The sequence below is a fragment of the Heptranchias perlo genome, chromosome 27 (genome assembly GCF_035084215.1).
Source record: "Heptranchias perlo isolate sHepPer1 chromosome 27, sHepPer1.hap1, whole genome shotgun sequence".
NCBI classification, from domain to species: Eukaryota; Metazoa; Chordata; class Chondrichthyes; order Hexanchiformes; family Hexanchidae; genus Heptranchias; species Heptranchias perlo.
Genome location: NC_090351.1, coordinates 36,166,304 through 36,310,113, shown reverse-complemented (window position 1 = coordinate 36,310,113; position 143,810 = coordinate 36,166,304). Strand labels below are relative to the sequence as shown.

At 45.5% G+C, this 143,810-nt stretch overlaps 2 protein-coding genes across 2 annotated transcripts; both read right to left on the bottom strand.

Moving 5' to 3' along the window:
* Positions 1–16,412: 16,412 nt before the first annotated feature.
* Positions 16,413–25,316, bottom strand: LOC137344657 (PDZ domain-containing RING finger protein 4-like). The gene is made up of 5 exons (XM_068007781.1): positions 25,251–25,316; positions 22,686–22,894; positions 21,057–21,224; positions 19,758–19,899; positions 16,413–17,804 (listed from the first exon to the last, which is right to left on the bottom strand). Exons 1-5 carry the CDS (start codon positions 25,314–25,316, stop codon positions 16,413–16,415), a joined length of 1,977 nt encoding a protein of 658 aa, XP_067863882.1.
* A 28,334-nt stretch (positions 25,317–53,650) lies between these two features.
* cntn2 (contactin 2) lies at positions 53,651–138,573 on the bottom strand. Its single transcript, XM_068007780.1, has 27 exons — positions 138,522–138,573; positions 135,112–135,176; positions 132,382–132,495; positions 128,625–128,773; positions 118,993–119,092; positions 117,689–117,731; positions 116,707–116,860; positions 114,745–114,920; positions 112,054–112,149; positions 109,391–109,600; positions 95,349–95,451; positions 91,088–91,269; positions 88,511–88,647; positions 87,723–87,852; positions 86,657–86,807; positions 83,332–83,459; positions 82,983–83,158; positions 79,756–79,876; positions 76,159–76,317; positions 72,691–72,840; positions 69,551–69,621; positions 67,538–67,772; positions 65,372–65,487; positions 63,991–64,177; positions 61,572–61,684; positions 58,751–58,916; positions 53,651–53,859 (listed from the first exon to the last, which is right to left on the bottom strand). The coding sequence occupies exons 1-27, from the start codon at positions 138,571–138,573 to the stop codon at positions 53,759–53,761; spliced, it is 3,585 nt and encodes a 1,194-aa protein (XP_067863881.1). The 3' UTR covers positions 53,651–53,758.
* Positions 138,574–143,810: the final 5,237 nt, after the last annotated feature.

The following is a 143,810-nucleotide window of genomic DNA, read 5'->3' as shown; positions in this document are numbered from 1 at the left end:
CCTCTCTGTCTTTCCTCCTTCAAGACGCTCCTTTAAAACCTACCTCTTTGACCAAGCACCTGTCCTAATATCTCTGTCAAATTTTGTTTGATAACGCTCCTGTGGAGCGCCTTGGCACATTTTTACTATGTTAAAGGTGCAATGTAAATGCAAGTTGTTGTAAACTTAAGAGATTGTGATAGAGACAAAGGGGCTGATACTTTTCATAGAAGTTACAACATGGAAACAGGCCCTTCGGCCCAACATGTCCATGTCGCCCAGTTTATACCACTAAGCTAGTCCCAATTGCCTGCACTTGGCCCATATCCCTCTATACCCATCTTACCCATGTAACTGTCCAAATGCTTTTTAAAAGACAAAATTGTACCCGCCTCCACTACTGCCTCTGGCAGCTCGTTCCAGACACTCACCACCCTTTGAGTGAAAAAATTGCCCCTCTGGACCCTTTTGTATCTCTCCCCTCTCACCTTAAATCTATGCCCCCTCGTTATAGACTCCCCTACCTTTGGGAAAAGATTTTGACTATCGACCTTATCTATGCCCCTCATTATTTTATAGACTTCTATAAGATCACCCCTTAACCTCCTACTCTCCAGGGAAAAAAGTCCCAGTCTGTCTAACCTCTCCCTGTAAGTCAAACCATCAAGTCCCGGTAGCATCCTAGTAAATCTTTTCTGCACTCTTTCTAGTTTAATAATATCCTTTCTATAATAGGGTGACCAGAACTGTACACAGTACTCCAAGTGTGGCCTCACCAATGCCCTGTACAACTTCAACAAGACATCCCAACTCCTGCATTCAATGTTCTGACCTATGAAACCAAGCATGCCGAATGCCTTCTTCACCACCCTATCCACCTGTGACTCCAATGGGAGAAGCTGAGACAGTGTTGCACAGTTTGAATGGTCAACCAGCAAATAAACATTGGAATATCCAGGATTTACTTGCTGTATAACACACATGGTTGGTTGCAATTGTTGGTTGATGCCTAGACTGCCAACATAGTAACAGGCATTCAAATGATATTTCTCAAACCTCATCTGATTACACAGGAATAGGTCATTCAGCCCCACAAGCTTGTTCCACCATTCAATTAAACCATGGCTCATCTATATCTTAACTCCATCTACCTGCGTTGGCTCCATATCCCTTAATACCCTTGCCTAAAAAATATCTACCACTCTCTTGAAATTTTCAATTGACCCCCAGCCTCCACAGCTTTTTGGGGGAGAGAGTTCCAGATTTCCACTACCCTTTGTGTGAAGAAGTGCTTCCTGACATCACCCCTGAACGGCCAAGCTCTAATTTTAAGGTTATGCCCCCTTGTTCTAGACTCCCCCACCAGAGGAAATAGTTTCTATCCACCCTATAAAATCCTTTTAATCGTCTTAAACACCTCAATTAAATCACCCCTTAATCTTCTATACTCGCGAAAAAACAATCCCAGACTATGCAACCTGTCATAATTTAACCCTTTTAGCCCCGGTATCATTCTGGTGAATCTGCGAGGTACCCCCTTCAAAGGAAAATAATGCTTAGGCAAAATTCATAAGTCAGGTTATGATTGCCATAGAAATGGGATATGTATATTACATCTTGCAACTGGACATTGCCATATTCTATTTAAAGCATTTTAGGATATTCTCAAATCAATTTTCACATTTAATTTTTAATATCTCATGATGCAAGGAACTTAGCTGAATCTTACTAATTTCACTCTTGTGCTGCCATGCTCCCTGCCCATCTTCAAGCTGGGTATTTCCTCAAATAAGTACCGTATTACTTAATCTAGTCTAATCGGTTTAACCTCGCCATGCTTACTGCCCCTCTGGAGCACCAGAATTATTGCAAAATACATTTATTCAGGAGCAAAAGAATCTGATGATATTTGAAGCTTTTCAGGGAAGTGCAGTCTGCTTACTTGTCACTGTAAGTGACTCTATCATTTACCCTGTGGGTCTGGCTCTGATGAGGCTTTCCGTGTGAGGTTTACCTCTGCTGCAAAAGCTTGAATAACTTTGTGCCGGACAGGAGTGGGAAGAAATAGAGAATGTGTCTGGACAAGTCAAATGAATTTTGGTCACTCTGTGAGCTGAGGCATTTATCATCATACAAAGCTGTCTATGATCTCTCTCTATATCTTGCTTTCGATTTCATCTCTCTCTTTCTCTCACTTGTTACTGGGGTATTGGATAATGTGCTATGTAGAGGTTTCTATTCTTATCAATGGTTCATTCCCTGCACAAACATCATACATTTTTGTAATGGGTAGGTGCCTGTAGTTCCTGGATATACTGGAGCAGGTTTGCAGCAAGTATATTGTTGCTACAGTTTGGTAGGGGAGAGAAAAAAAATATTGAATGCTGGAAATTCAAAATAAGCAAAGTGCTGGAAATGCATGTCGGGACCATTATAATTGAAAGAGAAAAGTTAATACTTCAGGTGGAGACTTTAAGGCTGCAGTTAATCACATGGAGAGTTCCCTATCTCGGTTCTGTTAGTATGGAAAGTTTGTGTTTTTACTTTGGGGAGGAAGTAATTAGGAATGGAACAAAAGTGTCCCATGTATCTTCTGGCTAGCTACAGAGCAGCGTTAGTAAAAGCCTGGGAACCAAGTTTACAGCCTGTCCTCTCATAGAAGAAAATGGGGAGGGGGGGGGGGGGTGGGAGTTAATAGATTAGTAGCTGGTTCCTGTGCACGTTGATTTATTTGAATTTTGAAACCTCTACTAGATTTGGTTGTGGTGATTTAATCACCACAGTATACTGTATTGTGCTTTTGATAATTAATGAATAAATTATGTTTTCCACCTCTCCATAAATTACTTTGAGTTCAGTCAAATGTGGAAAACTAATTTCATTTTGTCAATGGTTAGTGCAGTTAATTTTAATTTAAGAAACGCCACTTAATCCTCTCATGTCAGAGCAATTGTGAGTAAATCTGACTGGGAGTGTTACGAGGCTGTATCATAGTTAGGGAGAGTTGGGCAATATCCGCTTAATGAGTGAAGCTCATCTATTCTAGACAGTCATTATAACCCAGAGAGCCTTCAAACTTCACCCACTTTGGTGAATATTATTTTGAGTCAGGATTTCCTGTTGATGTTGGTAGTTGTGCAGTTTGTTTGTAGCCCACCCTTCCAAGTTTTGCTGTGTGGTTTCACATTGAGTGAGGACAAAAGTGTGGCTTTTCCCCACCCAATTGTAATAAAAGTGGGGCCTTGTCATATTCCATTAAAAGGGCACTTTTAGTGTGAAACATAACACTGTTAAACTAGGAAAGTTGCTGCATTATGTACATCACCTTTTTCCTGGACCAAGAATCACATACTCAACTTTAATTGCTTATCTTGGTGTTTTTCATCAGGATGCTCATTGTCTTGTACATCTGAAACCATACCAATGTTGTCATGGTGTAACCTCCGCACCATATTGTTCCCAATGCTCCATTGTGCTGATGGTTGATGTAATAAAGACTCTTGTTAAAACTGGGTTATCTGTAGCCTTAAATCCCCTCCCCCGCCCCAACAAAGAAATGCGGCTCCCCTATGCTGGTATCTACCTTGTCCTCATCTTCTCTGTTACCTTCCTGATTCATCTGGTAGTCTGTCAAGAGGACTTTGGCACCCTGCCACCTGACTTGGAGAATGTCACAGTTACTGGACTCTTGCTAGTCAGTGCGAACCCCTGCAGCAAAACCTGTGGACTGGGATGGAGGTCCGAGTATTACTGCAATATGGACAAAGAGGGGAAGAAGAGTAACTGCACGTTGAAAAACACCCTGTGTCTTATCAACCAGGACTGTGGTCTGATCACCAAAACCACCACCGTGGGAGCCACTTTGAGCATTAGCTGCTTGGATGCGACCATCAAAACTCTAGGGTCATCCGATTTCATCTTTGTGTGGAAGATTGCGAAAGGAATTGTGACCACAGATAAATACCTCTTCAAAATGTTTCCGTTAAGAGGCACAAAAACGCCATGGATGATAATTATAAAGGTGAGCATCAATTTGGTTTATTAATAGACTTTTATTTTCAATCCTAATTGATGAACATGAAAGAATTGGTTAGTTAGCCGTCCAGAAATGATGGGAAATTTTTCTGTCGTGTAAGCAGGAAACCAAAAGACCAGTTCCAGAATATAACTCCCCTCCCCACCCTGTAGCGATCGTGTCTGTACTGGCATCAAGTTGGTGTAACGTTACAGGCCAGATGGTGGAGAGGCTCTTGATGTCCTAACATCTTACGATGGTGTGGGCTTGGGTTGGCTGCTGCAGATTTGAAACTTGCAGGTTTTGCCATATTTTGTATCATCCTCTGTGGGCTGTTTGAAGTCAACCATCGAAATACTGGAGATTCTCCCAAAGCGTGGTTTAAGACCTTGCAGAAGGTAGCAAACCTATCGAACAAGAGTTGGGCATTCATTTCTGACTCCAGTAGCTACTGTTTATTAACACACCATTCTCTCATCATTTCCCTTTCCCTTTGGCCCCCCACAAAACTACTGTTCCCTTGTCTGTTCCAATCTTCCATTTTAACCCTTTCTTCCATACTTCACTTGTCCAATTCCTAGTTGAGTACAGGTTTTTTGGGCAAATGCCCTCTCCTATCTCATCCCCATATTAGAGACTGGACAGCGACTGCTACTGGGGCACGGAATCTAACTTGTGGTGTCCTCAGTGCCGGCCTGCCTGAGCTAGGCCAACTCATCACAGAACATGGATTCAACCTGCGACCTTCCTGGCCGGCATAGCTCAGTGCCACAGAGGAGCTATAAACCACTCTCTTGTCATCTTTTCCTTGATTCAAGCTATTATTATGCAATTGATCCAGTTCCTTTTGGAAAGTTTACAGACTCTATGAACACTGCACTAGGTGGCTGCATATTCCATACATCAAGAACCCTGTGTGTGGAGCAGATTCTTCTCAACTCATTTTAACCAAAGGCATTTCATTTCAAACACTTATCCTCTAAGCAACCCCAAATGTATAGACAATGATAATGTGTATTTGAATTTATATTTGAATCACTCAGATCTCTTATGAAAGTGATTTTCTTGTTTTGCACGTTTTTGCTCAAGATGTAAGTCAGTGGTGGGGAATGGAACACATTTCTACTTTTGTCACCCAGCATCAACATCAAGCACCCCTGGGTCTGGTATAACATTGTTTGATGCAGAGTAAAGTCCCTCCTACTCTGTTCTCAAAAATATACCTTAACCCCAGCCTTAGAATAACATCCTCGCCTGCATCATTGTGATGTCTCCCCGATCCCATTTTCTGAACCAACCACTGTTATAGTCTCTGAGGAACATAGGAACAGGAGGAGGCCATTCATCTCCTTGAGCCTGGTCCACCATTCAGTTAGATCACGACAGATAGGTACCTCAACTCCATTTACCTGCCTTTGCTCCATATCCCTTGCTACCCTTACCTAACAAAAATCCATCGATCTCAGTCTTGAAAGTTTCAATTGTCCCCCAGCATCCACAGCCTTTAAGGGGAGAGAGTTCTAGATTTCCACTACCCTTTGTGTGAAGAAGTGCTCCCTGATTTCGCTCCAGAATGACCTGACTAATTTTAAGATCATGCCCCCTTGTTCTGGATTCCTCCCACCACAGGAAACAGCTTCTCTTTACCTACAATATCAAATCTTTTTATCATTTTAAACACCTCGATTAGATCACCCCTCAATTTTCTATGCTCAAGGGACAGCAAGCCAAATTTTGCAACTTTATGAGACAGCTTATTAATTTTGATTCAGAATTATGGATGGATTTCTGCTGTGGACCTTTGCTGATTGAGAATTTCTATTGAGTAAGCTTCAACTTTTTATGTAGGAACTTTACAGGCACTTTCATCACATTTGGCTGAACTGGATTTCAGCTCGAGTCCTAGAATGTTCAGTACCATGTGTCTATTGCATAACACTTTTGAGTCATGATGAGGTGCTAAATTCATTTTTATCTATGATGGGTCTTTAAAGCTTACATTTTTGGCAGTGCATGTTAAATTCAGTTAATAGGTAGTTATCCAAAATATGGCCAATGACTTAAATTGATTTTGCACTACTGTTTCAATGCATGTAATTCATGATGAGAGAGAAGTTTTCTGTCCTGTCTATTCCCCACACACTGAATCGTACACATTAAAATAAGTGCAAAATCAATACATTTACATTGATTGGCTAATTGAAGATTAAATTATGCAGGATAAGACACATTTGAAATTTGTTCCAGTTTTCTGAGATATTAATTTCAGGACATCATTTAAAATGTCTCCCCTTTTCCCACTGGTATATAATTTGCATCACAAATTGCGCTAGAATCAGAGAATCTTACAGCACAGAAGGAGGCCATTTGGCCCATCGTGCCTGTGCCGGCTCTTTGAATGAACTCTCCAGTTTAGTCCCTAGTTAGAGTAACTTTTCAGTCAATAACTTTGTTATAGATGTAAGTAAATTAGAGCATAGATAATCTCCAGAATAAGTGAGTATAATTCTGCTATCCAATTGATCGCGGCTCAACTTCCCCCAGCTCCACAATTATGTCACAATATATGTGTGTCATTATTGGATTAGCAAATCTTAAAGCTGAGTAAAGCCCTTACTTTGGCTCATGTGCTTTAGTCAGCTTGATTTTTTTTTTGAGAACCAGGGCCAAGGTTCAAACAGCATGAGTGCTCAAAGTTGGAAAAGGTAAGGTGGAAAGATGGCTGCACATAGTGACAGCACTACTCCTGGCCAGAATGGAGATGATTGGGTAATTCCCCCGTCAGTCACGCCTGGAGCCCGCACTTCTGTAAGTGAAAGGGATTGATTTCACGCACGAGTCCGGCCATACGTCCTGGCCCACATCCTGCCCCACCTGCCTCCAACCCATTGGCTGACACAGTGGTGTCAATAGACGCTCCGTGATCAATGTGATTATTTCAACGCGATCTCCTGGATTGGTTTCGATCCCCTGAGAGGGTCGGAGAAGAATTTTCCAAGAGTTCTTTTTCCCTTATTGGCACTGGGTTTCTTTTCTGTTTTTTTTTTTGCCTCTCCTGGGAGAGGCGGTGGGCAGGGGGGAGGGGGACGGGACGGGGCGTTGGGGGGAAGGGTCTAATCTGGATGCTCCAGGCACCATGAGTGTGAGACAGGCTCTACGGACCAGCTGGTCTTTTCCTACCCGTCATTTTTCGAATGCGAGGAGTGCTGTTTAAGCCGTGCCAATCTGTTTATCATAAAACCTGTTCATTATGACTAGATTGAGATATTATAGCAGCAGGAATGGTTGGTCCTTTCATGATTGGCGAGTAAACATGCTGCACTTACTAATATAGCCAAGATTGGCAGGTGACCAAACTACTGCATGGACAATGTGAGCTACAGTACAAGGAGCATTTTAATTTGGGATTAGACCTCCTGGCTTCTAAATTACAAGAACGGATGCAACTTGGAAAATTGTGCCAGAGAACATCCTGTTGCCCTGTATATCAGAAATCATATCAGTTATGGCACATTGGGATTGTTGTGGGTAATTATGAGCCACGCAGCGTACTCACTTTCCATCCAGGTGGTTATTCACCTCCATCTCTAATGTGATTGCACTATTCCCACTTCTACTCCAATGCTCATGTGTACAAGCATAACAGATGAGGTCAGCACATTCTATCACTACGGTTTCGGTAATTGTTTAATTTTGCTTGTTCAGTGATGTCATAATTTTCATCAGAACTGACGAAAGGTCTTCGACCTGAAACGTTAACTCTGTTTCTCTCTCCACAGACGCTGCCTGACTTGCTGAGTATTTCCAGCATTTTCTGTTTTTATTTCAGATTTCCAGCAGCCGTAGTATTTTGCTTTCCCAAATGAATTATCCTGTCTCCAAGGAGGCATTACTTTGTTATTTGTTATCAAGAGCTTGTGGGAAATAATGAAATGAAGGACAAGAGTAAGCAAACGTAGAATGTCATCATTTTAATAAAGTAGTACCTCTTTAATAGTTCCTACACTCCACCCCGGACTGGGAAATTATCCACCCCAGGCAGGATAATCGATTTGTGGTGGGATATTTTCAAATTTCTGTTGGTTTCCCAATTTAAATGTCCATTTTTATTTATTTTTCTCTAATCACTAAAGAAGTAAAACAAAAATCGCCAGAAACCTGCTGGTCTTCCAGCTGAAGGAGCTGTCCACGACCGAGTGTTGCCGACTGGCACACTCCAAGGTCCAGGAGTACGTGCTGCGGGACGCACTGAAGTGAGGTGCGACCTGCGCAAAGGCTCTACGGGGAACGGCCACCGTGTAAGGCCACCCCACCTTGTATTGTACAGAACGCAGTAGAAGATATGTACTGTGTTTTAAAATTGTAATAATGAGATCATAGTGTATACGATCTGCACAGTATTGCTTTGAACTGCCTTGCTGGAATTTGTGCCTTTTTACTTGAACTGTGCGTATCTTTAAATTTTATGAAATAAATTATATTTGAAATTTAAAAAAAAGACTCGAGGGGCTAAATGGCCTCCTCCTATTCCTCTGTCCCTTCATGGATCAGGAAGTCCAAAGGACGTACTGTATTAGCTGCTCCACATCATGAGACACAGAAGTTGGAGGGGGGGTCCATGGGGGCAAGTTTAAGAAACAAATAGATTTTTGTTGTCCGGCTTACATTTAAGAAACTTCTAGACTGCCACTCAGTAAAATGCACTGTCCAATCCAAACCCAGACAGGATGTAGCCCTGTGGTCAGTTAGAACTCGTTAAAAAGCAAAATGTGTTTTTTTTTGTTTTGGTTTGGAGAGGTTAGCTCCCCAATTGAGAAAGAATGACTGCTCACCTGCAGCTGTAGTGTTTAATCTAGATTTAAATCAACAAATTTTGCACATATAAAGAACTGCTGAAATAGCCCCTGGACTGGCTGACAAGCCCAGGAAACAGTTTCTGTTTGTCAACCAGTTTTGTGACTTTGAGATAAATACCAATGTTACTGTAGTTTGTTCGAGGCGGAGCCCTCGGCTGCATCGGTGTCACTCCTTGGGACTCCCTTCTTAAATCCCCCTGTATTTCTACTTTACACCTTTGAAAGCTTGTCAGAGCCCATCTTTTGGACCAAGCTTTTTGTCACCTGTCCAACTCACTCAACATGGCTGACAGGCCCATTCTTTGTTCCTTTTCCTTATTTGACTTTTTTTCTGCCAAAGTGCCCTGAGATGTTTTGTACATTAAAGGCATAAAATAAATGCAACTTGTTGTAATAAAGCTAAAATACAGTACTAATCACCCAGCACAGCTAAAACAAATAGCCTCCATATAGATTCGAAATGCATTCCCAACACATTGTGATGAAGGATTTGTCCTACTGATGGCTCAGGCAATAGCTCACCAGGCTGGGGATTGGGTTAAACATTTTCCCCTTCCCACTTTACCAAACCATCAAAAAGACATCCCCATTCACAAAAGCAATTCGGTTCTAAGACTTTGCTCAAGGAACGAGCGGCAGGGGAGCAGTGTTTTAAAACACAATTTTCATTAAAATTAAATACAATTGCAATCTAATCTGTCAACCCTACTGCCCTTTTCTCTCTCTGCTTTATTTGTAACTTAAATTTTACTTCCTGTTTATTACATTGAATTACGTAGAATGTGCAGCACAGAAACAGGCCATTCGGCCCAACTGGTCCGTGTTGGTATTTAAGCTCCCCACGAGCCTCCTCCTTTCCTACTTCATTTAACCCCAGCAGCATACCCTTCTATTCCTTTCTCCCTCGTGTACTTATCCAGCTTCCCCTTAAATGCATCTATGCTATTCACCTCAACCACTCCTTGTGGTAGCGAGTTTCACATTCTAACCACTCTCTGGTTAAAGAAGTTTCTCCTGAATTCCCTATTGGTGGGAAGTGGGAGTCGGGCGGTGAGCAGGGAATGTGGGTTTAGCCCAACCTGTTATTTGTCAACAATTTTAACCTAAAAAAACCCCAACTTTTTGGGGATTTCTTTGACCGTAAACCTGTTTAAGAGGCCATTTATTAGCCAACTGAAGCCCGGACTTTGAAGGTTGACCTGGCCACATCTACACCTGTTTATCTACGATGTGCTTGTTTATCTACGATGTGCCTGTTTATCTACGAAGCGGCTGTTTATCTATGATGTGTCTGTTTATTTACGATGCGCCTGCTTATCTACGATGTGCCTGCTTATCTACGATGTGACCGGGTTAATTGTTGATGTGGTTTTATGGAAGATGGCTGTTGAACAAGAGACCTAGTCAGCAACCCCCAGGGCTTGATGGTGCCCAGATGGGTAAAGAGGATACTGAAGGGATAATAAGGGGATTGCTGTATTTATTCACAAATAATCTCTCAGATTTTCCATTATGCAGTCAAACCAGGTTATAGTAAACTCACTGCAGACCCATTATGAAAGCCTTTTCTTCTGCTCCTGGCTGAAACTTCATTGTACATGTGTTGGAGGAACAGAAACCTCAATAAGATGAACCACTGATGAGAAGAAGTTTGTAATAATGAGGACTGATCGTCTCTCAATGGAGGACCGAAGGTCTCCAATTCTTAACTATCATTTAAACCCAGTCTGAGATTTAATTGACCACAGGGCTACATCCTGTCTGGTTTTGGATTGGACAGTGCATTTTACTGAGTGGCAGTCTAGAGGTTTCTTAAATGTAAGCCAGAGACCAAAAATCTATTTGTTTTTAAAATTTGCCTCAACCGACCCCCCCAACTTCTGTACCTCATGACATGGAGCAGCTAATATAGTATGTCTTTTGGATACATATACATCCAGCAAAGCAAATCCTAGCTCTCAAGCCATGATTCACCCAGCTCCCCCATTTTGCCTTCCATGTTGATTTTTTACTTGGCACAAGATGGCTGTCCTACTCGACTCTTTTTCTTTCTCTCTTACTCAGCAGATGGCCCTCTGATTTTTCTTAGATGTTATACCTCAATGTTTTAATGCTGTCTCTAGGAACATAGGAACAGGAGTAGGCCATTCAGCCCCTCGTGCCTGCTCTGCCATTTGATAAGATCATGGCTGATCTGTGATCTAACTCCATATACCTGCCTTTGGCCCATATCCCTTAATACCTTTGGTTGCCAAAAAGCTATCTATCTCAGATTTAAATTTAGCAATTGAGCTAGTATCAATTGCCGTTTGCAGAAGAGAGTTCCAAACTTCTACCACCCTTTGTGTGTAGAAATGTTTTCTAATCTCACTCCTGAAAGGTCTGGCTCTAATTGTTAGACTGTGCCCCCTACTCCTAGAATCCCCAACCAGCGGAAATAGTTTCTCTCTATCCACCCTATCTGTCCCCCTTAATATCTTATAAACTTCGATTTGATCACCCCTTAACCTTCTAAACTCCAGAGAATACAACCCCGATTTGTGTAATCTCTCCTCGTAACTTAACCCTAGAAGTCCGGGTATCATTCTAATTTTAATTCATTGTAATTAGATTGTTCTTTAGTATGTCCAATATTGACCACATGGCCACCCATTCTCTTCCCCACCCCCTTCCGCCAATAAAGGGTATCGAAGAGAAGAATGCTGGGACGTACATGTGCCAAGTGCAGAACTCAAAAACTATGCAAGTTGTCAAGAGAGTACTTATCGCAGTCAGAGTGATCCCTGAGGACTTGGTGCAACTGAACTACTTCAAAGTACTGTCACTTGAGCAGAAGGAGGAGATAGAAATCCTGGAAGGAAATCCAGTGAAGAAGAAGAAGAGGAAATCATTCTGGCAAAACATAAAGAATCTCTTTAAAAGTACTAACATGGCAGTTCGGGTTATCATCACTGGCTTGGCAATAGGAGCAGGGATGGCTATAATTTTAGGAGTCGTATTTTTATGTATGTCAAGGAGGCAGTGAGGTGAAATGTTTAATAAAATCTGATTGTTATTGACATCAGTTTAACAACACTGGCAACAGAGGAGCATTGATGCACTGTGGAGTGATGAGGTACAAATTTTCCCTCAACTCATCTCCCTATAATTTTGACACGGCGAAGTTGTTGGGAGATAGGAGGAACACACATTTTCGCAATGTGGGAAAAACCAGAAGGAAAATTGAGATGTAATTCCCTTCTGCGACCTTGTGGAGCCGTGGAAATGGAAATAGCTGGGAAATTATTTTGTTTGGCAAATGTCCAACATTGGAAAACAGTCTCCATCAGATCCCTGTCTCCAATGGCATGGAAATTCTCAACAGGACATTTTGGCTCCATGTCGCTAAGTTTCAGTGATGCTTGTGGGATTTTCCGATTAGCACTACTCAAAGAAGAACAGGAGGGGTTTTTTTTTTACAGCGTCTTGCCCCATATTGCACCCTCAATCAATGCCACCAGAAAAAAAAAAGGTTTAACTTGTCTTCATTTCATTCTGTTTGTGGGACATTGGCGTTGCAGAATGGCATTTATGCATTTGCTTACATAACAACAGTCACTGCACTTCAAAAATGGCACATAAGTGCTTTAAGACAGCCCAACGATGTGCAAAAGTGCTGTATAAGTGCGAGTTTTTTTTACTGGATTCTTTGTCCATCTTGGTAGTCTCCCCCTGCACCTAGACAAATCAGAGTGTAGAGAGATTTATTTAAATTAAAGTGGGCAGGGGGGGGGGAGGGAATGATGCAATGGATTGTTGTACTCTGTTATTCACCCTCCTGAGAAACGTATTGATGGAATGAATGTGTTGGTGACAGTTCTGAGTGGGTTTTATGCAGAGTGAAATATTCTGCTGTTCCTAACCTGGGAGTGCCTGATGCTAATCGTGGATGCCCAGAGTGGGACAATGTTTTTATTCTCCAGAACTGACATCACACACTTAATGAGTACCAACGCTCATCAAAGAAAAGTTTCTATTATATAAATTGGGAACAATAAAGGTCGAACCTCAGTGTAATTTTTTGGAATGCAATTAAAAAAAGAACACCAAACATTATTATATTTTCTGTGCTTTATTTAATTTTTCCCCAAATTCCTTTCATTTTAGTCTTATACAGAAATCACGTCTGCAGCATGTCTACAGCACTAAACTGCCCATAAAATCGGCAGTAATTTAGCAGTTGCACTCACGGAAACCTCGAGGATAGTGCGGAAGATGGAAAAAAAAACTCTCACTGGTGCAGCAGATGATGAGGAGCTTGCATTTATAGTCCTGAGGACATCCCAAACTACTTCACAGCCAGTTAACAAGTTAGGAAGTGCTGTTTTGTAGGCAGTAATGAGCCACACCACCAATTAATCTGATTTGATGTGTAAAAGAAAGAGAAAGACTTGTATTTATATAGCTCCTTTCGAGACCTCAGGACATCTCAAAATGCTTTACAGCCAGTGAAGTATTTTTTGAAGTGTAGTCTCTGTTGTAATGTAGGAAATGCAGCAGCCTAATTGCACACAGCAAGATCCCACAAACAGCAATTTGATAATAACCAGATAATCTGTTTCAGCGATGTTGGTTGAGGGATGAACATTGGTCAGGACACAGGGGATAACACCCCTGCTCTTCTTCGAAATAGTGCCATGGGATCTTTTATGTCCACCTGAGAGGAGGCAGACGGGGCCTCGGTTTAACGTCTCATCCTAAAGAAGGCACCACCGACCGTGCGGCATTCCCTCAGTACTGCACTGGAGTTGATTAAGGGATATATGCCGGCCAGCACAGAAGAGGGTTAGGACACATAGTTGGGGCAGAGAGCAGAATATTTCACTCTGCATAAAACCCGTGCTGTTCCTAACCTGGGAGTGCCTGATGCTAATCGTGGATGCCCAGAGTGGGACAATGTTTTTATTCTCCAGAACTGACATCACACACTTAATGAGTACCAACGCTCATCAAAGAAAAGTTTCTATTATATAAATTGGGAACAATAAAGGTCGAACCTCAGTGTAATTTTTTGGAATGCAATTAAAAAAAGAACACCAAACATTATTATATTTTCTGTGCTTTATTTAATTTTTCCCCAAATTCCTTTCATTTTAGTCTTATACAGAAATCACGTCTGCAGCATACGGCCATTTTACAAAATGATAGAAAAATAAGATGATGCCCGGAATTTGCGCCAAAATAACGGACAGCCGAACAGGGCTCATTGATATTTCAGGACAAATGGAAGAGCAACTTCCGGTGAGCGCAGATGCACAGTCAAACGCGCAAATCTGGAAGTTGCTCTACGAGATGCCCTGTTTGTTTAAAAGCTGCGAAGGGAAGGAGATCTCGCTGGTGAAATGAATGGACCAGCGCGAAGTTGCTCTCTTGCCCATCTGGAAACAAACTAATCTACACAGAAAAAGGTACGCTGGGGTTTTTAGGTCTAAACTAACTTTTAACTGCATGGTAAGTCTTAATGACTGCCAAACAACTTTTCTGGCACTGAAAATTAACTTTTAAAAACCTGGAGTCTCATTCCTTCCGATTTGATTGTTGTTGGACATTTTTTTTAAAAAGTTTGCATTTTTATTTTTTACTTTTTCTTTCTGTCTCTTTTATCTCTGGCTTTTAATTCAAATTTCTCACCCTCTCTTTATTCTGCTTTGCCTAACTGATTTTACATTGAATTTACTGTTGTATTTTTCACTTCCTGGTTCTCACCCTGTGCGGCTTGTTAACGATGCTTCAATCTGATTGATTAAGGGCTGAGGCAGTTCCTTGCCCCACTCACACAGCTCACAGATACCCGGGAGACGACGCTGCACTTTTTTTTCAGCTCCCCATTGCGCCCAGAAGCCCGTGGATAGTTTGTGGGTAAGTTTAATTCTAACAAGTGGCGGGCGCCGTTCGTTCACTGCTCAGAGCAAAATCTGGGCCATTTTATCTGTAAATGAAATGTTAGCGAGCAGCAGAATATGATTATTCATTCTGTTTAAACAATTAAGTGAATAGTTTCTACAAATACCTGGCAAAGAGGATAACACTAGCTTGCTACCTAATTTTTGCACTGCACCCGGTGTCATTGAGGAATTTTAAGTCAGTCTGGCAGAGACACTTATTAATTAGAAGACTTGAGACTAATGAATTCTTAGGGATGAAATTTGCAAGACATTGCCTATTATCAAAGAGGCTTCATCACTTGTCACCGGTGAGGTTCTGCAGAACGCAACAATAACAACTTGCTTTTATATAGTGCCTTCAATGTTGTAAAACATCCCAAGGCGCTTCATAAGAGCGTTATCAGACAAAAATTGACACCGAGCCACATAAGGAGATATTAGGACTGGTGACCAAAAGCTTGGTCAAAGAGGTAGGTTTTAAGGAGGGTCTTAAAGGAGAAGATAGGGGTAGAGAGGTGGAGAGGTTCATGGAGGGAATTCCAGAGCTCAGGGCCCACGCAGCTGAAGGCACGGCCGCCAATGCCGGGGCGAAGGAAATCAGGGATGCGCAAGAGGCCAGAATTCGAGGAACGCAGAATTCTCGGAGGGTTGTAGAGTTGGAGGAGGTTACAGAGATAGGGAGGGGTGAGGCCATGGAGAGATTTGAACATAAGGGTGAGAATTTTAAATTCGAGGCGCTGCTCTTCACCTATTCAAAGGGGTAGGCTGGATGAGTCCTTGTATCGTAGTAACTTAAGAAGAAACAGCCAACATGGGTTTATAGAGGAAGATGTTGCCTGGCAAACCTCCTTGATATCTCTGTTGGTGTTGGAGATGGTGGAACTCACTGTGATATACTTTACTTAGACTTTCAGAAAGCTTTTGACAGAGTTGTGTGTGAAGTATTTCTGTTGAATTGAAAGAGAGGGAACAAAATTAAGTGAGGCCCGTGGATCCCCAAATGATGATTTCATTCCACGAAATGAAGGGGAGGTACTTTACAGGGAGGAAGAGCCGTGCCATCTGGCAGCTGGTTGATTACAAGGGCAACATTGGAACCTGCCTGTCCAAACACTTGCTGGGAAGGGGTGGGGGGGGGGGTGCGACAGGACAAGGTGGAGAAAGGAAAAATAAAAAGAACACACCATACGAAAATAAATAATAACACTGGACATCATAACTAACAACAACAACAACAACAACAACAACTTGCATTTATATAGCACATTTAACGTAGTAAAACCTTCTAAGGTGCTTCACAGGAGTGTAATCAGACAGAAATTGACACTAAGCCACATATTAGGACAGGTGACCCAAAGCTTGGTCAAAGAGGTAGGTTTTCAGGAGCGTCTTAAAGAAGGAGAGAGAGGTGGAGAGGTTTAGGGAGGGTAAACAGGCAGAGTTTACCTCATTAATTACCTAACTGTAACTGTAAGCAAACTGCAACATGGGAATAAGAGTTTCATCCGTAGGAACAGCTCAATGAGGAATTAAAGACCGATTTAGTGACAGGAGTAGAAGAACTGATGAAGAAAGTCCATTTAGTATCCCCCTCCATCCTCTTCATGCCTGCTGTCTTAAAGTATAGCTGTTGTGTTCCTATACAGTAGTGACAGAGAGCAAGGGACTGTAGACCATCGTCCCATCAGCAGATCGTGAACCATGCGCCAACAGTTCCTGAATGGTCACCCAGTTGTCAAAAACCTTTTTGTTTCTTTTTCTGGTCACTTTCCTCTGGCTCAGTTCAACAATATTGGATTCTTTTCTCCCGTTGCCCCCGCTCTCCTTCACAATCCCCAGCCTGCTTTGCATCATCACCTCTCTCCTCCGCCTCTTCTCTTTTGCCAGTGTCAAATGCTGCCTCCTCTCCACTTTGTTCCAATACCTTCCCATCTTTATCTCACTCAAGGCGTCGTCATCTGTTGTCACACCGTTGCGTTCTTCTCCGATCTTCACGGCGCGATCTTTGAGGAGTTGGTCTCTCAGTTGTTTCTTGGTGGTGAAGCAGGTTCCACCATCTTCCAACCTTGACACTGGGCTGGACATTTCTCCATCGCCTTCGCCAGCCTCTGAGAGACTCTCATTACACTCTACTGCAGTTTCCTGCTGTACCAGCTGCATGTAGCTCTGATAGTGCCGTGCATGCTGAGGAATATGGACTGACTTCTGACTTGAAGTGTGATAGGGTGACAGGTATGAGTCAAGCTCATGGTTATATCTTCTGACTGATGATGGTTCCTGTCCAGTTTTATTCTTCTCTTTCCTCCCCTCAATGTTCTCCCCCACAAGGGCACTATCAGCTGTGCAGTTGGCTTCCTTGTTGGGCGTACCAGAAATTGGATCAGATAAAGGCTGCAGAGCTTTGTTGGGACAGCTTTTGAGAGGGACAATGGTATTCTCTTCCTTGAAGCTCTTTGATCTGTTTGCAGCTGCTGATATCTTCCCGTGGCAGCAATCGTTGCTGGTGGAACGAGTCTGAGGGCTTTTCGGCTGGTCCCTGGCTGGAGGTCTTTCTGTCAAATCAGTGCGTTCACCTGTCTTGCAGTTCTTAAACCCATCACCTTCTTGGCCCTCCTGAGCTTGATCAAGTTTATTTGTGGCATCGTTTTCCTGTTTGTTCTTTGTCTCCTCCTCTGTTGGCGTCTTTCTGCCCAAATCAGATTTGCTTCTGCTTGTGTATTGTCGACACTTCTTTTCCAGAACCTTCTGAAACCTCTCATACTCTCTGGGACTGATGCTGTAAAAGCCAGAGTCACTACATTCATCTGAGGTAATAGAATCTCTGAGAGGGGACTCGCGGCTTGCGATCAAGTCCCCGCTGCAGCCTGGCTCCCACCTGCTGTCACAGTTGCTTCCCTCTCCCTTGGTATCGTGCTCCGAAGCCTCCTCGTTCTGGGTGCTTTCGTCCATACACCCCACTCCGCTGTCTCGGTCTTGGAGGCTGGATGGCTCCGGTGTAGCATTTCTGTTTGCCTTGCTGTCGTCATCTGTCTAAAATACAAGAAACAAAAGGTAACAACAGCAGAATGTTGCCAGCCGTGGCTCAGTGAGCAGCACACTCGGTTCAAGCCCCAGTCCAGCGACTTGAGCACGTAATCAGGCCGACAACCCGGTGCAGTACCGAGGGGGTGCTGCACTGTCAGTGGTTTCATCTTTCAGATGAGACATTAAACCAAGACCCCACCTGCCTTCTTGGGTGGATGTAAAAGATCCAATGGTGCTATTTTCTTTCTTTCTTTTAAAACTTCTTGGGCTTAATTCCAGATTTCCACTACCCTTTGTGTGAAAAAGTGCTTCCTGATTTCACTCCTGAATGGCCTGGCTCTAATTTTAAGATTGTGCCCCCCTCGCACTTGATTCCCCCACCTGAGGAAACAGTTTCTCTCTATCTACCCTATCAAATCCTTTTAACATTTTAAATACCTCGATCAGTTCACCCTCCAATCTCCTAAACTCAAGGGACTACAAGCCAAGTTTATGCAACCTGTCCTCATAATTTAATCCTTTTAGCCCTGGTATCATTCTGGTGAATCTGCACTGCACCCCCTCCAAGGCCAGTCTATCCTTCCTGAGGTGCGGCGCCCAGAACTGAACTCAGTATCTCCAGATGGGGTCCGACCAATGCCCTATATGACTGAAGCATAATGTGCCCTTTATGGATGGATGAGGTAGGGCTGCCTGAATGGCCTTCCTCGTCCATCTCTATCCTGTGATCTTATGTGTTCATTCTCACAAGAACTGGATTGACACTGTCTCAATCTCACTTCACATCAGACTGTAGCAGTTGACTAATAGGAGACTTTCACCCTATCCAATTATGTAGATCCAGGTTGCAGAGATGTGACAAGGTACCGGCTAGGGGGCATAGTCTCAGAATAAGGGAAATGAGGAGGAATTTCTTCTCCCAGAGGGTCGTGAATCTTTGGAACTCTTTACCCCAAAAGCTGTGGAGGCTGAGTCACTGAATACATTCAAGGCTGAGTTAGACAAATTTTTGATCAGCAGGGGAGTCAAAAGATATGGGGAAAGGGCGGGAAAGTGGAGTTGAGGTAAAAATCAGATCAGCTATGATCTCATTGAATGGTGGAGCAGGCTCGAGGGGCTGAATGGCCTACTCCTGCTCCTATCTCTTATGGTCTTATGGCTGATAATATTAACTGGTGCTCTTAAAAAATCCAACGCTGGCCCAGTAAAGATTTGTTAAACTGTCGGCATCGTAAAAAGATCACAAAGGTAAGGGAGGAAGACCATAAGTTGCTATAGAAAGGTGAGCTGGGTGGGATAAATGGCCTCGCTCATCGCAGCATCTAATGGCCTGTTGAATGACTCCAGTGTTTGCCTCCACTACCCATCCCAATAGACCGTTCCAGGTAATGATCACTTTGCATGGAGAGTTAGGGCCGGAATTTCCTCAATCCGATTTGCACTGAAATTGCAAAATGCACATTTTTTTTACGGCGTAATGTCCTGTGAGTCTCGGAGGATATACGCCTCACTTAAGGAGGCTCGACATCCCTAGTACTCCTTAAAACATGAAAAATAATCTGGGCGGAAGTAATGCTCGGTGTTAGAGTGGGGAGGAATGCAGGTGTAAACCTTGTTCTGCTCAACCGGAGCTACATTGAACTGTGGGATACTGATCAAAGTTTGCAGCACCTGCTATCAACGGGAGAAGGAGAGGGAAATTGGAGGGGAAAGTCCTGCATTAACAATCCCTGGTACCTCTTGATGGCCGCCAATAGGGGAGAGAACCATGGTAGCCTAGAAGCAGTCTGTTCACCCAACCTATTGGCCACAGGTATCAATACACATCTGTACAATATGTACGTTCAAGATGTACCTGCACAAACTGTGCCCCCCTCCAATGAGTCTTGGGGGAAGCCACGCAACATAGAGAAGTTTGCAGATCTGTCTATATAAAGCTGGTCGATAATAACCACTTACTTTATTGGGAGAGGTACTTGGCTGTTCTTCATTGATGGTGTAGCAGCTACTTATGCCCAGGATCAGCTCCTGATAGTATTTGAGTTTGAACAGTTCCATCTCCTTTGAAGAGAGAAGGTCAGGTAGATCAGAACATGTCGGACTGGAGTCAACAGGTGGAAACTATGTTAGAAATTGAAGCTTTTCTGTACTTTCCCTGATACCAACCATAAACTTGCTGTGCATTGATTACTGGGGGCTGGCCTGAGACAATTACATCTAATAGCACTTAGGACTCATTAGTTGAGTGAGGGAGTGGAATCTTTTAGCTCACCCATTTGGGCTGGATTAGAATCCTCACTCCAATAGATGAAAGGTACCGTCCAAACACACTGTCACAGATAATCAATAGTTTGTTCAACTTTGCGTAATTAGGGTGGAAAGTAAATTGGTAATTGTTTCTATTAAGTGAACAGAGATCAAAAATTGAGGTCTTGCTCAGTGAATTTATTCAATGAGTAGCTGAGCTGTACAGACCAGGAAGGCCTCAGGGTTCCATCTCTGGTCTGTGCTGAGTTTGCTGATTTCGGCCATGGCGATGGTGGAGATGCTGCAATTAGCCTGACCAGGTGGGGTCAGGGAGGGGGAAAAAAAATCACCCCCGGATCCTGTATCCAGGGGCCCTTCTGGAAGTTCACGTTTGTGTGGAGATTGGCTGAGAACCAGATCAGGCTTGGTTGTGACGACCCCTACAGTTGAATAGCCGGCTGACATTCACTGCTAAGACCAGTTGGATGAGGTGTTGCGAGGCACCGGCCATTTTTGGATATGTACCCCAGTATGTAGTCAATATCTTCAGGAGGGGATCAAATCAGAAGCAAGGGGGAAAAAAATTGAAAATCTCCAATCGTTTCCTATTTCTGGGATAATTTATATAAAAAGGGAGAAGAGCTCTGATGATTAGAGAGTGATGCGAGCAGGGCAGTATAACTTGATTTTGTCATAGAATCATGCAGCACAGAAGGAGGCTATTCGGCCCATCGTGCCTGTGCCGGCTCTTTGGAAGAGCTATCCAATTAGTCCCACTCCCCATAGCCCTGCAAAAATTTTCATTTTCAAGTATTTATCCAATTCCCTTTTGAAAGTTACTATTGAACCTGCTTCCACCGCCCTTTCAGGCGGTGCATTCCAGATCATAACAACTCGCTGCGTAAAAAAAAAATGTCTCCTCATCTCCCCTCTGGTTCTTTTGGCCACTCGTGGTGGTGGAAGACAAGGCATCGATGTCAACTTGTTCTTAATTCTGCGCATTAATCTCACTGCCGATATCTCCCTGAAGTCGACAGCTCTGGACGTCTCTGGATCGTTACGTAGCTGTGAGTTACCTCATACACTGGGTCGCATTCACTTTCCACGTCGTGAGGGGTGCAGGGAAGGTACTCGTCCGCGTCGTAGTGACGATCAGGTGGCCTGTGCAGAAAATGGCGCCTGTCCGAGGTGGGGAGAAAAAGGAACTGGTGTCAGCTTTCCCTTCTCATTTCCCACGATGGAATCACCAGCTGAGAGCACAGGCCGGTGACCCCTGACCCCCTCAGGTTAGTCATGCCCTATACCAGATGACTAGGAGGTGTTGCCCACCTCCGGCCCCCCCACCTCTCTATGGGAAGTGCACAACCTCCACTTGACAGTGTGTCAGGGATAACTAGCTCACCACACGGTAAAGGCGCCATGTTTGGCCCAGTCAAAAACAATATGTCCATGAAACAGGCCCACGCGTGCGTGCAAAATAGGTCGTCTCACGGGAGTCGTTTTCAATCCAACAACTTGCATTTATATAGCGCCTTTAATGTAGTAAAACGTCCCAGGGTGCTTCAACAGGAGTGCAATCAGACAAAAATTTGACACCGAGTCACATAAGGAGATATTAGGACAGGTAGGTTTTAAGGAGCTACTTAAAGGGGGAGAGAGAGTTAGAGATGCAGAGCGGTTTAGGGAGAGAATTCCAGAATTTAGGGCCTGGGCAGCTGAAGGCACGGCCGGCAATGGTGGAGCGATGAAAATCAGGGATGCAGCAATTGAAAACTATGTGTTTGGTGTCTAGATTTCGATTAGCAAAGTTCCCAGACTGTCTGGTTCAAATTTGCATCAGGGTCCCCCTGCTGTGTGTAGATAATGGTAAAAGGAAGACTAGAACCCTTATAACAAGTGTATTCAGGTAACACTCGGAGAAACAAACACAAGTGCCCTTGTTTGTGGCCTGAGCTCTGTTCAGGGCCTCGTGCTCGCAGCTTGGCTGAGATCAGCACCTCCGGCATGAACCTGCTCCCTATCAACCCTTCGGGTACTTGGCCCAGGTATGAGCTTTGACCCCATGGTGTTGGCAGCACTGCATTTCTCCACAAACAAAATCACATCTTTTATATCAACAACATATACGAACACATATCGGCCGTTCCTTCACCGTCGCTGGGTCGAAATCCCGGAGATCCCTACCTAACAGCACTGTGGGAGAACCTTCACCGCACGGACATAAAACCCATAGTTGTGGCTGGAACGGAATGATTTGGCGAGATTGTTTGGCGATGTAGGCAGAGCTGAGCTCATTCTTGGGATTGGGAGTCGCTGGAAAGGCCGGTATTTATTGCCCATCCCTAATTTGGTCCAACTGAGTGGTTTGCTGGGCCATTTCAGAGGGCAGTTAAAAGTCAACCACATTGGTGTGGGACTGGAGTCACTGACCAGGTAAGGACGGCAGGTTTCCTTCCCTAAAGGACATTGGTGAACCAGTTGGGTTTTTACGACAATCCGACAGCTTCATGGTCGCTTGTACTGACACCAGATTTTTAAATTCCAAATTTTTTTTCAGACCGATTTCAAATTCTCAAGCTGCTATGGTGGGATTTGAACTCTGGATTACTAGTCCAGTAACACAGTGTGTGCAATACGTACCCATCTGAGACTGGAGTGGAGCGAAAGGCGGGGTGCTCTACATCTGTGTAACTATCGGGCGGGTCCGTCTGTGTACCAACATCTACACTCGGTACGCGTCTGGTACACGCATTTTTCCGCAGCACCTGGACAACGACATGATCCTTCTCATTCTTGAATATTTCTATCATCTCATCTTGCACGGCTGTAGAAATCTCTTTACCATTGACCTGTCGGATTAAATTTTAAAAAAAACCACTTACAACACGCTGCCAGGTTCCATTGCGGAGGTCGATTCCGTGCTTCTCGAGGTCCATCTCTGCTGCTCAGCAGCAAGAGTCTGGACAGCCCTTTCTCCCCGGCCTCAGCCAATGCTACATTGAGCTGGCTGCCAGGACATGAGTCGGTCGGACCCAATCTTCCTTCCTCCCTCTGTTAAAACAGCTGGCTCCCACTCAACTTCATTCAGAGGTTGTGAAGTCACCATCCGAGGAATCGCAAATGTTGAACCCTTGATTTCCCAGTCCGGGACCTGGCCCCAATCTTCAGCCGTGATTTTGCACTGATGCACCTTTGAGCTAATTTACTCCAAATCAGTTATTTTTATTGCACATACAATGCCACGATCCAATCATTCCAGTACGCTATTGCACCTTTTCTGTGTCACAGAGACGGCTGTCAGGGTGGGGGTATCAGCCATGGCTCAGTGGGTAGCCCTTTCATGTCTGTGTCAGCAGATTTGTGGGTTCAAGCCCCACTCTGGAGACTTGAGCACAAAATCCAGGCTGACGCTCCCAGTGCAGTACTGAGGGAGTGCTGCACTGTCAGAGGTGCCGTCTTTCAGATGAAACATTAGACTGAGGTTCTTTCTGCCCTCTTTTACGGCAGACTAGTAGCTGGGACGATAAACGAGCATCTTCTAGTATTGATGGCTAATGGGCATCAGGTGTCAATGTCAAAATAATTAATGTGCACAGCACTGGAGTAAATGGGTTGGCCATTGTTAATTACAGTGAGACTGGGCTTCGTTTTTAATTAAAGTGGATGAGGTAGAGTTGCTAATAAAACTGATTCCTGGACGTAAAAGTTCCCTTGGCAATATCCGAAGGAGAGCAGGGCTTTCTCCAATATTTATCCCTCAACCAACATCACTAAAAAAACAGATTATCTGGTCATTATCACACTGCTCTTTGTGGGATCTTGCTGTGCGCAGATTGGCTGCCACATTTCCCACATTACAACAGTGACTACGCTTCAAAAAGTACCTCATTGGCTGTAAAGCGCTTTGGGACGTCCTGAGGTCGTGAAAGGCGCTATATAAATGCAAGTTCTTTCTTTCTTTTTGGAGTGGGTTAGACCGAAGAGGAAATTAAATTAATGTCAGATTATGAACCTTCAGCTGGGACCAGCTCTCATTTCGGTTTAAAACGCAGCGGGTGAGCAGACAGAGAACGTGTGCAAACCGCCCCGATCTGCAGGGAGCCGGGTGATTCCATTACCGAGCGGTCTGGCTGAGTAGAACACAGATGGAAGTGGACAAATAATGAAATGTGATTCTATAACTAGATTGAAGCTCTCGGTAATGTAACTTTTAACTTTGACCAGGAACTGGATGAAGTTTCACAACAGGAGGAGGAGGAAATCACAAATGGATTGATGATGAAGAGAGGACTGAATTAATCCTGGAGACTCGGAGTGCAATTGAAAATGGGGGAGGCAAGTGGGAGTAGGAAGAGATAAATCTAAGCTTGTTATCAGATCTCAGGCTGTGACCTTCAGATAAGATTGTTTTTATGTCAATATTGTAATCAGATCCCCCCCACCACCCAAACCAGTTCTCCCCCCATCTCATCTGATCTTTCTCCCGTTAGGGTACAGCTCTACAGATGCTGCTTACCCCTTTGGTACCTCAACAATTGGCCATCTTTCATGTGCGACCCAAGAGAATAATTATCGTCAGGCTGGTGAAGACTAATCCTGTCCTCTCCTGATAGCTCGAGTATAGAAGGTTGAAAGTTGATCTGATTGAGGTGTTTAAATGTTAAAAGGGATTCGATCGGGTAGACACAGAGAAACCATTTCCACTGGTGGAGAAATCAAGAACAAGGGGGATATAATCTTCGAATTAGAGCTAGTCCATTTAGGAGGGAAATCAGGAAGCACTTTTTCACATAAAGGGGAGTGGAAACCTGGAACTCGCGCTCACAAAAGGCTGTGGATGCTGGGGGTCGATTGGAGCTCTCAAGACTGAGGTCGATTGATATTTGTTAGAGTACCAAGGGATATGGAGCAAAGGCGGGTAAATGGAGTTGAGGTGCAGATCAGCCATGATCTAATTGAATGGAGGAGCAGGCTCGAGGGGCTGAATGGCCTCCTCCTGTTCCTATCAGTGAAAAGAGGGGAAAAGATTTGCCAGGGCCCTCACTCCCAATTGCTGTCCAGTAATCAGTTTTATGAGCGACTCTACCTCATCTACTTTAATTAAAATGAACCCCAGTCTCACCTCTGGAACTAACAATGGCCATCTCACTTACTCCAGTGCTGCGCACTTTAATTATTTTGGCATTCACTCCTGATGCCCATTACCAGAGGATGCTCGTTTATCGTCCCAGCTTCTCGGCTGCCGTATTGGTGTGGGTAGAACTTGACCATGTCCACGTACACAAGCACTTTCAGCAGCAGGGGGGGGGGTTACTAGATAGTGACCAGGCACAGGAACCCTGGCCAAATGGCTCTACCCCTGCTCGAGGGGCTGAGACTGATCGGTGTACACATAATCGTGCAACCTAAACAGGGAGAAATAAACCAAAGGGGATTACAATCGGTACTCACTCTATCGTGTCAGCCGTGGCTCAGTGGATAGCATTCTCACCTCTGAAGATACAAGGTTGTGGGTTCAAGACCTGAGAACATAATCCAAGCCGACACTGCAGTGTAGGACTGAGGGAGTGCTGCACTGTCGGAGGTGCCGTCTTTCAGATTGAGATGTTAAACCAAGGCCCTGTCTGCACTCTCAGGTGGATGTAAAAGATCCCATGGCACTATTTCGAAGGAGAGCAGGGGAGTTCTCCCTGGTGTCCTGGCCAATATTTATCCCTCAACCAACATCACTGAAAACAGATGATCTGGTCATTATCACATTGCTGTCTGTGGGATCTTGCTGTGCGCAAATTGGCTGCTGCGTTTCCTACATCACAACGGTGACTACACTTCAAAAGTACTTCATTGGCTGTAAAGCGCTTTGGGACATCTTGAGGTCGTGATAGGCGCTATATAAATGCATGTAGTTCTTTCTTTAAACCTGATTGCGCTTATAGTTCACATCAACAGCACTAAGTGTGATCACCTTACCATGCTACACCTACAGTCAGGACCCAGTTTTAAAAATCAGATGCAAGAGGTTATCTATCAGTGAGTCGTTTGTTTCTCACTATTTAAGATTTTCATTGATTTCCAATGGATACAGCAGTTGTTTCAGGCTCCGTCACATACAGGTGACCAAGGTTCTTCGAGCGAGGCCATCTCTGTCCACTCATCTTTGCTTCAGACAGCTCCTTACTTTTCTGCCTGTTCACTTCTCTTGCCACTGAGAGGCAGTAGAGGACCGGTTTTGCCTCTTGATGAAAGATCCTGTTCTGATTGTGAGTTAATCGTCCTCTGGGGAATTATCTTCAGTATCTGAGTACAACCACAACTTGCATTTATATCGTGCCATTAATGTAGTAAAAACGTCCCAAGGAGCTTCACAGGTTACAAATTTGACACCGAGCCATATAAGGAGGTATTAGGACAGGTGAGCAAAAGCTTGGTCAAAGAGGTAAGGTTTAAGGAGCATCTTAAAGGAGGAGAGAGAGGCGGAGAGGCGGAGAGGTTTAAGGAGAGAAACGAGGGTGCAGGGCTCCCATTCCCGGCTTGGCGAATTTGACCAATAAATGTCGCGGAGCCGAACAAACAATGAAGATTCCCAGGTTTGTCCCCTGGTCAGTGCTGCTTTACTCGATCTCAGTTAGCAGGGGAGGTGGGGGGGCGGTGGGGTGGGCAGGAGGGAGTGCCAATTCGCCTGAGCATCTCTGGGCCAGGGAAGGGAAAGCCGGCCGGGGTCCCTGCTCCCGATCGCTGTGTAGCGACTCCCTACTGGGAGCACGTGCGCACCAGGTGTCGGGCGAATCCAGGATCGGGCGTTGCTGCGATGCACCACGTAGTTGAATATCCAGCCAATGCTCATTTTTTGAGGCTCGAACTGTGAGCACTTTGGAGGGTGGGGGGGGGTGGTTGGGGAGTGGTGGGGAGTGGGGTGGGGGGGAGATACTGGAGGGTGCCTATGAGGAACTGTGTCCCAGCAAGGAGGCAATGCCTTCAGGAGAAAATTAACAAGAACTTAAAAAAAAATAAAGGAGGGAATCCTCTGGAAAGTGGGTCGGTAACCAGAGGTCACAGATTTAAAATAATTGGCGAAAAGAACCAGAGGGAAAATGAGGAGAAATCTTTTTTCACACAAGCGGGTTGTTAAGATCTGGAACACACTACCTGACAGGGCGGTGGAATCAGATTCCGTAGGAACTTTCAAAAGGCGATTGGACACGTACCTGAAGAGGACTAATTTGCAGGGTTATGGGGAAAAAGGCTGGGGTGTGGGGCTGAATTCGACGGCTCTTTCAAAGAGCCGGCGCAGGCACGATGGGCCGAACGGCCTCGTGCCGTGCCGTAAGATGCTAAGATTCTATGAGCGTGCAGCTTCTGGGCTTCGCCGACTTGCTCGTAGAGCTTAATGCGCAACGGGACGTGGGGCAGTCCCACAGCACAGGACTTGGAATTCAGCAGATCCTGCCTGCAGAGAGAGTGTGTGTGGAGAGAGTGTGTGGGAGACAAAGAAAAGCCCAGTCCACATGGAATTCAATTATTAACGAGAGAGAGAGAGAGAGAGAGAGAATGAGATAGATTGAAGAGGACTAATTTGCAGGGTTATGAGAGAGTGATAGAGAAAGGCATGGAGAGAGAGAGTGAGGGCACATTTATACCGTGGGATCGGAACAGTCCTCCAGTAGATTAAGGATTCTGGTGCATTATATGTGTAAATGCAGGTGTTGCTTTTCTCTTTTCTCTGAACTTACCCTGTTTATGTTGCAGGCGGTGGATTCTGAGCACCTGACAATTCAGGATCGCACCTACATCTCTGCTCAAACATGGCGACTTTTCATTTTAACTGTCCAGTTGTGGACCTGCCCACCCAACCCCACCGACACTGGGGGAACGTTCACAGAGGCAGGCTTTCTCAACACCAGCTTACTGACCGGTTGGTGTGGGCAGGTGGACAGCTCCTGGTGACCAGCAACACCCACCCAGCCCCTGCTAAAAACGCCCACCTAGGATTGACGCCACCTTCACTATGTCTCAACAACTTGAATTTATATAGCGCCTTTAATGTAGTAAAAACGTCCCAAGGTGCTTCACAAGAGCGTAATCAAACAAAATTTGACGCAAGGCCGCATAAGGAGATATTAGGACAGGTGACCAAAAGCTTGGTCAAAGAGTAAACAATTTTACAACACCAAGTTATAGTCCAGCAATTTTATTTTAAATTCACAAGCTTTCGGAGGCTTCCTCCTTCGTCAGGTGAACGATGTTCACCTGACGAAGGAGGAAGCCTCCGAAAGCTTGTGAATTTAAAATAAAATTGCTGGACTATAACTTGGTGTTGTAAAATTGTTTACAATTGTCAACCCCAGTCCATCACCGGCATCTCCACATCTTGGTCAAAGAGGTGAGTGTTAAGCAGCGTCTTAAAGGAGCAGAGAGGGGTAGAGAGGCAAAGAGGTTTAGGGAGGGAATTCCAGAGCTTAGGGCCTACGCAGCTGAAGGCACGGCCGCCAATGGAAGTTCGAAGGAAATCGGGGATGCGCAAGAGGCCAGAATTGGAGGAGCGCAGAGATCTCGGCGGGTTGTAGGGCTGGAGGAGATTACGGAGATAAGGGAGGGGCAAGACCATGGTGGGATTTGAACACAAGGATGAATTTTAAAATTGAGGCGTTCCCGGACCGGGAGCCAATGTAGGTCAGCGAGCACAGGGGGGTGAAGGGTGAACGGGACTTGGTGCGAGTTAGGATACGGGCAGCAGAGTTTTGGATGAGTTGAAGTTTACGGAGGGTGGAAGATGGGAGAGCATCGGAATAGTCGAGTCTAGAGGTAACATGGACGTGGGTTTCAGCAGCAGATGAGCTGAGGCAGGGGCGGAGACGGGCGATGTTACGGAGGTGGAAGGAGGCGGTCCTGGTGATGGAGCGGATATGGGGGTTGCAAGCTCAGCGCAGAGTCAAACAGGAGGCCGAAATTGCAAACTGTCTGGATCAGCCTCGTACAGTCCCACTGCCTTCCACACCACCTGAGGAAGGAGGAAGCCTCCGAAAGCTTGTGGAATTAAAAATAAAATTGCTGGACTATAACTTGGTGTTGTAAAATTGTTTACAATTGCCTTCAAACAGACAGAGAGGAAGAGACAGAGGCAGAGGCAGAGAGACAGAGGGAGGCACTGTGGATAATCAGCCTCTTCAAACCTCGAGTCCATTGCTCTGAACAGCTTGTCAAATACAGCAATCGGATAAGAGCTCACAACAACACGCTCTTGCAAACATTGTGAGAATTATATATGCGACCTCCGCTGAACAGACCACGGGTGGGAGGAATTTATCTCACTTGATTGTTCTGTAATTCAGCACTGAACACGTACATCGAAAACCTGTCAGGCTCTTCTCAGGGCTGCACATTCAGGGACTCTCAATGCTTACCTGCGAAAGCTCTCGCTGCTTCTTCTCTTGTCTGCGCGATCCACACAAATTGCATCCCATTTATAAAGAGCAACGAGACTATATCCTGGCTGCTCTTTCAGTGGGTCGGCTTGTCGAGATTGCTTATTGTCCCTGCCTCGCAACGCAACGCAAAGTCCGCACCCCCTCCATGGCTCTCAGACGTCCCGTTTCCTCAATTCCCAAACAAGATAGTTGGGGACCTCTTCATTTAAGCCGGTCACCTCATGAATATTTATCTCACCTTTTGTATATTGATTGGGTCTGCCAGCCTGCTTTGGTTTCCAATTCAATTATGGACCATTCAGAAAAAAAAATCTCTTTGTTCCTCCCTCCCTCCAGTTTTCTGCACTGCTCTATTGAAACCACTTGTGCTGGGGCCCATTACCCCACCCAAGCTGCTCCTGTTCCTGTTTGGGCCGAAGCATTGAGTGCTGTCGGGTTGTTTGGCTGTGGGAAGCATCACGGCCGAACCCAATCCAGACCTCATCCTACATTTGCAAACTCAGGGCATTTTGGAGCACGTGTCACTGCATAGTGATCATGGGCAGGGGCCTGGGCTGATCTTGCCTTTTCTTGGCTCAGCGGGTAACACTCACTCTCGCCTCTGAGTCAGAAGGTTGTGATTTCTAAACCCCACTCCAGGGACTTGAGCACATAATCCAGGCTGACGCTCCCAGTGCACAACTGAGGGGGGTGCTGCACTGTCGGAGGTGCCGTCTTTAGTATGAGATTTTAAACCCAGGCCCCATCTACCCTCTCAAGTGGACGTAAGAGATCCCATGGCCATTATTTCGAAGACGAGCAGGGGAGTTCTCTCAGTGTCCTGGCAAATATTTATCCCTCAACCAACATCACTAAAACAGATTATCTGGTCATTTATCTCATTGCTGTTTGTGGGATCTTGCTGTGTGCAAATTGGCTGTCGCGTTTCCTACATTACAAGAGTGACTACACTTCAAAAAGTACTTAATTGGCTGTAAAGCACTTTGGGACGTCCTGAGGTGGTGAAAGGTGCTATATAAATGTGAGTTTGTCTTTCTCTTTTTCTGTGTACTCCAGGATGCTGAAGCCATTTATAGTATCTCTACTGCTGACCTGACTGTACTAACTCAGCACAGAATAAGAGTCAATCCAGGGACCCTCTGGTCTTTATGGCTCACGTACACACTTGAACCATTGGAGAATCCAAACAATTTCTGGGGATAATGTGAGAAGGTAGCAGGGCAGGGAGGGGGTTCTCCGGCAGGGCTATTTTATGAATGTGAGGCCCTGACATGGAGCTTTGACCCCTGGGAGCGCTGTTGGGGAATCGAAGTTTGTGATCCCCACAGTTTCTCGGCCATCCGAATTCCCCAATTGACTCTCCCAGCTAATTCGTAAAATCACCCCCTTAGATATCTCCGGTCCCTGGTGAAATATTGATTTCTTCATCTCTGACTGGAATTACAATAAATAGTCAGAAATGCCAAGGAGCAAATTACTACGAAGCTAAACCATTGGATTACTGTCTAGATTCTGTTATAGAAGCATGCAATTTAATTCATCAGTAAATGACTGGCCTTGACGAGTCTACCTCTATAGTCTCTGTAATGATGCTTGTTAAGTTCACTCACTCTTGTCAACCTACAAAGGATGAACCCTTACAAATTCAGTGATCAATATCGTCAGTGGATGAACACTTACTGCGCTACCCAGTGATTGATAATTAAGATGTGGATAACAATCACTTTTATCTCCAACAGTTCCTACATTACAACAGTGACTACACTTCAAAAATACTTCACTGGCTATAAAGCACTTTAGGATGTTCTGAGGTTGTGAAAGGCACTATATAACTTTTTTTTCTTTCTAGCTTCTGCTCCTGAAACTGTTCAGCTAATGAATTACCATTCCCTATGCAGACCATTGCACAAGCAACCCAGCACTGTCAGCAACGGAGACAAAATTCCTAGTCTCACTCGATGCTATAAGTATTAACATACACTGAGACCCTCTGTGAATATTAACATACACCGAGACCCTCTGTGAATATTAACATACACCGAGACCCTCTGTGAATATTAACATACACCGAGACCCTCTGTGAATATTAACATACACCGACACAATCTGTGAATATTAACATACACTGAGACCCTCTGTCAATATTAACATACACCGAGACCCTCTGTGAATATTAACATACACTGAGACCCTCTGTGAATATTAACATACACCGAGACCCTCTGTCAATATTAACATACACCGACACAATCTGTGAATATTAACATACACTGAGACCCTCTGTGAATATTAACATACACCGACACAATCTGTGAATATTAACATACACTGAAACCCTCTGTGAATATTAACATACACCAACACAATCTGTGAATATTAACATACACTGAGACCCTCTGTGAATATTAACATACACTGAGACCCTCTGTCAATATTAACATACACCGAGACCCTCTGTGAATATTAACATACACCGAGACCCTCTGTGAATATTAACATACACCGAGACCCTCTGTCAATATTAACATACACTGAGACCCTCTGTGAATATTAACATACACCGACACAATCTGTGAATATTAAGATACACCGAGACCCTCTGTGAATATTAAGATACACCGAGACCCTCTGTCAATATTAACATACCACTGAGACCCTCTGTGAATATTAACATACACCAAGACCCTCTGTGAATATTAACATACACCGAGACCCTATGTGAATATTAACATACACCGAGACCCTCTGTGAATATTAACATACACCGAGACCCTATGTGAATATTAACATACACCGAGACCCTCTGTCAATATTAACATATACTGAGACCCCCTGTCAATATTAACATACACCGAGACCCTCTGTGAATATTAACATACACCGAGACCCTCTGTGAATATTAACATACACCGACACAATCTGTGAATATTAACATACACTGAGACCCTCTGTCAATATTAACATACACCGAGACCCTCTGTGAATATTAACATACACTGAGACCCTCTGTGAATATTAACATACACCGAGACCCTCTGTCAATATTAACATACACCGACACAATCTGTGAATATTAACATACACTGAGACCCTCTGTGAATATTAACATACACCGACACAATCTGTGAATATTAACATACACTGAAACCCTCTGTGAATATTAACATACACCAACACAATCTGTGAATATTAACATACACTGAGACCCTCTGTGAATATTAACATACACTGAGACCCTCTGTCAATATTAACATACACCGAGACCCTCTGTGAATATTAACATACACCGAGACCCTCTGTGAATATTAACATACACCGAGACCCTCTGTCAATATTAACATACACTGAGACCCTCTGTGAATATTAACATACACCGACACAATCTGTGAATATTAAGATACACCGAGACCCTCTGTGAATATTAAGATACACCGAGACCCTCTGTCAATATTAACATACCACTGAGACCCTCTGTGAATATTAACATACACCAAGACCCTCTGTGAATATTAACATACACCGAGACCCTATGTGAATATTGACATACACCGAGACCCTCTGTGAATATTAACATACACCGAGACCCTATGTGAATATTAACATACACCGAGACCCTCTGTCAATATTAACATATACTGAGACCCCCTGTCAATATTAACATACACCGAGACCCTCTGTGAATATTAACATACACCGCGACCCTCTGTGAATATTAACATTCTCTCAGGGACCCCGTAAATATTAACATACACCCATAACACCATAAGAGATTGGACCCAAAGACCCTCTGTAATTATTAACATACACTGAGATCCTCTGTAAATATTAACATACACCCAGAGACCCCTGTAAATATTAACATACACCCAGAGACCCCTGTAAATATTAGTAATCCAGGCCTCTGGGTTACTAGTCCAGTAACATAACCACTACACGACCGTATCCATGGTTACCCAGTGCTTCATGAATCATTGGCAATAGCGCACATCTCAACAAAGATGCTCAAATATGTCTAAACGTCTCAGAGCCCCTGCTCTGTTTATCTTCTCTCCGCATTACCCTTGTACATTATGGGTACCCTTAATGTGATTTTGGCACTGGGTCTGGAGACATTAACACCAGCTGGGCCCTGTTGTTGCTTGTAACGGGGGCCTGGACAAATAGCTCGGCTGATGGAGGCCTATTTGTCAGCCTAAACTCTATTAGCGAACAGCAGACCGCGAATGGCCAAATCTCATTAGGCTGAGAGGACAGCCAGCATGGCAAACACAAAATCTTCTTAATCAAATCAATTAGTATCTTTCAAAAGCAAGTTCTGACGAAAGGTCTTCGACCTGAAACGCTAACTCTGTTTCTTTCTCCACAGATGCTGCCTGACTTGCTGAGCTTCTCCAGCAGTTCCTGTTTTCATTTCAGTAGCTTTCAAATGCCTTCATACATCACAGACAGACAACTCCATGGGCAAACAAATCCCTCGGGCCCCATATTTGTCATAAGTTGTCAGCTGTGGCTCAGTGGGACGCACTCTTGTCTGAGTCAGGCGGTTGTGGGTTCAAGTCCCACTCCACAGACGTGTGCACATTATCCAGGCTGACACTCCCAGTGCAGTACTGAGGGAATGCTGCACTGTCGGAGGTGCCGTCTTTCGGATGAGATGTTAAATTGAGGCCCGGTCTGCCCTCTCAGGTGGTCGTAAAAGATCCCGCAGCACTATTTCGAAGAAGGGCGGGGGAGTTTTCCCTGGTGTCCTGGCCAATATTTATCCCTCAACATCACTAAAAAACAGATTATCTGGTCATTATCTCATTGCTGTTTGTGGGATCTTGCTGTGCGCACGTTGGCTGCTGCGTTTCCCACATTACAGCAATGACCACACTTCAAAAGTACTTAATCGGCTGTAAGATGCTTTGAGACGTCCTGAGGTCGTGAAAGGCGCTATATAAATGCAAGTCCTTTTGGTTTTTTTTTTCTTTTATAGTGTCCTGTAGGTGCTGTAATCACCCCAACGTGTGTGTGTCTTAATCAGGGGTAACCAAAGTAGACTTGCTGGATTTGGTGAGGCCGCTGGCCAGAAAGAAGCTGGTAACTTGGGCATTGTTGCCAGCTGCGTGAGACCCAGGCATCGGGAGCTGGCAACACCAGCACACTGCCGAGAGCGACATAGAGACGGCAAAACTGGTTACATTTTGTTTGATTTTTTTTTTTGCTTTGGCCAGTTATCTCCCCTCGTCTCCTGAAGGCACTGATTCTTTCCGGGATAGTTAGACGTGACATAGCAGGAGCAGTAGCGACATTAAAACCTGCTCCGACACGGCCCACTACCTCACTTCAAACTCGACATTCTTTACGCTTGTGCCTGCACAGTGAGTGGCACCCGGCTAATCGACTACAGGAGGCATCGCGGGTGAGCCCGATCCTGTCATTCCCACTGGCCGTACATGCACACTTCCAGCAGGGGGTCACTAGATGACAATCAGGAGGAGGACTCCAGGGTGAGATCCTCTTTCCGAAACCCAGGCATGTTTAGACCCCTCCCTCCCTCCCTCCCCCACCCACACACGCACCACCCCAGGCTGAGAATAGCTGACTCTCCACAGGCCAAGGATCAAACCTGGGACCTTAGCAGCCTTAACGTGGCTCAGCTACTACACTGCCCTAACCAGCAGGGCTGTCAAGGAAGCCTTTCTAAATTTAATAAACACGCTCATTAATTGCCGCTGAAAGTTATGTTCAGTTTATGCTCCGACACAGAGCTGGAATTCAAGCCTGGACATTTCAAGGTATCACCTACAGCCTTATTCAGGGTAAGCAGGAGGGGGGCATAAATAAAACATGTCTGCAGACCTGTTAAAGCCGTCCTGTGCCGTGTCGGAGCAGGTTTTACTGTCACTACTGCTCCTGCTATGTCACGTCTAACTCAAAAATAAAGTCAAAAGTCCTCCTCATTACCCAAAAGCTCAGTTGGTGGAAGGAAGGGAGTGAGGGTGTGAGAAAGGAAGGAAGGAAAGAAAGATCTTGCATTTATATAGCGCCTTTCACGACCTCAGGACGCCGCAACGCGCTTTTTCAGCCAATGAAGTATTTGTGGAGTGTAGTCACTGTTGTAACGCGGGAAACTGTAGCACCCCAACTACTCATTTGCTGTTTGCGGGACTTTATTGTGTGCAAATTGCAATAACAATAACTGCACTGCAAAAGCAATTCATTGGCCGTGAAGTGCTTTGGGACGTCCCGGGGACCTGAAGAGCGTTCTGTCAATGTAAGGCCTTTCTTTTAAAACTGCTCTGACTAAGATGAGCTGATTGAGAACAGAGCTGGGACGGAACCTGGGATTTAACGGTCTGTAAGGTGTTGATCATGTTTCTTACCGAAAAAATGTATTGCATTTCATCTGTTTGTGGGACCAACCCAATTTTAAATAAGACCGAGTTTATGGACAGTACTGTTCCAAGTTGACCCCTTCATCTGCTCCTCCCAACATCTGCAAAGCAGCTTTGGAAATACTCGAGAAAGGAGCAAACAAAAAAAAATGGATCCCACAGCCGCAGGTGACATCCTATCAGGGACGAGGAAAGGTCATCCATCCCATGGAAGCTCCTCCTTCCGGAAGTCCTAACACCCAGTGGCACTTTGGACATCCCCAACAGCTGCTTTTGTCTTGGGCACTGTCTTAATTCAGATTCTGGGAGCTGGCTCCCGGCGTTTTATAGACTCAGACTGCGCAGAATGAGTCCATTCGGCCCATCGTGCCTGTGCCGGCTCTTTGAAAGAGTCTATCCAATTAGTCCCGCTCGCCCTGCTCTTTCCCCATAACCCTGCAAATTTTTCCTTTTCAAGGATTTATCCAATTCTCTTTCAAAAATTACTTCTGCTTCCACCGCCCTTTCAGGCAGCACGTTCCAGATCAGAGCAACTCGCTGCGTAAAAAAAATGTCTCTTCATCTCCCCCTCTGGCTTTTTTGCCAATTACCTTAAATCTGTTTTCCTTTACTAAATCCCAAGGGCGGAATTGTAGACTTTAGTTTCTACCAGACTGCTATTGGCGTAAAGAAGCTGGATTTAGTAACGGAAGTGCCAGAATCTGACTCATGGATATACCGATCTGCCAGAAGCTGAATTAAATTAAATCAAGGCCTATTTAAACACAGCTTTCTCTATTATCCTGCCCGGCAGGTTATCTCAACCATTTATCACTTTTTTTTTTATTTAAGGGAAGAAGTTCTTCCGAATATCTGTTTTAAATTTACTTTTCACTCATTTCCATTAATGTCCCTCTGGTCCTATTTTCCTGCCTTAATTTGAAGTAATGATTTGGGTTTCCCTTATCTCTGCCATTTATCCCCCCTCAGCCTGTTGTGCTTAAGCTTCCTAAAAGATCCTAAATACTAAGTCTAATGCTACTGAACGGGAGCTCTGCAAGGCAATTGTTCGACTTAGAATCTTATGTTAAAATTGGTAGTGAAGGATAGAATACCAGAGCCTGGTCTTTAGTTGCCTCCAATCTTTATTCACAGAGATCCCCCTTTCTTTCTCTTTCTCTCTCTCTCTCTCACTCACACACTCACACAACGCACCCTAGCTAAGCTCTCATATAAAAAGAGAGTCCCCAGTTGATACCCACCACCTGAATACAATTAACACTAATCGATATAAATCATACAATTAACATCTTACAGCACGGAAGGAGGCCATTCAGCCCATCGTGCCTGTGCCGGCTCTTCGAAAGAGCTATCCAATTAGTCCCATTCCCCCTGCTCTTTTCCCACAGATCTGCAAATTTTTCCTTTTCAAGTATTTATCCAATTCTTTTTTGAAAGTTACTATTGAATCTGCTTCCACCGCCCTTTCAGGCAGCCCGTTCCAGATCATAACAACTCGCTGCGTTAAAAAAAAATGTTGCCTCTGGTTACCGACCCTCCTGCCAGTGGAAACAGTTTCTCCTTATTTACTCTATCAAAACCGTTCATAATTTTGAACACCATATTAAATCTCCCCTAAACCTTCTCTGCCCAAAGGAGAACAATCCCCATCATTCCAGTATATCTGTTCCTTTGAATATGGGGGGGGGGGCTCTGAACAGGAGCCCTTTAAATGGGATTATACCCCAACCAAGGGATAGAGGTGAGGATAATGAGCTGCCCCTTATCATCAGTCTGCTCTCAGTCCTGACCTTGGGGCTGACCTTGGGGCTGGAGCTCATCTTTAGTCACAAGTAAAATGAAAATCTTATGGAAACAATACAAACTCATTTTTTTTTTGCCTTTTTTGGGAAAGTGTGAAATTTAATTTGGGCAAATTCCAGGCTCCTTTTCCAAAGACGTGGATAATTTCCCCCAATCGCCTGCCTGCTGCTTGCCCCCGTTTCACCCACTTTCATCGTGTCTCTTACCCCCTCCCCATCAAAGCACGGACTCATACCACAGTACGGTCCCACTGGTGCTCCGTGCTAAGTCAGAGACAGGGCCATTCTTCATGCACGAGCTGAGTGCTAGCAGGCTGTTCCACTGTGGGGGGAGTCACAGCCGAGCCTGCTCCTTTCCTCATGCGACAGGGGCACTTACTTTCAGCAGCGCTCAGTGGATAGTGACCAGGGGCTGGGACTCTGATCCCGAGAATTTTCTCTTCTGTAACCCAGGGCCTGCCTTATTTATCGTACTCCCGCCCTGCCTCAAACCAGTTAGCTTAGTGCCGACTGAGAGGCAAACCTGGAACTCCAAGTGAGCCGTGGTTGGAAGACCTTTTTGCTAAATGGCCTCTCGTTCTGCAACAAGAGTCTTCTGAATTCACCGGGACTGCACTGCTGGCTCAGCCATATCGGCTAGGGCACCGGGGACAATTCCCCTGCTCGTCTTCAGATAACGCCATGGGATTTTTTCTGTCCACCTGAGAGGGCAGTCGGGGCCTCGGTTTAACCTCCCACCCGAAAGACGGTACCTCCGACAGTGCAGCACTCCCTCAGTACTGGCACTGGATTATGCGCTTAAGTCTCTGAAGTGGGGCTTGAACCCGCAAATTTCAGATGCAGGGTCAAGACCAGTCGAGACATGGCTGACACTTCTGCTATTACTTCTAAATATATTTGTTTTGGTCCCATGCTGGTTAACAGTGCATCACAAGAGGCCTTACCTTGATATGGTCACAGGAGGACAATACCAGCAACATCGTACCGGAACTTGAGCGCTGGAGAACCTCTGAAGGATCAGAGTTTCAAACAAATTTGAAGCTGGAGTGATGAGTGTCGCAACGTGAGAGAAACTGGCAAAGGAACCGAGACCTCGTCTGAAGTCTCTCTTGCTCTTCCCCTCTTGTCACTCGAAGAGTGTCTCTGACCAACTGAAATGGACAACTGTTGGGCTTATTTAATGAAGCACATTTGTTTATTTAGATTGGGGGAGGAGGGGGGAGAGGAGACTGAGTGCGTTTGAAGCCCTCCCTGCAGGCTGGCCCCTGCTAAAGTTTCTCTTAAGGCGCATTTACTGGTGCTAATGAAGGGCCTGATCTGCCTGGCTGCTTTTCCTAATGCTTTTTCAGTGTGTTTGGTGAATAAATTATTCCATGCTGAGGGCCGGTGAGCTGTAGCATTCTCGAAAATAAATTACAAAGCAGTTGATAGTTGCAGAAGGAAGTGATTTAGGAAATCCTTCCCAATGCTCTCCGTCAATCCAATAATCTTCTTGTGCCCAGCAGGTCATCCATTGTGTTTTTGACTGTGGTTAATCTCGCTCACAGTTATTGGGAAACAAACCTAGCCCTGTATAGGAAATCCGATATGGATCCTTAAAGTCTTTCATTAGCCAATTTCTTTTGGAGTTTGCAGACTGAGATATGTGTTGACTGTCTAAACAGACAGGCTTTGGGAAGGGTTAAGGGATATTCCCGGGTGAAGTAATCCTGTGCCTAATGCTGCTGATAGTTTTTTTTTGTTAAAGTATTTATTATTTTTCTCTTCTTTTTAAAATTCTTGCCTCCCAATTCTTTCCCCTCAACTTGCATTTACAAAGCTCCGCGCCTCGAAGGTAGAAAAACATCGCAAGGCGCTTCGCAGAAGTGTAAGGAAAATGTACGGTGAGCCAAAGTAGGGGATATTAGGAGGGGGTGACCAAAAGCTTTGTCAAAGGGCTCCGTTCACTCAGTGGAATGGAGAGAAGGTGCACGGTCTCTCAGAACGTAGAGAAGGTGCACGGTCTCTCAGAACGTAGAGAAGGTGCACGGTCTCTCAGAACGTAGAGAAGGTGTACCGTCTCTCAGAACATAGAGAAGGTGCACGGTCTCTCAGAACGTAGAGAAGGTGTACCGTCTCTCAGAACGTAGAGAAGGTGTACGGTCTCTCAGAACGTAGAGAAGGTGTACCGTCTCTCAGAACGTAGAGAAGGTGCACGGTCTCTCAGAACGTAGAGAAGGTGTACCGTCTCTCAGAACGTAGAGAAGGTGTACGGTCTCTCAGAACGTAGAGAAGGTGCACGGTCTCTCAGAACGTAGAGAAGGTGTACGGTCTCTCAGAACGTAGAGAAGGTGCACGGTCTCTCAGAACGTAGAGAAGGTGCACGGTCTCTCAGAACGTAGAGAAGGTGTACGGTCTCTCAGTAGACCGTAGAGAAGGTTTACCGTCTCTCAGAACGTAGAGAAGGTGCACGATCTCTCAGAACGTAGAGAAGGTGTACGGTCTCTCAGTAGACCGTAGAGAAGGTTTACCGTCTCTCAGAACGTAGAGAAGGTGCACGGTCTCTCAGAACGTAGAGAAGGTGTACGGTCTCTCAGAACATAGAGAAGGTGTTTGGTCTCTCAGAACGTAGAGAAGGTGTTCAGTCTCTCAGAACATAGAGAAGGTGTACAGTCTCTCAGTAGAACGTAGAGAAGGTGTACGGTCTCTCAGAATGTAGAGAAGGTGTGCAGTCTCTCAGAATGTAGAGAAGGTGTACGGTCTCTCAGAACGTAGAGAAGGCGTTCGGTCTCTCAGAACATAGAGAAGGTGTACAGTCTCTCAGTAGAACGTAGAGAAGGCATTCGGTCTCTCAGAACGTAGAGAAGGTGTGCAGTCTCTCAGAATGTAGAGAAAGTGTTCGGTCTCTCAGAACGTAGAGAAGGTGTACAGTCTCTCAGTAGAACGTAGAGAAGGTGTACGGTCTCTCAGAACGTAGAGAAAGTGTTCGGTCTCTCAGAACGTAGAGAAGGTGTACAGTCTCTCAATAGAACGTAGAGAAGGTGTATGGTCTCTCAGTAGAATGTAGTGAAGGTGTACGGCCTCTCAGTAGAACGTAGAGAAGGTGTACAGTCTCTCAGTAGAACGTAGTGAAGGTGTACGGTCTCTCAGTAGAACGTAGAGAAGGTGTACAGTCTCTCAGTGGAACGTAGAGATGGTGTATGGTCTCTCAGTAGAACGTAGAGAAGGTTTACCGACTCTCAGTAGAACATAGAGAAGGCGTACGGTCTCTCAGTGGGCTGGAGAGAAGGTCTCGGTAAAATATAGAGAAGATGTAAAGGCAACTATCACATGGGAGTATTCTCTCCCCTATTATATATGGAATGAAATTGGTGCATAACTTCTCGTTCTTTGTGGCATTTTTGGTTTCATGAATAGCGGTATAGAGTACACGAGCAAAAAGGGAATGGTAAAATGGTACAAGGCAGTAATGAAGTCACAGATCGGGCACTGTGTCCAGTTTTGGGCCTCCCATTTTAGAAAGGACATTAAAGCCAAAGAAAGCCGTACAGCAGAGATTCACCAAGATGATACTAGGGATATGAGAATATAATAATGAGGAGAGACCTAAAATACTGGGATTATTTCCTCTGGAGCAGAGAAGGCTGAGAGGATTTATCAGAGTTTTTTTACAATTATGAAGAGTTTTGATAGATTGAAACAAATGATGTGATTAACATGGCATTGATTAACCTTTACCTCCCTCATCATACACGGTAAACGTATCTGCTGTCTTGCCATCGAAACACACGCTGTTGTTTGTTAGCTGTTTTAAGGGTAACTCTTCGTTTTTCTTTCTCAGCCTAGAAAAGCCGAAGAGGTCTTTAATCTTTTCTCATTGTCCAGGGGGTGAGAGGGGAGGCAAGATTTTCTAGCCAGGCTTGGGTCAGATATCCACATTACCCAATCTTATTTCTCAATCCCTCTCCCTGTGCCCCCCAAAATAAAAGATCGCAAAGTATTTTGGCAATGATGTCTTGAGGCCATTTTCTAGGGTTCCCCGCCCCCTTCCCCCCTTAAATTACAGTTCAACAACAACTTGCATTTATATAGCGCCTTTAACATATTAAAACGTCCCAGGGTGCTTCACAGGAGCGATTATCAAACGTAATTTGACACCGAGCCACATAAGGAGATATTAGGACAGGTGACCAAAAGCTTGGTCAATGAGGTAGGTTTTAAGGAGCATCTTAAAGGAGGAGAGAGAGGGAGAGAGGCGGAGAGGTTTAGGGAGGGAATTCCAGAGCTTAGGCCGAGGCAGCTGAAGGCACGGCCGCCAATGGTGGAGCGATTAAAATCGGGGATGCGCATGAGGCCAGAATTGGAGGAGCGCAGAGAGATCTCGGAGGTTCCTAGGAGCTGGAGGGGGTTACAGAGGTAGGAAGGGGGCGAGGCCGGGGAGGGATTTGAAAACAAAACTGTAGTTCACTACAGTTACCACGGCGATACCATTGTTTTCAAGTGCAGACTGCAGCAAGCATGTCCTGTCTTGGTACTGTGCTCAGTTCTGGTAATAAGTGTGATAGGTTGAGTGAATTTCCCCTGTCATTGAATCTCAGATTGAATCTTTGAATCTTTTTCATTAACATTTACCTGAGGAAGGAGGAAGCCTCCGAAAGCTTGTGAATTTCAAATAAAATTGCTGGACTATAACTTGGTGTTGTAAAATTGTTTACAATTGTCAACCCCAGTCCATCACCGGCATCTCCACATCATTGAATCTCAGATCAGTGCATGGTACTCAGTTACAGTAACAACAGTGGCAGACAGATCAAAGTCAGGCATGTCAGTGTGCGAATGCCAAGTCCCAGCAGGATGTTTGATTATTCACCTGCAAAGCAACAGTGACTACACTTCAAAAGTAATTTGCTGGCTCCAAAGTGCTTTGGGAGGTCCTTAGGGTGTGAAAGGTGATATAAAGATGCAAGTTCTTTTTATAGAGGAGAGTTCAGTTGCACAGAGCCTTGGACAGACTCCGTCTGGAGCATTGCGTTCAGATTTGGGCACCGCACCTCAGGAAGGATATATTGGCCTTGGAGGGGGTGCAGCGCAGATTCACCAGAATGATACCAGGGTTTAAAGGGTTAAATTATGAGGACAAGTTGCATAAGCTTGGCTTGTCATCCCTTGAGTATAGAAAATTAAGGGGTGTTTAAAATGTTAAAAGTATTCGATAGGGTAGATTACAGAGACACTATTTCCTCTGGTGGGGGAATCAAGAACAAGAGGGCGTAATCTTAAAATTAGAGCCAGGCCATTCAGGAGCGAAATCAGGAAACATGTTTTCACACAAAGGGTAGTGGAAATCTAGAACTCTCTCTCCCAAAAGGCCGCGGATGCTGGGGATCAATTGGAGCTTTCAAGTCTGAGATCACTAGATTTTTTGGGGGTTAAGGGTATCAAGGGATATGGAGCAAAGGCGGGAAAATAGAGTTAAGATACAGATCAGCCATGATCTAATTGAATGGCAGGATAGGCTCGAGGGGCTGAATGGCCTTCTCCCGTTCCTATGTTTCTAGAGTTAGAGGTGGACAGATTCTGGGCATACTTTGCACTGATTAAAAGTCACACCCATGATATGCACCTCAATTGTCAATAAAATCTCAGAATCCCACTGTTTATATTTGTAAGTCCAGCCAACGAGAGATGCAGTTGACCTTCCACTGGCTCACTCTGCGGAGGACCAAAGTACAGGCCCATGAAGATGAGTAGAGGAAGGAAGGGACGTGACCAGTAACGTGGTCGGAAAGGTAGGTTTTAAGGAGGCTTTGGAGGGTGGGGAAAGAGGTAGCAGGCGGAGGGGTTTAGGACAAGATGTCTAAGCCTGAAGTTACCTCGTTGACCGCAACCGGGAAGTTAGACCTGAAAAAGCGTCCAATTCGCCCTCACTTTGCTGATATCAAGTTATGCACAAGTATCCTCCCAATCTCACTAGTTTACGCCCAAACTTAAAATGGGTCGAAATCAGCGTAAACAATCAGGGCCACAAGGAAACAATAAATCCACACCATATGTTTCTTCCTTAAATATGAAAATTTAAGTTTCAACTCATTTAACGATAATTCATGCACATCAGGCACAGCATGTTTAGGAGCCTGCAATCAGGGAAGCTTTTCAATTTTTAATGTGACTCGTACTGATGCCATAAAAATACATTAAAAGAAACGGAAAATACAGAGCCGGCCTCAGTGAGGATAAATTAAAGAAGAAACACACGAAAAATTGCAATGAAGCACCAGAAAAATGACTTTCTTTCCTGCTGCGCCTGAAAATCTGGTCACATTATGAAGGCATCCTCCGAACAAGGACAATTGAAGGTTACTCGCATTTGAGAGTCGGACACATGGCCATTTTTGTGGCTGGAGATTCGTTCGGACGGAGAGTTTGATGGACGGACGTAAAAGGTGAAGGAGACTTGGCCGTGCGAAATTCCACGATCTTTTAAGCCGCGTAATTGATTTGTTCCTGCGCGTCTCTGGGCGTAAGAGCGGAGGGAACTCCAGGCCCAGAGTCCATGTCATGATTTCTGCAGGTTCTGTCAGCAGAGGGCGGGGGGAAGGGAGGGGTGGAATATACAGAAAGGCCTATTTGGAAGAACAGAGGTTGCAGGCTGGAGGGCGAGGCAGGGTGTCGCGAGGGGTGTGGGGGAAGGTGTCACAAGAACAGGACCCCTGCATGGTCTTCCCTTCCCCAATCTAGGCAGTCGGAGCCTTGGGTTCTGCTCTGGACTGAAAGCTGTGCTGTTATGTGGGATTTCATTTCTTCCAATAACTGGTGAGTGAGACCAATGATCTGATTAATGTGGCGTTGACTGACACTTGCCTCCCTCAGTAGGCCATTGAAACGCTTGCTGTTGCTTGTTGGCTGCTTTTAGGGGTCTTTATCTTCTCTCATTGTCCGGAGGGTGCCAGGAGAGGAAAGATTTTCTAGCCAGCAAGTTAATCTGTGCCAGGCCTGGGTCAAATACCCAATTTTATTTCTCAATCCCTCTCCCTGTGCCCCCTAAAATGAAAAATTGCAAGGTATACTGAGATTGGTGCCCTGAGCCAATTTTCCAAGGTGTTCCACACTTCCCCCTTAAATTACAGTTCAACAACAACTTGCATTTATACTTGCATGTAGTAAAATGTCCCAAGGAGCATTATCAAACAATCTTGGGGTGCTTTGGCCAATTGTGCTCCAGCTGTGATCAACTAACGCAGCACAGATGAAGGTGAGAGCCTCGGTGTTTATAAACTGACAAATCCTGACCCCCTACAAAGGGGATGGCACAGAGGGTGTTGCACAGGCCTGATGCCGTGAGCTGCTGTGCTCGTGTTTGCTGATGTGATCTGGTGCTTTTTTCAATTAATGGGGAGTTTGAGCATCTGCCTTTGAACTCACGGCCTCCCGTGAAGCCCTGATGGCAGGCCTGCTCCGCTCTCTCTCTCTCTCTCCAGAGGAAGCCCCATTATGTCGATCACAGCTCCTCCCTCCTTACCCCACACACCAGCTAGCCCTCCCCCCCAGGGGGGCAAAATCTCCACTGCAAACTTCCCTCCGTGCACCAACTATATTTAGGGCTCTAGTGTATTTCTGCTGCGTCACTGAATGAGCGGTTTAAATATATTCCTTTTTAAAATCACACACAAAACATGGGGCCTCCCCATGAAAGTTTGCATGTTTCTAACACCTGGTTGGTGTCAGCCATGGCTCAGTGGGTAGCTCACTCATCCTCTGAGTCAGAATGTTGTGGGTTTAAGTCCCACTCCAGAGACACGAGCACAAAATCTAGGCTGACACTCCCAGTGCAGTTCTGAGGGAGTGCTGCACTGTCAGAGACCCACCTGCTCCTTTGAAGGAGTTCTACCCTCTGCTACAGGCGCTGGGCCCCGCTGAAAAGGTTGTTCTTGAACTTTCCAGTTAGAGCCACCAGGCCCATTGAAAAGGTCTACCCCTACCCCTGGAGCCATGGGTCCCTGAATTCTATTCTCTACAATCGCAGCTACCGGGCATTCTGAGAACAAGTCCTATTAACTACACCCAGAGCTACTGGTCCTCGTACATGAAACACAAAATGTTAGCATACAGGTGCAGCAGGTAATCGGGAAGGCAAATGGAATATTGGCCTTTATTTCAAGGGGGATGGAGTATAAAAGCAGAGAAGTCTTGCTACAACTGTACAGGGTGCTGGTGAGACCACACTTAGAGCATTGCGTACAGTTCTGGTGCCCTTATTTAAGGAAGGACATACTTGCATTGGAGGCGGTTCAGAGAAGGTTCACTAGGTTGATTCCGGGGATGGAAGGGTTGTCTTATGAGGAAAGATTGAGCAGGTTGGGTCTATACTCACTGGAGTTTAGAAGAATGAGAGGAGATCTTATTGAGGCATATAAGATTCTGAGGGGGCTTGAGAGGGTAAATGCTGAGAGGATGTTTCCCCTCATGGGGGAATCTAGAACTAGGGGGCATAGTCTCAGAATAAGGGGTCGCCTGTTTAAGACAGAGATGAGGAGAAATTTCTTCTCTCAGAGGGTTGTGAACCTTTGGAATTCTTTGCCCCAAGGAGCGGTGGAGGCCGAGTCATTGAATATATTCAAGGCTGAGTTAGACAAATTTTTGATCAGCAAGGGAGTCAAAGGATATGGGGAAAAAGCGGGTAAAGTGGAGTTGAGGCCAGAATCGGATCAGCCATGATCCCATTGGATGGCGGAGCAGGCTTCGAGGGGCCGAATGGCCTACTCCTGCTCCTATCTCTTCTGCTCTTATGTTCTAATGGTCAGAATGAGTCCTATCTACATCCAGAATTACCGGGCAGAATGCGACCGTTCCTCTACAGCTTAACCACCCACCCCCATCCCACTGACCCCCCCCCCCCCCAGCCCCATTCAGGAGTTCTCTACAGGAACAGGGCCGTCAATATCATTTGATTTGGATTTGTTTTCGATTGAATACTTTCCGTCCTGAAGCATTTCCAAATCACCTTTCTTTTGGGTTCCTTATTTTCTTCTCACTGTGCATCTTGCGATCTGTTTGTTTTCCCCTTTTCCTCTCTTCCCTCTCCACCTCACCCAAGCCCAAACTTCGGCTCGAACAGATAATAAATATCCTGTGGAACACCATTAAAAGAGGAGAGGTCAACTGAAAAAGTTAGTGACACGTGGAAGTGTGTATATTTACAACGCACTGCGAGTGACAGCTGGGGAAGCATTGCCTATCTGCTGACTGACTTACGCGCTCGTAAATGTCATTGAGCTGATGGAGCACCTGGTTTGCGTCGTCAGGCTCAGAAAAAAAAAAACCGTAAAGATCAGCGGCAGCGAGCTGGGTGGCCAGGGGCCGGAACACAAGACCTTGTTCCCTGGGGGTGCCTCGCCGCAATCCCCCGACCTCCGCAGCCCCCTGTGTGTGTGTTTGTGTAGATGACGCCGCTGGCAGGAGGCCCAGAGAAACAACAAACACGGGCTGCAGGCCCAGAGGAAATGCTCTTCACTTGTAGAAAAACGGAACCCTGACCCGAGCGATGTGCGTTTGCTCTGGTGTGCGGCGAATTCCGACAGAGGGACGCCGACAGGTCATTGTGCTGTTGACCCCACACTTAAGATTGCTGTGCACAGTTCTGGTCTCCATATTATAAAAGAGGTACTGGAGAAGGTGCAAAAAAAGATTTACAAGGGTGATACCAGAACTGAGAGGTTATACCTATCACGGAAGACTAAACAGGCTGGGGCTCTTCTCTCTAGAAAAGAGAAGACCGAGGGGTGACATAATAGAGGTCTTTAAGATTATGAAAAGGGTTTGATAGGTTGGACGTAGAGACGATGTTTCCACTTGTGGGGGAGACCAAAACTAGGGGCCATAATTATAAGATAGTCATTAATAAATCCAATAAGGAATTCAGGAGAAACTTCTTTACCCAGAGAGCGGTTACAATGTGTAAGTTGCTACCTCATGGAGTGGTTGAGGTGAATAGTGTAGATGCATTTAAGGGGAAGCTGGATAAACACGAGGGAGAAAGGAATAGAAGGGTATGCTGATAGTTTGAGATGAAGTAGGGAGGGAGGAGGCTCGTGTGGAGCATAAACACCAGCATGGACCTGTTGGGCCGAATGGCCTGTTTCTGTGCTGTACATTCTATGTAATTCTTTCATTCCCTTCGTGTGACTCTGATTCACTAAGTGACGAAGCCTCGGGGCTAATGAGAAGACCCCCAGGTGCTTTGCGATTCGAACCTTGTTCCGTTCACAGTTCTTGACACTAGAACCTGAGGTGAGGCAACTTTGAAAGAAAAGTTTGCGTTTGATTTACTGCTAGTTTCTCTCTGTAGGAGGGAGAGAAACTAACAGCAAATCAAACACAAACTTTTCAGGCTGTCCAGGCTGGCTGTCCGACATCCAGACCTGGATGAGCAGAAATCTCCTCTGATTAAATACTGGGAAGACCGAAGCCATTGTCTTCAGAACCCCCCGCCACAAACTCTGTTCCCCCCCCACCCCCCCCCCCCCCCGGTTCCATCCCCCTTTCCCCGGGCCACTGTCTCAGACTGGACCAGACTGTTTGCAGCCTCAGCGTCCTATTTGACCCCGAGCTGAGCTTCCGACCCCGTGACCTCTCCATCACTAAGGCCGTCCTACTGCTATATAAATGCAAGTTGTTGCGGTTGTTCTACTCTCCACTGACTCTTGCCGGGGCTTGGTTACACAGGTACCCTCTGTACCTCAAGTGCGAGTGGGCTATTCAACTACATGGGGCATCACGGCAGAGTCCAATCCTACCCTCATCCGATGTTCACCTGCACGCATTTTCCAGCAGGTGGGGGGGAGCGGCTGCGGAGCGATCGGCAGGAGGAGCTCTCACTGATCTTGGCCGCCCGCATTTCCTACAACAGCGAAGACACTTCAAAAAGTCCTACATTGGCTTGTAAAGCGCTTTGGGGGGTCCTGAGGTCGTAAAAGGCGCTATATAAATGCAAGTTCCTTCTTTCTTTCTTTCTCCGCCTGTTGAAAGGATCCAGGCCCTGAAAATCCTGGGGGGTCCGCTCTGCTGCTGCAAGTGAGGTGGTAATGGACCCCCCCCTCCCCCACTCCCCGCCTCCCCTAGCCCGGAGACCCATCCTTAATTCCAGGCGAGGGGGGTCACCTGCCTGACCGGGGTGGGACGCAGGCGCCCGCAATTTTGGAGACAACTTCAGAATAAAGTCCACTCAAGTCGGTTGGTAATCCTTGTAATACTTTATTAGGAAGAGGTTGTGGAGGCCGGGTTTTTTTTATTTATAAATCAAATACAATATAGTACATTAGAGTGTCTGATATTCTGAGCTTAGGAAGATGATTAATTCAAACCGCGACAGAAATCTTTTGCGTTTTTTGTTTTGGATTTGCTGATCTCCCTCTCAGAATTACAGATGCGGGTCCTATTGTCTTTCCATTTAATCTGAAGCGTTAATTAAAGAAAGTAACATTCATTCATCTTAATTAGTGAATTTATTTACATATTTCCACCATTTGCCGTTCCCTGACTCCCAAAGGCAAAGATGCAGTAATTATCTGCGCGTTTGCTTTGCCAGTGGGAAGGGTAAAAGTAGAAATGTCCAGGCCTTCATGACTGGACCAATGTAGCTTGATAATCACCAGTAAGAGGCCTTCTACCAGGGTGAGACCAGTTGTAGTATCCTACCACCCTTCCCAGGGAATTGGCACTCCATTTTCATGGGACTCTCCGTCAGGCAGGCCCCCCAGCCCAAGATCTGATAACATTCAACCGGTTACAGCCTGCCATTTTGGCGGAACTGAAGCATGGTTAACAGGAAAGGGGGCCGTTCAGCCCCTCGAGCCTGTTCCGCCATTCACTTAGATCATGGCTGACCTGTTACCTCAACACCCTGACGGTGAGCCAAGCATCCTGATTATTACGGTTTCAAGGCATTGATTATACTCCAGTAACAATTCTTGCGCAGAGCTTAGCTGCCGACTCCTTTTATTAGGACGAGAAGGCAAGAGAGGGAGACCTGTTACGCAAGGCCCCGTATTGATCGCTGTATCTATAGGGTAGTGTCTGGTGCTTTTGAACTTTGGCACCTGGATGGGAATGGCCTCTCCAGGTCATGTACGTTCTTATGTTCGTAACCTGTTTAGTTTTTTTTACACGGTCTAATTTCCAGGAAGGACAGGTCATTACCATCATCCCAGATCCATGACTTCACTCAGTGTGACTGATCATGCACTATAAATGGACAACACAAGTGTGACTGTCAAAGGGCCCATGTTGCTCACAGAACCGTGTAATAATGATACAAAATTTTCAATGTCCTTAAAAAAAAGGTTTCTTTTTAAAAAGAAATTCTACCGTGTACAAATTACCTCTGGAGACGTCCTTTTACGAATATTTAACACAAGTTTCAGATTCCCCTCTCTGCTATTTCAATGGAGGACTTAGGAGTTTCTACAGTAACATCACCAGCTGTAATTTCTGCTCTTTGCGTTTCTTCAGGTTAGAGAATTAATTTAAGTACATTGTGCCTGACAAAATGAATATTTACAGTTAGGTCCCATGGGGCGAGTGTGATTGGGAAGAAGGGTCATCAGTACTGAATTAGCCCTCACCACCGATTCACGAATATCACTGAACAAACTACTTCTCACTAGAGCACAACCACCTTTCTCATGTTTGCTCCTCATAGCTGGGCTTGTGGGACTTTTCCCAAGTTTCCCCCCCCCCCCCACTATTCCCCCGAGGCCGTGACTCATAGCGGAGTCCGTAGGTGCTGGAAACCCTTTGGTACCTTATCTCCGCACATTGAATCAGCTTAGACAATGAGTGCTGCTGCGAGCCGGCTATTTCAATGCAGAACACATCACGGCCCGAGCTTAATCCTGTCCTCCTACACCTTCCGGCAATGGACAGTGATCCAGAGCGAGAATTCTGGTTGATTTCCCACTCCCCATCCCAGGTACGTTGATGCAAATGTAGCACCTCCTACTGACCCAGTAATTGAGAGTTGCTAACTGAACACAGAATGGGGATTGAACCTAGGGCCTGCTGGGTTCTATGGTCCAATAATACGCTTGGTAGTGTCTTTGCCCAGTGGACCATAGAGGGGAATTGTTTGAGTGTTTCTTCACTTAGCACGTCTGATGACACAATGAAAAAGAGGTGTAATACTTTTAGCTTACTTTCTTCTTTCTGCAACCCAGCGTAGATCAGTGCGCCCCTGTCCTCTCTCTCCCCAGTCCCCGTGGCTTTGACTATCATCTTGTTATAGTCAGGGAGCTTTAGCACTTGACAATGCCTTTGTGAGTCTCTCTCCCACAATCCACCGTTGTGAGATGTTAGCTCGGGTGTGGGGAGGGGCTGTCAGCATGGAGCTTCTGAGGTAAAATGTTTCAGGAGACCCTGCTCCCAGCGTGGAGCCTCACTTGACAGAAGCCTGGCTTGGAGAACGAGGCACGGAGGTCAGCTAATGAATTTCCAGTCATTAACTTTCCCGCTGCTCTGGGCTCTGCTCCCGCTGAGAGAAACTCCTGAAAAATGTAACCCTTCCGTGTCTCTAAGTGGCCGTGTAACTTCATCCAGAGTGTACGGAGAGGTGTGAGGGGAATGGAGAACTGTACAGCTGACAACGCACTTTCTAGGAACTCCAGATTATCGTCTGAGGGTCTGGGAATGGTTCCCACTGATGGCTCGTGGGAACGCTAGCAACTTGTAACAGTGACGGGCAGTTCTCTTTTGTGTTCAGCTAACAGGAGGGACACAGTGACATTGTGAATGGGCACACACTGAACAGCATCAGTGTCTCCTCCATCGTAATGGCTTTGCAAGGCAGTAATAGTCAAAGTTCCCCCCTCACCCACCCTGGCACTTCGATTCAGCCATCAGGCTGTACTGTGCTGGGAGCCAAACTGGCAAACCTGGCAGAGGAAGCAAAGGCTCTAGACTATGACAGCTGCAAGCTCTTCAAATGTTGATCCAAGGACTTGGCTTCGATGCCTCCAAAATAAATTTAAAAATATAATTAAATTAAATAAATTAAACATATTAATCTCCTTACTGTCAGGGAAAGAGTTGAACTATGACCTCATCCTGTACAAACCAATAATCAACCTCACCTAAATGCTACAAACTGCCTTTACCTCGAGGCACTACCCCCCACGTCCCACTCTTAATGCTACAGGCTAAACTTACCTTAACTACTACCTTCTTCCATTCTCACAGACCAATCACCAGCCTCTTCCCTACCCTTCCCTCCCTACCCTCCCCTCCCCTACCCTCCCCTCCCCTTCCCTACCCTCCCCTCCCCTCCCCTCCCCTACCCTCCCCTCCCCTACCCTCCCCTCCCCTACCCTCCCCTCCCCTCCCCTACCCTCCCCTCCCCTACCCTCCCCTCCCCTACCCTTCCCTCCCCTCCCCTCCCCTTCCCTACCCTCCCCTCCCCTCCCCTACCCTACCCTTCCCTCCCTTCCCCTCCCCTTCCCTACCCTCCCCTCCCCTCCCCTTCCCTACCCTCCCCTCCCCTCCCCTCCCCTCCTCTTCCCCAGTGGTGATTGACAACCAATTCCACAGTTGGAGCTAAATAGGCACCAACAGCCAATGAACTATAAGGCCGGGCAAAAGCTACTCACTGTTTCGTTGCAATAATGACTATTATTTGATTTGTTACTCAATCATATCTCATCTTGAACGCCAACACCTAATTGGTTGTTATGTTGCCTTCCATTTTGTTTGAAGGTGGGTTGAGATGGATTAAGGACACCCGGTGATGTCAAAATGGCAGTGTGATGTAGTGTGAGGCAACCATGTAATCTGCAACAAAAAAAATGTCTCTTCTTGATGAGATTGGCTAACAATATCAAATACACATTGTCACTTTCGGATGTAGTTGAGTGTAGGCTGGTTTGACCTGGCCTGGGTGATCTTGTCCTTCATTTAAGTCACCTGCACTCAGTTACAAACTAGTACATTCTCATTTTTTCTTTACTCGTTTAGCAATCAGAATATTCCCCCAACACTGCTTGTCCAAACAGATGGAGAGTCTTTGGGGGGGGGGTCAATAGATATAATCACTGAATGACTCTGATTCTATACTGATTTATTGACTTGTGGCCAATTCTGTGATCCCTCCACCTGCCTCCTAAAGCTCCTGAGTCAGGCCTGGCTCTACAGCTCAGGAACATAGGAAGGAAGGAACATAGGAACAGGAGTAGGCCATTCAGCCCATCGAGCCTGTTCCGCCATTCAATTCGATCATGGCTGATCTATATCTGAACTCCATCTACCTGCCTTAGTTCCGTAACCTTTGATACACTCGCCTAACAAAAATTAGGTTTGCCCACATTCGATATTGATGACCTAAGTAGGACCTTCCTGATGTGGCCTCGGCCAAGGAAATGTGGACCAGCCCACAGAAAGTTCCAGCATTGCTCAAAGGTTAAACTCAGTGAAACAGTTCATCTATTGTTGCTCACTGTGGCAACCATGGGAAGTTACCTCAGTGGATTCAGAAAGAAAACCTAGTGGAGGGGGGGGTGTGGGTGGGAGGGGGAAATGGAAGGAGATTTCGTTCCAGTAAATTCACTGGTCAAACGAATGGAAAGAGCAACCCAGGAATTTTCAAAATCCAGGAGCCAAAAAAAGAAGTGAACCTTGAAACTGCACGAATCGAACACATTGCACAGAGTCACCGGTACCTCACAAAAGGTCCTACGGGCTTGCAAACCCTGTAATCAAGATTCCTTGCTTGGATTATGCATCGTATATACAAATGTACAGCATTGTGTGCATAGTTAAAAAAAAAAGATTGTTCTATACAGCTCGGTCTCTGGTCTGTTATTGTCCAATTTAACTTCCCAGGTTACTCTCTTCTAGCAAATATCAGATTGTGAAAACATTTTGTTGATGCTTTTCATACAGAATTTTTTTTTCTTTTTTTACAAAAAAAAGTTTTTTTTTTGATCTTTCTTCAGTCAGACTTCCCCAATGTATGAAATCTTCTACCTAAAATCGTAAGACAAATGTCACATTTTTTTTTTAATACTATAAACAGTTTGGTGTCGGACGACTCGTCCTTTGTTGGAAAAATGGGGTGCAGCAACGGTTCACGTGAGTGGTCGCAGTCAGAGCTCCAGGCAGCCAATGGCAGTAAGAGTTACTATGGCGGTGAAGAGGACGTTGTGAAGGACTTGTATCCCTGAGTTGTCGACCATCATGCTGGTGCCTGAAGACCAAGAACAAGATCGTCATTCGAGAGACTGCTCCAGCGAGACTGTGCCCCCAGTGCATGCTGAGTCAAAACGGACATCTTTGCTCGCATCTAGAACTGTACACATCAGTGTCCACTTCTGTACATGTACAGCACAGGTCGGATAAATGTGAACTCTTCACTCACCTCTGGTATTGTGTGCCTCTCATTGTGAACTTCTGTACATGGAAACGGGGGAGAATTCAGCGGTCCCAGGCTTTCAGTAGGGAGGTGTGCTCCAAGAGAGTGTGGGCCAGGGGATTGGCGCTACCATGTTGTAGCCCCTATCTGTTATTCATGATCCCTTGACTCCCCACTGGGAGTCGAGGGATCGGTGAATTTATGCTGTATAGTGCACACTGGGTAACGGCAAATGATTCATGGCATTCCTTTCCTTACGGTACAGTGGGTAACTCGGCTGCGTAGCGTGACACTGAGTCATACAGACTAGGAAGGCCCCATGTTCGATCCCTGGTCTAACTGAGGCAACCAATCTCAGTTAGAGTGGCAGCAGGGACACAGCTAATGCCTAATTACATAGAATGTACAGCACAGAAACATTCGGACCAACTGGTCCAAGCTGGTGTTTATGCTCCAGACGAGCCTCCTCCCTCCCTACTTCATCTAATCCTGATGTGGAGATGCCGGTGATGGACTGGGGTTGACAATTGTAAACAATTTTACAACACCAAGTTATAGTCCAGCAATTTTATTTTAAATTCACAAGCTTTCGGAGGCTTCCTCCTTCGTCAGGTGAACGAAGGAGGAAGCCTCCGAAAGCTTGTGAATTTAAAATAAAATTGCTGGACTATAACTTGGTGTTGTAAAATTGTTTACAATCATCTAATCCTATCAGTATAACCTTCTACTCCTTTCTCCCTCGTGTGTTTATCTAGCTTCCCCTTAATTAGCCCCTAAAACTCTTGTGTGCACCGTTTTTAATGCGCTGGTTCAGCACATGCATCAAACTCTTGCATGGTCAATGGTAACAGTTGGTAACCTGGTTTATTGTAAATAGGTTATGAACTTCATTACAATAACTCACAGAGGGACTTGAGGTGAACATTGTTAACCTGTACCTCATGTTTAGTACAAAAATCATTTTCAACTCCCAGGTTAAAAACTGACTGATGTCTGGCCCTGTGTGCTGACGGTGAAATCTCGGTGAACGCACGCACGCACAGGCCCCGATTTTAAAGATGATTCCTGAGCGCGCACAAGCCCCGAAGGTTTAATTGGAGTCCTGCCCGAACCCGACCAGACGAATTACCTGGCCGGCAGGTGGGAGCGGAAGATCGCAGGCTGGAGGCCGCAGCCGGGGACAAACGAGATCCGTCCCCGGCAGTCAGGTAAGTGGTAAGAGGTGGGGGGGGGCGGGCGGTCGGATGAGGGGGAAGCCCGGGGTAAGGGAGGCCCAAGGTTTTCCTTGTGGGGCTCGGAGGAGCACTTCTGTCCTTCCTGAAGGACACCTCAAAAAAAAAAAATGGAGAGGATGTCTGGGCGTCTTCAAGCCCACGACTCCCCCTCTCGGCAGGTCTGATCTGACGGAGAAGCCTTCACTGCTCTTCCCCGTCCTCGCTCAGGCCTCAGACTGAAATTGCAGTCAGGCCCCGATCTGTATATTTAAAGAAGGACATCACTGCCTCCCTATAGGTGTTCCGCTCGCCTGCTCGGGAGAGCGGGTTAACATCGGGAAGAAAGTGGGATCAGAGGGGGCAAGCCGTTCCCCTCATTCAAACTGTCCCCCCCCCCCCCCTGCCCCGTTTCCACCAGGCTCGGGAAGGGGAGTTAAAATCGGGGCCTGTAGAAACTGTTGGTATGAGTGAGTCATGGATTATTTTGCACATTTAAACTAATCCATGCTGTTTATCACAAACATCTGACATCAGCAGTTAAGTGAGTTATAAGCAAATAAAAATCTAGTCAGATTGAAATGAGCTCCCCTGCTCTCCAATGTTTACAAGCAGATGAAGACACTATTTCAGGAGCCTGCAATGCCCCAGCAGACATTTCATGTTGGCGATGAGGTATGAGGTAATGGTAATCCAATCTGTCTGGGGCCTGTCAGACATTCCCTGAGAGAGTAAGCTGATCTGTGACTGCCCTCAAGAGAGTCCTCCAGCGAGACAGACAAAGAGAAACAAACACATCAGTGAGGCTCGAGGGAGAGGGAGAAGCGGGAGCTGGAGCCTGACGGGTGCCCATAATCAGGCCGGAGAGTAACTTAAACACAAACTGGCCCTGACAATGCACAAAGACCCTCCCAACCTCTCCCTGTAACTTCCGAAGGGAAGCTGGGGGAACCTCTTGTCTAGGGATTCCGCCAGCTTCCCACCAAAGTTCCGGGAAAACCCCAGTGGAATTTCAATGGTCAAAGTGTCTAAAAATCTCAGTCGTTTAATCCCTACTCCTCGATTTAACTCGTGTTATATCTTACTCTTTTCAAGGAGGTGTCCTGCACTGTGGGTCTTGGTCCTCCACTGTAACTTCTCAATAAAAGAGCGGGCCCCAATTCCGATGGGCCAGCCGCACCGGTGGTGAATCCGGTGAAGTGGCTCCAAGGGTTAAATTATCAGGAGAAATAACATAAACCGGGCTTGTATTCCCTGGAATGTAGAAGATTAAGGGGTGATCTGATTGAGGTTTTTTTAGGATTTTGAAAGGAATTGATGGAGTTACATTGAAACTACAGCACAGAAACAGGCCACTCGGCCCAACTGGTCTACACCGGTGTTTATGCTCCAGACGAGCCTCCTCCCTTCCTACTTCATCTCATCCTATCAGCATATCCTTCTATTCCTTTCTCCCTCATGTGCTTATCTAACTTCCCCTTAAATGCATCGATGCTATTCACCTCAACTACTCCTCTCAGTTCTGGTATCATCCTTGTGAATCTTTTTTGCACCCTCTCCAAAGCCTCTATATCCTTTCGATAATATGGAGACCAGAACTGTGCACAATACTCCAAGTGTGGTCTAACCAAGGTTCTATATAAGTTTAACATAACTTCACTGCTTTTCAATTCTATCCCTCTAGAAAAGAACCCCAGTGCTTGATTTGAATTTTTTATGGCCTTAATAACCTGTGTCGCTACTTATGGTGATTGGTGTATCTGTACCCCCAGATCCCTTTGCTCCTCTATCCCATTGAGACTCTTATTATCCAAGCAGTATGTGGCCTCCTTATTCTTCCTACCAAAATGCACCACCTCACATTTATCTAGCTGGATAGAAACTTTTTCCGCTCCACAGCCCGTCCTGAATTGCAGAGGACGGGTTAATTTGCCCGTACCTGTAAGGGGGTGTCACCAGTGCTTGGCCAACCCAATGACAAAGAACCCCTTTCTTTCAATTCCACATGTACAGGGTGTGGGAGCTTTCAACAAAGTGGAGTTGAAGAAAACTAAACCTGCCACTGCACAGACTCTTGTTAATTTTTCAATGCATGGCCTCCGCCCCCTTCCCTATCTCTGTAACCTCCTCCAGCTCTACAACCCTCTGAGATCTCTGCGCTTCTCCAATTCTGGCCTCTTGCGCATATCCGATTTTCATTGCTCCACCATTGGCGGCCGTTCCTTCAGCTGCCTAGGCTCTCAGCTTTGGAGTTCCCTCCCTAAACCTCTCCGTCTCTCTCTCTCTCCCCTCCTTTAAGATGCTCCTTAAAATCGACCTCTTTGACAAAGCTTTTGGTCACCTGTCCTAATGTCTCCTTATGTGGCTCGATGTCAAATTTTGTTTGATAATCGCTCCTGTGAAGCGCCTTGGGATGTTAAAGGCGCTATATAAATGCAAGTTGTTGTTGTTGTTTCTTGTCCCCAATTGCCTCCTGTTTATTTCCGTTTTCTTTCCCACCCACCAACCCCCCAAACTTTAGAAAAATTTCTACTCCAGTTGAGGGTTGTCTATTTTTGGAGAATGGAACATCGATCCAAGTAGTGCACTGGCGATGAGTAGCAAGCATTCCCAGATTGGATATAATGAGTTAGATGCAAAGTCCAAACCAACATTGCTTCTTCAATCACTCTGAAGAGCAGCATAGGTTAGAAACAGAGTAACAGTTCCCCAAGAGTGAGTTTTAATTCCAACTTTGGAAGAATCGCCACTCTGGACCAGTATGACATCTCCCACATCTTTATGGTCTTTCTCAGGAGGATTACCAATTCAGTAGGAACCCAATTGAGGATTTAGGATCCCAAGCGGTCGCAGAGAGGGGAGAGCTTCACTCCTCGTTATTGGGCTGGATTCCAACCCCGTTACTGAGATTAAACACAACCCTTGGAGGGAGTGCAGCGCAGATTGACCAGAATGTTACCAGGGCTCCAAGGGTTAGATTATGAGGAGTGATTACACAAACTAGGCTTGTATTCCCTGGAATATAGAAAGTTAAGGGGTGATTTGATTGAGGTTTTTAGGATTTTGAAAGGAATTGATCGGGTAGATAGAGAGAAACTTTTTCTGCTGGTGGGGGAGTCTAGGACAAGGGGACATAACCTTAAAATCAGAGCCAGGCCATTCGGGAGAGAAGTTAGGAAACACTTCTTCACACAAAGGGTGGTAGAAGTGTGGAAACTCCCTCCCACAAAAAGCAGTAGATGAGAACAAATAATGAATAAACTTTAATCATTTTAAATCTGAGAGGGATAGATTTTTCGCTAGCCAAGGATATTAAGGGATATGGAGCCAAGGCGGGTGGATGGAGTTGAGATACAGATCAGCCATGATCTCATTGAATGGTTGGAACAGGCTCAAGGGGCTGAATGGCCTCCTCCTGTTCCTATGTTCGTTCCGACTGGCTATGTCTCCAGCCTCCTCGTCTTTAGGTTCTAGTCAAGACTAAAAGCTCCGACGGGGTTCTGAGTTGTGCTGACCTGAGCTTTTCGATATTCTGATTTTTGCGGCTGCTCCGTCTCCCCCTTCTCCAGACGCGCGGATCACCACCAGGTAGCTCATGTCGTCGGGCAACGGGAGTTGCACAGAGTTTTTGTTGGTTTCTATTATTTTGATGGCCGATTGGTCTTCATTTTTGTACAGCACCTAAACAACGAGCGGCTTCTATTAGAACAGCTGTTCTATTACACAGGAAGACTTGCATTTATCACACCCCACATCTGTATTGCATCCCTTCAGAATCATCTCAAAGTGCTTTGCCTGCAATGAACTACTTCTCGAATTGAATGACCGTCTTGGAAGCAAACGTGGCAACCATTTTGTGCACAATTAGATTCTACAAATAGTAATGAGATAAATAACTAGTAAATCTGTTTCCATGGTGGTGTTGTTTGAGGGATAAGTCTGGGCCAGGACGCCTAGAAGAATTCCCTGCTCTTCTCCATATAGTGCCATGGGATCTTTAATGTTAACTGGAATCACCAGAATAGGTAGGCACAGTCTTGGTCTAATGACTTAACACCTCTGACACTATAGCCCACTCACTCACCAGAGTGCCTGGATTATGTGCTGAAGCTTGAACCCATGACCTTCCGATTCAGAGTTGAGGGTGCGGCCAACTGAGCCAAACTGACACAGAAAGCACATCTGTCAAGTTAGATTGTAAATGTTCATCAATGACTCCACCTATCCCTTCCCCCAGCTACCCATGCCTTCACCCAGCTAACCAGATCAGCCATGATCTCATTGAATGGCAGAACAGGCTTGAGGGGCTGAATGGCCTACTCCTATTCCTTTGTTCCATATATCAATCTGCCCACCATTCACGCAGCCTTCTATCTCTCGATTCACACATTCATGAAAGAAAGACTTGCATTTACAGAGTGCCTTTCATGACCGAATACACTTTACAGCCCATGACATACTTTTGAAGTGTAGTCACTGTTGTAATTTAGGAAATGTGGCAGCCAATTAGCTCGCAGCAAGCTCCCACAAACAGCAACGAGATAATGATCAGATAATCTGTTTTTTTAGTGATGTTGGTTGAGAGGTAAATATTGGCCAGGAGACTGGGGAGAACTCCCTTGCTCTTCTTTGAAATAGTGCCATGGGATCTTTTACATCCACCTGAGAGGGCAGACGGGGCCCTCGGTTTAACGTCTCATCTGAAAGGCGGCACCTCCAACAACGCAGCACTCCCTCAGTACTGCACTGAGTGTCAGCCTAGATTATGTGTTCAAGAGTGGGACTTGAACCTAGAACCTACTGACTCAGAGGCGAGAGTGCTGCCCTTTGCTGACGTTTCACTAGATCAATCCAGGGCCAATATAGCGAGCAACGCTGCTTACAGGCTTGACCTGGGACCCCCTTCTGCATTAATCTCGGGCCTGTCTGACAGAGGAACACGGTGCAATCTGACGAGGTATCGTGCACTATGAGACCTGCCAGCACCTCCACTCTATCCCATCCGTGATTCCCGCACAATGAAGTCTTGACCTTAGGTGCAGCGTTGCAGGATAGAGCTGAGAAGGGGACAAGTGCTTCTCGAAATTAATAGGACCGTATGCTCTTCACTGGCTGTATTTGTTGTGCAGAATCCCTGGAGTAAACCCTACATAAAGCAGTATAAAATTCATTGACGAATTTCACAGGGCCTTCCTGAGGTCATGCTTTCCTGGGAATGCGGTGCCTCGAAGAATCAGGAAGGGAAGGAAAATAATTGGGAGAGACATCCCCAGCCTACTCCTGGTGAACGCTGTCAGAGGCCTGGGGGTAAGTTACTTGCCTGCCTTCTCCCCAGGGATGCCACAAGGCAATGGTGAAATCAAGAAAGGGCAGCAGTAAATTAAATAAACCCAAGTCAGCTCAGGAGCTCAGCAGTGGAGTTAGTTTCTACACTGAATAATAAGAGCAACCACATCCTAATTGGACAGTCACAGGGAAGAGCCAGCATGGATTCTTGTCAATTACCATTGGCTCCTGACCCTCCCAAACCTCAAGTTTAAAATTCTCATTTTTTTGTTTCAATTCCTCCATGGCTTCACCTCTCCTTTCACTGTAACCTCTCCCTACAACCCCTCTCAAACTCTGTTTCTCTGATTCCAGCCTCCTGTGAAACCCCCTCGACTCCCTTCACCGCACCATTGGCGGCCATGCCACCAGCTGCCTAGACCCTATGAACTGGAATTCCCTCCCTAAACCATTCCTCCTCTCCGCCTCCCTCTCCTCCTTTAAGTCCTTCCTTAAAACCCAGCTCTTTGACCAAGCTTTTGGTCACTCCTCTTAATACCTCCTTCTTTGGCTTGGCGTTCAATTTTTTTTCTCCTTATGGTACCACGAGGCACCGCGGGATGTGTTTCTACGTTAAATACGCTACATAAATGCAAGTTGTTGTTGACTTTCCTTAGTGACATGCAGGATCGGACCCTGTTTACTGTCCATCTCAAGAAAAAGCATTCAGGCCTTGTTCTGCTGCTGTATCATCCCCGATTTTAATCGCTCTACCATTGGCTGCGGTGGCTTTAGCTGCCTGGACCCTCAGCTCTGGAATTCCCTCTCTAAACCTCTCCACCTCTCTGCCTCTCTCTCCTCCTTTAAGATCCTCCTTAAAACCTACCTCTTTGACCAAGCTTTTGGTCACCTGTTGTAACATTTCCTTATGTGGCTCGGTGTCAAATTTTGTTTGTGAAGCGCCTTGGGACATTTTACTACTTTAAAGGCGCTATATAAATGCACGTTGGTTGGTGTTGTTGCGTAAGGGATGGATCCTGAAAATGAGAGATGGAACTTCCCAAACTGTACCTTGTACCCGTCTACAGTAGACTCGTTCTCAAAGGCCTTGACGTGATCCCATTTGATTCTGACCCAGGACCCAAACGACTTCCAAGAGATTTTACTTGGTGGCCGGTTTGGAGCTGAAAACGACAAGATAGCGACAAATGAAAACCTTCCGGTTCACTCATGACTCCAAGATAAAGCCGAACCAGATTTACACTAACAGTGGAAGGCAGTGGTAGGATCAGCCTTGGGGAATCCCAGAGTCAATCAACCTAACTGGAGTGAACATTCTGTGGAAAGAAAATAATCGTCAACATCCACTACATTCCGAGTCCCAGGTTGAGTATACACACCCTCAGGCTATTTGTGTGCAAGCACTAACTAATAAGAGTTAGGAGCAAAATAAAACAGATCCCTCCCCCCATCCCTCCAGTGTAGGAACAGACCTCCTTAACCAGAGGAATAACTGATTGTGAACATTTCTCTCATTTGTATGGGAGCGAGGGTAAGGTGTTTCAGAGTATATGGAGCCCCATTGCTAATATTTAATGAGCGAGGTTGGTGGGGAAAGGGGAGAATTCCTGATGGGGGTTCTATTTTGCCTGGAGTTGTGAAATCCAAGGAGCTGTCTTGAGTTATCGTGTTTCCTAATCTGATGCCTGACTACATTCTGACTGACTCTGATGACCGAAGGAAGATTAGCATATTGGCTATTTGTGTCTTTTCAAAATATATATATATTTGTTCTTGGGATGTGGGTAGTGTTGGTAAGGTAGCATTTATTGCCCTGAGAACATTAAGGGTCAATCATGACATGTGGGGCTGGAGTCACATGTTGGCCAGGCCAGGTAGGGACGGATGGATTATTGTCCCTGTGTTGGCAACAAATGGGTTAAAATCAGTGTGTGGTTGCTCTAGGGAATACAAATACTCTGCTGGTGCTGAGCTCCTGACGGTAAATTACTGGGTACTGTTAGACGACAGTGACTAGGAACCGCTAACTCTTATCTATAACAGGGATGAGTGCCTACTTAGTGGGACGGAGAAGTCAGAGCCAATGGAAAAGGGTTCAGAATGTGAAAAACAAGTTATGACACAGACTTTAGAACCAGTTTTCTAGAGGGAGGAGATTTACCGTTCATGGTACATTATGATTGTTGATGAGTGTGTCTTTGCTCTGGTATAAGTGTGTAAACTGAACCATGGGGGCTACGAGCACTCTGTTCCCAAGGGCCTCAGCTTCGTGTGAGATAGCTCCCTAAAAACCCCCGATGGGATTCCTGCTTGTAAGTATATATGTATTGCTTATAACTGCTATGCTACAATGGTAGCTAATAAAGATTTATCTTAGCTTAATCTATGTGTTTGAGCCTTATTTGGATGGAATAAAGTCCAATACCCTGAAGGACATCAGTGAATCAGTTGAATTTCTAAGACAATTGAGCAGCTTTCATGATCATTTTTTTCCCTGGTACCAGCCCACAAATCACCAAATTTATTGACTCACAACCTCACGGGTCACTAGTCCAGTGCCACTACCACCGCACTACACTATGAAAAGGCCCTATACCTCCCAATTATTTCAAGGGAAAATTCTACCTAAATATTCCCTGATTCCTGAAGCAAAACTCCAGAATATTCCTCCACCTCCACTTACTCAACTCCAGCCTGCTGCTCCTCACCGACACCACCACACCTTCACCCCCCCGCCCCGAATCCCTTCAGCAGTGCATCCATTGTGTACCATGAATATTTGACCAAATCATTCCGTACCCGTCCAATAACCTTCTGTTCCCGACAAGATACCTATTCAGTTCTTTTCTCCGAGGTTAATCTAATCTGCCTCCGTTACTTTTGGTAAGTGTCTGAGCATTTTAAAGGCTTTGACTACGTCTCCCCTCAATTTCCTTCTCCACAAGATCGGCTCTACTCACCCTTGTTGCCCTTCTCCGATCCTACTCCATCGCATCAATTACCATCCGAATGAGGCATAACAAAAGCTGGCTACGGCACTCCAAATACTCTCAAACAGAGACAGCGAGTTTTTACATGGAATTACATAAATTTAACAGCACAAAAAACAGGCCGTTCAGCCCAACAGGTCCATGCCGGTGTTTATGCTCCACATGAGCCTCCTCCCTCTCTACTTCATCTAACTCAATCAGCATATCCTTCTATTCCTTTCTCCCACATGTGTTTATTTAGTTTCCCCTTAAATGCATCCACACTATTCGCCTCAATTACTCCTTGTGGTAGCGAGTTCTACATTCTAACCACTGTCTGGGCAAAGAAGTTTCTCCTAAATTCCCCATTGGATTTATTAGTGACTATCTTGTACTTACGGCCCTTGGTTTTGGTCTCCCCCACAAGCGGAGGATTTGGACCTTCGATTCTATTCCCTCCCTCCAACCTCTAAACCCCGAAGCACCACCTCAGTACTTACGTGCTTTCTTAGTGACGACGGTGGTGGAGCGAGTGGACGGGCCACTCCCAGCGCTGTTGTAGGCCCTGACCTCCACGTGGTACAGAGTGCTGGGTTTCAGGCCTGGGACTCGGGCCGACGTTTCCAGCCCAGGGGTCCTCACTCGGTCTGCCGAAGCCTCTTTATCATTCTCTCTCCAGTACCTGATCTTTGGAGACGGGGGGGGTGGGGGGGGGGGGGGGGAAGAAGAAAAATTAACAAATATAAGAAAAGAAAATGGAGAGCATTAAAAGAAAAGCAGGCAGAAGAAACAACGACAACAAGAAAATAATAAAGTGATAAACCTTTAGGTAAACTGCCATTAGGGCCGTTTCAAATCAGCATCTCCAGCTTCTTTATGAAATAACTCGGATTTATATAGTCCCTTTCACAACCTCAGGACGTCCCAAAGCGCTTTACAGCAAGTGAATTGTTTTTTCGAAGTGTGGTCACTGTTGTAATGTAGGAAAACGCAGAAGCCAAATTGTGCACAGCAAGGTCCCACAAACAATTAAATCAATAACCATACCTGGTACTGAGGTTCTATGGTGTATACCCCTCTCCCCAGTGTGGAGCTCCATACCTCTGTCTCCAATGCGGAGCTCCATACCCCTGTCTCCAGTGCGGAGCTCCATACCCCCCTCCCTAGTGCGGAGCTCCATACCCTTGTCTCCAGTGCGGAGCTCCATACCCCTGTCTCCAGTGCGGAGCTCCATACCCCTCTCGTGCGGGTGGTATGAGACCACGGTTGGGGATGTGAAGATAGGAACTTAAAGAGAAAGGGTCGTGTGCCTCACCCTGACAGTAGATGAGCAGTCTAGACAACACCACCCACCCACCCCCCCCAACTTTCTATGACACTTCATTCATATAATCCACATATTCACCAGAAATCACTAGATAGGGTTTAGGAGAGGAAACCCTGGCTGATTTTATTTCCCCTTCCAGGGGAGTTGAATCCAACCACAGTGCCTCACCTCTTGCTCCAGCTGGGATCAGTTAACTCAAAGTTAGGACTTTCCTGACCACTTCTACACTGGGAACGACATGTTCCAATAGAATCATAAGAGCATTTACCGAAGACATTTTTGTTCAATGAAGTCAAAGCCCTTGTAATAAACCTATTTTCTTTGGTTTCCACCTATTTCCATAAAGCCCGTAGACTTCCCGTGAAGTTATTATTGAGGGCGTCACTGCGGTGGGGAAATTCCTCGGAGCTCTGGTGACCCGTCTTCACCGGAAGAGCGCTGGGAAATAGCAGGCTTGGCGCTGGTTGGAGTGGGAGCAGCTCCGAGGAATTTCCCTCCTCACCCGCGCCCCTGAACCAGAATGCCCTCTCCGTTGGAAAAAGGAGTAGACTCACCTCGTAGCCCAGCAGTATACCGTTCATGGTGACCGGCCCCACCGGCTTCCAGCTCACCTCGATTTCGGAGGAGGAGAGGCTGCTGGCAGTCACCCCAGAGGGGGCAACGCTCGGTTCTGAGGAGGGGGGGGGGGAGAAAATCATTTTTAAAAAATTGAATGGAAAAGGGATGCGTTAGCAATTCGTTGCGTGATTGACAATGAATGGGCTCCACCCCTTGGTGAGGGGGCAGAGGAGATTTACTAGGCTACCAACATTCAGCGTCCTGGCTAACAGGTGAAGATGGGTGAGGTAATGGAGGGCAACTGTTGCCCATTCAGTCTCCTTTCCTTTTAGCTTGACATCCTTCCTAAAGTGCGGTGTCCAATTCTGGGTGCCAAACTTTAGGAAGGATGTCAAGGCCTTGGAGAGGGTGCAAGGGAGATTGACTAGAATGGTACCAGGGATGAGGGCCTTCACTTATGTGGAGAAGCTGGGGTTGTTCTCCTTAGAGCAGAGAAGGTTAGGGGGAGATTTAATAGAGGTGTTCAAAATGATGAAGGGTTTTGAAAGAGCGGATTGGGAGAAACTCTTTCTCCTGGCAGGAGGGTCAGTAACCAGAGGACGCAGATTTAAGATAATTAAAATCTAGGGGAGAAAATGAAAGAAAAATTTTTACACAGCGAGTTGTTATGATCTGGAATGCGCTGCCTGAAAGGGCGGTGGAAGCAGATTCAATAGTAACTTTCAAAAGGGAATTGGATAAATACTTGAAGAGAGAAAATTTACAGGGCTACGGAGAAAGAGCAGGGGAGTGGGACTAATTGGATAGCTCTTTCAAAGAGCTGGCACCGGCACGATGGGCCGAATGGCCTCCTTCTATGCTGTGCGATTCTATGAATATATTACCCTAATATATTCATAATGGTGGAGGTGTGTGAGAGTCTTGCAACTATGGGAGAACAAAATGTAGATTTTTCTGATCAGCGTCATTGTAACTTTTAACCTTCAATATTAAAGTAGTGACGATTGGAAAATCGAGGCACAGGGTGTACAGAAAGTTAATGATGTGATTGTGTCAGTCAAGCCCTTTAAGGCAGTGTGTAGATGGACAATCACACCCCTAACTGACAGCCATTAAAAGGTTAAAGTAGGAGTGTCTCTTTGGGGTTGGGGGAGGGAGGAAAATCACGTGGGATAAAATTTTGAACCGATTTTTTGGTTATGCCAATTAAGTGTCAAACTGATGAGACAATAATAAGAATAGCGAGCAGATGGTGAATGCCTCCATTGAAATTCGCTGGGGGTCGGGAACTGGCCATTGTTTGGCAACGGCTTGGATTGGTATAGCTGACAGGGTGTCGTGTTTGAGGTGGGGTGGGGCGAGGGGTGCCCTCCTGTGCCTGAATTAAAATGGTGGCAGAGCGGGGACGGGTGAGAACACGACGCCGTCTTAACCTCCTGCCCGCTGTGTGGGGGGGGGGAGGAATGGGGAGGGGAGGGAAGGGGGTTAAAATCTATACCCATGGCGCTGGGTCCATGGTCCAATGTTCTGAGTGAAAAATTCATCCAAAATTGGCATAAGAACCGGAGGTGGAGATGAGGAATTTTTTTTTTAACGCAGCGAGTTGTTACGATCTGGAAAGCACGGCCTGAAACGGTGGAGGTAGCAACCACAACAACAACAACTTGCATTTATATAGCGCCTTTAATGTCATAAAACGTCTCAAGGTGCTTTACAGGAGCGATAATCAAACAAAATTTGACACCGAGCCACTTAAGGAGATATTAAGGCAGGTGACCAAAAGCTTGGTCGAAGCGGTGAGATTTAAGGAGCATCTTAAAGGAGGAGAGACAGAGGTAGAGAGGCGGAGAGGTTTAGGGAGGGAATTGCAGAGCTTAGGGCCTAGGCAGCTGAAGGCACGGCCGCCAATGGTGGAGCGATGAAAATCGGGGGGTGCGCAAGATTCAATAGTAACTTTTGAAAGGGACTTAGATAAATACTTGAGAAGGAGAAATTTTTGCAGGGGAAACAGAGCAGGGGGGAGTGGGTCTATTCGGATAGCCTCTTTCAAAGAGCCGACCCAGGCACGATGGGCCGAATGGCATCCATCTATGCTGTAGGATTCTATGAAAATCAGGCCAAAGGTACGGGCGGTCACAAAGGGGAAGGGTCAGCTGCCTCACCTTCCTCTGCTGAGTAAATGATTGCAGTCTGGCTGTAGGGTCCCTGGCCCTTGCTGTTGAAGGCCATCACCCTCACTTCGAATCGACTGTACGGAGCGATCGTCTCATTCTGGTAAACGTAGCGCGAGGATTCCGAGCCCAGAACCTTGGCGTTCTTCCACTCCTTGGTCCCCTCCTTTCGAAAGGTGACGATGTAACCAAAGCCCTCGCCGTTATGGTACTCGCGCGGCACGGGCTTAAAATAAATCGATCAATAAACGGGAAAGTTACCATCCAGAGAGGCATTTTAATCCCAGCATCCCCCACCCCACCCCCCCCAACCCTTCTCCTGATGGAGCTGACCCTTGCTGGGGTTCAGTTCCCCTGTCGCCAGCAGTCCTTCCCCACCTCAGGAAAGGACCCATAATTCGTAAATGAGACTCAACTGTGAGTTTCAGCGGGCTGTTCAACTACAGGGGCATCACAGGTAGACCTGATCCTCACCCAATATCCACACATGCCGCATTTCAGCAAACGGGTCAGTTGCTAGCGATCTGGTGTAGGGGCACTGGCTGATTTTTCCCTTCCCAGTTGAGACCAAATCTAGTGCCTCAAATTTTTATGCCTATCAGGAAAGACTGAACAGGCCAGGGCTCTTCTCTCTAGAAAAGAGAAGGCTGAGGGGTGACCTGATAGAGGTCTTCAAAATTATGAAGCGGTTCGATAGGGTAGACGTAGAGAAAATGTTTCCACTTGCGGGGGAGACTAAAACTAGGGGCCATAAATATAAGACAGTCACCAATAAATCCAATAAGGAATTCAGGAGAAACTTTTTTACCCAGAGAGTGGTTAGAATGCGGAACTCGCTACCACATGGAGTAGTTGAGATGAATAGTATAGATGCATTTAAAGAGAAACTAGATAAGTACATGAGGGAGAAAGGAATAGAAGGATATTCTGAAAGGGTTAGATGAAGCAGGGTGGGAGGAGGCTCGTGTGGAGCATAGACCTGTTGGGCCGAATGGCCAGTTTCCGTGCTGTAAAATTCTATGTAAGATTCTGCCCCAGTTGAGATCAGCGAACTCAGAGACAGACTGGGTAATGAACCATCTGCTCTATGCGGTTCCATATCACAATAGGCAAAACCTTCACACCTGCCAGGCCATCTGGTGAGACCCAGGTGAGAGATTAACTCTGAGAGAAGCCTCTTCTTTTACCTCAATGTGTAAATAAAACCCATTTATAACTTTATTTGAGACATTAGCTGTCAATTAATTGCGTTCAATTCTTCAGTGTTAATTTTGTTGATATTTGCAATACTCCAGAAAATACTTTCTCCACAATTCCATGGCTCGGCAATAAACATCTCCAACCAAACAGCATTCAATAAAGCCAATGGAATATTGAACTACACGGTCAAAACAACACTAGTCAGAGGAAGCCACGCTCCAACTGTATAGTGTTCTGGTCAGACCTTGAGTATTGGGCTCAATTCTGGTCATAAAGACCAATTGTCCTGTATTGCCATGTCCTAAAGTTTGAAAAATACTATACACTAGTGTCTCTCTACCTCCTCCTTAATTGCAGTCTTCTGTGCTGTAGCCGCATCACGTGCTAGGAGTTCAGCTGTAAACATTCCCTCTGCATATACTCATCACCTTTAATTCCCCTTTCTGACCAGATATTTATCCAACTCCTCTTTGATCAACATCAGTAAGTGGGGTTTCTCGGAACCTGACCCACAGAACCACTGCTCTATGCGGAAAAATTCCAGCAATCTCCGGTCCCACTTGCGATCTGATCATTTTGTACGTGTGTCCTTTAGTTCTGTGTCCCAGCCCTGAACATTAGGGAGGGGAGGGGTAGGGAGATGGGTGGGGTGGGGGGGGAGGACAATAAAGGATTTGAGCCTCTGTTTAAAATCGCTGGTTTTATCCTAAATGCTCCACTCTGCAGTTCACCACATGAGGACCCGACCCCGTTGTATATCTGGGCTCCGTCCAGTTCCAGTCATGGGGTTTCCTTATTACTCACCGCCCACAGCATCGTGACCTCGTGCCGGTCTCCACCTCCCCCGCTAATGCTTGATGGAGCAACTGTGGGAGCTAGGAGACACAAAGTGGGATATATTTAACCATCAAAACATCCTCGAGGGCAAGAGCTAGTCTGGTATCATGCTGCGATCCGTTGCACGTGTTTCAGACTTCAGTGCAAGTAGCAGTGGGGAGAGGTGTAAAACGGGCTGCTGATTCGCCATCGCCCATTTTACACCATCGCACAAAGTCAAGAATTGTCCCAGTGACTATGTGGGAAATGCAGCGGCCAATCTTCACACAGGAAGATCCCACAAATAGCAATTGGATGAATAAACCAAGCTAATTAGTTTTTGGTGCTGTTGGTTGAGGGAGGAATGTTGACCGAAACACAGGGAGAACTTCGCTGCTCTTCTTCAAATTGTGTTGTGGGATCTTTAACATCCACCTGAAGAGGCGGACGGGGTTTGGGTTTAACATCTCATCTGGAAGGCAGCACCTGTAACAGTGCGACACTCCAGGGGGTGTCAGCCGTGGCTCAGTTGGTAGCACACTCACCTCTGAGGTACGAAAGTCATGGGTTCAAGCTCTGTTCCAGAGATTTGACCTCATGATCCAGGCTGACACACCCACTCCAGTACCGAGGGAGTGCTGCGCAGTCAGAGGTGATGTCTTTCGGATGAGATATCAAACCGAGGCCCTGTTCGCCCTCTCAGGTGGATGTAAAAGATCCCACAACGCTATTTCGAAGAAGGGCAGGGGAGTTGTCCTGGCCAATATTTATCCCTCAATCCACTTAAAACAAAATATCTGGCTATTTATCTCATTGCTGTTTGTGGGATCTTGCTGTGCGCAAATTGGCTGCTGTGTTTCCTACATTACAACAGTGACTGCACTTCATGCTTCGGGACATTCTGAGGTTGTGAAATGCACGTCTTTTTTTTATTGCACTGACATGTCAGCCTAGACTCAAGCTCTGGAGTTGGGTTTGACCTCAGAAACTTCTGACTTAGAAACGAGCACGCTACTGACTGTACTCGGTCAAGGCAGATATTTCTGAACTGGTTTTCAGCCAGGGAACGTGCACGTATAAAACCAAAAATGAGGCGGGAAAGAAAAACAGAAATAAACAGATACCAAGTTATTTAACATATAAGTTATTTAACACATTTATCAGGGATTCATTCAAATTTGAAAGAATAAACAACACCCACAGGCTCATGCAGGACCTCATTGGCTCAAATCACTGATGAAAACAACTACCAGACTCAACACGGTACAGACCTCAATTCCGATCTCAGACATTAAGCCATAGATTTTCAAACTGAGATCAGTGGATCCAAGTTCATTGGAAATCTATTGGTTTGGGGTTGGTCGCACTGAAGGTTGCAATCACAGTCGCTCAACAATTCTGCGTTCAATCATTTTATTCCTAGATTTTCTGTACTTGTTGGTTTACTAACACTTTGGGCCGAGTCTTGCTGGGAAAATAACGGCCTGTTCACAACGCACGCCGTTATTATTGCGCAAATCAGCCGGTAAGTTCGCGGGACTAAGAGATACGCCGTGCGTTGCGGATCTCCGGAATTTGCTGGTCGATTTACTCCACTCCGCAATTTGCTTCACACAAACAGCATCGTGCTCTCAGCCTCCCCGTTATTTTTAAGAACTGGCTGGATTTGCACATTAATTGCCCATTAAACTCGCCGCAGAAAGTTAGGGCTGGAATTTAACAGTGTAAGTACATTTTATAACTATGTGATAATTGTTAATGCAATGCCGATCAATCTCTTGGGCCCAGAATGGGAACAATTTAATCTCATGTTCAATTTCAATCCTGCGTGTAATAAATTGTTGGAGATTTAAAAAATGACAAATTTAAAATTTTTGCATTTTTTCCTTTCTGTCTCTTCCTTCTCTCTCTCTCTTAATCGAATCTTTCCTTCCCTCTCTTTGTTTCTCTTTCTGTACCTGATTTGACTCCAGTTCACCCTCTTTCCTTCTCTGTTGTTCCTCTGTTTCTTTCTCAATCCTTAAATCTCACTGGTTATGGAGAGAGATTGTTGGTCCCGTCGTTCACCAAGGACCCAGGTGCCCCGTTCCCCCCTCGCTGCCCTGTTACCAGCTCGCATTTCCAGCAAGTCACGGGGCGGGAAACATTACAGGAAAAAGTCTAACTAAAGGCGCGTGCCCCGAGATGCCCCGCCTGTATAACCAACACAAAACATTATAGCTGACATATGGGGCTGATTTTCTTCTTGCTCCTTCACCCCGCAGTCAAGTCAGCGGAGTGCGCACCCCACACGCTCTACACCGGTATTTCCAGCTTCGGGCCACTAGCGTAGCCCCCAGTGGAATGGGTTTGCATCCAAAAGTGGGAGAGGAAAGCAGACCTGGGCTCTAGGCCTGAGAGCCCAGAGAGGCCTGCAGCAACGGTGATGGCCAGTGGCTCTGGAGCCTTCCGGTCGCTGTTCAAAAAACCAAAGCTAGAAGGCCCTGGTGGTCTTGAGAAGGACGTTTCTGTTTGGAGATGTGAGAATCCACTTCCCGGATCCTCCAATCGGAAACGGTTGGACCCAACCTCGAAGGCCCATTTTCAGTGGGCTCTGCAGCACTCGGGTGTCTGCCAGGCAGAATAATGGCACACGGGGTGTTTCGACATCGTTCCCACATCCTTTACCATTTGGTTTCAACATGGCCGCCTGTTTAAGGTAGGCCCACACTGCCCACAAAGTGCAATGTGGCGGAGGCCTGGCATGGCCCCTTACTCTTCAACTTTGCGGCTGGAAAATTGGAGCAAAGCGAAGGAAATCGTCTCCACTCTCTTTTAACCTTAGGACGGAGAATGCGTTGGGGGGGTTTCTGGCAGTGTGCCAATATTTGCTGTGGTTCACCGGGACTGTGCCATTATTGGCTGGGGTTCACCTGGACTGTGCCAATATTTGTTGGCGGTCTCCGGGAGTGTGCCATTATTTGTTGGCGGTCTCCGGGAGTGTGCCATTATTTGCTGGGGGTCTCCGGGAGTGTGCCATTATTTTTGAGGGCTTTGCATCAAGTCACATCATATTATTATTTAGGGTCATAAATGAAGACTTGAGGCCAGTTGGATAATGTACTGAGGTGTCCGAGCTGCTCACTTACCTGCTTCTTTGGTGCGTATAGTCTGTGAGGGCAGGCTGGGGTCACCAGTTCCCAAGATGTTTTTGGCTGTGACTCGGAATTCATAATCCATCCATGGAATGAGGTTCGTCACCCAGGCTGACTCTGCATTGCCTTCTATCTGTTGTGGAGCTTGACAAACGTAATTGAAAAGAGAAAGAGTTAAAAGACTGCCACCCCCACCCTCCCCCACCCTCCCCTCCAACCAGCACCGGAAAATTCTAGGACAAAAACTGCATTTGCCTGTTGCCGTAGTGGCTGCATGCACTGCATAAAGAACAAGAAGATCCCAGTTCCCATTTCTAGTCTGTTGCGAGTTAGCTGCTGTCCGCCAAAGCAGCAGTGTCCGTGTTACGCTCGGTGCCATGGACAGGCAACGGGAGAATTTAGCCAAGGATCCTGCTCCTGATTGTTGTCCAGTGAACGCTATTGGAAAGTGCCTGCCTGCGAAGATCAGCTGACGGGCAGGATTGGGCTTAGGTGTGACGCCCATGTGGCCGAATAGCCTGCAACGCTTTAACCCCGATATTAACGTGCAAATACGGCCTGCTTGGGCCGGGCGCAGGTGCAATGTCCCCGGGCTGACCTTGGCATGGTTTCCATGTTTGAAGTGCGTCTCCCTGCCAGAATCAGATGGCTAAGTGTTTGGCGAGAGGGGTTTGGGGGGAGGGGGGGGGGTCTGAAAGGTGGACGTGTGCCTGGGAATAGCGGGGGTGAGGGGGGGGGGGGGTTGGAGGAGGCCCAAGGCTTCGCTGTGAGGCCCGGGGCAGCACCCCTGGGGCCCCTCCCCCCGGCAATGAAACCATTTAAAAAAAAATTAAAGCCACTGACCTTGCCGGGCCTTTCCCGGCCTGGGCTCCTGCTTGGCGCCAAGTTTCACCGTTGGGCCTCCGGCATTGCGTGCGACTGCCGTGATCGGCGGTCAGAATCGTGGCGGGGTCCTAATCGCGCCGGCTTTCACACATTAATGGGGTCCAAACCGGGAACCCCCCACTCCCCTCACCGTACCGGAAACCCGGCAGTTAAAATGGCGGCTCCCCGCCCCCCACCCCCACCACCATCGTTGCGTTCCTCACACTCGGAAAGCGGGTGGGGGAGGGGGAGATGCGTGACTGCCATTTTAACCGCCCGTCCCTGGCGGGCAGACGGCAGGGTTGCCATCTCTGGTTGGACGATTCCTGAAGGTTTTTACGCCCAGTGTCCAACTGCTCTCGCTGTGTCAAACAGCCTCGTTACCCGTCCCCCACCCCTCCCCATCTCCAATTTACTTATAAACGAAAGTGTTCGAAAGAAAATGATTAAGAAAAGAACAATTTTTTATTTAATGCTCCATTGATTTTTCTCCTGGGTTTTGCTCGCAGCTGTGCCTTGGAAATTAGTCTCAAATTCCTGGAGACCCCAGGACCAATCCTGGAGAAACATAAGGCACATAAGAAATCGGAGCAGGAGTAGGCCATACGGCCTCTCGAGCCTGCTCCGCCATTCAGTCAGATCATGGGCGATCTTCGATCTCAACTCCACTTTCCCGCCCGATCCCCATATCCCTTGATTCCCTTAGAGTCCAAAAAATCTATCGCTCTCAGTCTTGAATATACTCAACGACTGAGCATCCACAGCCCTCTGGGGTAGAGAATTCCAAACTTTCACGACCCTCCGAGTGAAGAAATTCCTCCTCATCTCAGTCCTAAATGTCCGACCCCTTATCCTGAGACTACGTCCCCAAATTCTAGACTCTCCAGGCAGGGGAGACATCCTCTCAGTATCTACCCTGTCGAGCCCCCTCAGAATCTTATATGTTTCAGAGAGTTGGCAACCCCCTTAGCAAGCAGGGTTAAAACTGGGCCTTTAGAGTCTAGGCCCACAGATGAAGAATTGGCCCGAGGGATTGAAAGCCCAATTCCTACAGGGGCAGCGAGAACACTAGGAAAGACGAAAACCCAAAAAATAGACATAATCCCTCCTCCTGCTCCTCCTCCTCCTCCTCCTCCTCTGCACATACACCCACGGCCAATTATTTCAGATCAAAGAAAAAACACCCAGCTACGCTCCTCCAAGACAAACAGCTCCTGGTAAATTTAAGTTCAGGCCTCCTCACGATTAAAATGGAAATTGGCTGAATCGAATTTAAGATGATTGATTTGAGTTCTTTCACCTTGACTTTTTGCGAACAGTGAGAGTGCAGGGCACCGCAGGCTGTGCGGAGGAGAGCAGCAGCCAGCGTAAGAGCGAGGGCTGCTTGCACATTATAAGCTTCCGTGGGTGAAATTTGCAGCTCCCTGGATTTCCCTTCAGGGGAGAAAGAAACAAAAGAAGGAGCTGCCATGAATCAGATTTAAAAAAAAATAATTCAGTCAGTTTAGCGGGGTGGGGGAGAGAAAAAGTTAACTCCTTGATAACGCAAAAAAAAAAGAGGGACAATTTTCTGGGTTGGACAGACCTATAGGGAACGTTATCCAGGGTTTTTAGTGATTGAATCCTTGGCTGATATCAGACAAACACATCTCAGGGCCTCCCATCTTACTGTGCAGGACAATGGTCTAAGGCTGGATTGTTCAAATCAGGCAAGTGGCTCGTTTTAAACCTGCAAACGTGCCGCAAACAGCAACAACAACTTGCATTTATATGGCACCTTTAACATGGTAAAATGTCCCCAGGCCCTTCACAGGAGCGATTATCAGACAAAATTTGACACCGAGCCACGTAAGGAGATATCAGGACAGGTGGACGAGGTAGGTTTTAAGGAGCATCTTAAAGGAGGAGAGGTTTAGGGAGGGAATTCCAGAGCTTACAGCCGAGGGAGCTGAAGGCACGGCCGCCAATGGTGGAGCGATTAAAATCGGGGATGCGCAAGAGGCCAGAATTGGAGGAGCGCAGAGATCTCGGAGGGTTGTGGGGCTGGAGGAGGTTACAGAGATAGGGAGGGATGGGGCCATGGAGGGATTTGAAAACAAGGATGAGAGTTTTAAAATCGAGGCGTTGCCGGACCGGGAGCCGATGTAGGTCAGCGAGCACAGGGGGTGATGGGAGAACGGGACTTGGTGCGAGTTAGGATACGGGCAGCAGAGTTTTAGATAAGCTCAGGTTTATGGAGGGTGGAAGATGGGAGGCCGTCCAGGAGAGCATTGGAATAGTCGAGTCTAGAGGTAACAAAGGCACGGATGAGGGTTTCAGCAGCAGGTGAGCTGCGCCAGGGGCGGAGATGGGCGATGTTATGGGAGGTGGAAGTAGGCGGCCTTGGCGATGGAGCTGATATGTGGTTGGAAGCTCATCTCAGGGTCAAATAGGACGCCAAGGTTGCGAACGGCCTGGTTCAGCCTCAGACATTCGGAGTGAGGACTTTGCATTCAGAGCACGTCCTCTCTCTTGGCTCAAAAGAAACGTGACTTTAGTTAGAGTTAGTGCTGGCCCCAACCTTCAAAAACAGAATCCAGAGTGTGGTGTTGACTATACCTGTCCGGACACTCTTCCACTCGTCAGACAGCGACGTCCTGGCCTGTATTATGTACCTGCCGATCGGGCTGTGGTTATCGTAGCCTCTGCTCCAGCTCAGCAGCACCGAGGAGTCATTGATTTCCTTCCCAACAACACCCCCTGGTGGGCCAGGTGGACCTGGGCGGGAGAAGAAGTTGAGACAGATGTCAGCTTGGAACGACTGAACAGGACCATCATCGCCAAGCGAGCTTCATCCCTTCGGTGCTCGGTGGGGTTGTTTTTTTTTAATCATAGTATCATAGTAGGTACAGCGGAGAAGGAGGCCATTCAGCCCATCATGCCTGTGCCGGCACTTTGAAAGAGCTATCCAATTAGTCCCACTCCCCCTGCTCGTTCCCAGTAGCCCTGCAAATTTTTTCCCTTCAAGTATTTATCCAATTCCCTTTTGAAAGTTACTATTGAACCTGCTTCCACCGCCCTTTCAGGCAGCGCATTCCAGATCATAACAACTCGCTGCGTAAAAAAATGTTTCCTCATGTCGCCTCTGGTTCTTTTGCCAATCACCTTAAATCTGTATCCTCTGATTACTGACCCTTCTACCACTGGAAACAATTTTTCCTTATTTACTCTATCAAAACCGTTCATGATTTTGAACACCTCTATCAAATCTCCCCTTAATCTTCTCTGCTCCAAGGAGAACAATCCCAGCTTCTCCAGTCTCTCCGCCTAACTGAAGTCCCTCATCCCTGGTACCATTCTAGTAAATCTCTTCTGCACCCTCTTTTGTTTTTCCTCTTAAAATTCATGTTGATTTTTTCCAAAGTAATGGTTTTTCCAGAAACGCATGCGGAAGATGCTTGAGGGAGAAAGGAATAGAAGGATATGCTGATAGAGTCAGATGAAATAGGGAGGGAGGGGTCTCGTGTGGAGCATAAACACCTCGCAGCAGTGTCCTGAAGATCAATCTTCAATTCCTGGAGACTCCAGGCCAATCCTGGAGGGTTGGCAACCCCGCTTGGGATTGGCTCGAGAACCAAGTGGCCCTGGGAAACAGCATTACGTGGATTGGAAAGGTGGCTTCGTGGAGTAACCAGAGCAACAAGGGACCCACCCGACTTGAGGGCCTATACACTCAGAAGAAAACTAACATTGGTGAAAAAAAACCCCAGTGAAACCTTGTTTTTTGTCTTGTTTTCTTCAATAAAATGAAGCTTAGGGGAGAGATTGGAATGAAGAACGACCCCCGAGGACTTCCCTTCCCCTTTAATTATTTGACGAGAAGGATCTGTGTGGTCCTGAAAGCTTATGAAAACATCTGTCACGCCAACTGTTTGTTGGGTCTGGTACTCAGTGAAGTAACTAGCCCTTCATCTGCATGCAACTGATTTATATGTCACTTTGCTGTGACATTTTCGGCATCACAAGGAGTTGCAATTAAAAGAGGAGGCTGAGGGGATTAATAGACATCAGTTGGATATCAATTAAAAACTGAAAATCGAATCTGAGTCCCCAATGATTTGAATTCAGAGCTCTATTAAAACCTAGCAGACTGAGAGACGGGCTGTCCATAAGCAACATATCCAGTTATTATTTCATTGTGCTTTTGTCTCCAATTTTCTGCTTTCCTTTCCTTAATCGTAGAACCTTACAGCACAGAAGGAGGCCATTCGGCCCATTGTGCCTGTTCCGGCTCTTTGAAAGAGCTATCCAATTAGTCCCACTCCCCCCCCAAGCTCTTCTCCCAAAGCTCTGCAAATTTTTCCTTTTCAAGTATTTATCCAATTCCCTTTTGAAAGTTATTATTGAATCTGCTTCCACAGCCCTTTCAGGCAGCGGGTTCCAGATCCTCACAACTCGCTGTGTAAAAAAAATTCTCCTCATCTCCCCATGGTTCTTTTGCCAATTATCTTAAATCTGTGACCTCCAGTTACCGACCCTCCTGCCAGTGGAAACAGTTTCTCCTTATTTACTCTATCAAGGCCTCTCACAATTTATTAAATCTTCCCTTAACCTTTTCTGTTCTGAGGAGAACAATCCCAGCTTTTCTAGCCTCTCCACATAACTGAAGTCCCTCAACCCTGATACCATTCTAGTCAATCTCCTCTGCACCCTCTCCAAGGCCTTGACATTCTTCCTAAAGTGCGGTGCCCAGAATTGGACGCCACACTTTAGGAAGGATGTCAAAGTTGCGAATTCTTTGTGGGGCATCTTAACAAAAGGAAAGGAGACGGAATGGACTCCAGTTGCCCTCCATTATCTCACCCATCTTAATCTGTTAGCCAGGATGGCGAATGTTCTACTGGCAGCCTACTCCACCCATGGAAGGGTGACATCACAGCCCAACCTGATCTCTTCCTCATCCAAAGCCCCCCCCCGCCACCCCCCCACACCAACAAGGGCACTGTCCAGGAGGGAGTCACTTGATAGAGATCAGGAGGGGAACCATGGTTGACGTTTCCTTTCCCGGAGGCCAATTGTAATACTCCAGCTGAGATTAGCTAACTTGGTATTGACCAGGAATTGGATTTGGGACCTCCCCCCGGTGTGACTCTGTATTACCTGGGGAAGTGCATTTACCCACAGTGCGCTGAACAGCTTATCTATTTTGTTGCTTATCTCCAGGTCGCCGTGTTAACCCAATCACATGCGATTACTTAGGAACATAGGAACAGGAGGAGGCCATTCAGCCCCTCATGCCTGTTCCGCCATTCAATTAGATCATGTCTAATCTGTACCTCAACTCCATTTACCCACCTTGGTTCCGTAACCCTTAATACCCTCACCCAACAAAAATCTATCAATCTCAGTTTTGAAATTTTCAATTGACCCCCAACCTCAATGGCTTTTTGGGGGAGAGAGTTCCAGATTTCCACTCCCCTTTGTGTGAAGAAGTGCTTCCTGACATCACCCCTGAACGGCCTAGCTCTAATTTTAAGGTTATGTCTATCTACCCTATCAAATCCTTTAATCAACTTAGTTAGATCACCATTAATCTTCTATATTCAAGGGAATAAGCCTGGTGTATGTAACCTGTCCTCATGATTGAACCTTTTAACCCTGTTATAATAGCAATAAAATTGAACAGGCTGGTGCTCTTTTCTCTAGAGAAGAGAAACTGAGGGGTGACCTGATAGAGGTCTTTAAGATTATGAAAGGGTTTGATAGAATAGATGTTTGATAGATTAGGATCAGATTAGCCATGATCTTATTGAATGGCGGAGCAGGCTCGAAGGGCCGATTGGCCTACTCCTGCTCCTATTTCTTATGTTCTTATGTAGAGAAGATGTTTCTACTTGTGGGGGAGACCAAAACTAAGGGCCATAAATATAAGATAGTCACTAATAAATCCAATAAGGAATTCAGGAGAGTGGTCAGAATGTGGAACTCGCTATCACAAGGAGTAATTGAGGCGAATAGAACAAATGTATTTAAGGGGAAGCTAGATAAACACATGAGGGACAAAGGAATAGAAGGATATGCTGATAGGGTCAGATGAAGAGGGTGGTAGGAGGCTCATGTGGAGCATAAACATGGCATGGACTAGCTGGGCCGAATGGCCTGTTTCTGTGCTGTATATTCTATGTATTTTTACGTAATCAAATCAGTGGTCTTTACCTCTCACAACCAGCGTTCCGGATGCATGGGCGCTGTCCACTACCGTCTGGGCAGTGCACGTGTATCTCCCAGAGTGTTTCAGCTGCACGTTGGTTATCTTGAGGTCTCCGATCGTTTCGCGCTGCAAGTAGAGGGATGGAAACACTTCCGTGTGAATAAGACAGTGGCACCAGTGGCTGTACCACGGCCCACTGATAGGGTAACGCCAGGCAGTACCGGCCACTCAAAGAGGAGGCACCAAGCAGCGACTCTGACAAACACAGAACTCCTGACAGCCCCTCACTGCATCCCACCCGACTCAAAGTGGCATCGCCCGGCGCCAACAGATGCTCTATTACACTTGCCAAATCAACAAACCGATTTAATGCCTTTGATCAGCAAAATCATGGTGAACACAGTGACTGCATCTTAGTCTTTGCAGTGAGCTTATAGCACAAGGCTTGGAAAAAGTCTCAGCTGTTGGGATCATTGGTCATTTTCTTCCTGTCGAGCCGATGCCTTAGCCCTCCCCAAAGAGCAGAGCCAGGTGGGGAAGAATTGGCACAAATGACTAATCGCCTCACAGCGTGTCATTCGTTGAATGTCATGGGTGATAAGGCTGATCGCGGTCAATGCTGTCCTGGCCGGCCTCCCACCTTCCAACCTCCGTAAACTTAAGCTCATCCAATTCCCTGCTGCCGTATCCTAACTCGCACCAAGTCCCATCCACCCATCACCCCCTGTGCTCACTGACCTACATTGGCTCCCGGTCCAGCAATGCCTCGATTTTAAAATCCTCACGTATTTGTACATATATTTGTGTGTGTATATATATATATGGGTGTGTATGTATATATATTGTGTGCCTGTATGTATATGTGTATTATACATATATATAAAATAAGTGTGTGTGTATATGTGTGTATATATAATGTGTATATATATGTGAATATATATATAAAATGTGTGTGTATATATATATAATGTTTGTGTGTACGTATGTGTGCGCATGTATATGCGTATGTATATATAATGTGTGTGCATATGTGTATGTATATATTATGTGTGCATGTGTATGCATGTGTATGTATATATATATAATATGTGTGTATGCATATGTGTGTGTATATATATATACAATATATATATCTACACACAAACACACACGTACGTATATATATATCACCTCTCTGGTGTTGCTCATAGGTGGGTTTGGAGCACAGTCTCACTCCTCAGTCTGTGCTGGACTGGGAGGCAAATACCAGGGAGCAGAGCACAGCAAGAGGGGGAAAGGCAGGACGGAGTGGGGAGCAGAGCACAGCAAGAGGGGGAAAGGCAGGACGGAGTGGGGAGCAGAGCACAGCAAGAGGGGGAAAGGCAGGACGGAGTGGGGAGCAGAGAACAGCAAGAGGGGGAAAGGCAGGACGGAGTGGGGAGCAGAGCACAGCAAGAGGGAGAAAGGCAGGACGGAGTGGGGAGCAGAGAACAGCAAGAGGGGGAAAGGCAGGACGGAGTGGGGGTAGAGCACAGCAAGAGGGGGAAAGGCAGGACGGAGTGGGGGTAGAGCACAGCAAGAGGGGGAAAGGCAGGACGGAGTGGGGGTAGAGCACAGCAAGAGGGGGAAAGGCAGGACGGAGTGGGGGTAGAGCACAGCAAGAGGGGGAAAGGCAGGATGGAGTGGGGGTAGAGCACAGCAAGAGGGGGAAAGGCAGGATGGAGTGGGGAGCAGAGCACAGCAAGAGGGGGAAAGGCAGGACAGAGTGGGGGTAGAGCACAGCAAGAGGGGGAAAGGCAGGACGGAGTGGGGAGCAGAGCACAGCAGGGATCGGAAAATGAAGCGCAGAAGGGAGAAGGGGGAGAAATAGATCAGACATGATCAGCTCTATTATTACAGTAAAAATCTGGTGAAAATTTACCAGTATTAATTTATAGAGGGAGGTACTAATTTAGATTGTGTTGTTGCAGAATAAATGCTTAAATAGGCTGTGTTATAAATATTTCAATTGTTCATTTATTATGTGCTGTTTTCATTAACCCCGGTGTTCAGGTAACATTTACGTTTAGGAAACCAGTTATTAAGGAATGAACGGTATTTTTGCTCGAAGGATTCAGGGTCTCTCTATACATCTCTCACATCCAGGCAAATGGACAAACTGAGCAAAGGACATTTCAACGACAACAACAACTTGCATTTATATAGCGCCTTTAACATAGTAAAAGGTCCCAAGGCGCTTCACAGGAGTGATTATCAGACAAAATTTGACATCAAGCCACATAAGGAGATATAGGGACAGGTGACCAAAAGCTTGGTCAAAGAGGTAGGTTTTAAGGAGCATCCTAAAGGACGAGAGAGGGGTGGAGAGGGGGAGAGGTTTGGGGAGGGAATTCCAGAGCTTAGGGCCTAGGCAGCTGAAGGTACGGCTGTCCACGGTGGAGAGCTTAAAAACGGGGATGTGCAAGAGGCCAGAATTGGAGGAGTGCAGATATCTCAGGGGGTTGTAGGGCTGGACGATCTGGTCTGTCAGACTACCACCCAACCGGTGAAGGTGAAAATTAACTCTCTACATTTCTTAAAAGTGTTTAAACTGGAAAAGCTTTTGAAATGTTTTCATATGCACCTAAAAAAGTGTCTATCCACCCTCCCCCTCCTGTATTTTTACATTAGGAAAATCCTCTTTTTAATGAGAAATGGGAGAATGGCTGTTTTTCTCCATGATTTATGACTGACAAACCAAAGTACATTCTCAGAAATGGGACAGAATGGGAAACAGATTCGGATTCTATCTGATGAAAGTGGCCTCTTGCGCCTTCCCCTGCTCCCCTTTGCCCCAACATTGGGGGCAGAGCCTTCAGCTGCCTCCGTCCTCTCTGAAACTATCTTCCTAAACCTCTCCACCTGTAAAAAAGCCTTCCAGTCACTGCTCCTAATCTTTCCCTTGCTGGCTCTGCAATTATTTCCTGACGCCTATTTGTGAAGCCTTACAACGTTTTGTTATTTACTATAAAAAGTGTCTATCCTTACTGTTTTACATTCGAAAATCTTCTTTTAAGGAGAAGTGGGAGAATGCCTGTTATTCTCCATGATTCACGACTGACTAACCAAAGCACGCTCTCAGAAATTGCATGTCAAACTCGTTGCTGGCATGTTGGTTGTAGCTTGTCAATTTTGGAAAAGAAAATAGACATTTGCTATTGCTCTAAGAGGAGCATCAGGCCCGAGGTATTGTTTCCTTGTTGACTGTACTCACCGTGGAAACTCGTTGGAAGTGCTCCGCCATTATGTCAAAGTCTATAGGAGACTCGTTGACTGACCAGGTGAACGTGAGGTCCATGGTGGGATCATGGCTTGCGTGGCACTGCAGTATGACGTCCTCACCAAGGTTGATATCAGCGTTGGATGGAGCCAGGGTAATTTTAGTGGCGTCTGTGAGAGAAACAGAGGACTGAGTCAAGAAAGGAGGAAGGAGATCGTAAAAGGACAAACCGGAGAAAGAGAGAGAAGACGTAATCGGAACGGGTTTAAACATTCAGAAGGAGAAATGAGGTTTTCTAGGGGTGTCTGTACTCCTGTCAAAAAAACAGACCACCTGGACTGACCTCTGACCGACACGATGCCTGTGCTGTTTGCCTTTCCCAGGAAATTCTCCGCAAAGCAGGTGTATTTTCCTTCGTCAGCTCGGCTTATGTTCCAAATCCTCAAGGTGCCGTCTGGGGTTATGGTCATTCTGCGTGAGCGAAACAAAGGGATTTATGGAAGTAACAGAATTAGCAAAAAAACCACCTTCAGTTCCAGCCATCTGGTCAAATGGTCAATGTGCCGCTGATGTCCAAGTAGACCCTACAGGGAGGCTCTCCAGTTCTTCATCGGTTTCCTCTGTGGCTCACTGCTTCCACCTTATTCAGAACTTCTTAGCCTGCCTCCCCTCCTGCACAGGTCTCATGTCGCCCGCCACCCTTTGTAACACGCACGGACTTCCTGTGCCTCAGCGAAGTGACCTCAGGATTAGTACTCATCTTCAAACCCCTCCGCAGCCTCGTTCCATCTCATCTGCGGGATCTTCTCCAGTAATACATCGCCGCCCAGAACCCCCCCACCCCCACCACTCCTCCAACTACAGATTACTGCTTGTTCTCTGCTACATCCGCTCTACCACCAGAGGCTCATCTCTCGGCCACTATGTCTAATAAAATTTCCTCCCAATAAAAACACTCCAACTTGCCACTTCATCCTGCCTTGAAATGCCTCTTGAAAACCCCCTTCAATCATGCCTTTGGCCTCCCAGCTCCCAACTGTTGTTCCTCCTCCTTTCTTGCTCGATGCCCACCTTGTTAAGCACTTTGAGACATTTTCTTCTACGTGAGGAGTGCTATTGGAATGAATGGAAGCCATTGTTGCTGAAATATCAAAATTCAACAACCCGCTCAGTGTGACTAAAGAGAGCAAACTTACGCATTTATACAGCACCTTGTTGGCCCAAGGCACTTTACAACCAATGGACTACTTTCAAAGTGCAGTAACTGGTGTTATAGGCAATCATAGCAGCCAATGTACGCACAGCAAGGTCCCACAAACGGCAAATGAATGACCAGATAATGGTTTTGGGGGTCAGTGGTGAGTGGTTCTGAAGAAGGTTCCTCACCCAAAACGCTCACGGGCCTGCCCTTGCCACAGATGCCGGCAAATCTGCCGTGTTTCGGTTTTCAGCATCTGTAGTATTTTGCTTTTTACTGGTTTTGGTTAAGGGACAACAACAACTTGCATTTATATAGCACCTTTATCATTGTAAAACATCCCAAGGTGCTTCACAGGAGCGATTATCAAACAAAATCTGACATTGATCCACATAAGGAGATTTAAGGACAGCTTGGTCAAAGAGGTAGGTTTTAAGGAGCATCTTAAAGTAGGAGAGAGGGGTAGCGAGGTTCAGGGAGGGAATTCCAGAGCTTAAGGCCTCGGAGGCTGAAGGCACGCCAGCCAATGGTGGAGTGATGAAAATCGGGGATGCGCAAGAAGCCGGAATCGGAGGAGCGCAGAGATCTTGGAGGGTTGTAGGATCTGGAGGAGGTTACAGAGATAGGGAGCGGAGAGGCCGCGGAGGGACAATTGTTGACTGGCCATTCGGAGAACTCCCCGCTTTTCTTCCTATAGTGCCATGCGATCTCTTTTACATCCACCTGAGCAGACAGACAGGGCCTCGGTTTAACACTTCATCTGAAGGACCCTCTCAGTACTGCACCGAAGGTGCTAACAGATGGTTTGCTCAAGTCCGTAATGGGGTATGAAACTACAATCTTCCGATTCAGAGCCAAGAGTGACACCAACTCTGCCTGCCTAGAGCCCAAGCCTGGTCAGGGGTGGGGGAGGGGGGTAGAGCTGAGATAAGAGGAAAATCAGCCCCAAAAAGATGCTGCCCTCCTATGAGAAGCCTAATCCTATAGCCAGGGCATCCACTCACTGAGAACTGCGGTTCTGTCGCAATTACCTTTAGTACCAGTTCACTGCACTACACCAGGACTATATTTAGCACGGTGGAGGCTTTCTAGGGAACAGTGGGGATGATCGGCAGAGATTGACAATACGGCAAATCGATGCATCAAGTTGACTGCGATGCAATCTGTTTTTTTTCTCTCTGCTTTCCTCTGTTATATTGACAAGTTGTATGAAGCAGGCGCAAGGTATGAAAAGTAAGTGTTGCTAACAGCAACTAATACACGTGTAATGCCTTTGACAACCACCTGCCTTTAAACAGGGGTTCATGGACTAGTTATGGGTTCTTCTTTGAGTGATTGGATCTGCTAACTCAAAAAAAAAGGATCCTGCTTTAGTCTCTCCTCCCCCTCCCCATCTTCTATATTTTAATGTTGAGGGGGGAAGAAATAATCAAAGAGAGACTTTAGGAAACCAACCGCACTCAAGAGCCTGTAGTTGCTCTTTCTGATGGAAGGCATATTTCTTCCAATTGGAATCAGAATTTTACAGCACAGAATGAGGCCACTCGGCCCACTGCCTGGTCTCTGGAAGATCTGTCCACTTAGCCCCATTCCCCACGTCCTTTTATTCTTTTTTGTTTCTGCAAATGTTTATCCTTTTCCCTTTTATAGATTCAACCGCTATTTCTGATAGGGCACTTCCCTAACAACATCCTGAATAAAAAAAAAATTGTTCTCCTAACCTCTCATAGAATCATACAGCACAGAAGGAGGCTGTTCGGCCCATTGTGTCCGAGCCTGCTCTTTCCCCATTGCCCTGCAAATGTTTCCTTTTCAAGTCTATATCTAATTCCCTTCTGAAAGTTACTGTTGAATCTGTTTCCACCACCTTTTCAGGCAGTGCATTCCAGATCATAACAACTCGCTGCATAAAACATTTCTCCTCATCTCCCCTCTGAAAAGGAAAAATTTGCAGGGCTATTGGGCAAGAGCAAGGCTATGGGAACTATTTGAATAGCTCGTTCAAAGAGCCGGCACAGGCACGATGGGCCAAATGGCCTACTCCTGTGCTGTACCATTCTATGAACTCCATCTGCTGAAGTTTTTCCCACTCACTTAATTTGTCCATGTCCCTTTGTAACTCCCTGCTTCCATCGACACTAATTACTGTGCCTCCTATCTTAGTGTCATCTGCAAACTTGGATGTACAACTCTCTATTCCTTCATCCAAATCATCGATACACACGGTGAAAAGCTGAGGCCTCAGCACAGATCCCTGGGGAACACACCACTTGTCACATCTCACCGGTCAGAGTACATTCCCCTTATCCCTCCTCTTTGTCTCCCACCTCCCAACCAATTACCAACCCAATTACACTCGTTTCGACCTTGATGGCCCTCAGTCCTTCAACTACGTTTCTCAGTGATAAAGCTCCACATCCCCAGTGACCTCGGGGCATGTCCTGTTGGTGAGGTTATTTTAGTCACTGACCTTGTGTTGTTGGAAAGAATCTCTGTCCCTTTACTCCAGAAGATGCTTGGTTTGGGGGCTGATCGCGGCCTGCACTCGATGAGCACCTCCCCTCCCCGGGCTGCTGGAATCAGCCGCTTCACTGAGTTAGATTGAAAATCCGGACGAAAGGCTGGGAATGAAAGACCATGAACCACTGGAGTGAATTATTCAAAACAAAATCGGCTACATTAGCAGTGTTCAACACTGGACTCCCCCGCAGGGCTGGACACTGGACTCCCCTGTGGGGCTGGACATTGGACTCCCCCGCGGGGCTGGTCACTGGACTCCCCCGCGGGGCTGGTCACTGGACTCCCCCGCAGGGCTGGACACTGGACTCCCCTGTGGGGCTGGTCACTGGACTCCCCCGCGAGGCTGGCCACTGGACTCCCCCGCGGGGCTGGACATTGGACTCCCCCGCGGGGCTGGACATTGGACTCCCCCGCGGGGCTGGTCACTGGACTCCCCCGCGGGGCTGGTCACTGGACTCCCCCGCGGGGCTGGACATTGGACTCCCCCGCGGGGCTGGACATTGGACTCCCCCGCGGGGCTGGTCACTGGACTCCCCCGCGGGGCTGGTCACTGGACTCCCCCGCGGGGCTGGACACTGGACTCCCCCGCGAGGCTGGTCACTGGACTCCCCCGCGAGGCTGGTCACTGGACTCCCCCGCGAGGCTGGTCACTGGACTCCCCCTCAGGGCTGGACATTGGACTCCCTCGTGGGGCTCGTCACTGGACTCCCCCTCAGGGCTGGACATTGGACTCCTACATGGAATGGGACACTCCACGTGTGTCCTTCCCAAATCTAAGTAAATGGAGGGAACTGCATCAAACGTGTGTGGAAGTAACCTTACTAGAATCAACAGTGCAGGGTTTTGAGCTTGTTTTTTGGGCGAGAATGCTCTTGGCAGCTGTGTGACCACTCCCTGCCCAATGAGCCGTTGTTCAACGTGAGGGTTCAGTTAACTGTGATGGGTGAGTCCACGATGGACTAAGAGGTGTAGCATCTGAAGACTTCTCATTATAGCTGCATCCATGTCCAACCAACCTTGAACTTTCAACTCCGCATTGGCATAAATGGTTCCGTGCTTGTTCTCGGCAACGCACTGGTACATTCCGGAATCTTCCAGAGCTAGTCTTGAAACTTTCAACGCGCAATTGTTGACATCAAGGCGGCTCTGAAAGAGTAAAAGTTAACGTCCGAAAGGGAAGTGATGAACAGAAATAGAAATGAACTTGATTCTGAAGCAGCGTCCCTTCCTCCATCTTAATAACACCAATGCAATTGGTCTCGTTGGTTTTGGACTAGGGAAGGGAGAATTCTGCCGGGACTCCCCATTTCTGATGACCGTCAAGGTGACTCCTGTTGGAAAGACCATGAGGTAGAAACTGATATGCCTTGTGCTCGGGCGGAAAACGCGCCCATTTTTCTAGGCGTCGTGGGCGGGACTCCCTACCTGGCAGCACTGTGGGAGCACCTTCACCACACGGACTGCAGCGGTTCAAGAAGAAGGCCCACCACCTCCTTCTCAAGGGGCAACTCGGGGATGGGCAATAAATGCCGGCCTTGCCAGCGGCGCCCACGTCCCAAGAATAAAGAATAAACACCTTCTGGAGAGAATCGGACGAGGAAATATCTACATGTAAAACATATATAAATCTATAAACCCTACTTTCGATGAAATAAATCGCAAGGAGCTGCTCAATAAATGCCCAGTCTTACTCTCCTATTTCTAACGACGTGTAACCACATAGACGATTCTCCTAACTCCATATTCGTGCCCTGCACCATGCGGGAAATAGCTGCTTTTTAATTCAGTAAAAAAATGTCCGCACCTTAGAAGTCAACGAAAGGCCATTTCTCAGCCACCTGCAGATGGGCCGAGGCTTCCCAGCGGCTGCACATTTCCACCACAGGTTGGAACCAATGTCGGCCTCCGTGTCACTGATAATCTGAAGCCACTCTGGCTGAGCTGGTGTAAAGAAACGAAAGGAGAGTCAAAGAGCAAGGGGAAGAGGGGACATAGAATTTTACAGCACAGACACAGGCCATTCAGCCCAACCGGTCTATGCCGGTGTTTGTGTTCCTCACCAGCCCCCTTCCACTCTATTTACTTCATCTAACCCTATCAGCATATCCTTCTATTCCTTTCCCCCTCGTGTGCTTATCTGTCTTCCCCTTAAATAATCTATTCGCTATTCGCCTCAACCACTCCATGTGGTAGCGAGTTCCACATTCCCACCAGATAATGAGTGAGAAACAGCGAGAATGAGGGGGGGGGAGGGTGTGGGGGGGATAGAAAACCACAACTCAGTTTTCTGTACAATCCCATTTTGCTTCTGGAGTGAGGTCGCTAGAATGGCCTGGATTGTGGACCTAGATGTGATTATTCATCCATGCTACTCTATTCATCGGACAAAGGGTATTCTGTGGTGTGAAATAGATCCCTCCGTGTTATGATATATGAGACATTCCACTTAACACTGCAGCCAGGAACTGGTAATATTCTCACACTGTGTGCGGTCAGACTCAGCTCTGAACCTGGTCTACTTCATAAAGGAACAACATCGACTGCTCATGTGTCTGTGTCTCCTTCTTATTGACTTTCTGTTTCCATATCAGACATGATGAGTATTCAGATTAATCATTGATCTAACACTTAGATCCAGTTTTAACTAACAACAGCAACAACTTGCATTTATTTGTTAGCTGGATTGCTCCTGCATAGGGCCGGCACGGACACAATGGGCCAAATGGCCTCCTTCCATGCTGCAACCTTTCTATGATTCTATGATTTAGTGCCTTTAAGGTAGCGAAAGGTCCCAAGGTGCTTCACAGGAGGGCAATCAGACAAAAATTGACACCGAGCCAAAGGAGATATTAGGACAGATGACAAAAAGCTTGGTCAAAGAGGTAGGTTTTAAGGAGCATCTTCAAGGAGGAGAGAGAGGTAGAGAGGCGGAGAGGTTTAGGGAGGGAATTCCAGAGCTTAGGGACTAGACAGCTGAAGGCACAGCCGCCAATGGTGGAACGAACGAAGTGGAGGGGTGCACAAGAGGCCAGAATTGGAGGTGCGCAGAGATCTTGGCGTGTTGAAGGGCTAGAGGAGGTTACAGAGATAGGGAGGGGGCGAGACCATGAACACAAGGATGAGAATTTTAAAATCGAGGTGCTGGTGGACCGGGAGTCAATGTAGGCCGACGAGACCAGGGGATAGGGCTCACAGGTTGGACCCTCACGGCTAACAGTACAAATAGAACATTTCCATTCCATCTTCGTACCCTGTTTGAGCGGGAATGCCAATGTGGTGTCAACTGGCACCAAATTTTGGGAGTTTTTTTTTGGTGTAACGCCATGTGCACTAATAGCACTGATGAGCTCAATATCTTCTCATTGGCACCAATAGAACTGGGTCTTTACACAATTAAAGAAAACCCACAGAAATAATGTTAAAGTTGCACAGGATTCTTGGTAACTGCTCGATTTTCAAAGGAGTCCCAGTGGTTCCACTCACTTTCATTGCCTCAACAGCGCACTGTTCGAATGTGTTAGCATAAAATTCCCTTGTGCGCCATCTTAACCTAGACATTAGCTCACTTATTTTAAATAGGTTGACAATTGCATTAAAATAACCATGCAAAGACACTTTACCTGAACATGTTAACCAGCGAAAGCCCAAAGGGAACAAAACCACTCAAGGTTTGAAGGCGGTGATAACAAAGTGGCCTTTTCACAATGGTGACAAACCATGTCAAATAATCATTACGGTTCCAGCTAAATGAATTAGTAAACACCTTCCCCAGTCATGGGGCATTGTAGCCTAGTGGTTATGGTACTGGACTAGCAACCCAGAGGTCTTGAGTTCAAATCCCCTCTATAGGCAAGTTAAGACAGGAAATAGGATAAATTTGATGATGTGTGGGCTGGTGTCATGACTCTATTGCTTCATGAATGACTCCCCTAGTCTCTCAGTGAAGGGGACCTACCACCCTCACCTGGACTGACCCACATGTGCCTCCAGTCCCACACCATGGGGGGAGTTTTAACCACTCCCTTTTGCTTGGGAAGCGACATGCTAATGAGGTCCAGCCATTAAAGATTGGCCGGACTCCCGCTTGGCCCCGTTCCCGCCCGGGAAATAAAATCAACCCCATATATCCTCAGGACAACAAGAGACGGGTAATAAATGCTGCCTTGCCAGTACTGCCCACTTCCAAGAACTAACCCACAAAAAACCCAACTTAGGCCCATTACAAATATCAGGAAGAAAGAACCCTTATCTCATCATATGCAGGATTCCTAACATAATAAAAGGGATAACATTCTAGCCTGACTATGGCAACCAAAGACCCAAACTTAAATTGTCTAGTCTCTTGTATAACTCAACAGGGGACCTTGGTTCCTCCACTCACCATGAACAATGATTCTCCCCTGTGTTGAGTCTTTTCCTTTTGCGTTTTCTGCCTCGCATTCATATACACCTTCGTCTTCAAACTGTACATCAGGTACATGTAGGATGGGTTCGTTTATGGATCGCAAGATCTTGGGCGGCAGTAACCCATCGAGCTTCCTCCATTTAATGGCGGGCACAGGACTGGAAGAAACCAGAATTGTTAACAGATTGGTTGTGGATCAATTCTTCCTTCATTCCTCTTTGTTTGCAAGGTCATAATTGGTCTGGGGTGAGGACGTCTCATTGACTGCCATTGATGTTTTTCTGTCTGGAGAAGACCGTGTCCCATTCAAAACGATGCACTGCCCATGAATTCTTTTTCTTATTTCTCGGAGGTGCCATTTATAACAGATTCTAAAGACGATTTCTTCTTCCTTTGAAAACTGGTTTGAAGAGACCTCTCAAAGAAATCCAGGTCACAACAGTAACAGAATCAGCGCTCGTAAGGACCAAAAAAAAAATCCACAGGGAGCACATCTAGGCATAAGTGCCGTGATGTACCCGCGTGTGACCTTCACCGCTGACCTTGCCAGGTTATACAGGATCAAGGGGAGGTTGCTTGATTTACATGCCAATGACAGGCACCCAAACCACCAGGGGCACATCTTGGCACCCATGAGACTGGGGAGGCCAGGATTCCGGGCCAGTGTGATGACATCAGTGCTTCCTTGATTGAATGGAGTTGAGGGTGCCCCTGGCCACTTTGGAAGGGTCCCACCCAGAAACATATTAATCGTGACTCAATCAGCCCCCTTTGTTAGAAAGGCCAAAAAAAAATCTACTTATGTTACCCGAATCTTCAGGGCGTGTCCCAGATCTGGACCACCAAGGTGGGCCCCAAAACCACCGTTCCCAAGATTGATACGTCTCAGTCTTCTGGATGTGCCGGCCATCAGTCCCCTCACTGGCATTTCCCAGGCTGGGGATGCAGGCAATTCCCGGGCTGAAGGAACAAGCCTTGGTCTCTCCCTAGTTCCGCCCTCATACTGTTCACAAAGACCGAGGGAAGTCTGACGTTAGGCCTAGTTTCTGGCCCTTCTGACGCCCTCCCACGACAGGGGTGCGCCAGAAGGGTGGGAGATTCTTGGCCCGTTATATCTCCAGCCACGTGGGACCAAACCACAAAGGACTTTGGTGTAATGTTAAACCATCTTGTTATCTCTTATCTGCTTAGGATTTTGAAAGGAATTGATTGGGTAGATAGAGATAAACTTTTTCCGCTGGTAGGAGAGTCTAGGACGAGGGGACATAACCTTAAAATCAGAATCAGGCCATTCAGAAGAGAAGTTAGGAAACACTTCTTTACACAAAGGGCGGTAGAAGTGTGGAATTCGCCCCAATAAAAAGCAGTAGGTGCTAGCTTAATTATATTGTTCTTAACAAATGGGGTACATTTCCCATGTTTGTCAGTGGGAATAAAAATGTGAATCCACACATTTACGTCTATACATAAAAAAAATAAAGATTTGCATTTATATAGCGCTTTTCAGGACCTCAGGACAGTCGCAAAGCCAATGAAGTACTTTTGAAGTGTAGGAAACATAGCAGCCAATTTGCGCACAGCAAGCTACCACAAACAGCAGTGAGATAATGACCAGAGCATCTGTTTTCAGTGAATGTCAGTTGAGGGATAAATATTGGCCAGGACACCAGGGAGAACTCCCCTGTTCTTCTTTGAAATAGTGCCATGGGATCTTTTACGTCCACCTGAGAGGGCAGACGGGGCCTCGGTTTAACGTCTCATCCCAAAGACGACACCCCTGACAGTGCAGCACTCCCGCAGTACTGCACTGGGAGCGTCAGGCTGAATTACGTGCTCAAGTCTCTGGATTTAAGCTTCCAACAATCAGAGGCTATTGTGCTACCCGCTGAGCCACAGCTCACACTTACCTGCTCAGTCGAGTCAACAGCACAGAGACTTTAAACACTTTTTAAAAAATTAAACAGTATGGGGTCCCAGTGGTTACACTCACTCAGGGCTTTAATTGCCTCTGAAAGTGCACTGTTTAACATGCTCCATTAAAATGCCTCCGTGTGCTATTGTAACTCGGTCATTAACTCACTTATTTTAAATGGATGATAATTACTTTAAAATTAACAGGCAAAGACATTTTATCCGAACACATTAACCAGTGAGCTACCTCAGAGCATGAAGATGGTCATAAGCAAATGACCTTCTTTTACAATGGCATTAAAGAAACAATCATCACTGAGGCAGCAGTGCGCTCCAGCTAAGACACCCTGTAACGTTAATAGAAGCTCATCCACTGCTTGTGTTATACACTGGATTCACCACGTTAGACAGTATTCCCCCTGGGTATCTAAACCTTATAATCTAGATTTCAGCAAGGTGTTCTTGTTGAGACTAATACCATTTCACAGCTGGCTGACATTCAATGAATGAAATTATATCAGAAACAGGAAAGAGAAAACAATAAAGATTGCGTGATTTCTGAGAAGGATTCTTCGTCCTATTAGCGAGGAACAGAATATTCTCCCACTAACAGCATTGAATGTCAATCCCCTCCCAAGGCAGGCATAGCATGAGCTAGATGAACATTAAAGCACCCTCTACTCTACACAAAATATGGACCTCAACTCCATTCAATCAAGGAAACACTGATGTCACCACATTGGTGATTTTACCATGGCAACCCTACTCCGTTAAGTAATTTTTTGGATTTTTTTTTTCCCCACCCCTTTTTTGTTTCTGTTTTCTTTCCAGATGCTTCATAACGAGGGCAAAGGAAGAGTCAAATTCAGAAGAAAGCAAGGAGTCGAAAAATCACCTAGAAAATGTCACTAATGAAATAAATGCCAATGTGTTGGACATTGCGATCTCTACACAGGGGTTGATTTTAACTTTTGGGTGGCCGCGGCCCACCCGTTCCGGTAGCGGAGAGGCCGGAGCCATTTTGAGGCCCTCAAGCCCGCCCCTCAAATGGTACTGCCCGTGCAGCTTGCTGTTTGTGGGATCTTGCTGTGCACACAACATCGGCTGCCATATTTGCCTAGGTTACAACAGCGACTACACTTCAAAAGTACTTTATTGGCTGCGAAGTGCTGTGGGGACATCCTGAAGATAATAAGTGCAAGTTCTTTCTTTAAATTATATCTTAAGATGAAGCTTTCTGCGTGCTTGGCCTCGGTGAGATTGTGGGACAGAATTTAATGTTGGCGCTGATTCTGAACAAATACGTAACAGATTTGTATCAAATTCTCTGAGTTATTTTAACCAAGCATTAAAGCATGTAAAATAATTTGTGAAAATAGAGAAGAGGAATTTGATAAGAGCTTGCTAAGTTTGCACCATTACATCGGCAATCACTACACTCATAACACAAAGGACTTATTTTATAACATCAATGTGATTCTTGTGTCTAGATTGGCTCAGATGATATTCTGCTGTTTTATATCGTAACATCATCCGTATGGTTCATATCTGGCTTGGGAACTAAACAAGCCCAGCACTGTACTTGCTTAAAAACCGCTAATCTCTAACACCTTCCAGTTCTGGTGAAAGGTCATCGACCTGACACGTTAACTCTGTTTCTCTCTCTACAGATGCTGTCTGACCTGTTGAGTGTTTTCCAGCACTTTGCTGTTTTTATTTCAGATTACCAGCGTCTGCAGTATTTTTACTTTTGGAAATAATCCAGAGGGGAGATGAGGAGAAATTTTTTTTACGCAGCGAGTTGTTACGATCTGGAATGCGCTGCCTGAAAGGGCGGTGGAAGCAGATTCAATAATAACTTTCAAAAGGGAATTGGATAAATACTTGAAGGGGAAAATTTTGCAGGGCTATGGGGAAAGGGCGGGGGGAGTGGGATCAATTGGATAGCTCTTTCAGTGAGCCGGCACAGGCACAATGGTCCGAATGGCCTCCTTCTGTGCTGTGTCATTCTGTGAGACAATCCCGTTGCTCCAAGAGGTGGGGTGTTGTTATGTGACAGCTTTTCAGGGGACCAAAGGCACAATTTAAAACATAACAGAAGAAATAACTGAGACTAGAATACAGTAGAATCATAGTACCCTGCAGCACAGAACGAGGCCATTCAGCCCATCGTGCCTGTGCTGGCTCTTTGAAAGAGCCATCCAATTAGTCCCACCTGCTGGTTCCCCATAGCCCTGCAAATTTTTCCTTTTCAAGGAGATATCCAATTTCCTTTTGAAAGTTACTATTAATTTTGAGAGTTACATAACAAAATCCATTCACTTACTTTCCAAAGGCAAAGCACTCCAGGTTCAGCGATTGTCCAGCCAGTGTGTAGGTTTCGGAGGGAAATTTCACCCTAATGTGCGGAGAGTGAGGGCGAGCTTCACCTAGGGGGCAAGAAAGGAACATGTCAGAGAGGAGCTCTCGGGAGAAGGTCTCCAAGACAGCCAAAAGGTGGTGGAGAATGAAGGAACAAAACGACCTCACGACGAAGCTAATCCGCACAGGCCTCTTGTGATACTGTTTCTCCTTGGCTCACGGCACCATCTTCCAGTGCACACTGGCCATTGTAATCCTTCATCCGACTCAAAAAAGATTAGCGGGTAAACTCGTGCCCCTGGAGTGGAACCTTACTCGACTGAAATAATTGCAATCACTGGATGAAATGGGTGTGCTGTGAATCAGAACTAATCTCTGCGCTCGATTCCCTGATCTGCATTCCTAGGCCCTAAGCTCTGGAATTCCCTCCCTAAACCTCTCTCTCCTCCTTTAAGACTCTCCTTAAAACCTGCCTCTTTGACCAAGCTTTAGGTCACCTGTCCTAACATCTCCTTACGTGGCTCGGTGTCAAATTTTGTTTGATAATCGCTCCTGTGAAGCGCCTTGGGACGTTTTTGCCCTCTTAAAGGCGCCATGTAAATGCAAGCTGTTGTTGAACGAGGATCCGCACCAGATTTACAAAATTTATCGAAATTTTTTTTTCCCTTTTGTCTCAATTTTTTTTCCCCCTCTCCTTGTCCTCTCTTTCCCCTCCTGTTGGCCCATAGCCCCTCCGCTCTGCTGCATGGGCCCTCGAATGCCAGTTGCCATTTTGCAACCTCTCATGTGCGGGCCTTCTCAATGCGTGAGCCTAGACAATGGGTGGTTGGAGGACATCACAGCCTAACCTGGTCCTGCCCTCACACCTGGTGTCCACACAGGGGCACTTTCAGCAGAGGTTTTTAGATAATGATCAGGAAGAGGGGTGGCGGGGCTGGAAATCCTGGCTGAATTTCCGCCCTTAGGGACAGAAATCTCTGTTTCGTTTTCAGCAGGCATGACACTACTGGCTGACGCCCATTATTTAATCGTCGTTTGTTGGCTGCATTTTATCACAAGCTGTACGGGGGCAAAAAATTTGCTGGGCTATGGAGAAAGGGCAGGGGAGCGGGACTAATTGGATAGCTCTTTCAAAGAGCCGACATAGCATGATGGGCCGAATGGCCTCCTTCTGTGCTGTCTCATTCTATGATTCTATGTAAATGGCTTATCAATTTCGACACTGGGTAAGAGTGACTTAAATTAGCTAACTAAAGCATCAGTTACAAATGAAAGCTGGAACCTTCCCGTTCTGCCTCTGTCTCACCTGGATGAGTCTTTGGGGCAACTTGTCCAATTTTTTTCTTTCAATTATTTTTTGGCGTGGATTTTTTTGGTCGTCAAGATTAAATATATTAGCGCTGGGAAGGGAACACTTTCCATTTCAGGCTCCAGCATCAGCATCAAGAGCCCCTCGGTCAGCAATAGTGCAGTTAATTGCAAAGTAGAGCTCCTCTTCTTTCTCTTCTAACAACATGCCTCAGCTTCAAACTCACCGGCGTGACATTTTACTACTCCTCCACTAACTAACCCTGTAGAAGGTTGACAACTTAATGTTAAATATTGCTCAATTAGAACAGATTTTATTGTAGGTCATGAATATTTATTCAATATTTATTCGTTCTGGGGATGTGGGCGTTGTTGGCAAAGAGCTTTTAATGTCCATCCCTTGAGAAGGTGGTGGTGAACCTTCTCCTTGAACCACCGCATGAAGTTTGGTTGAGATCGCCGAAACGGATTTTATATTGAACCCCTATGCCCAGGAGACAGTCAAGAATTCCTCATCCCACTGGGGAACAATGCAGGCAGGCGGGAGATTCCTGGCTGATTTTCCATTCTTTGAGACACATCAAACCACTGCAAAGAATTACCAGCATTGCGGGAGCACTTTCACCACACAGGCTGTTGGGGGTTAAAGAAGGCGGCCCACCCAAACCTTCTCAAGGCCACTAGGGATGGGCAATAAATGATAGGGTAGACAGAGAGAAACTTTTTCCGCTGGTTGAGGGGAGTCCAGGACAAGGGGGCATAACCTTAAAATCAGAGCCAGGCCATTCAGGAGAGAAGTTAGAAAACACTTCTTCACACAAAGGGTGGTAGAAGTGTAGAACTCTCTCCCACGAAAAGTGGTGGATGCGAGCTCAATTAAGAATTTTAAATCTGAGATCGATAGATTTCTGCTAGCCAAGGGTACTAAGGGATATGGAACCAAGGCGGGTGGATGCAGTTAGGATACAGGTCAGCCATGATCTCATTGATTAACAGAACAGACTCGAGGGGCTGAATGGCCTATTCCTGTTCCTATGTTCCTAATTGCAGGCGTTGCCAGTAAGGACCACATCCCGAGAATGAGTAAAAGAGCCATTTAGTTGATCCTCAGGGTCAGAGAATTCAGCGATAAGGAAAGGGTGAGAAACTAGTGCCCGTTATCCTCGAAATAAAGTAACAGAGTGGCTTATCAAAGAATGTAGAACCAGAGAATTCAACAGCAGAGAAGGAGGTAGTTCAGCCCATTGTGTCTGTGCTGGCTCTTTGCCCACTTCTCAGTCGCTTTATTTCAAAGAGAAAGAGCCCCAGCTTCTCATTCTTCCTCCATAGCTCAATCCTCTGACCTGAGGATCAGCAATACGAGATATTAAAAGGGAAAGGAAAGGCAAACCTAGAGCACTGCTTCAGGGTAAGCCAGGAGGATAGGAACATTGGAACAGAAGGAGGCCATTCAGCCCCTCGAGTCTATTCCGTCATTCAATGAGATCATGGCTGATCTGTGACCTAACTCCATATACTCACCTTAGCCCCATATCCCTTAATACCTTTGGTTAACAAAATTCTATCAATCTCAGATTTAAAATTAACAATTGAGCTAGCATCATTAAATAAATTTAAAACAGAAATAGACAGTTTCCTAGAAGTAAAGGGAATTAGGGGTTACGGGGAGCGGGCAGGAAATTGGACATGAATTTAGATTTGAGGTTAGGATCAGATCAGCCATGATCTTATTGAATGGCGGAGCAGGCTCGAGGGGCCGATTGGCCTACTCCTGCTCCTATTTCTTATGTTCTTATCAACTGCCGTTTGCGGAAGAGAGTTCCAAACTTCTACCACCCTTTGCGTGTAGAAATGTTTCCTAACTTCACTCCTGAAAGTCCTGGTTCTAATTTTTAGGCTATTTCCCCTAGTCCTCGACTCCCCAACCAGCGGAAATAGTTTCTCTCTATCGGTTCCCCTTAATGTCTTGAAAGCTTCGATCAAACCATCCCTTAATCTTCTAAATTCCGGGCAATACGACCCTAGTTTGTGTAATCTCTCCTCAGGATGAAAGGCAAAGGTTCAAACCGGCGAAAGATGAGTTTAGGATTGATGTCAAGAAGAACTTTTTCACTCAAAAAACAATCAAGACTTGGAAAAGACGTCTCCCGATAGTGGAGATGAAAACTTTGGTCACATTCAATACACAATTGATGCTGCAGTAGGGTGACTATAGGTTTTTCTTGCTGGATGGATGAGCTAAGATCGTCTGAATGACCTTCCTTATCTCTATTTATCATTGGAAAATTATTCTCTGGTAAATCATAATTTCTGCAATATTTTGTTTTATACAGTATCAGCCTCCAATGCTTTATTTTTTTTTAAAACTCCAGTGATTTTGTTTGTCATTTTTTTTAATCTTCTTGAAGGAGTGGTCATTCTTGATGGATAAGCCCAGGGAGTGTGGGTTTGCCAAAGCTATTTGACGGTGGGGGCATCACAGCCAAGCCTGATCTCGCTCTCACCCAAGGTTCACACACCCACTTCCCAACCGGGGTCATTGGACAACAATCAGGAGTAGGAACCCTGGCTGATTTCCCCTTCTCTAGCCAAGGGGTACTGAGTCACATTGTAGCGTCCTAACTACAACCCCAGTTGGGATCAGGAATTGAATTTTAGGACCGACGGTTGTGTTTGTGTGCTAACTGAGACTTAGGGTTTAGCCCTACTTTAGGCTTGTACCATTGCTACTGGAAGTAATGTCAGTTTTTGGACTGGATCAAGATGAAATGACACCACAGGTGAAAGGGGAGTTATAGGAAGTAACATCATGTTTGATTGCCATTTTCTATCATCCAGCTCTCCCAGTAGTGGAAGACAAATCAATTACAAAAATTAATTGGGTAAAACATTTCTGAGGCAAAAACATATCCATTCCAGAGGACCAGGACTTAAATTTATTATTAATAATTAAAAGCAGGAATGATTTCAATTAATTCATTATTAAGTGGCTTTACTTTGATTCCCCATGCAATGTAGCTCAGCAGCGACTTAAAGAATTTGATTGATTTTCATCAGATTCCTGATGACTGGACTATAACTAGTTCAGTGTGCAAAGGGAGACAGTAAACGTAGGTTAATCCCAACTGGAAGTAGAACACATTCTGTTCCTTAATTATTTGGAATTGAGGCAGTCGGTGAGTGAAATCTTGAAACTCAAACTTAATACAGAAAGTCTTCCCCATAACAATTGTAAGGAATCTTACAACACCAGGTTATAGTCCAACAGTTTTATTTGAAAATCACAAGCTTTCGGAGGCTTTCTCCTTCGTCACACTTCACCTGACGATGGAGAAAGCCTCCGAAAGCTTGTGATTTTTTAAATAAAACTGTTGGACTATAACCTGGTGTTGTAAGATTCCTTACATTTGTCAACCCCAGTCCATCACCAGCATCTCCACATCATAACAATTGGACAGCAGTGATTCGGATACCAGATATACGGAATTACACTTCTTTAATAAGGAGAGCTCCGCTCCAAGATATGAACTTATTCCTTTCATAACATTATTTAATCTACTCTCCCTATTTATTTACTGCGAATGTCTGCCAGCCATTGCCCATTGCTCTGGTCAGAGTACTCTGTGCTCACTTATTTGGACTGGGTTGCTGCCTTTATTTTCCTGCAAAACTGCAAATACAATGGGGCACAATTTTCCTCTTTAGCACATCGGTGTAAATCACTGCATGAATGGAGCATGTTTGGGGAGGATATCATTCCATGTAACACAGCTCACCCAGTTTTTGGTTGATTAAGTCCTCCATGATTCAGGGATAACAAAAAACTATTGCAGAATGCATACTCTGTATATTTCCTCCCTTGATTTCCTTTCCTAGACTGTTATCTCCATTATAATTATATTGGAATCAATATCCAGTGTACCAATACCAATACCTGCTGTACCCAATACCCAGTGTATCAATACCAATAACTAGTATACCAATATCTGGTGTACCAATACCAATATATGGTGTACTAATATTAATATCTGGTGTATCAATATCAATACCTGCTGTTCCAATACCTGTTGTACAAATATCAATACATAGGAACATAGGAATATAGGAACAGGAGTAGGCCATTCAGCCCCTCGTGCCTGCTCCGCCTTTTGATAAGATCATGGCTGATCTGTGATCTAACTCCATATACCTGCCTTTGGCCCATATCCCTTAATACCTTTGGTTGCCAAAAAGCTATCTATCTCAGGTTTAAATTTATCAATTGAGCTACTATCAATTGCCGTTTGCGGAAGAGAGTTCCAAACTTCTACCACCCTTTGTGTGTACAAATGTTTTCTAATCTCACTCCTGAAAGGTCTGGCTCTATTTTTTAGACTGTGCCCCCTACTCCTAGAATCCCCAACCAGCGGAAATAGTTTCTCTCTATCCACCCTATCTGTTCCCCTTAATATCTTATAAACTTCGATCAGATCACCCTTAAACTTTTAAACTCTAGAGAATACAACCCCAATTTGTGTAATCGGTAGCATAGTGGTTATGTTACTGGACTAGTAATCCAGAGGCCTGGACTAAAAATCCAGAGTCATAAGTTCAAATCCTGCCATGGCAGCTGGCGAATTTAAATTCAATTAATTAATTTAATTCAATTAATTAAATAAAATCTGGAATTAAAAATACTAGTATCAGTAATGATGGCCATGAAACTACCGGATTGTTGTAAAAACCCATCTGGTTCACTAATGTCCTTTAGGGAAGGAAACCTGCCGTCCTTACCCAGTCTGGCCTATATGTGACTCCAGACCCACAGCAATGTGGTTGATTCTTAATCGCCCTCTGAAATGGCCTAGCAAGCCACTCAGTAGAAGGCGGCTCACCACCACCTTCTCGAGGGCAATGAGGGATGGACAATAAATGCTGGCCTCGCCAGTGACGCCCACATCCCATGAACGAATAAAAAAAAAAAAATCGCTCCTCGTAACTTAACCCTTGAAGTCCGGGTATCATTCTAATAAACCTACACTGCACTCCCTCCAAGGCCAATATGTCCTTCCGAAGGTGCAGTGCCCAGAACTGCTCACAGTACTCCAGGTGTGGTCTAACCAGGGTTTTGTATAGCTGCAGCATAACTTCTGCCCCCTTGTACTCCAGTCCTCTAGATACAAAAGCCAGCATTCCACTTGCCTTATTGATTATTTTCTGTACCTGTTCATGACACTTCAATGATCTATGTACCTGAACCCCTAGGTCCCTTTGGACATCCACTGTTTTTAACTTTTTACCATTTAGAAAGTACCCTGTTCTATCCTTTTTTGATCCAAAGTGGATGACCTCACATTTGCCTAGTGTACCAATACCAAAAATTGGTGTGCCAGTACCAATAACTGGTGTACCAATTTCTGGTGTATCAATACCAATACCTGGCATACCAATACACAGTGTACCAATACCAATACCTGGTGTTCCAATATCAATACCTGGTGTTCCAATATCAATACCTGGTGTTCCAATACCAATACTTGGTGTACCAATATCAATACCTGGTGTACCAATACCAATATTTGGTGTTCCAATACCAATATTTGGTGCTCCAATACCTGGTGTATCAATACCAATACTTGGTGTACCAATAACAATACCTAGTGTACCAATACCAATACCTGGTGTACCAATACCAATATTTGGTGTTCCAATACCAATATTTGCTGTTCCAATACCTGGTGTATACTTAGATGAGTGAAGGAGGAAAATGCACCTGAAGAAATTGTGAAGAAATTATTTGAGCAATTTGACAGGTTGGATTGTGATACTTGCTGATTTGTGAAGGATTTGATCACTCAGTGTTGTGCTGGCTGCTCACTACTCATTGGAAATTATTTGCTAATTTGATTGGTTCACATTTATTCCATCAGATACTTGGTAACAACAAATAAGTGGTCATTTAACAGATGCATGCTCGTACTTTTAATAACAAGATAGTTTGGCCAATGCTTTAGATAATGAAGATGTATTATATAATGGGAATATTTTATAAATGCAGTTTTTATGTGACCAATACATTATAAAAATTCAGTTACAGTTTGAAGGAAATGTACAAATGAGTGAATCGTTTCACACTAATGATAATGTGCAGTGATTGATTTAGCAATTGATTTTTATCAATGACTATGATAGAATTTCAAAATTTTTCGGATCCATTATTTCTCATACAATGTGAAGGCAGCCATTAAAACCGGAAGAACTCTGAAGTGGTTGGCTGACATCAATTTTAAGATCTTACGAGTGAAATACAAACTCAAACTCGGGATTTAAACAAATATCATGAAAATTGCATCCCAGGGCTTTGTGTAAAGCTAGGCAGGTTACAGATAGTGGATTTTATGAATTATTTAGATGTTACAAAGTGACTGGAATCCTCACTATCTTTTGCTAAGCTAACAGAGGGTCTGGGGGAGCGCGGAATGCTGTGTCACAGGACTTGGTTCAGACAGAGACCATTGCAACTTTTAAAGGAAATTTGGATAAATGTTTGTAGCAGTGAAAGATACAGGGCTATGGGGAGAGTGCACTGGGATTAGTTTGGATCCCTCTAGCAATGAAGGAACGGTGATATATGTCCAAGTCAGGGCGGTGTGTGACTTGGAGGGGAACCTGGAGGTGATGGTGTTGGCGTGCGCCCGATGCCCTTGTCCTTCCAGGTGGTGGAGGATCCCGGGTTTGGGAGGTAGTGCTGAAGAACCCTTGGCGAGTTGCTGCAGTGCATCCTGTGGATGGTACGCTCTGCAGCCACAGTGCGCCGGTGGTGGAGGAGAGGATGTTTATGGTGGTGGATGGGCTGCCGATCAAGCCGACTGCTTTGTCCTGGATGGTGTTGAGCTTCTTGAGTGTTATTGCAGCTGTACCTGTCCAGTTCTATTGTCAACTCTCACTACAAAATGAATATCCTTTCTGTTTGCACCAGTGTCTCATATCCATCCATGTCTTTGTTTAAGACATGATGTGGAGATGCCGGTGATGGACTGGGGTTGACAAATGTAAGGAATCTTACAACACCAGGTTATAGTCCAACTGTTTTATTTGAAAATCACAAGCTTGTGATTTTCAAATAAAACAGTTGGACTATAACCTGGTGTTGTAAGATTCCTTACATTTGTTTAAGACATGTTTTGTACACCGTTACATCTCAGGTTAATTGCTGGTTGCTTTTAAGGATCATGCGCTATATGAGATGTATATTAGGTAAAAGGGGATAATTCTGTGATGTGCTGCTCCCAGTGAGGAGCTGCACTCTCAGGGAGCAACATCGTAGCCACAGTTCTCTCGTCTGTACACCCTATGAGTGCAGCTCCCTGCTGGGAGCAGGGCCTCACATAATTACCCCAAAAATGTATTAAACATCTGCGACTGTGGTTATATTATGTAAATTTTGCTGCCACAAATGTAATAAAATCTGCAGTTTCAAAAAATATGAATACATACATATATTTTGAGATGTCGCTGTGCAGTTTGTCAAATAGTACTTGCAGAGGCAAAGATTGGCACATATATGTGTTGTATATTTATGTGAATTAATGATTTCGGAGATTCAGATACAGTGAATCATTTTTGAAAATACAGATTTCATCAAATGCACAGTCCACCTTTGTAAAATATTTCGTTTATCAAGTGTGAAGAATTATTTTATTTGAATTGCCCAGATCTTAATTTAATTTAAATCTAAGAACAGACGTTAATTAGAATTTCATATTATTGATGGCGTGATCACTAGCCACTGTGTAACCATGGCAACAGTCACTGGGCATTGACTAACACTTGTTTACATAACAGGCTGTGAAGGTTTTCTTGCGAATAATTTCATATTACAGCCCTTGTAGATCAGCTCAAGGCACGTTAGCTGAGGTTAGGATTTTCAGGTGGCATTTCAGTGCTTGTCCTAAACCCCCCCGTACAAATGCCCGTAACTGAAACCATTCACATACATCTTGAAATACTCATTGTACATAAAGAATGTTTATCTATTAGTTCAAGAACGAAATGGACACAAAAATGCCAACAGATGGAGCGTAATATTTGTGTATCCGGCACATTTATGATGTCTGACATCCTGGAGAGAACTTATGTTTCCATCTGTTTAATTAGGCATCATCCCTAATCTTTTTGACCATGGTGTGTGTGTTTTCTTTGCTATTTGTCTTCTGCTGGCTATTTTCTATACTCCTTCTGTGATTTGTACACAGTATGTAGTCTCTCTAGGCAGCCCTGCTATCTCTTTTTGTTTCAACATTGATATTCTTGATATAATAGGCCCTAAGCTCTTGAATTTCCTTCCTAAACCTCTCTGCCTCTCTCTCTCCTCCTTTAAGACGCTCCTTAAAACCTACCTCTTTGACCAAGCTTTTGGTCACCTGTCCTAATATCTCCTTATGTGGCTCGGTGTTGAATATTTGTTTGATAATCGCTCCTGTGAAGCGCCTTGGAACGTTTTATTATGTTAAAGGCGCTATATAAATGCAAGTTGTTGTTATTGTAATTGCAAGTTAACATCTTTTTAAAAATGTAACAAAGTACACATAAATATATATATAGAAATAAATAGATATATATCTGCATATGTATATGTATGTGTGTGATATATCTATAGATTATCCTAATAATTATATATTACCTTTTGGATCCAATAAGTGGCTCAGGGGTGCTAATTTGATTGGTTCACATTTAATCCATCGGATCACTTGCACATCCTCCACCTCAATTTTTAAAAAATATACGTCACAATTTGTTGATAAATAGTGAGGCAACGGTTGACAGAGCGAGAAAAATTTGCACGATTCCCTCCTCCCATTCACTGATCCTCGTGCAAAGTAACACAAAAACCACCAGGTGTGTTTGTGCAACCGGCTGATTGCGCAAGCAATCAACAAACACAGCCGACCGCCCTCCCGATCGGCCCCCGTTGTGACTTTGGCGGGAGGTTGGCGCAAAGCCCAGGTGGACACCTAAAACGGGGTTTCCACCCGGCTTCTGTCGAGGTCACGACGGCCGATCGGGAGAACCACTGAGGATGTTCCCGCCGCACGTCTTTCTCACACGCGCTTTCCCCAATCTTTTCGAAGGCGGGCTGAGAGACATTTGGCGAAAACAGGCCAGATCTGCATCGTTAAGCAGATGGCAAGTGACCAAACGGAGCAATGCTCAAAGCAAATTCCACTTGGTTAACTCAATCTCAGCTAACTCCTCTAAAAATGGGGGATAAAATAATGATTCGCACACCCTGTCCCTTTGCGTCGACTGATTTATTTGTTTTTTGCATCACCTTTCTTTCTAGGCAACTTCTAACCACAAACATTGACTGTCTGCATTTTTGCTTCTGGTTGGCAGCCTTTCTACACCTCACTGTCCCTTTGTTTAAAACCTGACTACCCCTGCTAAGGGTTTCCCTTCCTTTCTGATTAATTCTGATCCCAGGAATCCACTATGTGTAACCTGCCTAGCTCTGCCATCTTCCTGTACAGGGGTCCGTCAGCAGACCTGTCAATCAAACCAACTACTCTCCTCTCTCAGGACTGCATTGTTTGCAGACATCTCAAATTGTGCTTACACGAATAGAATCCTCCTCAGCACAATGAGTGTGAACATTTGTTGGCTAATGACAAAGATACTAACCTTCCCAGTCATCTTGGCTAATGGCCCTGGATGAAACAATAGATCCTCATTGAATCCGTTTGAAATAGACTGGGAGTTAATGACTTCCCCCAAACTGGCTCGTCTGGTTTTAATGCACCTTCTTCAATGCATGCAGCCTATGGCCTTTCTTTTTAAAGCTATACAAATTCACTGGGTAGTTTTTGACTTTGTGCGATAGTGTGAAGCGGGTGATAGCGAGTTGGCAGCCTGTTTCTACATCTCTCCCCATTTTTTTATTTCCATTGAAGTCAATCGGGAGAGATGTAGAATGGGCCTGCTGATTTGCTATCACCCTATTGCACAAAGACAATCCCTACCCCACTGTGTTTTAAAACACAATCCCCAAAAATAATCAAAGATCCAAAAATGTGACAGCTTCATTCTATCCCTTTGCACTTCAATGGTTGCAAGTACAGTGCACTCAGTAAGTGAATCATCAAACGTTTCCTGAAGTATGCTGGTAAAGTGACAATCAGACCCCTTGAGAGGGGGGAAGGAGAATTACTACAGCTCCATCAGTGACGGTCTGGTTTTCTGTCATTCCCAATAATGAATTCTTATTTCACCAAATCACCCACAGGAATAGTGGGGGTTAAATTCCATAACCCCTGAATAAGGATGCGGGCTGCCTGATCATTTACCTGATTCCGGTACGAACAGCCAGGCCTAGCTGCTGTTCGGTGACTTCTCACCAGCAAGGGGGGGGGCCCAGATAGCGCGTGAGTGGCTCGCAACTCTTAAAGGCAGCCTGCACCTCTTAAAGGCAGCCTGCACCTTTTACGTGCAAAATATAAGATATGGGTCCACACGGAGTCTGAATGGAGATCAGACATTGCACACGTAAAACACAGATGCAGGTCCCATCCCTATGTTTACAAACTGAGGAGTTATGTTAAAACATTGAATAAAGGTTGCGCACTACCAAATCCCACGTCCTCCAATCTGCACGCCAGACCTCACCGATCTGCCGATCTGAGTTTGTACCAGGCCTGCGAGAGTGCGTGCACCAAGGTTCTCTGCTGATGCACTCGAAGCCTTGGTGCAAGAGGAGGACAGAAGAAGGGACATCCTATATCCACAGGGGTGGGTGGCGAGAGGTCCTCCAGACATATGCTCAAGAAACAGTGGGAGGCAGCGGGCGACAAAGTCAATGCCAGGTGCATAGTACCACGAACATGGATGCAATGCAGGAAGAAGTTCAATGCTTTGATACGAATGGTCAAGGTGAGTGAGGTCAACTGTCAAGTGGCATCTCATACCAACTGCACCATGCACTACACCCCCAACACCCACATACCAACAAACTCTTTCAATCAGTACTCAATCGTTCCTCACACCCTGACACATTACCACTGTTGCAAGCTGCACACCCACAACTCACAGGTCACACACACTGGCAGCTATTCAACCATGACAGGCACATCACCCAAACATCCTGCAGGACACTAACCGACACATGTCCCGTTATCTTGCAGGAGAAGGAGGCACATAACAGGAGGCAGCAAGTGACAGTGGCATTTAGCCCCTTGAGCCTGTTCTGCCATTCAATGAGATCATGGCTGATCTGTGACTTAATTCCATATACCCACCTTAGCCCTGTATCCCTTAATAGCCTTGGTTAATAAAAATCTATCCATCTCAGATTTAAAATTAACAATTTAGCTAGCATCACCTGCCGTTTGCAGAACAGCGTTCCAAACTTCTACCACCCTTTACATGTAGATGCGTTTTCTAACTTCACTCCTGAAATGTGGAGATGCCGGTGATGGACTGGGGTGGACAAATGTAAGGAATCTTACAACACCAGGTTATAGTCCAACAGTTTTATTTGAAAATCACAAGCTTTCGGAGTTTACCTCCTTCGTCAGGCTATGTCCCCTAGTCCTAGTATTCAAGTATAGGAGACCTCCAAAAACAGGTACAAATGCATCAGCAGCCAGAAGCAATAATCCAGCAACTGTAAATCCTGGATGGTCCCTTTAAATAGCGCTGGTGAGGGGTCCTCCAGGCTGTCTACGAGATGTTCAGCTGTTTGTGGTTAAGACAGTGCAATGGCTGGATCGTTAAGTGCCAAAATGGTATGCATCCCTTTAAATCGGCGTTGCACACTGATCTAATGCACATTCTCCTTACTTTACATAGTACCGGCATTCGTTATCTGCGTGTGCGCAAACGCCTTTACCAAGATGGCGACCGGCGCACGTGATGCTCGCGGGCATTTTGGACACCATTTTGGGAGCTTAGGAGGCCGCAGAGCGCCTAAAAAATGGGCACCACGCGGCCAAATTTATAGCCCATTGTGTCCAGTGCTACTTTAATTAGCAGCCGTTAAAATTAAAACAAAAAGGGAATTATTAAATGCTTCTGCGTGAAAGAGGGACTACGGCCCTAAGTGACTGGGTGGAGTTTGGACGTGCGTCGTGGGTAAGCACACACTCATTCTGTCCTCCCAGTTCAGGACACCAATGATTTAAAGCCTGAGACGTTCTCCGTAGACCCCATGGAGGCAATTTTAATTCAGTCCACCCGTCAGGAGACTGACGGGATTGGTTGCAACGCTGGTTTAAACCCCGCCCGATTTTACTCAACGCAGAGTAATATTACGCAGGGTGTAAAATCAGCGTTCCACCCAATCCCGTGGGTTTGCTGCCCAGTGAGTTAGGTTAAAATTGCCCCGCCATCACATTACTTAGTGATAGATTTACCAGGAGGCCCATGTGAGTAACACAGGAAGACATTTTGTGCTTGCCCTTCCCTCATGCAGCTTGTTAATTTTCTCTCCTTCCTGAAGAGGCACAGTTGAGAGACTGGGAAAGCAATGGAACTCACTATTTGCATGAAGCCAAGGTTTTACTGTTAGTCAAGATTGGTTTCAACTTTCGGGGCTCCAGTTTACCTGCCCAATACTGTATCTCAGTCTGTTTTAAGCTCAAACTGTGCCCGCTGATCAGAACTGAGGCCATGGAGACAAGAGACCATCATTGGAACTGTTTTTAATGAAGGTAAAAAGGGACTGACCCACAGACTGCACGGCCAGAGGAATGGGCTTGCTGAAGACGCTGGTCGTAGCGTAGTCGATGTGACTGGTGAGATAACAGGAGTGCGCGCCGGCATCTGAAGCTTTCGTGTTGGCGATGTAGAGGTTCCCTGTTACCTGCGAGATGAAGTGCCGATTGTCTGGCGTTATGAAGTTTGGGATTTCATCGATAAACCAACGATATGAGGGGCCTGTAGTTCAAACAAATATTAAAAGATAAATCAATCTGTCAGAGCTTAGAGCAAATTATCAGAGATTAATCATTCGGATAGAAATCACAGAATGAAACTCAAGTTTGGGAGAGGACGATAAATAAATCACAGAAACATACAGCACAGAAGGAGGCCATTCGACCCATCGTGCTAGTGCCAGCTCTTTGGTAGAGCTATCCAATTAGTCCCACTTAGTAGAGAAAGTAGGGAGGGAGGAGGCTCGTGTAGAGCACAAACACTGGCGTAGACCAGATGGGCTGTTTCTGTGCTGTAAATTCTATGTAATATACACAGCAGTTCGGAAAAGAGCAAAGGTAGCTCAACGTATCAGATGGAGACCCTTCATTGAAAACTCAACAAGAGAGAGCGAAGGGGAGACACACACCAAAAACACACAAGTGTCTTTGTACGCTGGCTCCTCCAAAGTAAGCTTGCTGCATCTGCTAAGGTCACTGGCCTGTCTTGCTCGGCCATGGTCAATTCAGCAAGTTTATTTCGGTGTTGCAGCCAGCCCTAAACAGCCAATGGCACTAACATGGCACACGGCCCGATGTAAAACTCGGCTCCCGAGGGGGAAGGGGAAGAAAATTGTGACCGCGCAAGTTGCCAGCGCAGAGAACGGGGCCATTAGCCCGAGACTGGAACCCTATGGCAGTTGCATGTTTTAGGTTATTCACCGAACAGCCCTCCAGCACAACTCAGGGTAGAGATTCCCCCGCTGCGAGATTGAAAGAAAAATGAACTTGCATTTATATAGTGCCTTTCACGACTTCAGGACATCCCAAAGCGCTTTACAGCCAATGAAGTACTTTTGAAGTGTAGTCTCTGTTGTAATGTAGTGAAACATGATTGACCTCAAACACACAACCAGCATATATCCGAGAGTAAAATACATACAATACAAGGAGTCAACACTGAGTGGCCTCAGTGGATATTCCAGAAAATCACGGCCACACGTACAAAAAAAAAGATTTATGTTCCTTTATTGCCATAGCTAATCACATGACCAGGACTGCTGATTTAAGCTGACTTAATAAATCAAATTCCATATTCATTACATGGGATTACAAAGAGTTAGATAGAATTTACAGCACATAAATAGGCCATTCCGCCTAACAGTTCAATGCTGATGTTTTTATGCTCCACACGAGCCTCCTCCCACCATACTTCATCTCACCCTATCAGCATATCCTTCTATTCCTTTCTCCCTCTTGTGTTTATCCAGCTTCCCCTTAAATGCATCCATGCTATTCGTCTCAACTACTCCTTGTGGCAGCGAGTTCCACATTCTCACCATTCTCTGGGTAAAGAAGTTTCTCCTGAATTCCCTGCTGGATATATTGGTGACCATCATAATCAGCCCATTACGATTCTGGGATTTTACTGGTGGTTTGGTGGGGGAGTTGCATTCGTTGAGTCTGTCTGTTTATAATTAGGACCATTGGTTTATGGTGATTGAATGGCCCAGCTATTACTCTCTGCAGCGCTCACTATTTTGAACAAGAGCAGATGGACCGCACTGTGAGTGATTATTTTTTTCAAACTGAGAAACCTATATGAAAAGGGTCAAGGCCCTTAGTGCAGGACACCAGTTTTGTTGAAAAGAACAGGAGACAAGGTGAAGGAAATCAAGAAACGGTGGTCAAGTGACGCCAAGCTTGGGTTTTATCAACGTCAGAAATGTCAGCCGTGGTTCAGTGGGCAGCACTCTTGTTTCTGAGTCAGAAGGTTGTGGGTTCGATGTCCCACTCCAGAGACTTGGGTGCAAAATCTAGGCTGAATCTAGGCAAAATCAGGGCCAGTACCAAGGGAGTGCTACACTGTTGGAAGTGCTGCCTTTCCAGGTGATAGTAGCCATGATGTGGAGATGCCGGTGATGGACTGGGGTGGACAAATGTATGGAGTCTTACAACACCAGGTCACCTGACGAAGGAGGAAAGCTCCGAAAGCTTGTGATTCCAAATAAAGCTGTTGGACTATAACCTGGTGTTGTAAGACTCCTTACATCTTTCCAGGTGAGATGTTAAACCGCAGCCCTATCTGCCCTCCTAGGTGGATATAAAAGATCCCATGGCACTGTTTCGAAGGAGTGCAGGTGAATCCTCCCTGGTGTCCCAGCCAATATTGACCAACATCACTAAAACAGATGTACTTTGCTGTTTGTGGGATCTTGCTGTGTACAAATTTGCTGCTGCATTTTCCTACTTTACAAACAGTGACTACACTTCAAAAGTACTTCAATGGCTTTAAAGAGCTTTGGGACATCCTGAGGTGGTAAAAGGCGCTATATGAATGCAAATTCTTTCTTTCTTTGAAAGTCTGTAGATTGGAGGAAGGGAAGGCTGAGGGAGGTAAGGAGTTCCATAGTTTCGATTGGTCTTACACATGTATGTTACAATGAAGCATTGCCGTTTAGGTTGTGCAGTGATTACCTGGATAGTGCGGGGGTGCGTTACAAGGAAGCATCACCCCCACCCCTTCAGGCACCTTCACCGGGTCCCGTTCTTCTGTTGAAAACTGCGAAAGATCTGACAACAAAAAGAGTGAATCAGTTTAATGGTGTGTTTACTGAGGAATTTCTGAACACAGCAAAACGACGCGACTCGGGTTCAACCATGTCACCCCGTCATGGAAGTACCATCGCCTTGCCCAAACGTAACGTAACTCTGACAAATTGTGATGTGAGTTGCTCTCCCCTCCCCCATCGTTTAACATTAAACTGCTTGGGCCTACCGCACTCCCCTCTCCCCACCACCACCACCCTCGACTCCAGCACAGACTTTTGTCTCCGAGCAGTGGTTTGATACTCCTGATAATATTACCTCTGAAAGTCGTTCTTAATTGACCATAACTCATGTTAATGGTCTTAAAGGTTCTTAAAGCAGCATAAAGAAGGGTTTATTACCAGACTCACAATTGACCCATTACCCTATGGGGGGGAGGGGGGGCTGCGGTCACCATGACAGTAAAAGAAATGGGTTAATATTGATTTATTTTATATTAATTTCGTTCATTTCTGGCCTCTGCCTGCTAAGTGAGTTACTGCTGCAAGACTGGAAATGTCAGTTTGTTTTCCAGTGAAACGTTCAGTGGGAAATTAAACTTATCGAACAGAGACTTTAGCTGATAACCATTCAGCCACAAGCTTTCTTTGTCCTAGCCCCGTGGATATCTCAGCAGTCCTCCTAGGGATTAACTCCCCCAAGGACACATCTGCGCAAGGTAGGTGATAACTCGCCCCTAAGAGAATCTTGGGCCTCTATAACTGTCTCCAGTTGAATGATTTGATTGACAACGCAGTCAAGATAAAGCCCTGCTAAGGTGTATGGGAGACCTTCTTGTTTAAACAAGGTGAGGTAGTTCTTTGCTAATGTATGAATCGGCACCAGAGGAAAAAATATATACAAAGAGGGGTGTTAGGACAAATCCTTCAGAGTTCGGCAAGGCCTGATCAGCCGTTAAACCTTTGAGCTCAAGAACCGTGTCATGGTGAATTCTCCGGTCTTGTATCGTAAGTGTGACCTTAAGTATATGTGTAATTATTATTAATAATAATTATTATGTGCTTAATTCCTATGAAAGCTAATAAATGCCCTTGAACCCTATTATATTGTGGAATAACTCATAAGTAGGAACGCGATTGGGTACGGTAGCATAGTGGTTATGTTACTGGGCTAGTAATCCAGAGGCCTGGACTAAAATCCAGAGTCATGAGTTCAAATCCTGCCACGGCAGCTGGCGAATTTAAATTAAATTAATTAAATAAAAAAAAAATCTGGAATTAAAATACTAGTATCAGTAATGATGGCCATGAAACTACCGGATTGTTGTAAAAACCCATCTGGTTCACTAATGTCCTTTAGGGAAGGAAGCCTGCTGCCCTTACCCGGTCTGGCCTACATGTGACTCCAGACCCACAGCAATGTGGTTGATTCTTAATTTCCCTCTGAAATGGCCTAGCAAGCCACTCAGTTGTAAAATCTCGCTACAAAAAGTAGAACTGTCACCACACGGACTGCAGCGATTCAAGAAGGCGGCTCACCACCACCTTCTCAAGGGCAATTAGGGATGGGCAATAAATGCCGGCCTTGCCAGCGATGCCCACATCCCGTGAACGAATAAAAAAAAAAAAATCCATTCCCTAACAACAGGATTACAGGATGGCATGTTTGCCGTCTATGATCGATGCCATTTCATTATCAGCTGGCACAATGACTTGAAGCCACAAGTTGGACGATGCCCCTTTCTCGCATCCCATGAGGGGTTTTCCTATTTGCAAAGAAATTAGCATATTTGCTCCCTAAGAGGAGGGGACATTGTCTTCCAATATATATTTATATCCGTGTTCTCCATCACGTAGAGGGGATCAATGGGACTTGTACACATTTTATAGGGCCAGGGACTCAGGGACAGACGGTGGAATTTGATTTGGGGGGAAATAGAAGACTTATCTAAGAGTGTGCCTACTAGGAATTGGACGGAGAGGACATCATCTCATTTGATATTAAGTCCTTTGTAGCCGGTGACATGAATGAGCAGGATTGAAGTCAATCTAAATTTGCGAAATAAACGGATGTTTACCACTATTACTGCAAAACCAATGTTCTGGAAAAGCTTCATGGCCACTTAAAAGTGCATCTTCCACTCTTTGGATCCTGGCTGTGGGATGCTCCATTTCTTGGCCAAAGAATTGGACAGCTGATCTGTTTGCCAGGCCTCTGCCAATACTGCTTTGTAGCAACTACAAGAGGTTGTAGGACATTGGCCTGAGTTGGGCTTGTCTGGCAATTGTCCCTCCTTGTGCAGAGCTGCCGTGTTGTTTCCATCCCATACAACGCAGTTGGGATCTGGGACTCAGTGAGCAGGTGAATTGGAGGCACAAACCCATTCCAAGGCTCAGTTTGTTGACTCAACTGTGCAGTCCACCACAGGACTGACCAGGAATCAGCATCACTATGAGGATTCTTGCTTCTAATTTTGTTCTTACATGGTTTTAATGGGTTCACGGAATCGTTAATGCCTCCTTCCCTCCCCATACGTTTCTACTTTAAGATTAGTGGACAATATCTGAGTCGGTGGCACAAGAACCTCCTACCATGGGTACCAGTTACTGAAAGACTCACAGCCGAAACGGAGGAAGGTCTCTTTGCTTATGACGGTGCCGAATGTGTTTGTTGCCAGACATTGATAGGATCCAGGGTCTTTGGATCGTGTTGGGTTACTGATCACCAGATTTCCTCCAACCAAGCTGTAACGGCTATCCCCCTCGATGTTAACTTCTGTCCCGTTTACCTTCCACCTGCAGGCAGCAATGACAGCAGAGAACTGGATAATTAATCACTTATCACTACAATGGACAATAGTTATTCTTACAAAAAATCTTATAACATTTTATCCAATTAATGGCAAAATTGAAACAGGCTAAAACACCTCTATTCATGGAATTCCACCAAGCCAAACCTATTCCAATACTTAAGGGGAAGCTAGATAAACACATGAGGGAGAAAGGAATAGAAGGTTATGCTGATAGGGTTAGATGAAGAGGAAGGGGAGGAGGCTTATGTGAAGCATAAACATCAGCATGGACCAATTGGGCCGAATGGCCTTTTTCTGTGCTGTAAATTCTATGCAATTATTATTTAGCATTCCAATTGGCCAAATCCATTCCAATTCATCCCATTATACAGAATTCCAGTGGATGAAATCACTTTCCATTCAATGGCACGTCTGATACTCCTGATATAATGTGGAGATGCCGGTGATGGACTGGGGTGGACAGATGTAAGGAATCTTACAACACCAGGTTATAGTCCAACAGTTTTACTTGAAAATCACAAGCTTTCGGAGATTACTCACTCACCTGACGAAGGAGATAATCTCCGAAAGCTTGTGATTTTCAAATAAAACTGTTGGACTATAACCTGGTGTTGTAAGATTCCTTACTCCTGATATAGATATAACACATTTATAACCCTAACTGAATCATGAATTTCTTTCCAATTACAAACAAATCCTGATAAATGTAAAGAAAGACATACATTTATGTAACGTCTTATCTCAGCGACACCTCCTAGCAGTTCATATATGATGAATTACTTTGAAGTGAAGGGACTGTTGTCATGTAGGCAAAAGTGACAACCATTTTGAGCACAGCAGGACCTTGGAAATATAATGCTTTGATAGGCAGGCGGTTCACATCCGCTACAATGGAAATGAATGGGGAGTAGTTTGGTTCAATGCGATTCTACATAATGGCAGTGGATGGCCAATCTATACAAAGGAGATGAATGGGAAATAGTGCACCGGAATTCTATACGATGGGAACGGCACATGGGAATTCTGCACAATTAAAGTGAATGAAAATAGTGTACATGAGAACTGCGTGCAGTGGGAGTAAATGGCATCGGTGTATGGGAACTCATTCTGTGGGAGTGAACAATACATGGGAATGTTTCAAAGTGGGAGTGAGTGGGATTGGCACTGAGTACATTATATGAGGGGATTCTGTACATTGGGTATGCACATGGAGATTCTATGCTTGAGTGAGGTATATATGCATCTAGATCCCACTGTATTCTTTCCTCTATGCTCAGCTCACTGAATAGACAAAAATAGCAGTTGTAATTTCAAACATTGTAGATACAGTCCATACTTAAGGACAATTTTTAAGGTAACTGGCAAAAGAGCCAGAGGTGAGATGAGAATTTTTTTTACACAGCGTGTTGTTATGATCTGGAATGCGCTGCCTGAAAGGGCGGTGGAAGCAGATTCAGTAGTAACTTTCAAAAGGGAATTGAATAAATACTTGAAGGGGAGAAATTTGCAGGGCTATGGGGAAAGAGCAGGGGAGTGGGGACCAATTGGATAGCTCTTTCAAAGAGCTGGCACAGGCACGATGGGCCAAATGGCCCCCTATTGTGCTGTATCATTCTATGATTCTATGATGTGGAGCCACACCTATTATAAATGAAATTATTTGCTATGTAAGCAATCTAAATCGGTCAGAGCATTATTTGCTAACTTCTTTTGGGTATACCAGCATGCATTCAGTGGTAGTTTTCTTGGATAAGCAGACTCTGTCCTACCTGTATGTAGAAGGAGGGCTCGCTCGGACATGGCAGCTCAATGTCACCCTTCCTTCAGCTGACCCTTCAGGATACAGGGTGTTTCTTGGCTGCTCTTCGAATACTGGTCCAAAATTCCTTTTCGTGCTTTGAGCAGCGGCCCAGTCTGTAACAGAGAAACAAACAGGTTAGTTCTCAATCCGTCACCGTTAATCGCTGTACATTTGCATTTATCTTCTGAGACAGCTGACAGAACTCACTGCTGTCTCCTGAGTATTATCATGTTAGGAACATAGGAACAGGAGTAGGCCATTCAGCCCCTCGTGCCTGCTCCGCCATTTGATAAGATCATGGCTGTGATCTAACTCCATATACCTGCCTTTGGCCCATATCCCTAAATACCTTTGGTTGCCAAAAAGCTATCTATCTCAGATTTAAATTTAGCAATTGAGCTAGTATCAATTGCCGTTTGCGGAAGAGAGTTCCAAACTTCTACAACCCTTTGTGTGTAGAAATGTTTTCTAATCTCGCTCCTGAAAGGTCTGGCTCTAATTTTTAGACTGTGCCCCCTACTCCTAAAATCCCCAACCAGCGGAAATAGTTTCTCTCTATCCACCCTATCTGTTCCCCTTAATATCTCATAAACTTCGATCAGATCACCCCTTAAACTTCGAAACTCCAGAGAATACAACCCCAATTTGTGTACTCTCTCCTCGTAACTTAACCCTTGAAGTCCGGGTATCATTCTAGTAAACCTACGCTGCACTCCCTCCAAGGCCAATATGTCCTTCCGAAGGTGCGGTGCCCAGAACTGCTCACAGTACTCCAGGTGCGGTCTAACCAGGGTTTGTATAGCTGCAGCATAACTTCTGCCCCCTTGTACTCTAGTCCTCTAGATATAAAGGCCAACATTCCATTTGCCATTTGAAATAATCTGTGTAAAAAGATGTCTTAAAAATGTATCATGATGCAGGGAATGCAGGATAATTTCTTAATATGGTAATGGAGGTAATTGGCAAAAGAACCAGAGGGGAGATGAGGAGTTTTTTTTAACGCAGCGAGTTGTTACGATCTGGAACGCACTGCCTGAAAGGGCGGTGGAAGCAGATACAATAGTAACTTTCAAACGGGAATTGGATTAATACCTGAAGGGGAAAAACTTGCAGGGCAATGGGGGAGTGGGACTAATTGGATAGCTCTTTCAAAGAGCCGGCAGAGGCACGATGGGCCGAATGGCCTCCTTCTGTGCTGTGATTCTATGATTCTAGTAGCTCTTAAGATGATACCAGTTATTTGCGATGCATTCACCATTAGAATAAAGTTTGAAATCTCTGTAAAATATCACTAGGCTAAAATTTCTGCGGGGGTTCTCTTAATTTCCCAACATAACTTCGGTGAAGGATATTCGGAAACCCCCTGGAAAAACCACGTAAATGTCCGTCTGCGCCATTTCTCCGGGTGTTTGTGCCGATCTTCCACCAAAGGTACATCAGCAGAACCGCAGCACAAAATTTACCCCTGTGTGACTGCTGGGAGCAGTCTCAACAAAGTGCCAACTCGAGGGCTTTATGGGGATTGAGCCAGAGGATAAAAAAAGGACAGGAGGAGAGATAAAAAAAAACCAGACAGATACGCAATTCTGTTTTAATATAATTCATTCAGCGGAATGGGGCCTCCCACAGCGCTGATGCAGTCTTACGAACATGCAAAATTGATGGGCAGGAAAAAAACCAGCTGGTCCATCGAGCCTGTCCCACACACCATGATGGCCGGAGTATCAGGTCTAGACACTTCCCATCCGTCTCTCCCACCCCCCACCCACCCACATGTAATCTCCTGCGAGAGGCAAAAAAACAGATGGGGAAAAAAAAGGCAGATTGCAAACAAAATTGTAAAACTGAGCCCTGTGGTGAAATCCTGCAAGACCTGTGTTTTTTTTAAAAATAACTCTTTCACAAAGTATGATTAAGTATCGGCGTTTGAGAAATAAAAGCTAATACAAGAGTGTGAATATAAATTACTGGTCTCCATTGCCACCATAGGTAAACTTCTGCTGCAAGTGTTTATGTGCAAAAGAAAATGACACACAGACCGCAGTGTTAAGGTTTGAGATTCCTGACTGATGACTACAGAGGGAATAAGTAGAGTAACATTACGTGATAAACAGATTCTTCACTTGTCAGGGGCTGAGTATTGTGCCTGAACTCAAGGAGAAATAAATTGGACTTGTTTGATGCACTGAAAGCAAATATAGGGCGAGCGTCTCAAACAGGGCCCAGTCTAAAGGATCTGATCACGGGACATTACCCACAATGAAATATTCATGGGAAATCTATTTAGTTGAGCTCCAAAGATGTCATGACAGTTGAAAGTCATATTAATTGTACTATCTCGTGAAGAGATGAGCCTGCAGCACAATATGCAGAGAAAATACACATAGTAGACAGTGCTCAGAGTACAAACTCATAGAAAGCATTTTGACCAGTTGAGAACAGGTGGGGTGAGGCATTTAACCATTAGGAATAAAACCCACTGTGCACATGTGCAAAATAAGTCTTAATTTAAAAAAAATAATAATTCTGTGGATTGTGAGCGTCGCTAACAAGGCCAGGAATTATTGCCCATCCCTAGTTGCCCCTTGAGAAGGTGGTGGTGAGCCGTCTTCTTTGTGAACAGCTGCGGTCCGTGTGGTGAAGGTTCTCCCGCAGTGCCGTTGGGATAGGGAGTTTCCAGGATTTTGACCCAGCGATACATGTCCAAGTCAGGATGGTGTGTGACTCGGAGAGGAACTTGGAGGTGATGGTGCTTCCATGACCCTGCTGCCCTCGTCTTTCTAGGTGGTGAAGGTCGTGGGCTTGGGAGGTGATTGTGTATTTACTGTTTGGTATCAAAGTAATTGCTGGCATGTCACCCCCAGAAGCAGGCAATCTTGTTCAAAGCCCAGTGATTGGTCACAGTAACCAGAAAACAAAAGCAAAACGCTGCAGATGCTGGAAATCTGAAATAAAAACAGAAAATGCTGGAAATACTCGGCAGCATCTGTGGAGAAAGAAACAGAGTTAACGTTTCAGGTCGATGTCCTTTCATCAGAATGCAAACGAACGGTCATCGACCTGAAACGTTAACTCTGTTTCTCTCTCCACAGGTGCTGCCTGACCTGCTGAGTGTTTTCCAGCATTTTCTGTTACCCTGCCTGAAAGGTCACCATTACAATGCTCGCTCACTCCGCCCTCCTCCGTTATAAGGCTCTGACTGGAACTCTTCGCTTACACGCATTATGAAGGTGCCAGTGACAGCTTGGAAATTTTGCTTTTTGCAATATTACCACATGAACAGTTAAGTCTGTAATATATGAAGGGAAGAATAGGGGGAAAAGGGCAGGGAAATGGATTTAGAGTAAATAGCTCCTGTTAAAGAGTTAACATTGGCACAGACACAATAGCCTCCTCCTGAGCGTAATTTCTGTGATTCAAGCATTCCTGCTATTCATCGCACAAAATCCAATCACATGAGCTGCAAACAATGTCAAGAAAGAAAGCTGGTATTGAATAATGCTACTTGCATTTTTGTAGAGTTTTATCATGTTGAAATGTCGCAAAGTGCTTCACGTACAATTATTAACTTTTGAAGAGCAGTGACTAATATTATATAGGCAAATGTGGCTGCCACTGTGCATCAACTATGTCCCACAAACAGGCAATGGGATGAACAAGCAACTAATGTGTTTTTTGATGGTAATGATTGAGGGGGGAACGTTGGATAGGACATCTTCTTTAAATAATGCCATAGGAACTTTTAACATTGACTTGAACTACCAGAACAGGCAGACAGGACCTTGGTTTAATGTCCCATCTGAAGGACAGCATCTCTGACAATGCAGCACTCTTTCAGTACTGCATTGAAGTACTAGCCCTACTAATGAGACCAAAATGATGAGATGGGGCTCAAATCTACAGCCTACTGACTCAGAGGAGAGAGTTCTACCAACTTAGCTAAGGTGACCACAGCACTTTGGAATTTTGATTTGATTTATGTTATGATTTTGCTATGAAGTTAGATCCTGTTCACAGAAGGTTAACTCACTAAAAATACCAGAAAAAACAGTGTAAACATTCTGTATGGTCACATACCACATCATTTTTAAGACAATGGAGAGTCATCAAGCATATCCTATGGCACTGTGGCACCTTTAATGCAAGAATGGTTTTCATTCAATATACCCAGCCGGAAGCTTAGCTAAACAAACAATGTAATTGCTGTAGCTCCCGTATCAAGAGGAGGGGGTTTTTCATTTAAGATGATAACTTTGATTGGCAGCCAATCCACAACAGAGAACTGAGGGAGGGACAAGAGGTCAGCCTTTGTGTCGTGGTCAATATTGAATGTTCCTGGATGGGAAACTGGCATCAAGGAGTTGCCGACCTTTTTACACCTCACCCGATTCCCCTTTCTACTGACTTGCGTTTCCCGCCCCCTGGGAACAATTAAAATCGACCCCTCTATCTTTCTCTGGAGACGTTAGTCTACAGCACTCTGGGCCTGGAACAGCTAGAAGGACATAGAAGTCTTGTTTTCTCTCCAGCCAATGAGGGAGGCTATGAGACTCCAGTTCAGGCATAAATGCATGTGGCCTTCAAGAGTTAATATTAGTTAGAACAGAGACTGCTGACTTGTAAGTGAGATTAGTCCGTAAGAGGGGCAGAGCCGTGTATCTCATCATGTTTTATGATACTAGCAGCAGGGAATTGATTGAATCTCACTGGAAAACTGTGTTCTGTACATTCATGTATTTCATTTTAAATAGACCAGTTTGTCAGTTAATGAACTTTCTTTGTCTTGCTCCAGTTCACCTTCTGATAAGATAGGAGAAAGTATGTGGCATCAGGTACGAGGTACAAGATCATTGTATTCAGTTCGTGCAACGAGGGGCCTTATTGTTATGATCCATGGATCACACTATTGTTTAGCTAGATATTGACGCACTCTGGATCATAAGGGACACGAGGTCTGTTTACGGGAAAGACTGGTGATGCTGAACCCAAAGGAATATTTACTGTAGACCTGGAAATTTTAACGTTCATACATGTTGAAAGCTTTTTTGATTAGGTAGTGTCACTAGCTCATTTTTAAATGATCTTTTTCTGTTTGTGGGGGAAGATTAAATGAAGAATTTCTCAGTAAGGTGATTTAGTGCTGAATGAGCAGAAGCCTTAAATACTCAAGCCACCTGAATCAGCACAACATAATCCTGCTGCACACCAATTATTGATTCTCCGCAGATGTCATCGTTCAAGGGGGAACCTCGAGAGCAAAGCTACAACTGAGGAAGTGAACTTAGGCTGAAACACTCAAACAAGAGCAACTGGGTGTCAAACCGATTACAGTTTGCTCATCCTTAGCGCATCAATCCAGCGGGAGTCCAAACATAACCAGAGTGGAGCCCGGCAGCAGCCGTTCAGTGATTATCTGATGAGCGTGTTTGCTTATCAACGCTCCAGAGACAAGTCAGAGTACTGAGTTTTCATAATTTTTGTAGAAGTCACCTGCAATAGAAGGTGACTGGAGGTAAGCGGACAATCAAACAGTCTTCAGACCTGAATTGGAATGGATATTACTCTTATCTAACCACAGCAGGGTGAGAGTACCAAATGTTCATAATTTTGTTGAAGTCACTCTGAGCAAAAGAAAGACTTGTGGTACCTTCTCCCGGCTCTTAGGAACATCTCCAGACGCTTTACGTGCAATGAATTGCTTTGAGGTGCAGTGAACGGTTTTACGTAGGCAAATGTAGCAGTCATTTTGCTCATAGCAGGGTCCCACAAACAGCAATGAGATGGGAGGGGTGAGACCATGGAGAGATTTGAAAACATAAGGCAGAGACAGAGGTGCCATAAGTGCCCATAAGTAGTTCTAAGCATCTTGTTTGAAAACCGAAGGGAAAAGGCATAAAAAGTTATGTTGTTATCAGTCTTTTGTTAAAGGTGATGAGTTCCTGAGTAGACTTTCAAATGTGAACAAGTGTTTAGCCAAGTAACTGCTGTTAAAAGGTGTTGGGTTTAAGATAATTGGGGTTGTTTCAGGGGTAAACCTAGGCCCGGGAGCAGCATATCAACCGGGCAGAACAATCAGACCAACCAACAGCAGGGAAAATTACCCAACCAGTTCAGAATTTTATACTTGGATAAGTGAGGAGGGGAGAGGTACAGTGATACTAACGGGGAATTCAAGGGAAAGAGATTTTAAATCAATTGTGTAAGGGAGAAAATCAAAGAGCAATAAAGAGAGAGAAGAAACAATAAGACAGAGAGAGAAGAGGTGAGTAATTTATACTGATACTGGGAGCATATTTGTGGATAAGGAAAACTGTGTTCAGATGCCATTGGAATGAGAGAGATCGTGTTAAATTAGCATAGGGACAAAGAGATCAAAATAACTTAGATAGAGCCCACAGAAGGAATAGGGATATAAAGGAAGTAGAGGATATAAAAGTAAATATAAGAGATTTGGTTGATGTAACTGAGGCAACGTAGATTGAGGTCAAGAATGATAAAGGAAAGAAGGTAATTATTAGTTGTCATAATAAATATCTCCTGCTGAGGTAGAGAGGATACTGAAAGAGATTTTTTTTAAAGGTTACGGAGGCCAATAAAAAGGGCCAGAACATTAATCGTGGGGATTACCAATTATCCAGATATTGGCCAGGAAAACAGCAGAGGAGGAGCGCATGTCTCTAGAGGATAACTTCCTCACTCAGTTTGTTCAACAGCCAAAATGCTGAGAGGCCTTTGACCTCAACTACTGCTGGGGTCAGCTGAATGGGAACCTCTGCCACTGACCTCTGACCCCCCACCCCCACCCCACCCCCCCTCTCTCCCCTGCCCCCCACACAGTATCTGGGTCAGGTGAAGGTTCCCATATTTGAATATCAACGGAGGGCACTCGCATAACTATGGGTGCCCACTGTAGTTGGTGGAGGGGGTGGAATATGCAGCAAATTCAGGCCACTCTGGGAGGGGCCAATACCACCAGGAAATAACTTTAACATTTTTGTCCCCATCAGTCTTCTTTATAAGGATGCTGATTATACCTTCAGGTTGGCTGAATTTTGGGCGGCCCTGTCCAGGCTGCTTTCAAGATCCCAGGACCAGGGCCAGGAAAACTCCCAGTCTTGGAGTTCCCTCTGCTGCCCACACCCCCTTTAACACGAGGGATCATATCTGGGACAGATAAAAGATTCTGCTCCAAACAAGACCTACAGATACTCTCAGCAGAGACCAGGACCTGGCATCCTGGCCTAATTCACGGGCGTTTTGCTACACTCCTGCCTGATTTTCAGGACTTTATGACCCAGGTATGGTATATAATACATTACAACAGTGACTACACTTCAAAAGTACTTCATTGACTGGAAAGTGTTTTGAACATAGGAACAGGAGGAGGCCATTCAGCCCCTTGAGCCTGTTCCGCCATTCAATTAGATGATGGCTGATTTGTATCTTAATCCTATTTACCCGCCTTGGTTCCATATCCCTTAATACCATTACCTAACAAAAATCTATCAATCTCAGTTTTGAAATTTTCAATTGACCCCCAGCCCCAACAGCTTTTTGGGGAAAAGAGAGTTCCAGATTTCCACTCCCCTTTGTGTGAAAAAATGCTTCCTGACATCACCCCTGAACGGCCTAGCTCTAATTTTAAGGTTATGCCCCCTTGTTCTGGACTCCCCCCACCAAAGTGGGACATCCTGAGGTAGTGAAAGGCGCCATATAAATGCAAGTTCTTTCATTTTTTGCTTGTATAAGGTAGAAATAGGGATGCAATCGGGAGCCAGTTGGCATTTGAAATGTCACAAAGGCATGTAAAAAAGAACAGTGACACAAAACCATTGAACTTTAGTCTTGAACGGAATGAAAAATTAATTAATTAGAACAATGGCTAGGAAGCATTTAAAGAATGGTTGTTGGGTCTAAAACTGAAATTCATTCCAGCAAAGAAAAGCAAATTAAAGGGCAGTAGAAGTCATTCTGAGTTAAGCAGGAAAATAAAGAATAGCATCGGAGATCAGCTCAGGACTTTCCAATGGAACTGCGTAGGCAAATTGAAGCTAAACTAAGGAGAAGAATAATAAAGAAAGACAAGATGCAAGATTAATGATTGCATCTAAAATAGTAATAAAGGGTTATTTTAAATATGTGGCAAAAAGGTTGAACAAAAGCATTACATAGAATTTATAGCACAGGAACAGACCATTTGGCCCCCAACTGGTTTATTCTCCTCCCTCCCTACGTCAACTAACCCCATCAGCATATCCTTCTATTCCTTTCTCCCTCATGTGTTTATCCAGCTTCCCCTTAAATACATCTACACTATTCACCTCAACCACTCCATGCGAGTTCCACATTCTAACCACTCTCTGGGTAAAGAGGTTTCTTCTGAATTCCTTAATGGATTTATTAGTGACTATCTTATATTAATGGCCCCACAAGTGAAACTATCTTATCCACGTCTACCTTTTCAAACTCTTTCATAATTTTAAAGATCTCCATGAGGTCACCCTTCAGCCTCCTTTTTTCTAGAGGGTTTGGTGCACAAATGTGTTAATACGAAGCTGGAATATGGGGCAAAAGAATAGTTATTAAATAGTTGCTTTGCATCTATCCTTACTCAGGAAGAGAAGGGGAGTTTATCTAAAAGAACTTTCAGGAGCAACAAAGGAGGTGCTAGACTGCATGTAAATAGCACAGGGTATACTTATAAAAAGTTTAGATTAAGTATCAGCTGTGGCTCAGCGGTAGCACACTTACCTCTGAGTCAGAAGGTTGTGGGTTCAAGTCCTACTCCAGAGACTTGAGTCCATAATCCAGGCTGACACTCTCAGTGTTAGAACTGAGGGAATGCTGCACTGTCTGGAGGTGCCGTCTTTCGGATGAGATGTTAAACCGTAGGCCCCATCTGCCCTCTCAGGTGAACGTAAAAGATCTCGCGGCACTATTTGAAGAAGAGCAAGGGAGTTCTCCCTGGTGTCCTGGCCAATATTTACCCCTCAACTAACACCAAAAAACAGATGATCATTGCTGTTTGTGGGAGCTTGCTGTGTGCAAATAGGCTGCTGTGTTTCCTTATGTTACAAGGACTACACTTCAAAAGTAATCTGTTGGCTGCAAAGCACTTTGGGATGTCCTGATGGTTGTTAAAGGTGCTGCATAAATGCAAGTTCTCTGGCTCATGACTTCCTTGGATGTGAGTTTAACCTGGACAACATCCAGGCTTGGACTCATAAGTGGTAAGGAACATTCGTGCCAGACAAGTGCCAGGCAATGACCATCTCCAACTAAGAGAGAGTCTAACCACCTCCTCTTGACATTCAACAGCATCACCATCGCCGAATCCCCCACCATCAACATCCTGGGGGTCACCATTGACCAGAAACTTAACTGGACCAGCCATATAAATACTGTGGCTACAAGAGCAGGTCAGAGGCTGGGTATTCTGCAGCGAGTGACTCACCTCCTAACTCCCCAAAGCCTTTCCACCATCTATAAGGCACAAGTCAGGAGTGTGATGGAATACTCTCCACTTGCCTGGATGAGTGCAGCTCCAACAACACTCAAGAAGCTCGACACCATCCAGGACAAAGCAGCCCGCTTGATTGGCACCCCATCCACCACCCTAAACATTCACTCCCTTCACCACCTGCACCCCATCCACAGGATGCACTGCAGCAACTCGCCAAGGCTTCTTCAACAGCACCTCCCAAACCCACGACTTCTACCACTTAGAAGGACAAGAGCAGCAGGCACATGGGAACAACACCACCTGCACGTTCCTCTCCAAGTCACACACCATGCCGACTTGGAAATATATCACCCCTCCTTCATCGTCGCTGGGTCAAAATCCTGGAACTCCCTTCCTAACAGCACTGTGGGAGAACCTTCACCACACGGACTGCAGCGGTTCAAGAAGGCGGCTCACCACCACCTTCTCGAGGGCAATTAAGGATGGGCAATAAATGCCGGCCTCGCCAGCGACGCCCACATCCCATGAATGAATAAAAAAAACCTAACCTGCCCGCTGGGCAAGCAAAATCGGGTCAGGGGTAAAAGGTCAGACAAACCCATCCGGTCAGTTCCCTGACAGGCAGGTTAGGTTAAAATGACTCCTCTTTATCTCGATGTAAAAATAATTCCATGGCACGACGTACGATGACAGGATGCTGAGTTCCTTGTTTGAGGTTGTTGAAACAGGCTACTCATAGGAAGTGCGGCCACAAACCTTTATAAAAATCCCACTCACATCCACTCCTCCACTGGTCCAGTGTCTGATTAGTTTTTCTATACTTTAAAATGATACTGTGGATAAGGCCATAAAGATAGTGTTCCCAAGTGACAATGTCACACAACCAAATATGCCTAACCTATATTTACAGTCACATTTACGCAGCTAACATTTTTGCACTGATCTGGCGTACAACACCCTAGGGGTCTTTCATTCAGTTTAAAAAGAAAATATTTTTCCTTTGGAAAATGACTATGGATCTGGCCCCTGCAGTTTATGGTGATGTTTTTGGACGTTTGATTCACAATATCACATTACTTCACTGCAATCTACTGTAGATTAATGACCGCAGTTGTTATGTTTCAATTTTCATTTTCTTGAGACGTGCAGCAAATGACTGGACAGCAGTGGAACAGTCTGGCGGACACTCACTGCGCAGGATCACTCTTAACATTAGCCTCTTAGGCAAGATACCGCGGCCTGTGGGACTAGACCGCAGCACGAGTGAGCGTTGATGGGAGAGGAGAGGTGGAAACTCGGGGGGGGGGGGGGTGGTGGGAGTGGGCAAACTGATTTATATCAATGCTCCTGGAAGCAAGCCATTAATCTAATTGATGGATCATCTTTGTGGTTAGTTGGAATTTTTTTTTTCTTTGCCTTCATCTTCAGTAAATGCTGAGAGCTGATAAGTTACAGAATCAGTCGATATCTCTGAGAATTGTTGACATGCCTTTTGACATGTAGTAAATGGGCTCGGACTCAACTTTCTGTACTATTTGAATCTAGCTGACAAAAGAAAGCAATGTGGCTGGCATATACCGAGTGAGCAGTGGGGTAAAACCGCACTGTGCAATATTAACAACTGATGGGTCAGTGCCTCAGTCAGTAAATGTTTTTTTTTCTTAAACCTGGCTGAGTTTTTTTTTGTTGCCAAATTCACTTTTATACCTGAAGCATACAATAAATCAACGTTTTCAATCCTTGTGCGTTTGTTCAGTGAGTTAAAACCATTAATTATTTGTAAGGATGACACCAGAACTGAGAGGTTATACCAATCAGAAAAGATTGAACAGGAATAGGCTCTTGTCTCGAGAAAAAAGAAGGCTGGTGGTGTGGTGCTTATGTTTCTGGACTAGTAATCCAGAGGCCCAGGGCTAAGAATATGAGTTCAAATCCCAGTTTGAGAATTTGAATTCAGTTTTTAAAAAAAAAGACTGGTATCAGTAAAAGTGACCAGGAAACTGTTCAAACATAAGAGCAGGGGTAGGCCATTCAGCCCCTCGAGCCTGTCCAGCCATTCAATTAGATCATGATTGACCTGTAACTCAACTCCATTCAGATCTAATTGAAGTGGAACGGGCTCGAGGGGCTGAATGGCTTACTTGTGATTCTAAAATGATTCTAGAGAGACTAGCGTTCTGTATCGTAGGGTAAGGGTATCAAGGGATATGGAGCAAAGCTGGGTAAATGCATTTGGGGTACTGATCTGCCACAATCTAATTGAATGGCGGATCAGGCTCGAGGGGCTGAATGGCCTCCTCATGTTGGATTCCTATGCTCTAGGTCGGACATGGGCCGAAAACATCACACGCGCCAAGAGTCATTTCTCGCTGGCTGAGCACTGGGGAGACTCTAATCTTGAGTCACGTGTAGTAGGAGCTTACCTGTTAGCCAGCTTGTGACTGAAAGCACAAAGACAGGACTGATTGACAGTTTCATCCTGAAGACCACACACTGTGCCAACACAGCGAACTGCGAGAGAATTTCTTGCTCTGAGTTTGCTGCTAATTCCCTTCTGAGTCTCGGTAGTCACCTGCAAAAACAAATACCATTGACTCACATTTAAAATGAGATTACTCTGTGCTGTGCAGACTTTGTGAAGTTACTTTTTTTATTCCTTAAGTTGAGACACTGCACCATGGGGGGGGAGGAAGGGGGAGTGAAACACCATTTTATCGGGGTAGAGTTTCCGCTAGATTGCACTGGTTTTATCAATCGATAAATCGAGTTTCCGCAATCTTTAACGCTGGTTCAAAAATCATTGCGCTGAAGCCGGCCCCGCCCACAAAACTGACCACCCCCTCAGATCGAAATAACGAGGATTGCAAGTTTCCCCCCGTTGCGCCCGTTTGAGGAGGGTCTTCAAGTTAATCTCGCTTTCTTAGGCGTCCAGGCACGAGTAGGCACTTGTTAAATGTTTTTAAAATATTGAATTTACTAAGAAAGTAACTAGTGTACACCAATGAAACTAGTAAATGGTTCAGTATAGTTTATTGAGTCATTTTCAGTGATATAAAATCAGGTTACTCACAGGTGGAGAACTGGACACTGATTAAAAATCCTTATTTTTTGTTGATTGGACCCATTTTCAGCTGTATTAATAAAATTGCACCAAGTTACCACTCTTAAATACATCGATGAATATTTTTTAACGCAAAGAAAAAACAAAAAGCAACAATTAGGTTGAGTTCTGACAGAAAGTCATCGACCTGAAACATTAACTCTGTTTCTCTCTCCACAGATGCTGCCTGACTTGCTGAGTATTTGCAGCATTTTCTGTTTTTATTACTTTCTATTACCCTGACCGATTGCGTTTGGTCCATGGAAGATTTCACGTTTGTGATTATGCAAATGCATTTTAGTGGAAAATTGAACTGTAACCGAACCAGTGCAATTTCAAATGCAACTGGCGCCCAATTTGCCGATTGCACCCACAGTGGAAACTTTACCCCAATATTTCTGAACTGAAGCTGGTTTTTGGATTGCACTGGTGCCTAGGCCAGTGATAGCAGCTCCTCACACACGAGCTACAACTTGAAAGTAAACTTGCTGGGATTCGCAAAGGCTGCTGGCCAGGGATGCCTGCTTTTAGCGGGTATTACCAGCCTCTGGCTTAGCAGATCCCAATACGTTTACTCCCGGGATTAAGCCTGCTGCACGAGTTGAGTTTCCACTGGGTTTGCCATGTGCTAGTTGGTGTCTGGCCACTATTTCCAACCGAAATCGTTAGCTGCATTCTTGTCCAATTTCACCAGAAACAGCAAATGAAGGCAGTCTCCCTGCTGTGTCAAGGATATCGCTGACACATCGTGAGTGGAGAAATTCTGTCCTCTCCCACCATATCAGCGGGGGGGTTATCCAAAATTAATTATACGATTGTTAGCTATACTCTGTCTCTTTCGAGCGCTTCCATCTGCTGATGTTTTGCTGAAACAGTTCTAGCAGTGCCACAGAATCATGTCCAGCTTCTGTGTTTATAGTGTTGGGTAACTGAGCGATGGTTTGCTTTAATCGAGCGTTCCCATCGATAGGGTGTCCGTAACAGCCCAGTGCTGCGGTGCATTAGAAAGGCACAGGGTGACAGTTGTGATCTTTTTTTAACGCAGCGACTTCCTGATTTCTGCCGGGGCGAGGACCTGTCTCCAAAGCGAGCAATCCACCCAAGTTCACCTCAGACACCAAAAGCTGCAGTCAGTCACACGGAGATCATGGAAGAGGGTGAGACACATTGTCTTGGTGGAGACATTGGGTTGTGGAGGTGAATAGGCCACATATCTCTGTGTGAGTGTGTGTGGAGGTGGATGGGTGAGGTGCGTGTGTTAGTGCATGAAGCTGTATGGTGCATGTATGTATGGTGTGTGTGTTAGTGCATGAAGCTGTATGGTGCATGTATGTATGGTGTGTGTGTTAGTGCATGAAGCTGTATGGTGCATGTATGTATGGTGTGTGTGTTAGTGCATTAAGTTGTATGGTGCATGTGTGTATGGTGTGTGTGTTAGTGCATGATTATTTGTATAGTGTGTGTGTAGAGGTGGATAGGTCATGTACGTGTGAGTGTGCATGTGTGCATGGTGTGTCGGTGAGTGTGGGGGTGAATAGGTCATTTACACCTCCTCTGGACCCATCTTTTGTTTCTTTACTTGTCCCATTATCATCTCCTTTTGCCTTGCACCATCATCCCTTTCGTCATTTAATCACTCCTGCCCTCCACCCTATCACACACCTTCCCTTTTGTTCTTTCCTCCTCATTTTTCCCCGGCTCTGTATTTGCTTAAAAACTGTTAAATCTTCAACTTCTTTCAGTTCTAATCAAAGATCATCGACCTGGAACGTTAACTCTGTTTCTCTCTCTCCACAGATGCTGCCTACTCGCTGAGTGTTCCCAGCACTTTCTGTTTTTATTTTAGGTCGTGTGTGTGTGTGTGTGTGTGTGTGTGTGTGCGTGTCTGTCTGTCTGTCTGTCTGTGGGGAGGTTACATGGAATGTACAGCACAGAAACAGGCCATTCGGCCCAACAGGTCCAAACCGGTGTTTATGCTCCACACGAGCCTCCTCCCTCCCTACGTCATCTAACTCTATCAGCATATCCGTCTATTCCTTTCTCCCTCATCTGTTTATCTAGCTTTCCCTTAAATGTATCTATGCTATCCGCCTCAACTACTCCTTGTGGTAGTGCATTCCACATTCTAACCACTCTCTGGGTAAAGAAGTTTCTCCTGAATTCTCTATTGGATTGAGTGGGGAGGTGGATAGTTGATGTGTGCACCATGTGTGTGTTGGTGTAATTCATAGGTGAGTGTGCAAGTGCACGTGCTTGGAGGAGAAATCTGCAGAAGTGAAGAAAAAGGAATCAGAACAACTAAATGTCTGAGGGAATGGAACTAATAGTTCAGTACGGGTGTTTTTATATGACAGGAGTGCAGCCAAATGCATTCCTTCCTGTAATCAACTGATCTACCTCCATAAAAATAATAATTTACAAACCTGCCCTCATGTTGACTGGTTCCTGTACCGTCAATGCCAGGAGCTGGTTGACCCTCTCACCCCGTTTTACCCTCATTACAATTGTGTCTGCACGTCACACAGCGGAGACCACATGACCAACACTTGATCATAATGATGAATAGGGGAAACCGCCACACATAAATCACTCTTCCTGGACCAGAGCAGCTTTGAAAGGTAGCGCAAAAAGCAGGCACGGTGGCATTGCTGAATCCAAAGTGACTGTGTGACCTCCTCCAGCCCTAAAACCCTCCGAGAACTCGACGTGCCTCCAATTCTGGCCTCTTGTGCATCCTCCACTTCTTGCGCTCCACCATTGGCAGCCGTGCCTTCAGCTGTCTAGGCCCTAAGCTCTGGAATTCCCTCCCCAAACTCTCCGCTTCTCTACCTCGTTCCTCCTTTAAGACTCGACTTAAAGCCTACCTCTTTGACCAAGCGTTTGGTCACCTGTCCTAATATCTCCTAATTTGGCTCAATGTCAAATTTTGTCTGATTACGCTCCTGTGTAGCGACTTGGGACGTCTTACTATGTCAAAGGCGCTATACAAATGCAAGTGGTTGTTGACCGAGATCCACCAAACGAGGGCACCTCCGGAGATAACACGGTTCCACATGGTAGCACAAACAGGAACTGGTTACCCGTCCAAGGAATTTCTGCTGGTTATTGGTCGTCCCAGTGACTGGGTCCCACCTATGCCGGTGAGCACTCGCAGCTGCCTTCGTGCTTTGTCGGAGCAGCATGGGAGCCAGCAACTGCGCAATGTAAACAGAGCAGTGTCACGGGGACACCGAGGCAGTGTGACAGAAACACTTTGTCTAGTGGCTGCACTATATAAATGTGCCATCAGGCAACTCACAAGTGTTATTCCACTGACACTATAATTAACTATTAATAATATCCTCAGTTATGAGTGGCAGCCACCAGACAACATTAATGTTCTATAGAGCCATTTCTTTGCAATCCCTTAAAAGTGCAGTGGCCCCTTGTGATTTGGAAATATTATTTAGCAGCATCTTTCTCCTGTAATGGATATAGAAGGATCAATACTGTCCATACATGGCTGATAAATATTACATTTTTATTTATCTCACCAAAGCCCTTGCATTACTCACTCATACTGATTCACCCTCTGGAGACACCTGGTTGATTCACACCACTTTTCCTATTATTTTTTAATACAATTTTTTCTCCTGCTTTTCAAAACCACATATCCACACGCAATGCGCAGGAATCATAATTAGACAGCCGCCCCTCTTTTCTCACTCCCTATTGGTGAGCGTGTCACTTATCTGAACAAGGAGGAAACAACAAAAGCTTAATTTTCGGTGCAGATTTTATTTGCTCCAGTCCAGCAATGCGTTGGTTAACATTTTTCGTTTTGCACTACAAAAAATAAAATGTCAGGGGTCTGGTTGACCCTCCGCTCCCTTGTTTGTATTCTCATGACAATTGGGTCTCCATGTTAGGGGTAGATGAAGAAGAGTGGGAGGAGGCTCATGTGGAGCACAAACACCGGCATGGACCTGATGGGCCAAATGGCCTATTTCTGTGCTGTAAAATTCTATGTAATTCTATTCTATGTAAACATGGATGGAGCTTTCAACTTCCCGCACAGGCTTGGAAAGGAACTTGGGTGGAGTGTGTGAAGAGCAACCAATCCAATACTGTCCGTCTTACGCCCTGACCCAAGTTGCACGTTCCGCCCAATGAAACAAGTGGAAGAAATTCCCTGATAAAATAAAATTGAAAAATGAGAACTCTTCCTTTGAGATAGCAGAGGTTCAGTGTAACCACAGTCACGCCTCTAAACCTGAGAAGGCACCACAGCAGACCCATTGTAACATTCCCATTGTATAGAATTCCAATGGACCAAGCCCCTTCCCATTCACTCCAGCTGTATAGAATTCCAATGGACCAAACTCCTTCCCATTCACTCCTGCTATATAAAATTCCAATGGACCAAACTCCTTCCCACTCACTCCAGCTGTATAGAATTCCAATGGACCAAACTCCTTCCCATTCACTCCAGCTGTATAGAATTCCAATGGATCAAATGTCCCATTCCCTCCAGCTGTATAGAATTCCAATGGACTAAAACTGCTTTCCATTCCCTCCAGTTGTATAGACTTCTTAATCCGGAATAAGCCATTGTAAATTGTTTTGTAATGCTGTGTGCATTGAATTTAGTCAATCCAATTGCAACTTATACCTTTGGATAACGATATATTTTGGAGCTTTAAATATTTTCAGGTAAAAATAATCAACATTGTTACATGTTCAATATTTTCTGGTGTGTTTGGTTGAAGCAGAACTGCTGAGTGAACACTTCAATGTGTTGCGGTAGAGATTTGTTTCTCTGCAGTTTATAGGAACCCTGATCCCAGCATAAAAAATTCTTGGCAAAGTAGCTTGGAGGTTTCTAACTATTCAGCTCTTCAGTAAATCCAGTCACTGTGGAAAGCTTACCACCATCTCCTGCCAATGCGCAGAATGACCGCCAATCCAGGACGACTGGAACAGAGGGAGACTGGGTTTAGGGAGTTGGTACTGTTTTTTCTTCAATGGATTTTCAAGTGTACCAAACACTTGGTGGGCTATAAATGAGGATGCTGAATGAGATAAATGGCCTTTTCTCATCCCTGACTTTTCTTGTGTTTTTATATAACAATTTTGATAGTGATTGGGAGGCCACTGGAGCATGGCAAGGACGCTATGGGCAAGAGAAGTGGCAGTGATCTCATCCGAGTGGTATCCTGGGGGAGGAAATAGGGCTGGTGGATCTGAGACAGTTAAGTCACAATTTTGAAGAATGGAGGCAGCGTAGACCTGGGAGTTATTGTCAGGGAATGCTCCAAAGCTGCTGCAGTTGGAATCAGTCTGGCCAGCTTGGGCTAATTTATTGAAGGTATGCAGTGCAGGACACTGTCTCTTTATAATAGTGTGGGGAAGGACAATGTCCAGTGCAGGATGGCAGGATAGTGCCCCTTGATAAGCACGAGTAATGAGGGCATGCAGCATGCCCGCGCGATGCCCTACCTGTTAATAACAGTGGTGGAACATTGCCCCGTCAGAGCAGTGTGGGTAAGAAGGCATTGCAGTGAAGGGTTGTAGTGGGTGCCAATACTTTCAGGATTATCACTCTAATGTCCTTAATAGAGCTCCTTCACAACATGGCTATTGTTGCTGCCTGATGGGGCCTCGCTCCACTGTCTAATTCAACAACTACATCCTATTAAAATGGAATTAACAATTAATTAAGGTCATTGTTTCTGAATTTGTTTATGCAATTTGTGAAATTGTAATAGTTACTAAGCCTCTTCCTCCTGGAATTCAATAAAGAAGCATGGGGGTGGGGTAGATTTAATTACGTGTGAGGGACTAGCCTGGAGTCTTCCACTTTTCCCAATTCCTTTCAATGCAATAGTGATTTCACCTGAAATATAGACAAGTGGAAATTCTCATGCATAGGAACATAAGGAACAGGAGCTTTGACTATCCGGAGTTATACTGAACTGCATTCCACTCTGGCTCACGTAACATACAATTAAACAACAAAATACTCTGGGAGTTCTTCATTTTCAGTTATCCTTGTTATTGTTTTGCGATTTAAACTTTTAGGTGCCACCTTTTTTCCCCATCATTCCCAGGTGAGAATAGAGGTTCCCAACTCCAGCGATTTGGAAGAAAACTTTCTTTTCCTCTGGGATAAATATCCAGTATGTTGCAGAATTTGCATGATGGCCTCTGACCTTTGCTCTTTATTTTTGACTCTTCTGATTGCAGGAAGCAGGGTGGGGCAAAGGCCAAAGGGCAAAAGAGTCCCAGTCACCAGTGTAAGGGCACAAAATGCTTGGTATTGAATTTTTCCATCTGGATGGCAGTGTCCCGTTCAGAATTTGCTACAGAGCTGAGACAGGTCAGCTCCAACCTGCAAGTGGGCGAATTATTCAACTGGATGACTAGACATTTAAACAACATCACAGAGGAAATAGAACAACAACACTGGGGGAAGGAAAACATAAGAGAGTCCCCAATGACCCATCACCCCTGTGCTCGCTGACCTACATTGGCTCTCGGTCCAACAACGCCTCAATTTTAAAATTCTCATCCTCGTGTTCAAGTCCTCCATGGCATTACCCCTCCCATCTCTGTAACTTCCTTCAATCCTACATCCCTCCGAGAACGCTGTGGTCCTCCGACTCTTGGCCTTTTGTGCATCCCCCACTTCCTTCACCCCATCGTTGGCCCTAAGCTCTGAAATGCCCTCCCTAAACCTTTCCGTCTTTCTCTCCTCCTTTGGCGCATCATAAAATCTCCCTCTTTGACCTCTCCTAATGTTGCCTTCTTTGGCTCCGTGTCACTTGGTGTCTGATTACGCTCCTGTGAAGCGCCTTGGGACATTTTACTACATTAAAGGCGCTATATAAATGCAAGTTGTTGTTGAACACTTTTTGTTCAAAGTTCTCCCCTATTCAATTTCTTTTGTCTTTGTGTAAAAACGTTCATTTTCTTCCCGGTATGGAGATCCCTCGAGTCCTGCTGCAGTAATGTTACCAATGGGGAAGTGTCCCTGTGCATCCTGTAGTGGCTCCAGAGAAAAGAGTGTTACTGGCCAGAGACCTGCGTCCCTGGGAGACCGGGAGACCAGGCGACCAGCTGACCAGCTACATTATCCGCATTGCCAGCTATCAGGAGTCAACCCTTGGTTCAGTGGTGGCATTCTTGCCTCTGAGTCAGAAGATCCAGCAACTTGAAAAGATAATCTAGGCCGACACTCCAGTGCCAGTACTGAGGGAGTGCTGCACTGTCAGGGGTGCCATCTTTCCGATGAGATGTCAAACCGAGGCCCCGTCTGCCCTCTCAGGTGGACGTAAAAGATCCCATGGCACTATTTGAAGAAGAGCAGGGGAGTTCTCCCCGATCTCCTGGCCAATTGTTATCAATCAACCAATATCACTAAAAAATAGATTATCCGGTCATTTATCTTATTGCTATTTGTGGAACCTTGCTGTGAAATTGGCTCCTATGTTTCCCTACATCCCTACTAACTTTTGCATTGGTAATGCTGTAAGACCTCTGTTTCCCTACATTACAACTGTGACTACACTTCAAAAGTACTTCACTGACTGTGAGGTGCTTTGGGTCATCCCGAGGTCATGAAAGCCGCTAGAGAAATGCAAGTTCTTTCTTTTCTTTCACTGGAATAGTTTCCCAGACCTAATTCAGCTGTCAGACTGGCTGGGAATCGCAGCCCCACAGTTTACTATAGAGTGGCTCCAGAATGCACGGAGATGCTCCTCATTGGTGGGAAGGAGGCAGGTTGACAAGGCCCTTCATGTAGATAATAAAATCCCCATTTTCATAAAAACATGAGAGAAAAATCTTGTAAGCATGTTATTTTTCTATACAAAATAGGGAAGCACTTTCAACAAAAAATAGGCCATTCCCAAATGATTCCTTTGCCTTTAAGTATGTTTCATGCACATTAACTGAAAATGGATGAGAATGTTCCTGGATAGAAACGGAACAAACTCTCGGTGAAATAAATTGGAGATATCCTGAATTTAGAAAGGTAACACCCAAGGGGAGTAGGAAGTATTTAAAAAGAAACAGATCTTTGTGGACCTCGAGCTGAGCCAAAAGCCCCTTTCAATTGGGAAATAAATTGTATCATCAGAGAACTCTAGATGACAAAGACATTATTTGTCACTTCATTCAATGAATACTATTAATAAAAGAATATAGAATGTGCGTTCCCTAGCACTGGGCAATTCATGCTTTATATTCCTCTAGCCTCGGGCTATCTCAGTGGCACACAGTCATTAATGCATTAGAAGCCGCTCACAGCTGAAGTACCAGCCCACTTAGCGAAAGTGCTTTGTCTGAAAGTTATCACGCCCACTCCCGGTATCACTGGAGATCGTCAAAGATAAAACAGTTCCTTTGTCTGTTGCAGGGCCATTCACTTAATAGCACTGCAACTCTTGGAGCCTCAGAGGTTAGCTCAGAAGATTCCAGCCAACGGGGTCCCAGTGTACTGCCTAGACCATGTGTAGCTCAGTCCATACAGCAATTTCGCCCTATACATGGTTTAGTCTTCACACCTCCCTGGGTAAAGTGAGACCACTAATCTACCCATGTCAGATACTTCTCTCACTCCCAGTATAACCCATGTAAGGTATTCCTCTCACTCCACGTGTAACCCATGTAAGGAACTCTCTCACTCCACGTGTAACCCATGTAAGGAACTCTCTCACTCCACGTGTAACCCATGTAAGCAACTCCTCTCACTCCACGCGTAACCCGTGTAAGGTACTCCTCTCACTCCCAGTATAATTCATGTAAGGTACTCCTCTCACTCCTAGTGCGTATGTGAGTGTGCCCGTGTGTATGTGCGTATGTGTGAGTGCGTGTGTACATGTGTGTGTGTATATGTGCATGTGTATGTGAGTGCACATCAGTTTCTGTGTATGTAAATTTTGCAAGGCTCTATTCCTGACACGGAGCCTTGCTGAATGGGGGTGTGGGTCGGAAGATCAGGTGTGGAGGTTGAAACGATGGCAACTTTTATCCGCGCTCCTTATATAGCCAGGTATTTCTGAATTAATCAGGACTGGCTTCCTTTAGGTCACTTTGGGTTCAAAGTTCATTCTAGTACATTGGCCAATGCACTGACGTGGTGGGTTGACTACATGCTCTGTACCTATGCAACCAACAAAACATGTGCCTCACGACCCTGTAAAAAATGCACAGTGCGGAAAGTGACAGCACCACATACAAATCTTCAGCAGCTTCCAGGGACCTTTTGAGAGGTCACAGATGGCATCCATTTCCCCAAGATTATGCGTTTTGTACATATTTTGTGCTCATCGATGTGAGGGATTTTGGTGTTGAGTGATGAAATACTTTCCAATTTTAAGTGCCCGTTGCCACTTTAAGGCACTCACAGGTCAGGTAGATCGTGTTTAGATGCAGTGAAGTTCTCTTACGAAATTGACGTACAAACATCTGAAACTGACAGGCAGGAAAAGACCAGCTAGTCCACCAAGCTTGCCTCTTTGCACTGCCCGAATTATATGTCTCAACCCTAACCTCAAAAGAGCGCCTCTTGCTGCATCACTATAATGGGCTGGACCTTGCTGGACTGGGGCATCTCACCGTGCATGCATTAGTTAGACTTTCTCCTGCACCCTTCAGCTCCAAGTTTATTTTGCCCTGTAAGTTGCTGGAAGTGTGAGCTGATAACGGAGCGGCAAGGGCAACAAGGCATCTGGGACCTTGGTGAACGACGGGACCAACAGTCTATCTTTTTTTTAATTCGTTCACGGGATGTGGGCGTCGCTGGCGAGGCCGGCATTTATTGCCCATCCCTAATTGCCCTTGAGAAGGTGGTGGTGAGCCGCCTTCTTGAACCGCTGCAGTCCATGTGGTGAAGGTTCTCCCACAGTGCTGTTAGGAAGGGAGTTCCAGGAATTTGTCCCACCGACGATGAAGGAACGGCGATATATTTCCAAGTCGGGATGGTGTGTGACTTGGAGGGGAACGTGCAGGTGGTGTTGTTCCCATGTGCCTGGTGCCCTTGCCCTTCTAGGTGGTAGAGGTCACAGGTTTGTGAGGTGCTGTCGAAGAAGCCTTGGCGAGTTGCTGCAGTGCATCCTGTGGATGGTACACACTGCAGCCACAGTGCGCCGATGGTGAAGGGAGTGAATGTTTAGGGTGGTGGATGGGGTGCCAATCAAGCGGGCTGCTTTGTCCTGGATGGTGTCGAGCTTCTTGAGTGTTGTTGGAGCTGCACTCATCCAGGCAAGTGGAGAGTATTCCATCACACTCCTGACTTGTGCCTTGTAGATGGTGGAAAGGCTTTGGGGAGTCAGGAGGTGAGTCACTCACTGCAGAATACCCAGCCCCTGACCTGCTCTTGTAGCCACAGTATTTATGTGGCTGGTCCAGTTAAGTTTCTGGTCAATGGTGACCCCCAGTGTGTTGATGGTGGGGGATTCGGTGATGGTAATGCCGTTGAATGTCAAGAGGAGGTGGTTAGACTCTCTCTTGTTGGAGTTGGTCATTGCCTGGCACTTGTCTGGCACGAATGTTACTTGCCACTTATCAGCCCAAGCCTGGATGTTGTCCAGGTCTTGCTGCATGCGGGCTCGGACTGCTTCTTTATCTGAGGGGTTGCGAAATCAACAAAAGAGATTTAAGGGTTGAGAAGGAAACAGAGGAACGATGGAAAAGGAGGGTGAATTCGAGTCAAATCAGGTACAGAAAGAGAAATAAGGAGAGGGAAAGAATGATTGTATTAAGAGTGAGAGAAGAAAATGGAGACAGAAAGGAAAAGTTAGAAAAAAAATTTTAAATTTAAAATTTGACATTTTTAAAATCTCCAACAACAATTTACTACTTGCAGGAATGAGATTGAACACTTTAAATTGTTCCCTTTCTGGGACAGAGAGGTTGATTGGCATTGCATTAACAATTAACATGTCGTTAAAAGGGTACTTACGCTCTTAATTACCAGGCGTAACTTTCTGCGGCGAGTTTAATGGGCAATTAATGTGAAAATTCAGCAAGTTCTTAAAAATAACCGGGAGGCTGAGGGCGCGATGCCGTTTGTGTGAAGCAAACGGGGGAGCGGTGTAAATCGACCAGCAAATTCTAGAGATTCACAACTCACGGCGTGTCTCTTCATCCCGCAAATTTACTGGCCGATTTGCACCTTAATAATGGCGTGCCTCGTTAACATGCCGTTATTTTTCCAGCAGGATCCGGCCCAACACCTCTCAAACTGCGGCCTCTTTGTCGGTGTCAATTTAGTGCTGAATTAGAAGTAACTTTGTGCTGTGGGCTCGTTCTCACTAGGAACTGGATTGAGGCTGGCCAAACTCATTTCACATAGAACCCCCACAGCCAACTAGTCTGGGTCAGAGTCGAACTTGGATCTAAAACACACAAAGAGTGGCCCTCGTTCAAAATGGATCCTAATCCATTTTTAAAATCGAAAAACCTTTTGCATAGTCCCATATGGTACCCATCTGTTCTTGGCTTGTTGTTTTCAGAACCTTTTGTTAATGCGTGACTGGCAATTCTTATCGAAAGCTGAGGCCAGGTGATTACCGGTCCCTTGCAACCTGATTTAAGTGCAACTGTTCCGCAGCAGGCAAGATGTGAGTCAGCCACTAGCACCCCAGGGACAGAAATGAGGTAACACAGCGTCAAGTTGCTCCAGGCTTTGTCTCATTTTTGTACAGGGAGCAGGCATAGTAAAGTCTGTCTCTCAGGTGACCTCACTAGATCATAACTAAAAAGTTTTGAGGGGGGGGGGGAGAAATTGTTAGGTAGCACAGTTATAGGCTGAAACCCTCATCCGTGCTTTTGTCACCACCAGACTCGACTGGCAGGCCCAAGTCTGCTCCACTCATCGCTGCCCAATTTTTTGAAGGGGTTCCTTAAACAGGCATTAAGGCACTAACATACGTTATCGAGGGGACTAAGACCCCTTTAAAGCGGCCGCCCAGGAGGCCTGAATGTCGCCCGAGGCCAATATTGTGCGGGACGTGATTTGGGCGTCCTTGAGGCACGGGACATAAGCCTGAAAAATTGGTCCTTTTTGCCCTCGTTTTCCGCCCGCGTCGAAGAACAATTTCTCCCCCAGTTCCTTTATGAAACGAGGCGGGTGGGGGTGGTGGGGTTATAGGAAAAAGCAGGATAAAATTGACAAAAAGGTCACTCGGTGTTATTTTAATCATTGTGGTGATGCACGGCATCAAAGAGAGAGAGAGCAGGAAGCAATTTATTATTTGATCAAAACTAAGGATGGGCAATAAATGCCGGCCTTGCTAACAACGCCCACATCCCAGAGAATGATATATGGAAAAAAAATCTGCTGTTTTTTTTTGGACGTGACTGGTGTGTTCTCAACAAGTGGGAAGAGGGAGAGCGGGAAGGTACTTAATTTGTTCTTAGTAATTTGGCCAAATGATAACCTGTTTCCTGTCCCCTTCATATTTTCAAATTTAAAATTATTAAAAATGTTACATCCTCCCCAGTGGTACTCTGTCTGCCTGCCCATTGCTGGCATGATATGTTTCAGATCTTTAAGTTTCTTCCAAAGGGGGAAAAAAGTAGTTTTACACAGAGAAGCAATGAGCAAGATAACAGTTCATGACTTGACAACCGGCATCAGCAGCTTACTTATCAGTTAATTATTGTGTGCTGTTAATGGTATTAAGCAGGTACAATTATGTGATTTCCTATTTAACACTTCTGTCCATCTGTTGACATTAGTTTTTAATTAATAGCTTAGCTTAAGAAAGAAATAACTTGTGTTTACGCAGCACCTTATCGCGTCCTCAGGGTGTCCCAAAGAATTTCACACACAGTTAATTACTTTTGTTATGTATGCAGCAAATTTGCGCACAGCAAGATTCAACAGCAAATGAGATAACCTGTTTATAGTGGTGTTGGCTGAGAGAGGAATGTTGACCAAGTCATTGCTCTTTGAATTGTACCGGGGGATATTTTACATCTACCTAAACCACCAGCAGAGGTAAGGAATCTTACAACACCAGGTTAAAGTCCAACAGTTTTATTTGAAAATCACAAGCTTTCGGAGTTTACCTCCTTCGTCAGGTGAGTGAGTGAAGCATAGCTTCACTTTCAAATAAAACTGTTGGACTATAACCTGGTGTTGTAAGATTCCTTACATTTGTCCACCCCAGTCCATCACCGGCATCTCCACATCATGGCCAGAAGAGGTAGACAGGTCCTCAGTTTACCATCTCGTCCAACAGACAGAGCGTGACACAATACAGCACTCCCCTGGAACATCAGCCTAGATGAAGACCTCAACTCTAGTAACAAGGCTTGAACCCACAGCTATCCGATGCAACAGGGCTACCAACTGAGCCAAACAGTCACTTAAATGGGGTTATTTAAAGCAAAATATAAAGGCATTAGGATGCACAGTCAGCCGTCCTCAGTGCTCTCGCACTCTCGCCTCTGAGTCAGAAGGTTGTGGGCTCAAGTCCCACTCCAGAGACTTGAGCACATAATTTAGGCTGACACTCCAGTGTAGTACTGAGGGGGTGCTATTAAATCGAGGCCCCGTCTGCCCTCTCAGGTGGGCGTAAAAGATCCCATGGCACTATTTTGAAGAAGAGCAGGGAAGTCCTGGCCAACATTTATCCCAACATTCACTGAAAACAGATTGTCTGGTCATTATCTCATCGTTGTTTGTGGGATCTTGCTATGCGCAAAATTGGACGCCGCGTTTCCTACTTTACAACAGTGACTACACTTCAAAAGTACTTCAATGGCTGTAAAGCGCTTTGGGACGTCCTGAGGTGGTGAAAGGCACTATATAAATGCAAGTTTTCCTTCTTCACTCAGATGGCAAACTGGAGACAAAATGGTGAAAAGGAAAGCACTTAAATTGACTGACTTTATATTTGCACTCACTTTTTTTTGAATGAAGGCATTAGACATAATGTAGTGATCAGCGGACGGAGCTAAGCGAAGCACTCAGAACCACAGTGGCCAAGGGAGCTGTCTATTCATTACCGTTGCTGCAGTCAGGTACCACTGTGCAATGAGGTTGCCGACTCAGCACCATGGCTACATTCAGACACTAAAACAGTGAGGGAAGAGGTCCAAGTCAGCATCACTATTATAGCAAGGTGCGCGCAGCAGTCCGTTTGGCCTCAAAGACAATCAAATATGTCAGTGGCAGCGGACTGACCATTCAGCACCACTGCGGTTGCCAAATGCCACACTATTGACAGGAGCTGTTTATTCCGCTCCGTCAATTCATTGCAAGAGAGTTTGAAAGAAACAGAGAGGCAGCTTCAGGAAAATTATAATTAGTAATGGAATCCTTGATTGAGGAAATGCCATCAAAGGGCGGATGAGCTGCCTCAGCTCATCTGCTGCTGAAACCCTTATCCATGTCCTAGTTACCTCTAGACTTGACTATTCCAATGCTCTCCTGGCCGGCCTCCCACCTTGCGTCCTCCGTAAACTTAAGCTCACCCAAAACTCTGTTGCCCATATCCTAACTCGCACCAAGTCC

Coding starts and splice junctions, on each gene's coding strand:
- cntn2 (XM_068007780.1), bottom strand. CDS start 138,573: ATGGATGCCATCTGTGACCTCTCAAAAGGTCCCTGGAAGCTGCTGAAG. Junction 117,732..118,992: donor CCATGAATATTTCATTGTGG/GTAATGTCCCGT, acceptor CTGCGTTAAAAA/AAACTCCTCATCTCCCCTCT. Junction 109,601..112,053: donor CGCACCCCCGCACTATCCAG/GTAATCACTGCA, acceptor TTTGAACTACAG/GCCCCTCATATCGTTGGTTT.
- LOC137344657 (XM_068007781.1), bottom strand. CDS start 25,316: ATGGTCAAGTTCTACCCACACCAATACGGCAGCCGAGAAGCTGGGACG. Junction 21,225..22,685: donor TCCACTCCAGTCTCAGATGG/GTACGTATTGCA, acceptor CACCTCGGACAG/GCGCCATTTTCTGCACAGGC. Junction 19,900..21,056: donor ACTTCAGGGAGATATCGGCA/GTGAGATTAATG, acceptor TGTTGACTCCAG/TCCGACATGTTCTGATCTAC.